Here is a 123,847-nt window from a genome sequence, read left to right as displayed (position 1 = left end):
GCAAGTGATTAGATATTTCATTAGATAATCAAAGTGTATTGAATTTCAAGAATATATATATATAATTTCCTACAAAAATATTTTTGTGGGTTTTCATAGATAACTTCCTTTCCTCGTCCTCAACAAATTTTGTTTAATTTTTAATTAATTGAAATTAAATTTAAAATTTCAAAAGATTGTTTTGAAATGTACTTTCTTATTTTCCGAAGTATAGCTGTTTCAAATTGGTTGCTCTGAGTTAAACAGCCTGCCGTGAAAAATGCTAATTCACACACATTCACCTTTATTATTAGTAAAGATGATATTTGAACTTCATACGTGTTCTTTATGTATCCAAGGTTATATTATTAATGGGTATCAAAGCTTTTTTCTGTCCATAATCATTTTTAGATTTGATTTTTTTTTATCCCATTTTAATAGGAAGTAATTATTAGAGCTTCTAAATTTGAAACTTGTTTCCACCAAAAAATTGCTGATACACATTAAATTTATCGAGGTAAAATGTCCTCCTGTTGGTGTGATGTAGAAGTTTTGTGAGAAGTGCTGAATCAGGCTTTGTTCTCGTCTTCTTGGCATAACTCAAAATTACTTGATTCATTCGAAAATAGTTGTTTTTTTCCAATTCAAATAGGATGTGAATATAACTAAGCTAAATCTAGTGAACATTTTTTGTTGTAGTGATAAAATATATATAAAAAAATCAGGTATTAATTAATATTAAAATATATATATATAATTTAAAATGGTTAGTTATTCAACACATTCTCTAATAAAAGGTTTCAAGACTTTTTTTCTTGACTTTTTCTTTGTTAAGAGTTATGAAGAACCTGTTGAAAGAAGGTTCTATTACAGCTGCCATGGCGTGTGTTGTAAAAAGTCTTCAAATAATTGTGGCGTCAAGTTTTTATATCATAACTTTTGAAATTATTGCTGAGAAAATCGTTACTGTTACTCAAGATGGGACTATTGTCATTCATATTTAGAGTCATAAATGGATTTTTCAAAATGAGACAGTTTTAGTGTCTAATACTCTGCTTTTTTTTTTTTTTTTTTTCATCCTTAAATTTATTTTAAAGAAGAAAGCTAATACTCATGTGAATGAATTTGTTATTTATATGTGGAATTTTATAAGCGTATATTTCTATTTTAAGGAATTTAGTAAATTCTTTGATATAAAATATTTAGAAATAGTTAGATTTTCGAAGTTTTTTTACTTGTGATCTGTAAAAAAATTGTTCCTTGTTATTTATAAAAGTTTTATTTTTATCTATAAGATAAAATTAAACTAAAATCGTCCTTAGTTTAATAGACCAAAACACCGATTATTAACGAATATGATCATTTAAAACCAACTCACCATAAACAATCCAAATATCCAACTAAAAGTTTTAGTGGGCCGAATATTAACATTTGGCAAAATAATTGACCCTTGGTGGCAAATAAATGAGATTTCGCATTTTACCGATTGTTTTTGATAGATCGAGTAAGAAATCAATGCCTGGTTAAATTATTGACCATTCAACCAACATTTTTCTGGGTATAGACTAGGTGAAATGAATAAGATATCTGATTTTGTTGAGTATTTGGGAAAGAAAAATAGTATGCCTTGGATGCTGACAACGTTAAATCGAAAGATTGTCAGATATTTGATGAAAATGTCATCTATAAAGCGTAAGCTTTCTTTATATTCGGAAAAAGAACCGATGGAGTGATAAGTAAATAAGCTTTAACATTTTTGCCAACTGTATTTGGTCTTTCGGTTAAGATATCATCAAGATTTATGAAAAATTTAGTTTTTACTTCCATGCATTATTTCGATCACTTGTCGGTGGAATTATTAGGATAATTAGAGTTTCTATTTGATACATGGAAAGGGCTATAGAGTTGTTTCACCGGATTCAGATTTTACAGTACAGTTGAGATAAGAAGCTAATATTCATCTAATTACTACTTTCTGGGCAATAAATACGCAAGGTTCTTCTAATTTACTATGCTTTATTTCATTACTATAATTCCCAGACTGAAATCTGGCTAATACTTAAAGTAAATTTCATGGAAATAAAGGCATTTTTTTCGACACCCTTTTGCAGTATAAGCATGCTAAGAAGAGTTGCTTTACTGTAGTCAGTGATGTAAACTCACTGTAAATCAATGAAATAAGTTGATTGCGTAGTTACAAATTAGGTTTACTTAGCTGTTTTTTTGTGTGTGATCTTATCTTTAAACTGCAATTATTTCACTCATAAAATATTATCGATTGCAATTTGAGGACAAAAATAAATATATGTGATATGGTAACTTTTTCAGCTATACTAAAAAAAATCCAAATGAGTATTAAACTCATGAAACGTATTTACTAGCTAAATTGTTTAGATTCTATTATCACTATGCGTTCAGAATATAATTTCTCTTTTTTTCTGCCAATAATTTTATGACAAAAATAGTATGATTTCAAATGCTTCTAAATTTTTAATAGATTTTAGATAAAGATGTTTTAATAAAATCATGATTAAAAAAGTTGTTTGTAGAAAATACATATATAGTATATTCAGAAAAATAAATTCATGGAATTGTGGAGGAAAAAAATTCACTTTTTTTAAAAAAAAATATTTGAATTTGCAATAGCTCTGAAAGGAAAAGAAAAAAATACTTAATGATAAACATACATATCTAAAAATAAAGATGGAGAGTTCAAGTTTAAAATTTGCTTATTTTTGAATAAAAGGTATTCATCTTTGAAACTAAATATGCATCATAAATAAATATATTTATAAATTGCGTATAAATAATAATTTACGTTATGTTTATTATAAATAATAGTGACGTTATGTTTATTATAAATAGTAATGTTGTTATTATACTATATTATATAAATAATTTGATTTTTAAATTCCTTTTTCACATGGGCATTTTCCATACCTTTCAAACTCATTTAGAAAATTATATATATATATATATATATATATATATATATATATATATATATATATATATATATATGTAGTGTACGGAGCGTCCCCCTAGCGGCGTTAGCGGTACGGAGCGTCATCCTAGCGGCGTTCCCGGTACGGAGTGTCATCCTAACGGCGCTCGCGTCGTCTCTCAACAGCCAATAAGAAGCTATCTGATTCCCGCTCTAAGAACTGTGTTCGGTACTGTACTAGCGTCCATCGATGTAAAGCGGCCCAGCCATTCGTCCAGTTCATTAAATTTGTTTATGTTAAATTAGTGTGCGATTCTCTTAATATGAGCCATCTCTACGCATTAATCTCAACCGGGCTTTCCCCTAGGGCCCGTGAGAGATATTTAATTTGACATATAATCCGATTAGTAGAGGCATGTTTTTTGAGCCAGAGTTAACATACCTCTACATGTGGGGGCTCGGTCCGGAGTGCAATGACCTCGGAAATAGAAAAATAATCTTCGATCCAATAAGAAGCTGGGAATTTCACCATTAGTTTTCGTCGAATTATCTTCGGATCGGCAGTGGCCGACAAAATATTTCAAGAAAAGTCTTCGGATCGGTAGTGGCCGACAAAATATTTCAAGAAAAGTCTTCGGATCGGCAGTGGTCGACAAATTTTTCAAGCAAATCTTCGCTTCGGCAGTGGCAGACAAATTGTGAAGTTCCTGCATATTATCTCAACGGATATAATTGAAGAAGAACAGGTAGGAGAATTTTACAAAATATCATTTTGATTAAAGAATCTTGCAAGCATTTATTTTAAGATTTGTATATTTGTGAATGACTTTTTCAAGAAAAAGAAACTGCTTGAATGTGTTTATTTTAGAAATTTCTGTTTTGAAGAAATATTAGCATTATTATTATTATCGTTATTATATTAGCATTTGTTATTAGGAAAAATAAAGGCATATTCAAAATGTTTAAAAATACAAAAAAGAAAGATTTAATTATTGTCGCTGAAGCAATAGGTGAGGTAGTTCCGGAAAAAACAAATATTGTGAAGCTTAAACAAATTATAGAAAATAGCCAAGCGGCTAAAGATGATTTGGAATTTGTTAAAGACATTATCATTTCAACTGTAGAGGAACGCGAAAAAATAGAAGCAGAGGAACGCGGAAAAATAGAGGCCGAACGAGCGCGTGAAGAGGCAGAAAAAGCGCGTGAAAAGGAAAGACAGTTTGAATTAGAAAAATTAAAACTAACTTTAGCTCATGAAGAAAGTATGAGAAACGTTCAAGCGACCGGAATAAGTAGTCCTAACGGACCTCCTCAAGAAAATCATGCGGAGTCCATCGAACAAATAATTAAAAGCATCCGCATATTAACAATGCCAATACCAACTAAATCAGAAAATTTCAATTTGTTTTTCAATATTTTGGAACGTGCTTTCGAAACAAAACAGGTTAAAACTGAATACAAAGCCGAAGTCCTTCTAAATTTGTTAGGCGAGAAATGCCGACATGTTTTGTTATACGCGAACGAAAGCGAAATAAAAAATTATGACGAAATCAAAAGAATAGTGTTAAGAGAATTCCAACCATCTGCTAAAGAATGTTGGGATAACTTTCAAGCCGCCAAAAGATTTAAAGGGGAAAATCACGTGCAATTCGTCTCAAGATTAAAAGCGAATTTAGAATATTATTTGGAACTAAGAAAAGTGAAAGATTTTGCGACCCTTTGTGAACTAATTGTAACCGATAAATTAACCAGCACTCTTGACAAGGACACATCCGAGCACATTTTGATCAAACAAGGCTCCGACTGGTTAAAACCGCTGATGTTAGCAAAAGAAATAGACATTTACTTTCGCGCAAGAAATAAAAGTTTGTTTTGGGAAGAGAGTAGATATACACATGACTACAGCTCAAGGCCGCGCGTCAATAATTCCCGCCAAAATAATGATCATGTACACGGTGGAAATATTGATAGGAAAACTTGTTTTAAATGTAATTCTACATCGCATTTAATAAAATTCTGTCCCCAAAATGTTGATGCTAGACAACATAACAATCAGGGAAGATCCCATAACTCAAATCCTGTAAACTCCGTGTTAAAATCAAATGAAATTCCACAAGAATTAATAATCGCTGAGTTGGAATACGCAGATATTATTGTAAACGACGTTCCTATTAAAGCTTTGGTTGATAGCGGAAGCGTATTAATGATTATTAATCCTAAATATGTAAAGAAATTAAATTATGTAGGACGTAGCACAAAAATTAAATTAGCGAACAGTTCAATTGTCAGTCTTCCGTTAGTGGCGATAGATATTAGTCATGTTAATAAAAAGTCAGTAACGAAAAGAGTTTTAGCAGCTGTTGATACTAATATTTCTTTTGAATGCATTTTACCATCTAATAGTTATTTAGATCTTAAAAATACTTTTCCCAATAAAAATGATAATAATTCAACTTCTCCCATAAATGAAAATAAAAAAGATTTCGATTATGAGATAGTACATCGCTCAGGTAGTCAAATGCGTCACGTTGATTCACTTAGTAGATACCCAACAGTCATGACTGCACTTTGTGATGATTTAACAGCGCGAGTGCAAGTGGCACAGATGTCAGATGAATATATAAAAAAATTGAAAGAATTATGTAAAGATAACAGTCAAATTGATTTCGTGGTACAAAATAACATTCTGTATAAATGTCAGGACAACCGTCGTTTGCTCGTAATACCTGAACTAATGAAACACGAAATAATTAAGAACGCGCATTCAAAAGGGCACTTCGCCGTGGAGAAAACTAAAAACATTATCGAACGTGACTATTTTTTCCCGAATATGCAAAAAAGTATTGAATCGGTAATACAGAACTGTGTCGAATGCATCCTAGTCAACCGGAAGCGTGGTAAACCTGAAGGGTTCTTACATCCTATTCCGAAGGAAAACTTTCCTCTAAGTACTTACCATGTTGACTTTATTGGACCCTTAGTGTCAACCAATAAAAATTATAATCATATTCTTACTATAATAGATGCATTCTCAAAGTTTGTTTGGTTATATCCTGTTAAAGGTGTAACTGCAAATGATGCAATTACGAAACTGCAATTGCAGGAAGCAGTATTCGGAAATCCTATGCGCATCATCACGGATAAAGGTTCCGCATTTACCTCCAAGGAATTTACAAACTATTGCGCGAATCAAAATATTAATCACATTCAAATCACCACAGGAATACCACGAGGAAATGGACAAGTGGAAAGGGTTCATGGAACTCTTATCCCCCTGCTTGCCAAACTTTCCATCAATGATCCCACGAAATGGTACACTCATGTTCAAGCAGCACAACGTGTATTTAACTCTACTGCTCCACGGAGTACAAAATTTACTCCTTTCGAACTCATGATCGGTGTGCAAATGAGGCATAAAAATGACCAGAAAATTCTCGATATCCTACAGGAAGAATATGAGCAAATGGTCATCGACAACCGCGAGGACATCCGCGAAGAAGCGCGACAGAATATCTTGCGCCTTCAAGAAGAGAATAAAAGAGCTTACAACAAGCGCAGGAAGAAAGCTACTCAATATAATCCAGGTGACTTAGTGGCCATACAGAGGACCCAATTCGGCAGTGGTTTGAAGCTTCGCCCGAAGTTCCATGGTCCCTATCGCATCACAGCGAAGAAGCCACACGAGAGGTACCTAGTGGAGAAAGTGGGAATCCACGAAGGCCCCAACCATACCTCTACAGCAGTAGATTATATGAAGCCTTGGTCTACAACTGCATAAAGCATCTACTTTACAAAATCTAAAATGTTTGCAAAAATCTAAAATTTTCTTTTTTGAGTTTTTTCCAGATTCTTTCTCAGATTGACGAGGACGTCAATATCATCAGGACGGCCGATTGTAGTGTACGGAGCGTCCCCCTAGCGGCGTTAGCGGTACGGAGCGTCATCCTAGCGGCGTTCCCGGTACGGAGTGTCATCCTAACGGCGCTCGCGTCGTCTCTCAACAGCCAATAAGAAGCTATCTGATTCCCGCTCTAAGAACTGTGTTCGGTACTGTACTAGCGTCCATCGATGTAAAGCGGCCCAGCCATTCGTCCAGTTCATTAAATTTGTTTATGTTAAATTAGTGTGCCATTCTCTTAATATGAGCCATCTCTACGCATTAATCTCAACCGGGCTTTCCCCTAGGGCCCGTGAGAGATATTTAATTTGACATATAATCCGATTAGTAGAGGCATGTTTTTTGAGCCAGAGTTAACATACCTCTACATATATATGTAATGATATTTTAAATTTTAATTACAATTTAATTAATTTCCTAGATTTTATCTTAATTTAGCCCATAGTAACTTCATTCTAAAAATATTCTCTTAATTCGTGATCCAATTCCACTTTCTCTACTTAATTAATTCAAGATAAGCTTTATAAAACTGCTGAATTGGCTAAACGCCGACACTTTCACACGTTCGGCGTAAAGGGTAAAAATTGTCCAGTAAGCACATTCTTTTTTAAAAGATCTCTGTGTTTCCCTTACATGTGAATTACATGCGTTAGAAATCCCTATCAAAATCTTAATAATATATTAGCACTGTAAATAAATATTTTCCCTATCAATTTCGCAGGTTATATAAGACCAGGGATAAAATGTCCAAGGGCTTTTCCCTCATTTTCCTTTCTGTGTCGTTCTGTGTGCTCATCGCTTGTACATATACTTGCTTCTTCAAAATGAAATAAAAACGACGTCACGAAATCAAAAGTATCTTCACTGTCTTCAAACTGCATCATGCTTCACAACAAATAATGTATATATATATATATATATATATATATATATATATATATATATATATATATATATATATATATATATATATATATATATATATATATATATATATATATATATATAATCTAAAGCATCTAAATTCTCTATTTAAAAATTTTTTTAAGTAATTGAAAAATCAATTGTTTAGCAAAAAATATTGAATATATTTATAATTAATATTTTGGATTTCCGAAAAGTTTCTTTTATAAAGTCCTTTGAATTCAACGTTTGTATTAATTTTATATAGTCTCCTTTACAATAGCATGCATATCATACATTTAACATCAATTGATATCTAGGTGCAATCGATATAAAATTAAATCCATTTCATGTAAGGAAAACTTTGATAATGGTTAAACTAAAAGACAACACACGAGTGTGAAACATCCTAAATTAGAACAATATAATCGGGTAATTTCGTTCTTGGGAGTGGAAGTGAAGAAAAGGAGGAAACCAGCAAGAATAGTAGAGTTAACATTATAAGCCAGATAACAACTTCCGGAGATGAAAGTACTCTTTTGGCTAGTGGTTATGTTACTCGGCTATGAACCCAAACGTTGCGAGTTCGAACCTCAACCCGCACATTGGTGACCCTGGTTCTGAACAACCGCATCCTTCATTCAGCTGTCGTGGCTCCATCTACCGGCAGCAACCACTCACACACGCTCGCCGTCACCCGCCACAATACTTGGCGCGATAACAACGTTCGTCGCTCGCCATAACGCTTGGCGCGATAATCACGTTCGTCGCTCGCCATAACGCTTGGCACGATAATCACTTTCGTCGCTCGCCATAACTGGCACGATAAACTCTACCGACTCACTGGTGGGGGACTATTGTAGTGGTAACATTATAAGCCAGATAACAACTTCCGGAGATGAGAGTACTCTTTTGTCTAGTGGTTATGTTACTTGGCTATGAACCCAAACGTTGCGAGTTCGAACCTCAACCCGCACAAGTCTTTCCAAAACTTTCTGGCCTACTCTGTAATGAAAGTGCCATCTCAGAGAACACCTTGCATGATATTAGTGCATTGTAGTATCGAAATATTAACCTTGGGCGTGAAATTAGCATTACTACTGACTGTTTCGAGTGATCCTGCCGCGGTGGCCTGGTGGTAAGGTCTCGGCTTGTAAGCCGTAAGGTTTCAAGTTCTAGACCCGATTTCACTGAAGAACCGTCGTATAAGGTTGATCTGTTGCACGCTAAATCCGTCCTGACCAAACGTCCTACCGCTGGTGTAGTGTGGAGAGGGGGTGCCAGCTCAGGTGTCGTCCTCGTCATCTGACCGCTGTTCAAAATGACGAGGTCCGTCCCAAAATAGCCCTAGTGTTGCTTTACAACGGGACGTTAATATAACAAAACTAAAGTATCGAGTGATCCTACATGAGTGTCTTGGCGATCAATCGCTGACATGTGGCTAATAGTAACTGAAAATTGAGTTTTTGTTTTAGATACGTTTTTCCCAACCGATTAAAACATAAATTTGCTTGTAGTCACAAAATCTACACTTGTAGCAGCATAGCATTGTCAACCCTTTTTATGTATTAAAGTCATCATGCTTTTGAGTTATTATGTTTACATATTTCTTAAAGTATAAACTAGCAGACTGTCAACTCCTCTTTGGATTTGGTTCAAAATTTGTCAGGTGTCTGCATTTATAACGTTAAATATGTGTACAGAATTTCTTCTACAAGCAAACTTCCACTGAATGGATTTTGCTCAAAATTTGGTATTAATTGGTTAATTAATCAGGTATTTTGGTAGTTGCACGAAGGTTGTAAATTTGAATCCTCAGATTCTCTCTCTCCCCAGACCAATGCGTTTAACCAATTTTTTAAAATTATTATTTTTGTTTATTTTCTTCGTTGCTTCAATTTCAATTCACCGTTGCTTAACGTGGAAAAACTAGATCGGTGAATGCATTTTTCAGTTTTATGACGAACCCTTTTCACGCTCAGAATATTCATAATTTTATTCGCAAACATCAGTTTTACAGATGAAAGTTTTTCCTGTGTTTTTAGTATAGAAAAGCGTACATTTTTCTAATTAGACTTTTATTTAGACCTTTATTTTCTGTTGTTTTTTGTAAATTCCTTATTCAGTAGTTAGATGCACTGTACACATCATAGGCGCCGGCGTCCTGGCATAGGGGTAGCGCGTCTTCCCCGTGATCTGGGCGTCCCGGGTTCGAGTCCCGGTTTGGGCATGGTTGTTGTTCGATGTGTGAATGTGCCCTCCTGTAAAAAGGGGTTATGCAAGCGAATGAATGATGCGTGAGTGCCAAAGTCGTACTCTTGGCCCTAGTTGGCGCTGCTATAAAAAATAAGAGACGTCCCCCTCAGGCTTAAATCGCTGTCTTCGTAACAGCGGGCTTGTCAGTGGTAAGTGCCATAAGAAACAAACAAACAAACATTATAGGCATAATAATATACTCGTATTATTTTGAAAAACAGGATCATCTTAGCTGTGGGTTAATTGGGCTGTGCTCAACAGAGCCTAAAATGTGTTATATTTTGTCTTAATTTAGCATCATAAACTTTTTTAATTATCATTTTAAATAATTTCAAAGTAAAAACATCATCGATTTTTGTTATCTTAAATAAACGTAACAGCAAGATTAGCAGAGCGAGAAATTCTGATGTGTATGCATAATAGAAGAATAGATTAGTTTCACTATGAAAAGTCACTTCGGCGCCTTTGTAAATGATATGAAAATTCACTGCTTATGAAACTGTAAGGTACTGATCCAAAAGTTTTTTTTGTTTTTTTTTTTGTTTTTTTAATTTCTCGTATACGTAGTATAGAGATTTTGACGAATCTTCATGCTTTAGACGTCCCTGAGTTCCCCATCTATCTGTTTGAAACAAAGATAACTCTAAAGCGCTTTGAGCTAGAAGGATGAAATTTGGCATATGGTCTTTGCACCAAATTAGTAGATTTCTATCAAATTTTGACTAAATTCCGTTCAGAGGAAGTCTGTCTGTCTGGCCTTTCCAATATAATTTAATGCAATAATAAAGAAACGAAGAGAGCTATCATTAGTTTAGTTATATCACTGTCCCGTTTTTAAAGGCAACACTAGGGCTATTTTGGGACGGACCTCATAATTTTGAAGACGAAGTCAGAGGACGAGGACGACATCTCATCTGGTACTCCTCTCGCCAAACTACCACACAACACCAGCGGGAGGACGTTTGGCCCAGACGGATTTAACGTGCACCAGACCCACTTACATGACGATTCTTCGGTGGAGTTGGGTCTCGAACCTGAAACCCTCCGGTTCCGAAGCCAGAGTGCGTTTAACCGATTTTTTAAAATTATTATTTTTGTTTTTCTTCGTTGCTTAAATTTCAATTCACCGTTGCTTAACGTGGAAAAGCTGTATGACAATATCGGTGAATACATTTTTCAATTTTATGACGAACCCTTTTCACACTCAGAATATTCATAATTTTATTCGCTAATATCAGTTTTACAGATGAAACCTTTTTCCGTGTTTTTAGTATACCTTGGACCACCGCGGCTCGAAGAGAGCTGTGACAAAATTCGGTTCGCAGATTTAACATTCGGTTAAATGCCTATCAAATTTTGAATTAAATCGAACCAGGCGTTAACCGTCTGTCATCTTCTGGAAATATGTTAACGGGACAGCTAAAAAACACACTGATTTAATTATATGAAATGGCGTTTGTTTAGTGTGGTCCTTCGAACAAAGTTTCAAAGAGATTTTTCTCTACTTAGTATTGTTTCATCATTTTTTTGGAGGTTGCGGGGGAGGGAGCTGATGCTGATTTCCATATGATAAGGAGAATATTGAGGAAAGTTTCTTACGACTGATTTCTAAAACAAAGATTTATAGAGGTTCATTACTAGATTTCTTTTGAAATAAGATGCAGCAAGTGGAGCTGCTTTGTTTTCAGAAAGAAAGGATTATTAGGGGTCTCTAACAGTCCTTCATATTTTAAGGGCAGCGGTGGCCTGGTGGTAAGGTCTCGGCTTTGGAACCGGAGGGTCTCAGATTCGTGACCCGATTCCACCGAAGAACCGTCGTGTAAGGGGGTCTGTTGCACGTTAAATCCGTCATGACCAAACGTCCTGCCGCTGGTGTGGTGTGGAGAGGGGGGTGCCAGATCAGGTGTCGCCCTCGTCATCTGACCGCGGTTCAAAATGACGAGGTCCGTCTCAAAATAGCTCTAGTGTTGCTTCAAAACGGGACGTTAATATAACCAAACCAAACCAAACTGTCATATTTTAATATAGTGATCCAGAGGACGGGCTAATTGAAAAATTTCTAAGAGTTTATCATTGCAAATAGACATTATAGAATTGCAGTATCCTCACTCTCTTCATTGTATAGATTTAATCAATAATTTCTTTAAATCTAAATGCTAATCGAACGCAGATATTACTTTGGACCTTTCAGTCTTCAGAGGAAACGGGGAAAGTCATATCACTGACTCTCCGACCCGTCTCGAAGGCATACAGATAAAAAAACTGAATGATTGGACTACCGCTACAGCAACACCAACGGGAATTGTGGTTGAGTCCTAAAATACATCACCGGCCACGGTACCACCATTCCCTAAGGAAGTACATCCCGTCTTGGGTGAGAAGAGCCAAACAGCACCTTTTCGAGTACCCCCCAGGTTGGCGAGTTTCTCATCCTCAGTTACGAGGTGCCCCCCCCCGTGGGGAAGGGAAAAGGGGGGGGAGATATGCTTTTCTTCGGAAAAGGTGTAAAATTCTTGGAGGACTGAATTTTAATTGTCTCTATTTTTTTCTGTTAAGCATATGCAATTTTTGTTATCAGTCTCATAGATTGAAGGAAAGAAAAAATTATTAAATAGGCGAAATAGGAATATTTTTCTGGAGTTTCTCAACTTTTTGAGACTCAACGTCCTTGAGATTTTTTGTGTGGTATTTCCAAAGTTACTTAGTTTGTGCTTTATTGAATCATAAATGCTTTGAAATATCGAAATATTCAAGTTAAAATTACTACTTTTTTAGTTAATTTTGTGATATTATTCCAGTACTATCCTTAATTAATTACCATTCATAAATTTCGTATTATGTTATTTTATAATTCTAAAAAAATTTACTCTTTATAATTAAATATTATTTAGATCATTTAAAAACCTCTTGTCATTTTTTAAAATTTTGTATATTACTTAAAATTACTTTCGAATTTGAACTGTGCATTTTTGAGTTTGCGATATATTAGGATTAGCTTTTTTTTAAAGCGATATACACTGAAAAATTTCTCTATTTGAAAAATTTCCTACTTAAATTATTTAAAAAACGATTAAATTATGATTAGTATATACAGTACACTCCCGATTATCCGCGGAATCGGGTGGCGCGGCCGCCGCGGATAGCAAAAATCGCGGATAATCCGAAAAAAGCTAAAAACGGGTATAGCAAAAGAGAAAACAGTCATTCCAACTTAGAAAAATCGTTTATGTACAATAAAACATAAAATAAACAGCAGGAAATGTTTAACTAACGCTTAATATTTTAGTATATCAATCAAAACTAACTTAAAATGCAATTTGTTAATAAAAACAGAAAAGTGCTTTGTACTTACGAGAGGCGTCAAGGATACACAGAAAAATTAATACAAATGTATTGTTTTAATATTGTAATGTATTATGTAATTACAAAAGCATAACTGTAAAACTACACCTTTTTGAAGAAATCAGTCATTTGTGTTTGCTTCTTGCTTTGGAAGCATTTTCTCTTTGCTTGGAAGCAAAAAAAAAAAAACACTTAGTGAGGCAGGCGCGGATAACCCGCTGCCGGATAATCGGGAGTCTACTTATATATATATATATATTTGATAATTTGGGAGCAAAAAAAGAATTCCGAGACTTGCATTGCTCTTAACTTAGGAAGCTTAATCCAGTTTAGCTCCATTAAAAAGAATTTTAAAAAAAAGTCTGTCAAAAATTTTTCTTTGAAGAAAAATTTGAAAATGAACAAAAAATATAAAACACTTAATGATGAATAAAACTATTTAAAAATAATGTGTTATTGAGTATAAATGTGTTATTAAGTAAAAATAATGCGTTATTTTCTGTAGATAATTATGATATTAATTTTCTTAAATGTCTATTTTTTATAGTCAAATAGCATGATTTTTTGTTGTTGTTGCTGTTCAGCATTAATTCTTACTGAAGAGAGTATGAAACGGGTAGAAATAGTTGAAAATCTTTTATCTGAAGTTAAATAGTTTGAATCAAAATTAATTATAAATTAGCATTAGTTTTGTTAAATTTCTTTATTGAAACTTTATGAAAATAAAATCAAAAATACTATTATATGATTATTTCTCAATTAATTAAAAAAAGAGGTTTAATTCAGAAATGTAAAGCAATATATATAAATTATAGCACACTCGCAGTTACAATGCATAAACTATCGGTTGGTTTACTGATGGCTAATGTTTATCTTTTCTTTCTTTTCTTGAGAAAAGCGAAGTTCTCAGTTTATAGAAGCTTACTTTACTTCTATCAGTAAAAGAATCAAAATCATCTACAGATTGGTAATGCTCTGATGACTGATCTTCAAATGAAATGTTCATTTTTATCTATAGAGTCATTAGCAAATGTTTCCAACGGGAAATATAGAATATTAGAAGTGTTTCTCTCACTCGTAAGCGTTCTAAAAAATTTTCAAGTGAGTGTCAAGATCCAACTGTAGAATATTTAATTATTTTTTCCGTTATTAAGCTTTTCTAATTTATACTTTAATAATCATTAAATTCTAATCGTAATTAACTATAATTAATAAAAATGTAGGGTATCTCCTTACAGCCTTACATCACCTTTTCCTAATGCACTTTAATTTTTTTGCAAGCCTTAGCTGGAATTAAAAGGTTTCAGTTTTCCGTTTCAGGTTCATTTCAGTTTCGATTCGGTTTCCCTTTTTCGTATCCAACAACGCGCCCATTATGCTAGATTTTTTGAACATATGTGTTTTGAACCAATCTAGAGTATTAAATTTTAAATTTCAACTATTTAGTCTATTTTTCTGATTTTTCCAGAATTAAATTTGCTCAAAATAAATGAATATAACTAATATTGAATGGCAAGTACCCTATTTTTTTCAAAATTTTCCCGTCGTTTTAGTAACGAAAGAAAATAGAAGAAGCATGCTATGGCATAAATATGTTTTGTATTATTTATAAATTTCAAGTTTGAAAAAAAATTAAAAATTAAATTTTCCCGTGTTTTTTTAATGGACAGTGAGAAAAAGAAATTCTCAACATTAAAACTCGAAATTTGAGATATGGCAACATGTGCCATTGAGCGGTAAATTTTGTTTTGAAGTCTAATTTTTCGCAAGAATTTTATCACACTCTTGCTTAGATAAGATAGCTTTTATCTGTAAATTGAGAATTCAATCAAATAGAGGTCAGATTAAAGACGTTGATCGTTGAGTAGCTTCTTTGGTAATTTTGCTTATCTTCCGACTGTGATACTAAACCACTTTAGATTATTTCATATCTTTCATATCGGACGTATATTTTTTATCTTTACTGCACTTCCAAGAGCTTTTGAAATTGATTTAAAATTACTTTACTTCTTGTCGTTTCCGACGAAAGATCTGGAAAAAAATCATGGCCTCTTCTAATCATATTGGTAGGTATTTTAAACTATGGATGGATAATTTATAAATGAATATCTCTGGATAGTTAATTTACATAATGATTTTATTGTGACATTTTAATTTTCTGATTCCATTTTCTTTAAACTCGATTTAAAATGTGTAATTTAAGAATATATTGAAAAGGAAATATTGCAAATCGAAGTTTTACATGAATTGCTATTGAATAAAATTATGACATTTTAACATTTATTGTGAAAGATTTTTTCATTGTAATATATGTTTTCAAGCATATTTAAATATTTAGTTGCAGTTTTACTCTCCAATCCGTTTACTCAAATTTGTTTATTAAGTGAATATTTTGTGGCGTTTAATTTTTTTAATTTTTACTTTAACAATAGAATATATTTTATATATTTTTGAAATTCATTAATATAATTTATATATTTTTATAATTAATATTTAAGTAGAGGATTACTTACAGTTACAAATGATTACAATAACTTTTAATCTGAAAAAAATTGACATTTCGTAACAAAGTAGACATATAAAATAAATTTGCTTTGTAATTCCTTATTAATCAGTTTTTTCCTAACATCAAGTGATATCTAAAAATTTAAGAAAGAAGAAGATTAAGTAAGGGAGTTAGTCTCATTTGTTCACTATTTTTCCTTATTTTTTTGGTAATTACTCTTCTTGATTATCCAATTTTTTGAAGTTTTATTCTGCCATCTATTAATTTTAAAGCTTTAAAACCAATTTCAGATATTTCTTCTGATATAAAAAAAGAGTTTTGAATATTGACATTGAAATCTCATCAATTTAAAGTTGGATTGCCAGTTTTTGCAGATGTTTGTCAACAAATATTTTATATTACAGTTATACTTCAAATCATTGTAGCAATGCTAAATCTGACTATTGTTAAAAATGTAACAAATGAACTATACAAGAAAATGCTCTTAAGTTTGGTTGTGATTATACTCTTCAAGTTATTGAGATATTTTTTTAACGTTTCTGTGTTTTTTAATTAAAAACCCTATTAAAATTATGAAAAATCTTTTTGTATTGAACTCCACCACCTGAGAAATAACTACATACCAAATTCAGGAGTTCTGGGTTTCTATCCTGCAGAATGATTTGAATAATTTTTGTAATTTACATATATTTAGCCTATAAGTATTATCTAAAAAATCACTTCTTTTGTGGTCGAAACTTACTTTATTGATGTTTATCTCGATTAAGACAGTACTTTAAAATGTACAGATACAATCCTAATATTCAAGAATGTTACTTTATGCTTGTATTAAAAGGCATCTTCTTTTAATTGATGTGAATTTACATAAAAATATTTATTTTAAGTTAAAATAATACTGCCTGGTAACAGCTCCCAAACCATTAGAAAAGTATTAATGGCTTTTATTATTATTATTAATTCAAATAAAAATAATAGAAGAAGAAAAACCCATTCCTGATCTGATTAAAGCATATTTTGAACTTTTATAGCCATTCTCAGTGTATCTGATAAGACAGGACTTATTCCATTTGCTAAAAAATTAGCATCTGCTGGTTTGAACTTAGTTGCTTCAGGTGGAACTGCAAAAGCCTTGAGAGATGCAGGCCTTCAAATCAGGTATTTTAATTAGATTTTTTTTTTTACTCTCATAGAAATCATTTCATCTGTATAATGTCCTAGCAGATTAAATAGGTGCTAGGTCATTTATTCTAATGTTAGTTTTGAAAAGATTATGGGCTCAAGACTCTATTTTACCATAAATCCACCATATATGTTAAATCTATTAATTTTAAAGCAGTGTTTTGCAAGCTTTTGAATAATCCACTTTTTAGAAACCAAATTTATAGCAACTTTATTCATTCTTTGCACGAATTTTTAACCGATAAACAGTACCCATTCATTCTGGAAAGCTTAAGAATAGAAAGAACTTATGTGAAGAAAAAAAGAATTGTTATGGCATACAATAAATATTTATATAAGTAATAATGAGCCACTTCAAAATTAATACTTACAGAAATTGAATTGAAAGTTTATAATGTAAAGGAGTTTCTAATTAGCTAGGCTGGTTAGAGATGAGGCATGGGAGCATAAAGTGAAGTCCCAAAGTTTGAATATCAGGGGACATAACTTGTGTGTTGTATATATATTAAAAAAAAAAGTTATATATATATCATCTACACTTTGAAAGACACTTGCTTTGCTTTGTTTCTTCATTTTTTACCCATTTTTAAATCCACATCGCCTTTCTGTAAGCCATGGAAGAAATATATATACATTAAGATCTTGTTGCAACCACCAATTAAATCATGACTTATAGTTAAAAAAATTTATTCATATTATTTATACTACTTTTTTAAATAATCAATCAGTGTTATTTATATAACCACTATTTGGGGATCATAAATTTGACCATAGACCTAAAACTAATCTAAATTTTGGGACCTAAAATTTTAGAAGTTCTAATATAGAAGAATTTAATGTATTTTCTGAATTATTTTTAGAGATGTTTCCGATTTGACTGGTGCACCTGAGATGCTTGGTGGCAGAGTGAAAACCTTACATCCTGCTGTGCATGCTGGTATGATTTTACTGTATTCATATTCTTGTGCATGCATGATAGATTTTAAAATGCAATTTGGACAGATGGAAAAAAATATTGAAATGTATAAGGTTTTGTTTAAATGAAAATTAATTCGTGTTTTTTTAAAAAAAAGATTATAATTTTTATTTATGTCTTTTATTTATAATGAGAAATAAAAGTGAGCAAAAAAAAAAAAAAGTTTTTTATTCAAAATGGTATATGTTTTTATTTGAGATACAATTATATATATATATATATATATATATATATATATATATAATATACTATTATTTTCATTTGCAATTTTTTCCATTATTTTGAGAATTTCTTGTGTTATGTGAGATTATTTTTAGTAATTTTCCATTATTTTTCTAATTTGATTAATTTTATCTTAAGTTTGAAACTATTGTGATATGAAATTTTCTCACTATTCATTTCTAATTTACTCTAAATAATTTTTAATTTAGAAGAACTTTTTTTACTGTAGTTTTTTTTTCAACATATGAACAATGTAATGTCAGAAACATTAATTTTTCTCAAGTCTTTGAAGTCCATGCACAGGTTATGATTATTATTTTTCTTTAAGGTATTTTATCTACTAAGTCGGAACATGATCGAGCTGATATGAAAAAGCGAGGCTATGATTTTGTAAGGTATCATATTTTATGTTATTAATGCTAGAGATAAGTATTTTAACATTTATATGTAATAAGCAGTTTAGAATTTAATCTTATATTTACTTTTATTTAAAATTGATATGCTTTATATTTATTTATTAGGTAGGAAAGTAGCATTATATTCACAGTAACTGATTATTTTGCTGAAAGCTAATTTAAGCAATTTGATATGGGAAACACAATATGCTTTCTAATTTTTTTATTCTTATTTCTTATTCTCTTTCTTGAATTATGTCTTTACTTAATCAGAAGCATAATTTAAAATAATTGTGTATGCCTTTGTATAGCATATTGTAAATTCTGTATTTTTTAAATATCATTTATGAAGGCCAGTCAAAAAGTTGCACTGTTTTTTAACACAGTTGTTTGACAAAACAAGCATAATCAAAATTTTACACTAATGGTACTGTTATTTCTCAGATTCCAGAGACCTTTACACTTTTGCATATGCATCAGGAGGTGTTTATTTCATTAAAAGAGGGGTGAAAGTGAAGATATGTTTACATTTAGCACTAAATTGAGCTGAGATTATTCCCAGAATAAGGATGCATAATAAGCTTTTTACTTTCTGCTTACTGCCCCTTAATGAAATGCAAGCATCCAAACGTACTATTTTCAGGATTCTGAAAAGAACAATATTTATTAAAGTTCTATACAAAAGTTATTATTTGATATAGTTACTTCCTTTATTTAAATATTTGTCAAAGGCATGGCACATGTTTTTCTATGCTTTCTGCTGGAAGTTTCTGTGCAATGTCCAATAACCACCCTTAGGTTATATCTTTCATCTGAGTGATATTGTTGATGTTCATAGTCCCAAAACTTGGAAGTCAGATGATGTAAGATCAGAATTATAAGGCTTGTATTTAATTCTCAAATGACATTTGAGAATGAAACATTTGTTTGGCTCAAATGTTCTTAATGTTCTTTGAAAGTTTGGTTGTTTTTTGTTCTTTAAAGGATTTACACAATCATTTTTTTAAGGTGTCATAATAAGATGATCATTAATCATGGCATCTGTTGATCTGAATTCAGTATGTACTCCACCTTTTCTGTTCTTTAAAGGATTTACACAATCATTTTTTAAGGTGTCATAATAAGATGATCATTAATCATAGCATCTATTGATCTGAATTCAGTATGTACTCCACCTTTTCTGTTCTTTAAAGGATTTACACAATCATTTTTTTAAGGTGTCATAATAAGATGATTATTAATCATAGCATCTGTTGATCTGAATTCAGTATGTACTTTACCTTTTCTGTTCTTTAAAGGATTTACACAATCATTTTTTTAAGGTGTCATAATAAGATGATCATTAATCATGGCATCTGTTGATCTGAATTCAGTACGTACTTTACCTTTTCTGTTCTTTAAAGGATTTACACAATCATTTTTTTAAGGTGTCATAATAAGATGATCATTAATCATGGCATCTGTTGATCTGAATTCAGTATGTACTTTACCTTTTCTGTTCTTTAAAGGATTTACACAATCATTTTTTAAGGTGTCATAATAAGATGATCATTAATCATGGCATCTGTTGATCTGAATTCAGTATGTACTTTACCTTTTCTCTTCTTTAAAGGATTTAAACAATCATTTTTTTAAGGTGTCATAATAAGATGATCATTAATCATGGCATCTGTTGATCTGAATTCAGTATGTACTTTACCTTTTCTGTTCTTTAAAGGATTTACACAATCACTTTTTTTAAGGTGTCATAATAAGATGATCATTAATCATAGCATCTGTTGATCTGAATTCAGTATGTACTCCACCTTTTCTGTTCTTTAAAGGATTTACACAATCATTTTTTTAAGGTGTCATAATAAGATGATCATTAATCATAGCATCTGTTGATCTGAATTCAGTATGTACTCCACCTTTTCTGTTCTTTAAAGGATTTACACAATCATTTTTTTAAGGTGTCATAATAAGATGATCATTAATCATGGCATCTGTTGATCTGAATTCAGTATGTACTTTACCTTTTCTGTTCTTTAAAGGATTTACACAATCATTTTTTTTAAGGTGTCATAATAAGATGATCATTAATCATGGCATCTGTTGATCTGAATTCAGTATGTACTTTACCTTTTCTGTTCTTTAAAGGATTTACACAATCATTTTTTAAAGTGTCATAATAAGATGATCATTAATCATGGCATCTGTTGATCTGAATTCAGTATGTACTTTACCTTTTCTGTTCTTTAAAGGATTTACACAATCATTTTTTTAAGGTGTCATAATAAGATGATCATTAATCATGGCATCTGTTGATCTGAATTCAGTATGTACTTTAAGTTTTCTGTTCTTTAAAGGATTTACACAATCACTTTTTTTAAGGTGTCATAATAAGATGATCATTAATCATAGCATCTGTTGATCTGAATTCAGTATGTACTTTACCTTTTCTGTTCTTTAAAGAATTTACACAATCATTTTTTTAAGGTGTCATAATAAGATGATCATTAATCATGGCATCTGTTGATCTGAATTCAGTATGTACTTTACCTTTTCTGTTCTTTAAAGGATTTACGCAATCATTTTTTTAAGGTGTCATAATAAGATGATCATTAATCATGGCATCTGTTGATCTGAACTCAGTATGTACTTTACCTTTTCTGTTCTTTAAAGGATTTACACAATCATTTTTTTAAGGTGTCATAATAAGATGATCATTAATCATAGCATCTGTTGATCTGAATTCAGTATGTACTTTACCTTTTCTGTTCTTTAAAGGATTTACACAATCATTTTTTTAAGGTGTCATAATAAGATGATCATTAATCATGGCATCTGTTGATCTGAATTCAGTATGTACTTCACCTTTTCTGTTGGAAAAATGAGCCTGTCATCAATTTAATTTCAAATGGAATTGTTTGGCATATTTTTGAGTTGGAAAAGTTGAATGTTTTCACTTAAGGAAACTGTTTTATTTCATGTGATAAATGATGAACCTGTGTCTCATCTCCAGTGAAAATTTTTTCCCTAACTTTCATTACTTTTTTACTCATAAAGGTTCAGAAATATTTAAACACTTTCAAAATGTTCTCTTTTGTGTTCTGGTAAAAAATGAGGCACCTGTCTAATTTAAACTTTACAGAATTTGAGATTCTGGGCAATAATTTTATATATGCTCCTGTGTGAAATATCCAATTCATTTACGATTTCATCTACTCTCATGTATTTGATTGCAAGAAAATGTTCATTCATCAGAAATCAATCAGAATTAATTCCATCCTTTGTAATAAACATAATTAAAATTTTTGCTTTTTTTTTACTCGAATATGTTGTACCATTTTGTGAAAACTTGACATGATATTTTATATGATATTGCATTTTCACATATTTCATTTCAGTCCAGTTACATCTCCCTTTCCCCCGTAAATCACTACACATTTCTAATTTGGATGTTACTTGCATCTACTGAGATATTAGCAAGCAGACTAAAACTGCTGCATATTTTGTACAGTTTAAGTGTGATTTACTTCCCCCCCCCCCATATATTACTACACTCAGTTTTGCTTACATTTACTTTTTTTTAAGCTTCAATATAAAAATTTTTTCAATAGATTGCTTTGTTTATATTACTTTATAATTTTGAACAGAAGTATTAAAAATTTAAATACTAAATGATAATGAATTAAAATGATACTACTCTATTTTAAAGTTGAAACCTAATGTCTATATTATAGAAATTTTCTGCATAGTTTTTCATTTTAAACGAAATGGATTCATATATGAGATAATTATTTACAGTGTTGTTGTCTGCAATCTATATCCTTTTGTTCAAACTGTTTCAAAACCAAATGTAACTGTTGCTGATGCTGTTGAGAATATTGATATTGGTAAGTTTACTTTTTCTCATTTTTATATATGACAAAATTCTGATTTATAGAAAGTTATAAATATATTATGTATTTAATTAGGTGGAGTGACGTTGCTTCGAGCTGCTGCAAAGAATCATGATCGTGTCCTTATAATTTGTGATCCATCAGATTACAATGTGTAAGTATAATTCAGCCATTATCATTTAATTACTCAGTTTTTAATATTCTGTTTGTTTTTAAAATAAAAACATTAAGTAATATTAACATGACCACCAATTTACCTTCAGAATAACTCCTATATCTGCCAAAGATATTGACTTGATAAGTGACTAGAATAATTCAACATAGAATTAGAAAGTGTTCATGAGTATGTGGAGCCATGATGACTCCAGCTGAAAGAGATTATGTGGTAGACAATTTAAAGAGCAGATGGTTTGATTACTATCTCAGTTGAGTTTAAGTCTGAGAAATTTGGAAAGGAAAGAATGTGAAGCACTATTTATTTTTTATTTAAGCAACTTTTGCCTTGTGGAATGCCACGATGTGCTTGCTCCAAAAGCCATCTGTCAGAGAGAAAAACATCACCATTGCATTCATGTTTATCAAAAATCAATGTACATTTAAATTAATTTTTAGAACTTTTCCGTGTCATAAGTGAACCAGTGCACAATTGAAAAAAATATTCCTGATCCCATAACATTATTTTTGTTTTCTTAATCATCCACAGATGTTCTAGGGTGTTTATTCTTTGATCTTTCTTCATCAAATGGAAATGTTTCATGAGAAAAAAAAAAAAAATTATTGCAACTGATCTCCAGACTAGTAAAGCCATGCATTAGTATTTATTGCAATGCCATTTAGTAAGCAATATTAGCAATTTTGTTGTTGTAGTTGACAATGAAGCATTAGCATCGATTTTTATCTTCTCAGAGCTCCAAATGTAATAAGAATTGCTGAACTATAAATTTGTGTTTACATCTGATAGACCATTGTACCCAATATTCGACTTTCTAATATAAGGTTCATAGAAGTATATAATTTGTTTTTTGTTTTATTTTTAATTTGCCATTTTTTATATGTTTTAACAATGGCACTAAGTGAAGGGCTGCCATCTAAAAATGCTGCCACTTTTAAAGAAAAGGGGGAAAAAAAGCAATATTTCTCTATTTTAATTTAAATAGATCACTCTGCATATTCACGATAGCACAAGTTGCTTCCTGAAATCATTACATACTCTATATGCATTTAAATTTTCTTATGAAATGTTCCTTGAGGCATTTGCAATAGTGTGCTGAATTTGGATGTAGGAAATGGTTGTATTAATGTGATATATACACAAGAGGTCTTAAGCTGGAACAAGCTTTTATTTTCCTTAATATTGTACCTAGACATACACTTCCAGTTACAAAATTTCATTGAATGAAATAAAGAATTGTATGAAAACACTTTGGCTTCTGTGGAGGTTGACTCTAAAATACTGAAAAAAAATGAAATTATTATATGTATTTTCTATTGTGTAAAAATGTCAATTAGTAAAATTTTTCTCTTGCATTCATCTATGTACACACATTACACATTTTTCTATATAAAATTCGCAAATATAAGCTTATTTTTAGAGTCTGAAGAGTTAAAAAATTTAGATGAAGGCATTTATTTCAGAAATGCAAATTTAGTAAATACAGAAAACTGTCATATCAAAATATTTACCTGTTTGTGCCTCATCCAATCATTGTGACAAAATTTTCTAATTAAGCATAATCTTGTACATTTTGATTGGTTGATAGGTGCAATGTAGACTTTATAAAGAAGAGAAGAGAAACTTGAACATTTTAATTATCTTCAAGAAGTACTAGAATATTGAACAAGAAAATAAAAGTCTTTGCTCATACTTGTGTGCTTTTGAACGGAATTATATATTTTAATAACAAACGTTTGGTTATACTGACAATTTATGTTATATGTAATCATAATGCTGGTTTAGTTGCAGAAGAATATTAATGTTGTTTTCTGAATTCTTGGCATCCTACTAGGCCGTATGTTTGCAGAATAATTTAGTCATTATAAACTCCAGGACCCTTATTTTCTTCGTGAGGAACCGGGAGGATGAAGTGTTATGCAAGTGATGCAGAAATTGACATTTTAGCTTATTTTCCAAGTTATTCTGAAGTTAGCACTCAACATTTCAAAAACAAAATTGTAGAGCAAATTTTGACATAGCTGACATCCATGCAGGATTTGTGGAATAAATGCATTATACAACAGTTACATGAACAATTACACAATCAATATTTAGAATTTTTCAATTGCGCCATACTTTACAAAGTAAATATCAGCCTTTGAAGAGGAGATTTGGAGCTAAGCCTTGGCTCTGAATTAATTTGAGATTTGATTCCGCCAAAGAGGCTAAGGACATATTAACTATAATAGAGATTCAGATGATCAGATGCTTTTTATTTAATAATTAAGAAAGATGTTTTGTTGTTGAAAGGTTAAACATATCGGTTTGAAACATTAAATGTATTAATTTGAAGCTCTAAATGTGTATTGGCCAATTGACGATGGATCAAAATTAAGAGTTTCTTATAATAGCTTTTATGTAGTTTCATAATGGACTATCCAACTAAGTATGGAAGGCTGTTGCAGCACTTTAACTGCTATTTTTTGGAATTCAGCTGATTTATTTGAAAAATTATTTTAAAATAATAAGCAGTCATTAAATTTATAAAATAGATGGATATTTTATAAATTTTGGGAATGTAATTTTCAGTAAGTTATTTCTATTATTTTAAATTGCAAATTTAAAGTTTTTATTTTGTTTCTAGGGTTACTGATGTTATTGAGAAAAGTGGAGATTCAAAAGCTTTGGATGTTCTGCTAAATGAAGAATCCCTAGATTTAAGGAGAAAATTAGCTCTAAAAGTAATAAATCATTCCAAAGAGTAATTTCTTTTTTATCAAAATATTCTTCAAACTCTTGTATTGTAATAATATGCTATGTACATTGCTGTGTAAGTATGTGTCAGGAGATCTATTGGATTTCTATTTTATTTATAAATGTTTTAATAATGTGGGAGAAAAAAATTCTTTTATTCACTGTTTCATACATATTTTAATCATTTTTATTTTATTTTAAACATTTATCACAATTCCATTATATTAATAGCTGTAGCAGAATTAATTTTATCTTCCAAATGTGTAATTTCTACAAATTAGATAATAAAATTAATTTTTATGTATTATTGCATCTCAAACTAAATTCCTAAATTTTTAAATTTCTTTTAATGAACATATTTTAACACTTTATACAAATGGTTTCACAACAATATCCATATTTTCTTGCAATTAAAATTACAGACAGAATTCATATCTTATATGTCTTAGTACAAATAAATTTGCATATCTCTATCTTTATATTTATATCTTCAGCACTGAACATTAAATTCAGACTGTATTTTTACATTTGTATGTATTTTTAATGCAATCTAATTTTTAGGCAGTTTTCATACAGAAAATTATTAATTATAAACAGCTGAACTGTAGTAAATATCAAGGCCTCAATTATAGTATAGATTTTATCTTTAAATTTTTTTTCTATGTTTACTTTTTATTTTGGTAGATATGCTGATTGTTGCTAAAATTGTTTTAATGAAGTCTATTTACATTATGTCATAATTGCATGACAAAAACTAATTTTATGAATCATTTAGTATCCAGTTAAATGTTATCTAATGCTGTGTTTTAACATAATGCTATAAGCAGTTACTGAAAAATGTACTATTGGCTTCAAAATTAATTTGGTTTGACATATTCATGTATATCACATGAACATGAAATGTTTTCATTACAAGCATCTTCTGATTATAAATAATGTTCTGCATAATAATAAGTAATGCTACCGTATCATTTCTCGTCTTTTTCTTGTTAACATCTACGTTATTTTTAGGCTTTCAACCACACTGCTGAATATGACACAGCAATTTCCAATTATTTCCGAGGTGAATTCAGCCAAGGTGTTTCTCAGTTAACTTTGAGGTATGGAATGAATCCTCATCAAAAGCCAGCCCAAGTTTATACAACTGGACCTAAGTTACCTTTCAGTGTTCTGAATGGATCACCTGGCTTCATCAACTTTTGTGATGCTCTCAATGCTTGGCAGTTGGTTACTGAACTGAAACAGAACTTAGACCTTCCAGCTGCAGCTTCTTTTAAACACGTGAGTCCAGCGGGAGCAGCTGTTGCTGTACCCTTGACATATGAAGAATCAAAAGTCTGCATGGTTGATGATTTGTATGAAAATCTATCACCTTTAGCTACTGCATATGCAAGAGCAAGAGGTAAATTTTAATTCCTAATTATAATCCTTTCTAACAAGTTTTAAGACTAAGAAATTAAATACTTAAAGTTTGGAATACTTAATTTTGAACATGCATTGAGTCAGTATGCATTTCAAGTAGGCATTTGCTCAAAGCTGCTGGACTAAATGCATGCATAGACTGGTCAATTGAAAAATTGCTTTTAATTGCCTAAAAAATAAATTTATAAAAAATTCAAATTCTGAGAATTATAAAATATTATGATTAGAGTTTGTTTTTACATTGAATTATTAAAATCATTATTAAATAAATTAAAGTTTAGATTAAGTTAAAAATGTATCGATTAACAGAGGGATTTCATTAATATGTACTGCCCCAGGCTGTAAAATACCCAAATTTGTGACTGTGTTCATTAGTATCAATAGCGTACATAAAAATAAATATTTTGTGTAGAATATGTTTTGCATTTATTTATCCATTTCATCTTTTTATGAGTTATTCTTGCCTGAATTTGTAAGTATTTATTCTCCCTTAACACATTAATATATAACAAAAAAAGAGCACTGATTAGGTCAATATTGCAGAACTAGATTCTCAGTTTGAACACTGTGAAAAACATTTAAAAGTTGACACTAAATGAAAAATATTTCTTTAATCAATAAAGCTTTTTGAGAATATTTGATTTTTCAATGAAAAATTTACTTTTGAAATTTTAATCATTGAATCAATATTTTTTATTCTGAATAAAAGCTGCATTATAACTTTTGTTCAAATGATTATTTCATGTCTAAATTAAAATATTGATAAGCAGAATCAAACTAAAATATTATGTTATGTAAGTTATTTACATAAAATACTTAATACATTTTTAGTGTTGGAGCTGAAATTTTTTCTCAATTCTCAGGTGCTGATAGAATGTCATCGTTTGGAGATTTTGTTGCTTTGTCTGATATTTGTGATGCAGTAACAGCAAAAATAATTTCTAGAGAAGTAAGTATATCTACTTTGAATTGATTTATTATAAAGTTGTGTGAGTCAATTTAAAATTACTTTCGTATAATTTTAGAACATTATTATTATATATGAAAAAGTGCACTCACAATCAATAAAACATATTTAGTTTTACAGAAAGTTGTCATAATACACATACATATATTCATATAAACTGTACACTTTTCTTATTCTTAGTGCAATGATATTTATATTTTTCTATGAAATAGGAATTTTTTAAATTTTAATTGAAAAATGGAATTTTAAATTAAGTTATATACTCTTTGTATACACTTATATAGAATTACATAATTCATATCCAAAAATAAAAAATTATGTAGTTTAGTGTTAAAGTTCTACTTTATTAAAAGAAATGTATATTCTATATGATTAATAGAGTATGTTTGCCTAAAAATAGAATGATGGTCATTTTGCTTATTTAGTGTTTGACATTGTTCATTAAAAATAGTTTCAGAAGCTTTTTAACTGTATTTTCTTAATATTTCAATTGTATTTTAATAGCCACTGTGAGAAATATTATCTGTTCCATGCATGTGATATTTTTGCCTATAAAATTATTGAGTCACTTTTTATGTAGCATTGAAAAGATTGAATTAGGCAGCAGTGAAAAGATGAAAAGATTGAATGTCGTGATTAAACCATTACCATTTAAAATTTTCAATTAAGATTTTTTGATAAAAATGTTACACACAGTAAAAGGAAATACTTCTTCCTTTCATGCCTATTATATATTTTTCTTTTAATCTTTTGAATATGATAAATATAATTATAATGACACTTTTATGATAAATATAATGATAATGACACTTTTATGATAAATATAATTATGCAATTTTATAATTGGTAATTTATAGTTTTAAGTCTAAAATTTATTTTTAACTACTCTTATAGGTATCTGATGGAATAATTGCCCCTGGTTATGAGCCTGCTGCTCTAGAAATCTTGAAAAAGAAGAAGAATGGCGGTTACTGTGTATTACAGGTCTGTATTTTTTAAATGTAAATTTTTGTTTTGTACCTTTTGCACTGGCTAAGAATTATTTTCATTGAATTTATTTTTCAGATGGACCCAACCTATAAACCATCTGATTTAGAAGTTCGAACTCTCTTTGGCCTTAATCTTTCTCAGAAGAGGAATGATGCTGTGATTGATAAGAATTTATTCACCAATATTATTTCTAAAAACAAGACAGTAAGTTCAGATTTAAGAATTTGTGTACATGTAAACATATTAGAGCATTTGCTATCTAAAAGTCAAACCTTGCTAAATTCTGAACTGATTTTATTTAAATAGCAATAAAATTTGCCACTGCTGTATAATTGATACATTTCAGAGACAAAAAACTTTTTAATTAAAACATTTTGTAAGAGCATATTCATCAATATGTGAGCTTGATAATTTAAGATTTTTACAACTAAAGTTTGAAAATAATTTAAAAATATGACCTTTCACTTTTTTTTCTTTTAAAGCTTTCGGCTGATGGTGTTCGTGATTTGATAGTGGCAACCACAGCAGTGAAATACACTCAATCCAATTCAGTCTGTTATGCAAAGAATGGCCAGGCAAGTTTATCTCTAATTTATTTATTTAATTTTAAAACTGCTTGATTGTAGATTCCAAAAGCAAATAAAATAGATTTATTATTTCCTTTTAGGTGATAGGTACTGGTGCTGGACAGCAATCTCGTATTCATTGCACCAGATTAGCTGGCGATAAAGCTAATATTTGGTAAATTTCTTCCTTATTGACACAATTTTATAATTTTGTCTCTAAGCAGCTTTCTAAATTTTTATGTAAACAATTCCTTTAAAGTACTGCCTTTTTATGTAATAATAATTTCAAAATGTTGTATGATAATTTAAATTAAATTTATCTTTTGCCATGAAATTTCATATTCCATTACTGTTCTGTAAAATTACAGATATATGACACTTAATAAATGGTTAATTAAAAAAAGTTAATGTGTTTGAATTTGTTTTGCACATTATGCAGATATAAAAGTCGATTATAATTTGAGAAAATATAGGTTTCGTATAAAAAATATGTTTTTAACAATATATATATATATATATTGTAAAATATTTATTATTGCTTGCTTAGAACTACAACTGTCGAGATTCATTTGTCACTATTTGGAGAAGCACTGCTGCTCATTTTTATATTTCTTAATGATAATATTGTGCTTATTTATTAGATTGTGTAGGTTCTTAATGATAATATGGTGCTTATTTATTATATTTTCAAAAGACTGCTAATTTTTTTTTTCTTTTCTATTTGAAAATCCATATTGAAGTACGAATTTTGGGATTGTACCTAAAACATATGTGTCATGTTTTATCAAAAATGTAATTGCTAATGTTTTCATTAATGTTGTCCTTTGTGTTACAATTAATTTCATTATCTTTTCATAATTATTGCCCCATTTTTCAGTAAATTAATTTGTTCCATTAAATATCTTTATAACACCATTTACTGTATTATACCAAAGCTTCTGGAACCTGTTCTACGTGAAAAATTTGTCACCAATTCACAAGAAAATGAAGTATCAATTCATGTTAAAAAAAATCCAAGTAATTATTATTTTTGCTTACAGATACCAAACAATGTGCAAGGAAGGCTATATGAAAATTTTCATGATCTTATTTAAGTTACTACCCATGATACCACTGACTTCTTAAAGTCAGTGGGCTTGTCTTGACAAGAGCCATTAGAAACAACAGCTACTACTACCCATGCTTTAAATAAGATATCTTATTAAATAAATTTAAAAAAAAAAAAAATTGAAATTCAAACTTGTTTTTTGCAATGCACATGGTTGACAAATATTAACTGTTCATTTAAAAAATATAACTATTACTTTTTTAATTTTGATGATATTTGTCTCTGAATTCTGTTTAAAAGTTATAAATTTACAACTGATTTTTTTTCTTTTAGGTGGTTGCGTCATCACCCAAAAGTCTTAGGTATGCAGTTCCAAAAAGGTGTCAAACGTGCTGAAATTTCGAACATCATTGATGTTTTTGTCAGTGGCACAATTGGAAAAGTAAGTATTTTACTCTTATTGATATTCAAATAAAAATTATTAATTTTTTTAGTCATTAGAATAAAATTTTAAATATTTGTATGAATTAAACTTCAATCAAATTTAGATTTGATGCTTAATCAGCTATATTACTTTGATTTTAACAATAATCAAATAACAAGGAAAATTTAAGTTATTTGCATGTATATTGTAAAAATATTAGCTATTTTCTGTAATTATTAGATTAAACACTATTTTGAGATTGACTTTAATTTTTTTCTTTATATCTATTTGAGTAGAAAAAAATTATTAGTAAACAACACTGTAACTAAAAAATACCATTTTTATTGCTGATATTTTGCTAATTTTAAAGGCAGAAAAGATTTATAAAATAAAAGATTAGGTCTTTTCTTCTAAATTACATTAAATTATTGATAACAGATTATGAATAATAACCTACAAATTTAATTTCATTCCTTGCTTTTTTAATCAATAATAATAAATGTCAGCATCAATATGTTCAAACTTTTGAAATGTATTCCACCATTTTAAATTGCCATGAATAATGTGTTATTTTAAGAATGTGATAGCACAGAATACAGAGTTTCCAATTTCAAATTGGGTCATTATTGTAGTTTTATTTTTGATAATTTAATTTTATACATAATGTGAAATAAAATATCTTTATATTGATCATCTGTTGTTGAGTGCACTATTTTGGTCAATAAAATTAAAAGTGGAATTTATTAAATATTTTATATTGTTCACATTTTAATAAAATGGAAAGGGATTTTAAAAGACCTAGATATATTCCAGTGAATGTAAATACATGCTTTTTTGTTCTCTTGCAATATGTTTGGGAATAAAACTAATTGAACATATTATTTTAGGATATGCCCTTGGAACAATTCCAGAATTCTCTTGTAAATCCTCCTACTCCTCTTACTGAAGTAAGTGAAATATTTTCCGACAATTTAATTTAGGTGTTTAATGTAAAAAATTGAACATTTTTATGACTTCTTCCTCTTGTTTTATTCTAGGCTGAAAAAGCTGACTGGATCAAACAATTAAATGGAGTGGCTTTAAGCTCAGATGCATTTTTCCCTTTTAGAGATAATATTGATCGAGCACATCAAGTGAGTATTCTATTAGTTTTATACTTTATAAAAATGTAAAATTTATGGGAAATATTTTAATGTCAAGCAATATGGTTTCTGAAATTTTGCTATTTGCATTTTTCTTATAATATCAATTTCTAAAATTCTTTTGATACTATTCTAAATTTATTCATATTTTACAATTTTTAAAATATGTAAATTAAATGGGAAAAATTAAATGTTCTTGACTCAAATGGAAAGTATCAATTAATTATTTTCTATTCTAAAATAATATTCATATGTATATCAGATTAATAGTCATAAAATAATTTTACATATATAAATGCTTAATTAAGGATTTCAAAACATGATCATTTGTTAAATTAATGAACAAGATATATTGTATAAAAATTAAATTAGAAAACTTATGTCAGCAGTATTACATTAATAAGCAATCCTAAGAAGAAGAGTTATTTGTTTGTTGTAGCAAAATTTAGTATTTTTATTTCTACCATTTAATTAAAGATCAATTTTTCATCTCATAAAATTAAATTAGTGTTTAACCCTTCTAATCACATTTTTTTAAAAATATTTCCAGAGTGGTGTTTCATACGTGGTTAGCCCTGGTGGTTCAACTAATGATGAATGTGTGATAACTGCTTGTGACGAATATGGAATGGTATTGATTCACACTAACTTACGATTGTTCCATCATTAAATTCTGATGTTTTTGAAATAACTATTCCATTATATCTTAACAGTTCCTACTGCATTGTTAAAGAACTTTCTACCAGCTTTATCTGAGAATTTTTTTACTACAAAAAATTTTATAACAGTGTTTTTTCTTAAAATATATAAAATTTATTTTTGTTAATAAAATATCATTGTGTTAAATTTTAAAGCTGTTATTTGCTTATATTTCTGACCTTCAGTGTTTGAGATTTGTAATCCTGGGTATAGGATTTGCTGGGAATCAAAATATTCCCAGTACAAATGATATTAGTGAAAATGCCTTATGGTCCAGAAATAAATGCTAAGGCAATCAAATCTTTATACAAATTTAATAGCCTAAGAAAGGACATTTCCATTCATATAATATTAGGAATCTAATATATGTATTAATATGTAACAATTTTTTAGTCTTGATAAATATATTTTCATATCTCTGTGATGAATGGATTAGTATATATAATTGATATATCTGTTGATCTTATAAAGATATCATAGCACTCAAACATTGAGAATTCATTTTTTTTTGTAACCTGAAATTTTATTACATTTATCTGCTGACTCTTACACACAAAAAAATATTGCCAATATCATCATTTCAATATGTTATTCAGTCTCCTTCAGTAAATATAATGTCATAAATGGAGATGTGATTACAAAATTTTAACTGATTTTATAAATGTTATATAAAGTAGTCTTACAAATAATAGGATAATCCAAATAAATATGAAACAAATTTTTCCAGCTTGTGACTCTTTAAGGTGGCAGAACATTTTCAATCGCAACAAAATGAGTACATATTTTTAAAAAATGAATTTGATATTCATTTGTTTATGAAAACTTTTTGATGGCCTTCATAACTAATTATACAAAAAAATTTAAGGCTTAACCTACAGTTGAGGGGGAGGAGTATAATTTATTTCAACTGATGTGTAGAATAGTTTTGTTTTATCTCACAGAAAGTTCAGATGGAGAAAATCTTGATAAACTCATCTGCTTTTATAATGCAAATATTTCAACATAAACAGAATGGTCAAATTTATGTAACTATTCATTCAATTGCTTCAAAATTTTATGTTCAATCAAGTATATATTTGATTTCTATGAGAACTAAACCAGATTGGAAATTTGCATCTATTCCAATGTTATCATTAGTGGCAACTCATTCCTTAGAGTCACAACGAAGTTTTGCAAATTATTTCATTTGTTGTATAATATGTTAAATTTTTGTCAAAATTTTATCGATCTCATTAGACTGAAGATCATATTTTAACCATCTTATTCAAAACATTTTGATTGCCAAATGCCATTTCATGAAATCTCATGACAAGACAGATTATTTCACATGGTTCTCACTATGCAGCTTAGAATATCACTGCCAAGTCTGCTGATTTTGCATCTCATACATAAAATATTTACATCTGACTTCTTTAAACATGTTTTCTATCTAGCAATTGTGATATGCATGATGGAAAAAATTGGTTTGATGATCTGCTTTGAAAACATTCTGACCATGGAATAACTTCTTGGGTAATAAATGCTAACTAAAAGTTTCTCAAAATTTCAGTTGCTTTTCTTTTAAAAATACAGAATACACCATATATATCAATAAAAGCTTTTTAGTGTAATCCAGATCAAATATAAAATATAGAAGAATATGATATTTTAGGCTTTAAGTTCAATTTGTTTTTATTTTAGCTCTGTTATAAATAATTGCATTTTTAGAGGGGAAATTAAAAATATTTATTACACATTTTTAGACTAGTACTTCCTTGTTTACTGGAAGTGGAGCTGATATTTAATGCTGTTGAAAATATATAGAATTTAGCTTGTGACTTTGAATATAAGAATTTTTGCTTAGTTGAGAACAAAAATACCCCTGTCTCAACCTGTAATTCATCTCCTTGAGTATCTTGTAACACTTCTGATTTCGGAGTTAACAGTCTCTCAGTATATGTGTTAAGTAGTGTATAACTATTCGATGGATGATTAATTTTTTTTTATATCAACATCTTTAAGACATATGAAGAAAGTTCATTTATTCTGATAAAATATTTGTTAAATTTACATATCATCAAATGCATTAACTGTACATCAAAATTGGTGAAGAATCAAATCTGAGAAGGACTTATTAATTTTACAAAAATTCTTGTGAAAAAAGCTTCAAGGAATAATATAAACTCATTAATGAGTTTTGATTATTTGTTTTATTAATATTTTAAGCAAAAATTCACTACATATTTTTGATCGTTTAAATAAACCTTCTTAATTGACATTCTTGTAAATATTAAATTTGTATTTTTGCTTCAAATCAACTGCAGATACTATTACAAGTACACCTTGTAATTTTGAACCATTATTAAGATAAAAAGGACTGACTACAATATTTAAGCATCAACATAAGTCTATATGAATTCAACAGGAATGGTTTGAGACTCCAACTTACAATCTTCTAGGCACAAAACTGATTTACTGCTATTATATTAGGTATTTAATAAGGTGAAGCGTAATGTTTACCTAGAATTCAAAAATACAGTAAAATTAGCATAATTATAAATATTTAATAGATAAAACATCTACAGAGTAAATTTATATAAATTTGAATGGTCATTTATTTTTGTTACACAGGTTTCTTAGTACCTAGAAAGATTTAACTGTGCTATTTTATATGACCCCTCCTCCCAAAGGGAGTGAAATGGGATTAAAAGATATTGCTTGACATAAATTCTAAACAAAGTGCTGAAAAAAATATTTTTACAGCATTTTAAAATTTAATAAATCAGCTTTATAGTGATATAAATTTTATTGCCGTATTTTCTTCCAATTTTAATTAATTTACAAATTTTTGACAGTTTCATTTTTTTTGTCAAAATATTAAACCTATTTCACTGTTATTTATGTTATTATTCTCTGGGTTATGTTTTGCATTTATCAGTTGCAGATTTTTGCTAATATTCAGCTAATTTTGTCACATACTTTAGTACTTTTAAAATTTCAATGTGCCCAATTAGCATGTAATTTTATAGTTTTCAGCTTCAGTTTAGTGAATAGTATTTCTTTTCAATTAATGGATTTTTTTATAAGTTTAAAATCCAAATACTCAATTTTGAATATTACAAATATGGATTTGTGAATTACAAAATCTGCACCAAACCATATTTTAAAAATATATGCTTATTTATATGTATATTGGCATTCCCAATGCTCACATTGCATTTTAATCCACAATAATTTACTTAATGCCTATCTAAATTTTTTAATTAGTGGAAATATTAAAATGCCATTTAGTATTGTAATAAATTAACTTTAATATTAAAATGCTTTATCGTTAAAATTAAGCTTCTTATTTCGACTCTTTGCTTATCAAATTCATCCCATTAATTTGAATATTACAGCCAAAGCTACAGTGATTTGTCTTTATTAATATGCTTTTCGTAGCTTAAATTCAGTTTTCTGGCACCAATTTTTCCACACAGACTAGCCTTATGAATACAAATAATCACTAAGTATAAACTAAATTAAATATAAATTTTATATTTATTAAAAAAATAATATTTAAATGAAATTTTTATCAAAATTATGATCAGTAAATTTTATTTATTTAAATAGAAATAGATTGAAATTTATACCTGACAAAGAAGTTATTTGATAATAGAAATCCTTTTATGAATGCTTTTTTTCCTTCAAGATGATTATCTATTTGACAAAAAGAATATATAAAATTCTGAAATTATATATGGAAAATTACAAAAGATTGCAGTTTGATTTGAAAAAATACATATCTTGATAATTTTCTTAAATAATTTTTAATGCAGTGGCAAATTAATAAATGAGGGAAGCTTATTAGTTACATCACATCATACTCAAAATTCTCAAGGGAGATAATAACATTGAAAGTCTGTCAGAATAAATAAAATATATAATATATAGAAGCAATAAAAATATAGATATTTATAAGGTGGATAATGGTGAAAAATAACAGAAAGAAAGACAATTTAGCAATTCGAAGCATTTTTAACACAGTTATGATTTTACGCAGTTAATCCCACATTACAATTTTCAGTTTAATCGTGTGTTAATGAGTCATGAGTATTCTTATTCCATGCTTCTCTAGATATATCTGATTTGGTTTTCAGAAATCATTCAAAAAAAGAACTCATCCATTAACAATATATTTACAAAATAATTATATAATTTCAAATAATTGAGTTGTTTTTGTGAGGTTTTAGAAACAGATTCTTGTATTGTAAATATTTGCTACTGACATAAGAAGTCGCTCCAGCACTACATGCATGAGTTGTTGTTTTTGCGGGGTTTTAGAAACTAATTCTTGTATTATAAATATTTGCTAGCGATATATGAAGTGACTCTGGTACTACATGCATGTTAGATAATAATAATAATTTAAGGTAATAGCTACTCTTTTGTCACTTTTTCTTTCAGCTGCTACTTTGTTTCCTACTATTTATTTGGTAACAAAATCTTGAAACAGCATGCATGTAAAACATTAACATAATAACAGAGCTCTACACCTCATAAACCAAATCTGAAATATTATACATTAGTATGGCTACATAGTTTTCAGTGGTATAATGACCCAACATAAAAAAAATCAGTAAAATCATTATAATGACAAATTTATTTATGGTTTAGTTATAATCATGTTTAAAAAAATACCTTTGGAAATATAGCTCAATCTTCATACACAGTAACCGCATAATTCATTTTTAAATAAGATTTAAAAAGATTTTTGCACATTTAAAAAAGTAAATATATATATTTATGATTTCAATGAAATAAATTAAAAGGACTTAAACATTTTCTGATGAAGATATTATTTAAATCCTGAATTAAAAGCATTTAAATGTAATTTTAAATATATGATAGGACTTGTAAGTAGATAGTTATTGATTTCTAATTTTGCAGAAATATTTATTTCAGTTTAAATTCATCATATGGATTGTATGAACATTTTTTAGATTTACGATTTAACCAGTAAAATTAATCATACATATAGTAATGTATAAATAACAAATATAGCTAGAGTAACATAAAAGCAAAAATTTAATAAATTTTATATACATACCGTATTTTGCATAGAAGCCACATTTTCTTTTAATATTACCTCAAAGATATACATACCTATAAAAATTACATTAAATTATTTTTTATAACATTTATATATGTATATTTTATATACATTTTTTAGTGTATATATATATATATATATATATATATATGTATTATCAATATACAAAGAAGGACTTATTTTATAACTGATGATGAATATAATAATGTTGGGAGAAATTATGAAAATTTGGGAGAATTTTTGTCATACTTAAAATTTATAAATGAAGTTAGTTATTGAAAAATTACTGAATATTAATAGTTTTAATTGGTTAATAAAAAAATTGTCACTTCTATGGCTTTTTGTTACTAATAAATAAAGTATTTATTGGATTAGTCATGAGTCAATTGAAGTTTTAAAACTATAACACCAATATATACAAGATACTAAATTAACATAAAAACATAACAAAATAATATGAATTAACATAAGAAAAACATTTCTATCGGTGATATTAAAATTACTCGCACAGCTTCAATATAGATCCCCACTGGCAATATTTTATAGCAGATTTTTTATTTTTATTTTTGGCATCTTACAACCTGGGATTTGTTTTGAGAACACTGGAATTTGTTTTGCCTGTTTGCTAATAACAATATGATATTTATCTAGATAATGAAAAAAAAAAAAAAAAAAATTGTCAATATAAAATACAGTTAATAAAGACTCGTATCAAAGTTATTCTAAATTATTTAATATTACTGATATATTCACTGCTTCTGAAGATTATTTATTTATTCAAAAGAGACTTTAAAATTGTTATAAGGTAAGTTATTAAAAAATCACCAAGAATTAGTGTGTTCAATTAGTACTAGTGAATCAACAATATTTTGAAATATTGATTTAATTACATACCTCTGACAAACTTAAAGTTTAAATACATGTCATATGAATATAGTCAAAAGATTAATATCTTCTATGTTTTTAATAGTATCATGACATATTTAGTGATTAATCACTAGCATGCAGTTAATACATAAGCAAATTTTAAAATAATTGTATTAATCTCTTATTTTGAAATAATAAAGGATATTTAATAAAAAATGAAATATAATAATAAAAAAAATGTTTGCTTCCAAATCTGAACTGGTTCTCCCTTCTAATAGCGAGATCATGTTTGATTCCAACGGTAATTAAATTAGGTAGATTTAAAGTACATTATTTAAAGATCACTGTCAAAGTTAAATTAAAAAAAAAAATGCAATTACTTTAGCTGAAATTAAGATATTAGTACCAAGCTATTACAGTTCAAGGCAAGCATGTTTTTAAATAGAGCTTTTGATTTCTTAAAATCTAAGTCTCTGTAAATAAAAGAGAAAAATGTATGCGTGTTTTAGTACTCTACAGAACAAACTATTTGATCTAGAATTAGAAAACTTAGGGAAAAATGAAAGTTATTTTTGCACCATCTAAAAAATTGTCCTCTTAATGACATCAATTTAGTTCCTGTACAGTTTTTGTCTAGAATTTTGACAATTATTTAAAAACATTTTTTTTTGCATAATTTTTAACAATAAATCTTATTGCTGCTATAAAATACAAACATCTTTTATAGTGTTATCATGCATTTAATCACATGATTTTCTTCCCTTGTTGAAAGTTAAGTTTAATTTTGCTAATTATGTTTGTAGTTTATCTATAGAAAACCACACAATGAAATTTAGAAGACAGATTACCAGAACGATTACACTTTTAATATATCTATGATGGGAAAGATTTTGAATTTTTAGGATGGTTCATATACACAATAGCAGAACTGGTGCAAGGCAATTAAAATAAGCTTTAATGTTGAAACATTTTGTTGAAAGAATTAAAAATGATATAAAAAATTTCATTACAATTCAATATTTTTAACAAAGTACTTTTTTAGTAACCAGCTGATTAATGATATATAAAAAGTACAACAACAAAAATTTTAAATTCAAGTACAAAGAATAAATAAAATCTTACCAAACCCACAAAAGAACATAACCCCAAAAAGGATCGGAATTCCAAAAACCAATTCAGTAGCAGGGAAGTAATCATGTATAAAATTATCTTCTGGTATGAACGGCTAGAAAATAAATACGTTTTAAGAAATTCAGAATTTATTTTTAAATGATAAATAAACATAAAGGGCAATGCTGAAAATATACTAACAAACCTAAAGTAATTTGCAACATATTTAAAAACTTATTAATCCTTCTATTTTAAATATGTAAAAAATACCTGTATAAGAATTTTCAACGACAAAGCAATGAATATGATAACACCAGCTGCAATCATGAAACAACCAATTTTTGCTGACATGATTGATCAAAATTATAAGGCACTATTGTGATGAGGAAATCGATAATATCACATTTCATTCTTGTTTAGTAATACATTTAAAGAGAAGTAAATATTTTTATCTGGAACCGAATTTACTTTTACAACAACTAGTAAAAAAATACTTTCAGAACATTTTCAAAGTAACAAGGAGTGAATTCAATTTATTCGTACAGACGACTGCAACAGCAACAACAAAAAAAAGTCTTTTCCACCAGAATATTAAATAATTGAACTTGAATATAAATAGTATATAGCAACAAAGATTGTTATCTTTGAGTACTAAATAATTTTAGCAGATGACAAAAATTCAAATCATAATAATAAACAAATTAAAAAATGCAAAAAAGGACATGAGAAATCATTCTGAAATTGGCAACAATACGATGAAAGAGTTAAAGAAAAATATGAATCCCCGAAAAAATTGGAGGAAAAAAAAAAGAAAAATATGCATTTTATTCTACTTTGAAATGTTAAAAAAAAAAAAAATCACATTGAAAAAATTTGTTTGTACTTTTGAGAATAAAAGTCAAGAACATGTCTGTTGCCAGATTGAGTTATGACATATTACTTGATATTGTCTGTTACGTCACAAGTTTCTCTTACGTCAGTCTGTATAACCACGACCACGGTCTAAAGAAACACATGGTTTCTGCAGTGAAAGTAAACAATTATAGAGCCGCTAAATTATTTTTCATTTGTGTTGGATTAGATAGAATAGAGACTTTCGAATCAGTTGTATAGCTTCCAATACAAAGAGGGAACACTTTTTTTCGATCAATTTTCTATCTGAAAAATATTTTTGTGAAAAGGCAAAATGACAGTAGAGCTTCAATGCATTTATCAAAGTTGTGCATGTAATAAAACTTTAAATGCTATTGATTGGGGTAATAATAATATAATTTGTTACAGTGCATGTAATGCAGTTCATCTTTACACATATGAGGTAATTTTTTTCTTTTTTCTAATCACTTTATATTCAAACAATAGCATTTAATTTGTATACTATTATTTCCTCTTAAACTGAACATAAAATTGAACTTTATTTTTTAATGAATTAATTATATGAGATAATAATAGATATATAAATTTTTAATATTTTCTCTAATCATTCATGAAGGAAATATATAATTTATTTCTTGACTGAATATGACATATTTGCTCTAAAACTTTGCTGTAGCATTTTTTTTTTTTTTTTTTAATTTAACAGCATATGCATTGTATTGTATGTCAGGGGAAGTTTATGAAATTTTATTAGGATTAACTATTTAATTAAAAAATATTTGTTCATTCATTTTTACATTCAGTTTCAAAAAATGAAAAGCATTTTGAAATATGCTTCTCATATATTGGATATATTATTTTATCAAGTTAAAATCACATCAAGATTAAAATATAAGATATATTGAAAAAAAATAATAAAGATTCTGATTAAATAAATGTGGAATTTGCTATTGCTGCATTAGAATAATATAAATTAAGCTTTAAAATGTATTCTAATTATTTTCCTTCTAATTTTTTTCATTTATATGCAAAATTATTATTGGCATTTGAAATATCTAAGTAATCAACTTTGAAATTTACTTATTTTTTCTTCTAATATTGTGAATTTGAAAACAACTTATCAATTAACAAATTATAATCTTATAGTCATATGATAATTGTTTTTGATAATTTTTTCTGCTTACTTATAACTTATTAGAATATGTTTGTTAAAGAATGAATTCTAGAATACTCAAATTGGTGAAAATCTCTTTATCATGTTACTTGAAGTAGATATATCTTTATCGTATTAACTCCTTGTTACTTTCTCATATACAAAAGAATGCATTGTGATAATAAGAGGGGTGGGTGGGTGGGAAATCAAAATCAAAAATTTGATATACTCTCCACATCATAGACCTTCATGAATTTGAAAAAAAAAAAGTTTTTTTAAGGTGAGGTCATGTCTGTTTGTTTATCTGCAAGCAAAGCACAAAGTTATTGGCTTGGCAACTAAGTAATTGCGGATTTCACTCATAGATGGCTTCAGTTAAATTTTAGGTTTGCAGACGTAGTACAAATGTAAAAGACATTTTGTTATTTGATAGTTGGCAATTCAGCTGTCAATCAGTAATAAAAGTTTTTTGATCGGTTGCGTAGTTTTCGTTTGGCGTTCGTTGAAAAATGGAAAATCAAAAGCAACATTTTCGTCATATTTTACTTTTTTATTTCCGCAAAGGGAAAACGCATCACAAGCTCATAAAAAGTTATGTGCTGTTTATGGTGACGAAGCCTTAAAAGAACAGCAGTGTCAAAATTGGTTTGCCAAATTTCGTTCTGGTGGTTTTTCACTCGAAGATGAAAAACGCTCTGGTCATCCAGTTGAATTTGATGACGACCTAATCAAAGCAATAATCGATTCGGATTGTCACAGTACAACACGTGAGATTGCAGAGAAGCTTCATGTATCACATACATGCATTGAAAATCACTTAAAACAACTTGGCTATGTTCAAAAACTGGATACATGGGTTCCTCACGAACTGAAAGAAACACATTTAATGCAACGCATTTACAGCTGCGATTTGCTCAAGAAATGTAATGAAAATGATCCATTTTTAAAACGACTGATAACTGGCGATGAAAAATGGCTTGTTTACAACAATATCAAGCGGAAAAGATCGTGGAGCAGGCCAGGTGAACCAACTCAAACAACGTCAAAATCTGATATTCATCAAAAGAAGGTTTTGTTATCAGTTTGGTGGGATTACAAAGGAATTGTGTACTTTGAACTCTTACCACTCAACCGAACGATCAATTCTGCTGTCTGCATTGAACAACTAATGAAATTAAACAATGTAGTTGAAGAAAAGCGGCCCGAATTGATAAATCGAAAAGGTGTTGTATTCCATCATGACAATGCAAGGCCACACACATCTTTGGTCACTCGGCAAAAATTATTGGAGCTTGGTTGGGGTGTTTTGCCACATCCACCATATAGTTCTGACCTTGCACCATCTGATTACTTTTTGTTTCGATCTTTACAAAACTCCTTGAATGGTAAAAATTTCAATAATGATGATGATGTCAAATCGTACCTGATTCAATTTTTTGCTAATAAAATCCAGAAGTTTTATGAACGTGGGATTATGATGCTGCCTGAAAGATGGCAAAAGGTCATTGATCAAAATGGGGAATACATTACAGAATAAAGTTATTTAGTTCCATGAAAAAAATTGTCTTTGATTTTCTAAAAAAAATACGCAATTATTTAGTTGCCAACCCAATATTTTGATTTAGATGGCTGGAATGTATTAAGTATGTGGCCTTTTCACCAAATTTGTTGATTTCCTTCAAATATTGAATGAAATTAATTCTACAGAAATTCAAAGATGAACATAATAATTAAAAAATGCAAAGAACTAGGTGGTTAAAATTTGGTGCATAGATTTAGCATCTAAACCCTACATGTTAAATTTTGAATTAAATGTAATGAGGGGTTGACAATCTGCTGATTTATATTTTCTTATGCATGTAAACAAGACAACTAAAAAATGCAATAACTTAGATGAATAAAATTTGGATTTGTGGTCTTGTAATTTAAATTTTTCTTGTATATCAAATTTTAGTTTTGTTGGAAAAAAGATATCTGAAATGCTTACTCTGATTTCCACACTATATTACAAAGTACAGAATGCTTATGTATGTGGCTCTACAAGTAAGAATATAAACACTTGTGACATTCACAACTTTGCCCACGGTTCCAGAATTTTTTCATTTTGTATTACTTTTTTATGAAGAGGTATACAAGTTAGATTGGAGAGACCACTTTTATTGGTTATTATTAGTTTGGTAAATTAATAACTAATTTGGTTGTTTGCTTACTGCACTACAGCTATTTCCCTAGTTATTATGAAATGCATTATTTTCTCTAGTAAGTAAATACATTATTATTATTCTTCATCATCACCTTATTTTATTGTTCCATTTAACTGCTTTGTATATTGTCTGAATATATAAATTCAAACTAAAATTAAATATACAATTATCTTATTATTAGAGATTATTTATATATAAATTTTAAAATGTACTCCAATGTTTTTATTACAGGCATTTCTATTAAAAAAATTAATTAAAATATAAGACACATGCAGATCATTTTAACTATCTGAATAGTGTACTTATGCTCATTTTATTTATTTAATTTTTTTTTTCAGAAATCATCTGGTCCAGCACATATTCAATCATTGACAAAGCATACTAAACTCATAACCTCAGTTCAGTGGATAAGAAAATCAGATAGTGGTAAATATTTCTTTCAAACAGTATTACATTGATTTTTGAAATGGAAAAATAAATATAAATAATATGTTATTGTTATTCTACACAATATATTCACCTGGTGTAGTGACTAGTAAGCAAGGGATGGTATACATGCCCCAGTATCATTCTTAAGAAATATCATGTAGCACCATTATTTCACATTAGTAGCACACAATAAAACAGTAGTTTTTTAAAGAAAAATATGATGAAAGACCAAAAAAATAGGACTAAGCAGCCTAGGTGCATTTTACATTTACAAAGGCACCGATGCTGATTTGAGGCAAACACAGTTATATTCCAGATGCCATTTACCTCCACTCTGTCGAATATGCATGTATTTTTGTTATCTTTGAATACATTACTGAGTTATTGCTGTAGCGATCATTCTAATTCTCTCGGAAAAGCGCACCAAAGTGTGATGTGTGTTTCATCTCCATTAATCATAAAATGGCCTTGAACGCGCAGCATGACTCAATTTCCCGCCTCTCGGGGAATGCGGTGAAATACAACCAGAGTAGCTCCGAAGGACAGAGTGCACAATGTTGTTGTGTGTCGAATAAAGATATATTTTTGATATAAACGGAGAGTGATTGTTTCCTAACCCTTACATGGAGTCAGATCATGACAAATAACATTATGGATTAATCAATCCTCTTCAGTGGTGATGAGTGAACCTGGGACCTTGTGGTTCGCAGTCCAGTAACATGATTATGATACAAAAGCAATTGCTCAGGTAGTGTAGTTATTAACTCTCTTATAAGCTTTCACTACATTGTAAAACTCTAGGTTATAAGCAATTTTGTAAGTTTCTGAGCAAAAGTAATGAAATAAGTTGTATGCAAAATGTGATACCATAATTATTTGATTGATAATCATAATAAAGTTTGCTTTGTCTTTCTGGAAACTAAATGTGTGGTACTGTAGATTGTTTTCTTTAAATTTATTATATTGGTAGCAATTTTATTGCCTAGTTCATTTAAATACCTTAAAAGAAAAAACAGCGTTGCTGAAGAATATTTATTTCCTATCCTCATTTTTTATATAATTTACTGTATTTGTTAACTATTCAAATTGACAAAATGAAGAATCTGTTGGATTTGCTATTATGCTTGTCTTCAATACAGATATTTCAAATGAATTCATACATTCGAATAAAATTAGTTTTAAATATTAATAAATGATATTTTAAGTTATGAAACTCTGCATGTAAAGCCAAAACTTATATCTTAAGATACAAAACAATACTGCTATTTTATTATCAGTGATACTGTCTTGGTAAACCTGTTACATACTTTCAATTTATGTCTTAGTGATAACAAATTTTGTGAGTTTCTTTTTAACATCTTTAAATGTGAAAACATGATCATTTGATGAATTTCTTCTTGTTTAAATGTATTTACAGTTTGTATAATTGTGATTAATTGTAAAAATCTTAAACTGAGTATTTTTTGTAGTAATATGCATTTGTATACTATCAGACAAAAGCTTTTGTTTATTACACATTTATAAAATATGAAATTAAAGTTAACTCTAAAAGATTTTCTATTCTCTTATAGCCCCAGAAGATGAATTATTAGTCACTTCTGCTGATAATACAGCATCTCTGTGGAAACTCAGTGGAACATCAGTAAGTACAGAAAAACAATTATAAAAAGTGAATGAAATTATTTTAAATTAACAATAAATGCTTGAGTTTTTAATTTATTTGACTATGCTTATCTGTTTCTTAATATCATCAGCTATTTATTATTATTTTCTCTTAATCTGACGTGATCTGCCATTGACTATCACATAGCTTCATTTTTTGCAAACATATATTTTTATGACATATTATTTTCAATACAGCATATCTTCTCTATGTTGTTGTTTCTTATGGCACTTGCCGTGGACACGCTTTTGTTTACAAAGCCCGCTGTTCGAAGACAGCTGATTTGTTTTTAAGCCTGAGAGGGAGCGCCTCTTGTTTCTATAGTAGCGCCATCTAAGGCCAAGAGAACGACTTAACTACACATGTCACAACACTTTTTTGGGGCGGACTTCATTCACGCATTTCATTTACTCGTCCACAGATCTTAATTTAAACCTGAATCAGAGAACGATCACCCCTGATCCAGTACCCCCGACAACTCTCGATTACTCTCGACATGAAGGACTTTGTGACCACTTATACGCGCATCAGCCAACAAGCACGCGGGGAATCTTCGGCCGGCAAGGTTTGAACTTGCAACCTAAGGGACGCGAATCCAACGCTCTACCAACCAGGCTATCCCGGCCCTTCTCCTCTATGTAAAATTTGTAACTAGTAGACTTGTATGTGTTACTCCAAGTTTTGTTGTTTTTATTGTGTTTTTAAAATTTAGATGTATTTATTTCTTTTATATTATATTTTTTCTGTATGAAATTATTTTTCATTTGACAGAATTGGACTGCAGTTGTAAGTTTGATTTGGATGCTTTTATTCAAAGATAATTAAAAATAGTTTATAAATGAAATTATTGCAATGACTTTAATAAATTTCACTGATAATTGTCACAAATTGTAACTAAAAAAATGATGGGATAAAAGGAATAAAATACATTGCTTTTAGGATTTAACGGATTAAGAGGATTTTTCTTTAATTATAGACACTTTTTTTACTTGATCCTCAAATATTTTTTATAAACAAATTTTTTAAATACCATTATTATTATTCTTCTTAAACAAAGCCTTGTAGAAACTATTATTAATCAGAATTTTCTATTGATTAAGTAAAAAATTGTAAGTCTTGGAAGCTTTAGATTTGCTTACAATATATATATATATATATTGCCTTGTTACTGGTACAGAATCAGATTATTGTTTAAGTGAATTATTCAAAGATTTTATTTTAATAAGTGCAATTTTTTTCTATACTGGTTTGATTTTCAGTCAGGTGTGAATGGGTTGAATGAAAATACTCAGATCAACATTTTTGTAATTGTACATCATTGCAAATTTTCTACTTAATTTTGAAATATAATGGTGAAAATTTAGTATTCATTTTGAACTTGTTTCTTTTTACTAATTAGATTCAAATTTCGATAGAGGTCTATGATTGTAATGTCCATATAATTATATATATATATATATATATATATATATATATATATATATATATATATATATATATATATATATATATATATATTCCTAACTAGCTGCATTTTTCAGTTATTTTAGTCACATAGTCAAATTGATAAGACATATAGAGAGACAACTCTTTAGAGAGTTTGATACAAAAAATATGCTAAATTGCAGTCATGTAATATGTTAAACTTTTAAATTATTGCATTTTCATACAGTTTACTAGACAAATTGAAAGAATCAATTTGATAAAAAAGTTGATATGGATTTTCAATTTTAGCAGTGAAGACTTTTGTCAAATTTCATTTTTTTTTTTTCTCAATTAGTTGTATTTTTACTTTCTTGTGTATGAATTATATATAGAAAAAGTATTAATCTTCAAAGAATTCAACTTTAAACTTTGATGAATCTCTATGTTTGAAATGTTCCTGAATTCAAAAAACACTTTTGGGGATTATGTTTTTCAACAACAAATATAACTCGTAAATGCTTTGAGCTAGATATATTATATTTAATATATGGTCTTTGTACCAAGTTTGTAGATTTCTATCAAATTTTAAGAAAAACCTTTCCAGAGGAAATCTGTCTGTCTGCTTGAATATTGCCACATTGAAAAGAGGCAGTCGACTCTTCGTGGCCAAATGGTCATAGCACTGATCTCATAATCAAAAGATTGTGAGTTCGAATCCCACTAGAGACAATGCGATTCACAGTCTGTGTAAATATTTAATTCCTTGATGTTATGTTTCCCTTTATTTCATGTTCCAGAAGATTCTCGACATTTCTTTAGTTTACCAGACAAGTGTTCTGGACTTTTCTTACTGTCTCCAGAAAAGTATTCTGGAACTTTACCTGCTAGTATAAAAGCAGAAGATTTGAAGATTATACTGTGTTCAGAGTTCAGTTAATAAATTGGTTTAGCTCTACTTCTTGTGTGTAATTGAGTTCTATACTAAAGTATCTATGTGACATGATAACTACAAAATTAGTAAACTATATGGATAAAATTCAATACACAGATTTAGCAATCTGTAGTATACACATGTATCAAATTTTGAGTCTAACCCAACAAGGATTTGACCATCTGTCAGTGCATCAGAAGGATGTAAATGCAATCAATTAAAAATGCAATAACTTAAATATATCAAATTTAGTACATAATTTTGTGACTGCAATTGTAGTTCTGTGGCATATTTTAATTTCAATATTGGTTACATTTACAGACATCCCAAATAAAACTTTTTTGTCCAATTTATTTTGTATCCTTTTTTTTTTTTAACTGGTTCAGCATTAAAGATTTTATAAATGTGTGCAATTTTGAAATTTTTTTATTAATGATTAAAAAAATCAAATTTTTATATTCATTCTAAATGATTATGAGCTGCATGAAAATATTTTATGAACTTTGAAGTAATCAGTTGATGCATGAATTAGCAAACCAGTTTAATGGTAATAATTATAATTATTTATTTCAACCTGCCATTAATAAATTAGTTAATCATGAAAGAATTAAAATTTTGTCTGAAAATTATTAGATAATTTGTGCATGTAGAAGCCTTTTAAATATTTATTCAAATTCTAATCTTAAATTTTTTGTTAACAATAATCATGTATTAATTAATGATTTTAAAATTATACTTAGATTAATGCGAAAATGTCATTTTCTTTCCAGATCTATTTTTCTTGTTCTTTGACTGGACACACCAGTGTTGTTCAGAAAGGAACAGGAATATACTCTCCTGAAAATGGAAAATTAATTATAGTCACTTTGTCTACAGACTCTTCTGTCAAACTATGGGAAAGAAATACATCTGAAGGTAGAAAAAAATTGTATTTCTAAAGTCCTTTTTTTTTTTTTTTTTTTTTTTTCTAATTCAATAAAGTGAATGGAAATTAATTTTTTTTCCCCCTCTTTAGTGCAATGCATACAAACAATATCATTTGGGAATGGATTTGGTTTAGATGTCAAATTGGCTTCATTAAATAATGGTGAGAAAAATTTTTTTGCTCTAATATTGATCTAAAAAAATAGCTATATATTTTTTTATGCATGTATATGTGCATTCAAGTTTATTTATTCTTCAAATTTCTTCTTTGAAAATGACTATTTGATTTTTAAAAAAATATCAAAAGATTGTAATTTTTACCATTTTCTGTTTTCAAACATTTTTTTGTTTCATTTCTTAAAATAAATTTATTTAAATTTTATATAGTTGGTATACTTTTTAAAATGTTTTTTGATATTAAATTTGTCTTTTTCATTCATATCTGTATGGATTTTCTTTTAAATCATGTTAGAATTATTTTTCTTAATTAATATGTAAAAGATGATTGAAATTCTTCTTTTATTTATCTCAATCTTTCACAATGTTGTTTCTTTTTTTATTTATGTGTATGTTCATTTTAAGATATTTCAAAATTATTATAGTCTACTGCAAAAATGGTGTATAGATAAATATTATCAGCTTTAAGTAAAGTTAAAAGATTTTTTAAATTATTATTTAAAAAATAGTAATCATTATTCACATAATCAATTTTTGTAATTCCAGATTTTGTATTTTTTTTCTTTTATTGATTTATAATAAATTATGTAATAATATTTTTTAAATAATAATGATAAAGGAAAATGTGTGTTTTGATTTAGAGTTACCAAACTTGGCATACATATAATTCAGAAAGTAGAAATATACACCTTGAGGCATTTTGTTTGGAAATTTTAATTAATTGAAATTTTGATATTTTTCTGCAGCATAATCAAACCTTGCTTAACAAGTGATTTACATAACAAGCAAAGCAAAATATAAAAAAAGTGTCTCGCTTAATAAGTAATATTTGTAGAATAAGTGGCAGAGAGAGACTCTTACTAGATTGATATGCACATACTAGATTGATATGCATTAGTATGTGTGAGCGCTTATTCAATGAAAACACTTTTATCTACAAGGAAAATGTTTCGGCTGGATAGCATTGTCAAATACGACTCTGAGGAGTTTGAGGAAATGCCTGTAGAGCATTAATCAATGGATGTTGCTTCTAGTCAAGGTAATGAAGCTAGAGGTAGATAGCAACATAATTGATTAATTGATGGAAGAACATAGCCAGGAATATCGAAGAACTTATGGAGTTGCATTCTGTGTGTTAACAAAAGGCTGCTGAGTCTTTTGGACAGGAGAGAATGAAATAATAGACGCAATTGAGTAGCAGCTCTCCAGTAAAATAAAGCAGGTATTGAAAACATGGAAAATTAAGCATCATACATTGAGAAGCATCTCCTTGATAATGCTGTAGCTATGCTTGCTAAAAAATTCATTTAATGATAATGGTATATCTCATTTTTAAATGGTGTATTCTTATAGAAAAAGACAAATGTCTTTTGATAATTTTCTTTTAAAAGTTGCATGCATAATAAATGATAAATTATATTATTATAGTTTTTTTTTTTGGAATGAAATATATTGCCTTATTTTACATGATTTGCTATGAAAAAAAAAAATTGTTATGGTTAATAAGTGATTCATGTTACAAGTATGATTTGGGAATGAATTATACTCATTAAGAGAAGTTTTTAGGGATTTTTTTCCATTTATGATATTCTTATTTCTTTATGCATATTGGATATTTCATTGGATATTTCTGCATTTTTATAAGGACTTAATCTTTTTGGCATTTTTTAAATATGGTTCTTATATCTTAGGTGTAATTATGGCCCTTTCTATTGATGACTCAAAGCTTCATCTTTATGTTCAAGACACGCAAGGGTATTTTATACCTGCTGTAAAATTAACTGGGCATGAAGATTGGATACAGAGTATAGATATTTTAAAAAATGGTGTGTATTTTTTGAATAAAAATATAATTGAATGAAAATTATTTTAATGAATCATTGAAAAAAAGTTACAATGACATTGAATATCTTTTAAAGAAGACGTGTTTCACAATCTTTTTATTTTCCTGTTATCAGATAAAGGCAATTTGATGATTGCTACTGCATCTCAAGATAATTACATTCGTATATGGAAAATTGCTTCTTATTTACCTGAAAATAATTCTTCAACAATAAATGAACTGAATGTTGATGCTACAACATTTCAGTCTTTTGGTATGTTTTATTGATTCTTATATTATTTAAAAAAATCTAAATTTTAAAATCATTGTTGTTTTAATGTTTTTCCTTCTGATTTCCATAATCATTTTTTAAAAACTAAATTTTGATCAATTAATATTTTTTGTATGTTTGAATACAATACTTTTTTTTTGGGAACATATATAAAGGTGATAACATATGAATCTCTTTCTATTTTCACCTTGTGATATTATAAAAAATAAAAATTTTAAATTTTGCAAAATATGGAGGGAATTTGTTGTTGAAAATCTTAAACTTTAATATATCAAGGAATAATTTCTGGAATAAGATTCTGAAATTGCATGCATGAAATTTCCCTGAGGTACATTGTTGATTTTTGCACATTGAATATTTGTTAGGACTTCCCTCAACTTTTTCTTTTGAAAAAAACATTTTCTATTGTAGAGCTTAAAAAAAAAAAAAAAAAAAAAAACTTCTAAAAACCCTGAACTTTTATAAATCTGTTTGTTTTCATTCTCATATTCAGTATGATCTATGTATGAATATATGTCTTTATATTCAGTATGATTTAAGAAATTATATAATTTAAATTTTTGTTTCCTTAAATGAATGGAATTCTCATAAAAATCTGTGGTATAAAAATGGCAGCAATTCAAATGATGCGTCTTCTCAATGGATGGGCTATGTTCATTAATTGATTTCTCACGTAAAGAGAATTATTCCTCTGATTTTCCATTTTATGAAAAGTCACTTATGCTGCTTCAACAGTGACATCCCAGAAATTTGGAACTGGGGCTTTTGTTTCACTCCCTCCTTTTGTTTCTAACTACAGATCTGGGGGGGGGATGACTTGTAAATCATTGTCAGCATCTGAAACACATGTCCGACACATCCCATCATGCCATTTTTATTTTGATTGAAATTTCTATCAGAAATAATTAAGAGACATATTCTCATAAATACACCGATAAACATCATAATATTAAATATAACACACAATAATTTTTTTGACCAATATTATCTACTCTAGAAGAAATTCAAGCGAGTGGTAAATACCTTAACACAATTTAATCTGCAGCATATGTGGATTCAGTTGAAATGGCTGTAACTTTCTAAGCATATAAAATCATACTTCCTGTTCTCTGTTTTCTTACTTACGCCATCTAGTGATTTTTAATTGTGCTATTAACTGAGTTACAACTTATGCTTGATGTCTAATAGCCCTTATCTCCTTTACTTTAAGCCTACAGTACTTAAACATTAATTATTTTGAAAATAAATATAATTTTAATTTAATATTTTGTTAATTGTCAATGACATTAGAAAATTATATACATGTTTTTTTTTTCTTTCTACAGGTGAATCTTATTCTGTTTCATTAGAGTCTATTATAGGTGGCCATGAAAACTGGGTTTATTCTGTCCAATGGAAATATTTTGAAAGTAAAATTTATATTTTTATTCCTTTTTTTGTAATGTTGAAAGATTTTTTAATGCTTACACACTGCTGTTAAAACAAATGTATTTGTTCAGATGGAAATATTCTCCAACTACTATCTGCTTCAATGGATAAAACAATTATCATTTGGGAGTTTGATGCATCCATAAACATTTGGATGGAAAAGGTAATGGAATGGATGTATATTAATGAATAGATATTCATTAATATACATTTTCCTTTAATTCTTTGAATATATATATATCTGCTCATTATTATGTTTAGGTACTCAAAATTAATGATGTATGTTTTGATTATTTTTGAAAGGAGCCATTTCTTGATAATGAATAACAATTGTAAAATTATTGTATTAAGATATTTTTTATTACTATTATACATGTAGTGACGAAACTACACTTGTGCTTATTAAAGTGGAAGTAATCATTTCTTTTTGAAATCTTTTTCTCCTTTTATGCTATGTAATTGAATAATTCTTTGCCATTTTGTTTAATATACATTTGTGTTAAATATATTTATTTATGGTTTATATGCAGTGATTCATTTATTTTTAAGACGAGGAACATATTTTTGACAGTTTTTTTTCTTCACTATTATCTAATCAAAAATGGGTATTTTAATAATGTTCAGTGTCATTTTCGATGAGATGAGCAGTTTCTATGAATATAGTTAATGTAGATATAATGCTATATAAGGTAAAATTTGTTTCTTTTTGGTGTATCGTTTTGGGTTTTAACTTGATTAGTAATTAATAAAAGTTGTATTTGACAATAACTTTTATTTTAATGTGAGAAAATGTTATTAGCCTTACAAGATTTCTTATGGTCATCTTTTTATTTCTTTAACTTTTCATAGGAAACATTTGGTGAAGTTGGAGGCAACACCTTAGGCTTCTTTGGTGCAGTATTTTCGCCTAATGGTGAAAATATAATTGCTCATGGTCATCAAGGCTCTGTTCATGTCTGGCAGCTGAATCAGGTAATTTATATATATTTTCATCACACAGAAAAGGGAAATTTGCATGTTATATTATCTTATATAGGGTATAATGAGATCAAGACTGTAATCCTGGCTTCAGGCCCAGAAAGCCCATATGTTATGACATTTGAGACAGTTCTGCAAATAATACAATGTATATTTCAGTTAAGGCTCTTTAGCCTACTAAGGTTAAAAGAAATATCAATTCAAAAAGCAGATTTTTTTGTGCATAATTTTGGCTTAAAATTATGACTTTCCTCCCAAAATAGAAAACAGAATATTACTTTAATAATAAATAAAATTGTTGCTTTAGTTTGCAGATTATTTTTAATTACTATTTCAAAGGCCTGTCTGAATTTGTGTTAATGTGGACAAGGATTAGTAAAATTTAATTTTTAACATTTCTTTTTAAGTTTTAAGCCTTTTCTTTCAGTATATTCTAGTTAGTAAATCAAACTGACGAAGCAAATATTCTTTCTTGTTAATAATTATTCTTCGATTTGAGTCTTTAAGTTTCATTAATTTTTTTATAAGCTGTTTGTTCTTATACAAAAGTATTAACTTTAGAGATGAAAATTAATTAATAGTTTTCAATAATAATTCAGTCATATGTATGAATTATGATATTTGTGTTGCAGGAACTAGGTTCATGGGAACCTGGGCTTTCAATGGGTGGTCATTTTTCTTCCGTCCAAGACATTGATTGGGATCCAGAGGGAGAGTTTTTAGTCAGTTGTAGTTCTGACCAAACAACTCGGTTGCATGCACCTTACGTTATCAGTGAATCAAAAGTAGGTAGTTTATATGGTGACTAGCAATTTTCTTTTTGTAATGTACTTATCATGAATTATCTGTACACGCAATAAGCAATAGACAGAACATTTTAATTTTTTAAATTATTTTTGATCCATTATAAATTAAAATTATTCAAATATCATTAGTAAGAGTAAAGAAATTATTTGAATAAAACATTTTACTGAGAAAAATATATTTTTATTTAATACAAGATATTTTTTGAAATTGAGTTTTGTTTTTAAATCTGACAATCTATTGCTTACGATTCATATTGAGCTGAACTGGTTATAACATTTTAAAAATTATTATTTTTTAAATGAATATCATTATTTTAATAATTATAAGTACTAATTAGTATAACTATGAGAATCCTTTGATAATTAAGTTAATTATTAAATATAAAGATAATGATGATTATTTAAAAAAATAATTTGTAATATAATTTTTAACGTAAATACATTTTTCAGTGCCTTATTACGATTCTTAAATATTTGCTGAAGGAAATTTTTTGAATAGTGTTTTTGAATTTTTGTTTCATCTGATGTTTTGCATGCTATCAAATTAAAATTTTTTTTTTCATGATAACTGTATTTTGAAATATTATTTTAGAATAATTGGTATGAAATATCTCGTCCTCAAATTCATGGTTATGATATGGTATGCTTAGCTATGTTAGATCGTTTCAAGTTCGTTTCTGCTGGCGATGAGAAAGTTCTCCGAGTTTTTGAAGCACCTCGAAGTTTTGCTGAAAATTTGGCAAATTTGACTAAACTAAATGTGTCATCATATTTACAAGGAGCTGTAAGTGTTAAACAATATTTTAATACATTCTTTTATTTTTGCATTTCTTTAAAATTATAAATCCCAAGAAATTTTTTTCATATGAATTTTTTATGATTTTTTGTAATTTTTTTTTTTTTACAACAGATGCCAGAGGGTGCTAGCATTCCTTCATTAGGTTTATCAAATAAAGCTGTATTTTCTGAAGATATAATCAAAGCTGCATCAACTGAAGAAACAGAGACAAATAAACATCCGAAAGATCGATATCCAGATTTCTATTATTCACCAACAAGTTTAACAGGTATGTTTAAAAATAAGAATGACAAACTCAAACAAAGTCTTTGTGAACTTCAAAACAATTTCACATCTTTTTTTGAAACCTCGATTTCTCTAAAAATTCAATGTTTATAACAAGAAGTGCTGGCTAAAAATATAATTTTTTTCATCATGTATGTGGAAAAAGTCTTTCTCTTATCTTATCAGTTTTTAGGCATTCCTTTGTTTTTGGTCTTTTTCTGAGATTATTCATAAAAAATATGATGCTAAGCATACCTTAATATTACTTGTCACTTATTGAGAAGGAATCTTCAAATTACTACAGTGATATTTTGTGTTTTTCAAAATCAATAGAATTAATAAATAGGTTTTGCAGATTATAAGTGTTGAAAAGAAATATTTTTTTATTAGAAAATATATTTACTTTTATTCCCATTTGATATATCTATGCTGCTCAGGATAAAAATATCCTCTTGCTTAATATCTTCTATGAAAAAAATACTTTTATATAAAATCTTACAATGCATAAAATCTTCTCTTCATTTGAAACATAAACAAGTATATCAGCTGAACTAAATAATTTTTAAAAATTCACTGGAAACTAATTTACTTCATTAGTTAAGTTTGAAAGAATGATGTAAAGTTTGATTTAATATTGTATGTAGCAGCTCAAAGGCTATTAAGTAAGATTAAATAGGTGTAAATCTATTATATTTTTATTTGATAAGAATGGTGGCATTAAAATAAAATTACTATTTCTATGTATACAAATGAATAGTTTTTAATTAATATAAAATAATATTTTAAGGAATTGTTTCAAAACCTCTACTAAATCTCTTTTATGCTTTATGGTACTTCTGAGCAAAATTTGAGTAACATGCCATGATTTTACAGAAGCAATTATATCCATTAAGACCTCAGCATTGCAAGAATTCCACAAAAAACTTTTAACCAATTTCTTTGAGAAACTAGACAGAAGGGACAACATTACCATCAAAGAAATCAAATCTTGCTATCCTATGTTTTTGTAACACGTCAAGCAACCTTGCCATCTCATTCATGATTGAATTACTTAAGAAATTACTTAATTATTTAAAGATACCTTACCACATCTACTTAATTCTGGATGATTTTGTTAAAAGATCACGTATGTAAAATTCTGCATTTTCATCATTTTTCATTTCTTTCTCTCACTCTTATGAAATATTAGTTATAATCAGTTTACTACACTCTGAAAAAAATTCACTTTGATAAAGCATAACTTTTTACTAAGTAATATTAATACCATGTGAATATCCATATCATCTGTTCAGTCCAGAGATTAGGAACATAGAGTTCAACAATTCCATGAAACATCCCTTAAATCGGCAATCAGAGCAAAATTTAAGAACAATTTATTGAGTAGTTTGCATGCTGTAGAAACTATTTTGATACACTTTTCATGCTTTATCTCAAATATTTTTTTTTTTTTTTTTGAATTTTTGTTATCTGTATAAGGCATACTTCTTACATTTACTTGTAGTTAGTTGGTTGGTTATAAATTGAGAGCTTTGTTGAAATCTTAATTGATTTTGGTACTTTATATATATATTTAAATCTTATTCATTTTGTAGAGTTTCTTTTATAATATTGATTAAAACAATTTCTTTTTCTTTATGAATAAATTAATTCTGAAGTTTTCATAAATGATATTATTAGTATAGATATTTATTAATAGAAATGATTTAAAATAATAATAATAATGATATATTTTTCATTTGATTTTTCTTCCCACAGCTCCTCCTACAGAAGAAACACTACTACAAAATACCCTATGGCCTGAGACTCAAAAACTATATGGACATCCATATGAAGTTTTTACTGTAGCATCAAACCATGCTGGCACTTTAATAGCTTCAGCCTGCAAAGTAAGCAATAATTTGTGAATTATCAATGATAGCCATTACGATGAGAATGATAAATGAAATGCATATATGCATATCGAATGAAACATAAATGCATATCGATGAAAAAGGAATGATTAAAATATATAAAAACAGGTTATTATATATTTTAATTCTGATTTTTTAGGCATTCTGATTTTTTACTCCCTGTTCTGGATTGAAAAAAAAAAATAACTTCTGAATTTATTTAAATATCTAATTTTTCCTTATAAATAAATATTTCTTAAAAAAATGTAACAAGAATCAATTTTTAAAAAGTTAGGTCCTGAAAAATTTCCTTTTTTAAAACCTGTACATAGAATATATTCATTCTGAATGAATGATTTTACGTGGAAGAAAAGTAATGAAAGTGAAAACAAATAATATTGTTTTTGGTTACTTCATCATTTTCATTTATTAATTTTCAGTCTCTTATAATAATTTATTCTTAAAAATTTTTGGTTTTAGGTATGTGATACACTTTTTTTTATTCATGTTTTTTTTTTTTTTATGCCATTGTAACTTCTGTAATTTTTACTGCTTTAATATGATTTTCAGTACTGATAGGCTTCATGGATGTCTTTAAACAAATCAGTGATTTTTCAACAGTTCTCTATTTTGAAACTATTTCAGCCCAACAGCTTAATTGTATATTTTAGTATTCTTTTTCTACAATATCATCTTAATGATTCATTCTACTTTGCATGCAATATTTCTTCATTGGTCATGGAATGGTATTTAAGATTGTTTATCAAATCCCTTGTTTTTCCATCAATTTAAGAATATGGCAAGTCTTCAGTAAAAACGTATTTTGATTTATCAGAAAAACAAAATATTGGAATTTTCCCAATTCCTGAAATTTCGAATTTGGAATGAAATCCATTTAGGGAAAGTCTGCTGTCTGAATATAAGTTATTATAATTACTACAAAACAGAAAGAATTAATGAAATAAAATCTGGTAGGCAGATTTAGCATCTATAGATCTGTTTTAAATTTAAAACCAAATTCATGAAAGAGTTGATTGTCTATCAGTTATTACCTTCACAATCATATAACTGCAATGACTTTAATATATGACATTTGGTATGTGATTTAGTTACCATAATTGTAATTCTGAATCAAATTATGCTGTCAGTCATTTGGAGGAAGAGTATCTAACATTCAATTTCCTGATATTTATAAATTAAAAACTTTTTAATTTTTAATGTTTGATTAATATTAATTATGTTAATTTTTAATATAATTAATAATTGAATTTTTAATGAAATATTTTTCTAAAATCGCTATAAGTGCATATTTTTACCTTCTAAAGTATATGTATGCCAATTTTAATAATTGTAGATTAAATGGTCTTTCCTGTAGAACATCAACACACATGCACAAATTCTTCTTTATTATTAGTAGAGAAGTCTTTTAATCATGTAAATAAGCGAATATCATTATGTTTTTAGATGACTTTGTATTTTACAGGCATCAAAAGTTGAACATGCAGGAATAATTTTGTGGGATACATCAACATGGAGACAAGCTTCATATTTAGCATTCCATTCCTTGACAGTTACTCAATTAGAATTTTCTCCTGATGATCAATACCTTTTGTCTGTCTCAAGAGACAGAATGTGGGCACTGTACCGTTATACTCCAGAGGAATGTGAGTACTTTTGGAACATATTTAACAGAATGAATTTTCAAATAAATTGTTAACATTCATTTAATCTATCAGTTAAAAATTCACTTAACTTACTAATTATAGTAATGGATTAAAATATCTTGTTTTTAGAGTTATTATCCCATTTCCCACAAGAAAAATATGATCTTTCAATTCTTTAATACTTAAAATAAATCGTTTTTTATACCAGAATTTTTAGAATTCTTTTTTTCAGTTATGTTTAGCCAAAATATTGTTAATAATAAAAAAAATATTGTTAAAATCAAATCAAAATGAATCAATTAATATAAAAAATATTGTTAAAATTATTTTGAACGTGCTTTGATGGAGCATGGATTTAGGAAATTTTAAAGTTGGCATTTAAATATGTTAGCTTTGGAAGAGCATTTATAATAAATTTTGATCCATCTGAAAATTTGTAATCATTTTATAGCTGAATTAGTTACATAAATGACTGAGATGGATTCTGAAGCATTATAGAAATTTGTTTTATACACTCATTTTAGATATTTAAGAAATGTGCCTTTCTTTCATATTCAATTGATATTTTGTTTAAATTTTTTAAGAATAGTGACTAAAATGTTAAAAAAAAAAAAAAGAAGTGTTCAGTTTTGCCAAATTTTAATCAAGTTTTTTTTTTTTTTTTTTTTTAATGAGAGTACATAAATAGAAATTTAGTGAAAATGTGGAAATTTTTTGAATTATATTTAATAATTTGTAAATAATTTTAAAAGTGTAAAAAGCATTTTCTCGAATTTGAAGAATTTCAATATATTAAAAGTGAATTAAATAATTTCAGAAAAATAGCCGCTATCTTTTGAACTAAGTCCTCTTTCGGAATAAATAGAGACATCTTAATATTTTAGCATTTGTTTATGTGTGGAGGATATGTATACGGTTTTTTTGTTCTTAATAAAACCAAACCTAAACCTAAAAAAAAAAAAAAAACGTAAAAACAGAATTAATTTAAGATACTTTTCTTTACATTTCAAATCTATATTAGATTTGAAATCTGATAAAATTATTTGAAAACTTCTAAAAATTACTGAAAATGTTTATTTTTCTTTAATTTGTAACTATATTTATTTAAGGTGTGCATGCTAGTTAGACTTGTTCTGCAATCTGGTAAAATATGCATTTTGCAATATAACTAATTACATAAAATACTGCAGAAAATTCCAATTATATATTTTTATGAAGTCTTAATTTTTAACTTTAAAAATTAGTTTGTTGGGCAACAAGTTTGATTTATTTTAAATCTACATTTAAAGTTTTACATATTGAGAGGTAGAGATCAAACTCTTTCAAAAGTTAGACAAAACCGAATTAAAAAACTACATCCGATTCTCTTACAGCTAATTAACATGTATCAAAATCTTAAAGCTGGGAAAAAGATTAAACTTTGGTTTAATAATTCTGTTAAGACAAATGTATTCATTATCTTTTTTGATTTATAGCTACACTTTATGAAAAAGTTGCAAATCTTGATAAGAAAAGTGGAGTACATGCTCGAATTATTTGGAGTTGTTCATGGTCGTTTGATAATTTATATTTTGCTACATCATCAAGAGACAAAAAGGTATCTTTTTCTTTTCTCAATATGAAACAAAAATAATATTTGTTAAAATCTATTAATAAATATTAACAAATGATTTATTAACATAGAATGTTAAGAAATAATTAACAATGAAAAACTCAAATAAGTAAAATAAATGATTTATTAAACAAACTTGAATCTAGTAGTGGCTGGTGAAGGTACACTACTTTAATTTTTAATGAATGTGGCATTATAAATTTGAATGAGGCTGATAATACTATTGAAAGGAATGCATTTTTGCTTTATTTGTACTACTAATGTAAAATTACATACTTAGTTTTGTTATTGCATCATTCTTTAAGGGTTTCATATGTATGAAGAAATAATAGTTGTTATCAGAAGGTTATTTTATTATCATTTGGATAGTTGCAAAATATCCGTCTTAAGATTTAAAAGCAGAATCATCCAGATTTTAATCAACATTTTTATTAGCAACTCTCATATTCAGTTTCTGTCATAAAAATGGAATGATTTATTTTTTCTGTTTTTGCCTTGTGGCTGAATTGCTGAGACATGCTCAAAGGTAAATATGCATGTAAAGAGATTAGCTTCATCATATATGTAAAATATTACAAATCTAAGGTGATATAAATATTTGTAATTTTTTTACCAAGATAAATTATAAAGAAAAAAGATTATTATATTTTTTCATTTAATAGTTTATTTGTATGGGAAAAGGAAAATATCATTTAAGCTGATAATGCATGATTTTGTAAGAATATTAATGTTTTAATCTAAGTTAATTTTATTGATTGTAATTTTATTTTAAATTTTCTATTAAAATAGAGAATCACATTTTTCAAAGAATATTGGTGATAATAATTCATTAAATATGTTCTTATCTAGCCATATTTAAAATTCACATTCTTTGTAATTTTTACAAATTTATTTTTGTTATTAAAGTTAATTTTCATTATGAAGTATGCCCATAGAAGCAACATAAATTTTAACACAGATAAATGTCCAGCTTTAATTGATATTGCTATATTAATACCATATTTCCAGTCTGCAAATTTCCTTATAGTTTTTGAGCCGCTTTTAGTCTTTAACTTTTGCCATACATCTGATTATATGGAATATCAGTTAAGATGTTGATTTCTACTTTTTCTATAGAAACGCATTTAACACTATTACAGAGGTGTGGTTTTTAATCTAATAAAATAACTTATTTATCTACTGAATAGTTAACTTTATACTAGTAAATCTGAATAAATCAAATGCATTTTAATGAACTCTTAAAGGTTTAAATATAGGTTGTAAATATCAAGATATTTCCTATTTTTAACATGCCATATGCATATTGCAGTAGTTTTCAGTCTCTTTCCAATGGTTTGTGAAGTTCTCTTTTCACACTAGAACTTTTTTTTTGCTAGAGTTGTTGCAGCAAAGTAATGCTTGAAAATCACCTCTTGAGTATGAAGAATTACTGTTGGGCACTAACTTACTGTGTTTGCCCCCCCCCCCCACTTTTTTTTTTTTTCTAAAGTGTTGCATATGTTATATATAGTTATTTAATTATTTTTTCATTTCACATAAATACTTTAGCTATTTTAAATCAAACCTTTATATTGTAAGTCAAAATCTTAATTTAACATTTAATACTCATTTTTAAATGAGGCATGGTTAAGAATTTTGTATTTTAGGTTGCAATGTGGAGTAAAAATAAGGATGAATTGCCTGGATTTTCTTTATGTTCAAAACCTTTGGATGTTGAAGATTCTGCAACAGCTGTATCCATTGCTCCATGTTTAGTGAAAGATAGGTAAGTACAGAATTCTAGATGTGTAATGATTTTGAACTTATATCCTTAATTTTTTTAAATAATTATTATTTTGTTGGAAAATTAAAATGATCATATTATTGGCTGAAATAATTTTCATTCAGCAGTAATAAGAATATTTCATTTTTTTTAAATCAAATGATTTTTAAAGATATTTTGAGAGGAATGCACTATTCCAGTACTTCTATAATTAAATAATCCCACTATTGATATTAATCTGATACATATTTATAATACTTTTGATGTTAAATGTCTATGTGTGATTCTGTTGATAAACATAAAATATTTTAGATTCGTGTATTAAAAAAGTTAGTTGAGATCATATTATCGAGATTTCAGAGACGTGCTATTAATCTTATTTCTCAGAACATATTGGAAGCATGACTCTAATATTGTAGTTTCTATTAAATGGTTTAAAAAAAAAATGCAAGATTTTTATTTTGTAGTAGTTGGTTAGTAGTTTTAATAAGCATGAGTTTTCAGTGTAATCAACATTCATTATGATATTAAAGTGCTGTTTTTGTTCATCATTTTTTGATCCTTCAGTGTAATCTTTAAGGAAGTTTATACCTATGACCCCCAAATTTTATTTTATCCCTTTTTATATTTTAGATATCTTATAGCGATTGGACTTGAAAATGGTTCTATTATTTTAAGCATATTTTCCAATGACACTGGATGGGAGATTCTTCAAAAATTAGATCAAAAGTATCCTTTTCTCATATTTTATTATTAATTCTATTATTGATTTAATATTCCTTGTGCAGTGCATGTACTTAAGTGATTAAAATAAAATATTGATATTTATTATTCATCTATTTACTTTTAAAAAAATTCTATAGAGTAAAAGATTTTAAAATTTGTCTTAAATAAAATTAAAAATAATATTTAGAAAATATTTAATTAATATTATTATGAATATTGATATATAATTTTATGTGTATACAATTAGTTAAAGTATTAATTTACATTTATACAAAGTGAAGTAACATTTAATTTTAAAGCTTTTAGTTTTCAATATTAAAATAAATTTAAAATAGAATAAAATAATAGAAGGTATTCAAGCAAGAAGGTATTAAATGGTTCATTTTTTAAAGAACACAATTAGTTTTAAATTTCATTTGCATTAAAAGGTGTTTTTGTACAATTTAATGAAATTTAGTGTATGTACTATTAATGTATCTGCATTGTCTAAATTACCATCAATCTTTAGTCACTTTTAAGGTCAAGTGAAAAAAAAAAAGCAAGAATTGTTTTATGTCCAACTTATATAGTGTGACAGGCAGTAGGATTTCCTTTTCTGTTGTTTAATGACTGTTAATTAAATACCAATAATTTAATCAATCATTTACATTGTATCTGCAGATATTTATTTTAACTATTGAAAATTAAGAAATGTTAAAATGATGCATCCTCTTGCCTTCTGAATGCAAAGAATTGATATAACATCAAAATCTTAATTGTATTATGATAAATATGTAAAAATATTTTTAGCTCACTTTTTTTCTTAACATATTATCAGTATTGCTCATCATTTAAATATAAATAGACTGAAATTCTCTCCTGTTCTTGGTGAAGCAGGATGTAGAGAAAAAAATTCTGGTATATTACAGCTAGCTAGCTGTAGTAATGATCATCATATAAAGATATACAACATATTTCTGAGTTCTATAAGATGAAAAACATGTACATATATTTTTAAGATAATAATTATCTTATATGTTGTCATTGTGTTCTCTTTATTAAAATTTTTTTTTGATTACTAAACCATAGTAAATCTTCTCTAATAGCTTTTATTTATCTGACAAATATTATTATTAAGCTATCCCAAATGTCTCAAATCAAATTTACCTTTGTGTAATAATACATAATTTTATGGTTACAAATATTTTATAAGAGCATAATTTTACATGTTTTGCTAGTAATGCTTATTTAATTGTCATTAAGAAATATTGCAATAATGGTTTTCTTATTTAAATTATATTTATAAATTAAAAAATTTATTTTATAATTTAGTTTTATAACATTTTAGTTTTATAATTTACGCACACATTTTAAATGTAGCTCTTAATAAAATTGCATAATCGTTTAATTAAAATATTCGAAACTGAACATATTTTGTTTATAATACGTAGAAGTCAATTGCTAAGTAATTGAAAGTTGTCTTTGCTAATGCTCATACTGCTCAGTATGTATAAGAAACATTGTTTGGAATCTATAGTCTACATATGCTTTACAGGTTTCAAAATAGATTGGATTTTTTAAAATGTATATTTAAAATGAATTAAGGAGGTGAATTTATAATAACCATATTTTTGCAGTATACCTACTAACAAATTATAAGAATTATAGCAATATTTGATAGCATTTTATTTCATATACATTGGCACCTATATGTTGACAATAAAATACTGTAATCGACTGATTTGTTTTTATGAAATGAAAACCTCACTTTTAAAGATTAACTAAATATTTATTTTAAAGAAATAATTTAAAGATTTTTATTTGCAGAAATCAGCATTCAAATGAAATATTTTTATAATGTTATTTATAATCCAGATAAAATCTTTATTAAAATTTAAAAAAAAATCTTAAATACTAATACAAAAAGGGAATCATGAAACATGTTTTCAGATTTCCTAACGCATTTGTGTTTCAGAACAGGGCAGCTTTCTTATATTTAACTTTTTACTGTATGGTTACATGAAACGATCTATAAAAAGATGCTTCAGAAAATAGTTGAATGAAAAATTAAAATGCTAGCAATAAATATTTTAAATTATTTTTTTATTTTAATGAAAATATTTTTTCATTCATTTGGTGATGTTTGAATGATTTTGGATTTAAAAGCTGTTCATGAATTCATTTCCAATAGTATTCATGCAGCTGAAATAACTTTAGTTTAAATTTCCATTGTGCTAAATTAAAAATATCATATCTGTTCAGTTACAAATAATCAATATGAAGATCCAATACTCTGCTTCTCTTATATTATGGCTAGTATAAAAAAATTACATGTAAATCCATGAATGTCTGAATTGGCTTATTAATTTATCAACTGAAAGCACAAGTTTCATAAGTGTCAGGAATTATGAAGATTGATATATCTTTAGAAATAAAAACAATACAATATTTTGCATCACATTTATTTTCTGCAATCTAATAAACAGAAATCAAGGTTTTACAGACAAAGTACAAGGACAGAACACTTAAAACAAAATTTTGTACACAGACTATTGAACAAAAATTAAATATACATGACTTAGAATGGAATAACCATATCACATCAATATCTTTCAGATAGAAGATCTTCTCCTTGACTATGCATTAGCCATTTAAAGCTCTATGATCAACCCCTACTTCCAAAATAATAATAATAAATAAAAAAAAAATAGCAAGCAATAACATAATTTTTTTTTGTAATAATACTGTGTTTGAATATCAGTAAATATTGATAGTGAAACACATCTCAAAAATAGTTTTACTAGACAACAGTATAATTTTCATTGGGAAATGACACACATACACACAAAATCAATTACACCAAAATTAAAAGCCCACAACTGATGGTGAATATTTGAAAACATTTAAAAATTTAAATTCATTTAATAAAACCAACAAAGATTTATAATTTATTTTTTAAAAGTGACCTGATTTTTAGGCGATTTTGATTTTCTTGACTTGAAAATAAGCACTGCATCATAAGCAATAGGAAATTTTAAATATGAAGACAAAATGTTGGGTGCTTTGTATATGATATCCTGATCAAATAGAAACATAAAATATGATTCAAACGAATATGTACACCTGTTAAATATTTGCACCATATTTTCTGGCACAATTCATAGCTAATATTAGTTGTTTTTTAATTACATTAAAAGGGCATAAGTATTCATTTTAATAATAGTGTCTGTACAAAATTTTCTAAAATTATTAAGCAGAACATAGATCTATATACTGGCACTGCATAGCCTAACTTGGTCCTTACAACCTGAAGCATGGGGTAGAAATTTAAGTTCAGTTCAAGTAATTTGAAAATAAATATTTTGGGAGGTTAGCCAAAAAAACAGATTTAGTTGTCAAAAACATGCACCTAAGAGTTATTGATGACAAACTTTCATTCTATTTCCCTATAGAATAAAATTAGTCAAGTATGTGAATATTAAAAGCAAGGAAATCATGAACTAAAATAGCCTTTTCAGTTTTTAAGCAATTAAACTGAAAATGTTTGCTAAATTAAAATATGATTCTTATATCAATTCATTAATGCACATGCAATGCACCTTTTATAAAACTATTGTTCTAAGAAGAAATAACATTTTTATATTTCTTGTAAATACCTTTTGCCTTTTTACATTCCTGTAGACAAAAAGAAAATATTTTAAAAGTAAAAAAAAAAAAAAAAAAAAAAAAAAAAAACCAACCTCAATATTTTAATGAATCTCTGTATCACAGAGCTCTCTAACCCCCCCCCCCCCCCAAAATATATATATATATATATATATCTGAAATTATGTTCACTGGTTTTGATCACAAAATTAAAAATAGAAAGAGGTAAATAAATAAGATTTGGAGAAAAGATTAGAATGTGTAGATATGTATCAAATTTTAATCGACTCCATCAAGACATTTACTGTCCATTGGAAAACGTACCATGTGTTTAAACATGACTCAAATAGAGCTATAACATAAATAAGAGAAATTTGGTATGTGATCATGTTATTGAAATGTTAGTTCTGGGCCAAAATTTTGTTAGAACTAGTCAACAAAAACACATCAAAAATGCATATTCTGTTCCCCCCCCCTTTTTTACTATACTGCAAAGCAAAAAACTCACACGTGGGACTCAAAAAATAAAAATCTGAGTACTTATGGTCAACAGTTTTGGTCCAGATCCAATATTTTTTGTAAGTGGATGTGATGGCACTTTTATATTTGTGAGCATGCAAGGAAGTTTCAGGGGGATCACTCGCATAAAGATAATGTAAATTGATTGAATATTTTACTACTTACCAATTTAACATTTACTTTTCTGATGAGGTTTCTCAACATGTATGACAGAAACATGGTTAAGATTTCTCAACATTATAAAATATATAATGTAGAAAAAATTTAAATCATGCATTGTTTTAAGTATATTTGTAAAAATAATCAGAAATTCAATCTGAAAAGTATAATATATTAAAATGTATCAAAGAGGATAAAAAGACATAAAAAGAAGTTGAACAAATATTAAAATAATTGTTATAGAAGATAAATCTCTACTACTAATACAGTTGAATGTGTATGTGTGATTTGATGTCTACAGGGCAGACTGTTTGACTGAAAGTTACCAAATTTGGCACATATATACCTTTGAGAGTGAGAATGTGCATCTTAGTATGGTTAAAAAATTTTTATTGAAAAGTAAGCTAAAGTTTGCAATATAAGTTTCCACAATAATTCCCGAACATATAATTGAATGAAAATTAATTTTATGCCAGTTCAAAATTCATAAAAAGTATTTTTAATGATACCAACATAATAATTGTAAAATTCTTTTTTTCAGATTTTAGCATTTTTTTTTTGGTTAATTTCTAATATTAGATTACATTTTTACTCTGAAATTTAAACCCTATTCATTGTTTAATCAAATATTTAATCATGATTTACTTCTATTTTTGAAATTAAAGAAGTATTCTATTTAATATGCATTATTTATAAGATAAATAAACCATACATTTATATTATTAATAGTGCTATGATATCATGGGACTTCTTTCCATTAAAAAGGTTCATGTGTGTAATAAACAGAAAATATGCAGGAGAAACTAATATGGTTTTAAATTCTAATAGTTTGATAGATTCATCAAATTATATCTATATGAGTCAAATGAAATTAATATCACAGGTAAACCAGCTAGTTGCCGAAGGTGACTAGTTTGTAAATATAATTATATGCAAATGGAAAAATAAATAAATTTTATTCGTTTACAAAAATTTGCATAATCAGTTCTATTTAATACTGATATTGCTCATTAAAATTAAATTTCTTACATTTTTAGAAATTTATTAAATTAATTTCCAGAAAAAAAATTGATGAAATATTAATTACACAACCTTAAGATAACAAAATATTTTAAAATAGCTTTTTTCGATTGGAAAAATGGAGAAATACATTTTTTTCCCTTTTCAAGCCATTGGAATACAAGATATATGGCCACCCATGAGAATTCCTATTCTTATCAATTCTCATCAGAAGTAAATTTTACCATTGGACATGAGATGCTGTAATAGGAACTAAAGAGTTTAATTAAACCATGATTTTTATTAATTAAAAAAAAAAAAGATTGAAAATGTTTGGTAATAAAAGTGGTTTGTGATATGTAATTTGACTCAGCAAATAAAAAAGCTAATAGTTGGAAGTAGTATTAAAATTGGGTGGTCAAAGAATTAAAAATGGCCAACCAAAACCTGATATCTTGCAACGCTAGGTGCTTTACATTTCTCCGAAGATTCAAACCTATAAAATAAATAAGTACATCAGATCATAGTCATTCATTATGTAACAGAAAAAATAGCACCAATTTTTTTGAAATTTAGTTAATCAAGGCCATAAATGCAATTGGGCCCTTGGTAAGAATAAGGAACGGGGGTTATATTAGAGATTTTATTTTGAAAGACAGAACAATTATTTATCTAATTTGAAATAAAGTTTATTTCTAATTCATTAAAAAAATGATATAATCTGATTAATCATCAGTGCATTCGATGTTATAACTAGATGGCAAACTGGGCTGTCTTGGATGAAAAGTGAGGGATTACCAGAAAGTAAGATGGAAAAAGGTAGTACTCACAAGATCATTCAGGCAGAATCCAGTATTTGAGTCTTTATTCTTCTAAGATTTTACATTAAGTATAATTGGACATTATTGTAGAGGCAAAATTGAAGATAGCAAAGGCAGTATGCTTTCTTATTGAGGTAAATCTCAACATTTTAGTTTGCTTTCAGCAGAAAATAATTGAGCACCCCAAATAATTAATCACCATAAAATAATTACCATATTTCCATTCTTAGCAGTTAGGAAATAAACTCTAGTAACAAAAGTGTAAAAATAAGACATACAAATTTAAAAGTAAACATTTTACCTAAATTATATTGCATGTCTCATTCACGTTCAACATTTTGTCTTAACAAAATTAAATAGTAACTGCTGAATCAAAGTGAGCAGTGGACTGTACTTTTGCTTCAACTTCTTTATTTACACTATATACCTCCTTTGAGTAGTTCATATAATACATGGCTGATTGCGGTTGGCTTTGTTAAGCCTTACAAACTGAAGTTGTTTACAGCTTCTGCAGGGGCTGGGGAGCCCATGCGGGTCAACTTTCTAATGAACCCCTGAAAGACGGGCAAGTAACGGGGTTGCTGTAATTTTAAGATTGCCAAGTGTGGCATTAAGCGACATTTGCGTGAACAGTAACTAAAAAATAGCACAAATCAATAAAACATTCACTGAAAAAAATTAATTTGAGAATTAATTTAAAAATTATTTATTGAAAAAAATTTCCTTAATCCCATTTTAGTTGTTAAGTAAATAAGAAAACTACAATTAGAAAAAATAAATGCAATTTTGGGAAGAAAAATAAAGAGAGAGGTGTATTATCATCATCTGTCAGTTTGGGGGCCCCGATGTCATAGAGCTGATATATAAATGGAGGGAGCTAGTTGCTTGTTTCCTGTCAAAACAAGTGTACCCAACATGAATCACGTGACTTAGGGGAAATCTAGGAATAAGAATACCTTTTTTGGCGCCACATCGCAAATCTTGGCGTACTCAAAAATTGTCGCGCAACATTTTGCTTCCCGGCATTAGGTCCGGTCGGTTTTCATTTCTGGTTAACATTTCTTAAATAATTTATATATATATATATTCATTCTTTGAAAACTAAGCAAACTGCTTTCGAAAATAATGTTTTCTTTTTTATATCAGTAGCCGAGTTTGTGGATTTAAATTCAGTTTTTTAATTGGTTTTTGTGCATTAATTAAAAGTGATTATTTTTCTTCTTTAAGTAAACATTTTATTTCTTTTCTTTACCTAAAAACATCTTTTAATTTTACATTACATGTTCAAATACTTTTATCATTATCTCATACAGATAAAAAAAAACTTTTATATAAGCAGATTATAAAAGTGATTTAAGTTTTTTTCCATCTGAATGTTTAAAAAAAATGTATTCGTATTTATAATTAATTTTCTTTCTAAAAATTAAATTATAATCCAATAATATAGGAGAATAAATATTTATTTTTGCATAAAAAATAAAAAAGATATTAATTAAAACTGTTAAATTATTTTGAAATAATTTCGAAAGAAAAAAAAAAATAGCCCAGAATTGAACCCAGGTATCTTGAATACTACGCCAGTGCCCTAACCACTAAACTACTCGGGTGCTCGTTCGGGTGATACATTATTGGTATATAAGCTAATTTGAAAGTTTTATGGTTGGCTATTGAGTCTTAATATTTTCATGAATAAACATTCTAAGTGTATACTACCATTATACAAATTCTCATCCCAAACTCAATTTTAAATCTCGTACCTTCCCCCTGTCAATATCAGTTTTAAATATTTCACTTCTGGTTTATAGTTTTGCCAGTAACTTTGCCTCTAACTACCGCAGAAACAAAATTAAATCCTTTTTGAAATCTTAAATGTGTTGATTTAATACAAAAAATAAAGAAATTCGAAATTTTTACGAAAACGGGGATTTTAAGGTATGTGTATATCGCAAGTTATTAATAAATGTTAACATTCAGACAAAATTTTTATCTGTAAAGATATTATTTCTTCCTTTAATAATTTCTTATCTTTAGAATATCCACTAGTTTCTTTTTAGATTTTAATTAAAATTTATAAAAACATGCAATTACTGCTAGCACATTTATAAAATTTTACTATATAACATGTTACACCAAAGTAGCCATTTATTATATAACAAATAACACCAAAGTAGGGTTGTACTCCCTCTATCAGTATCTCAGCTCTATGGTTACAGCCCTGATGACATGAATGATATTCAAGAAAGCATTTCTCTTTCCAATATCCCACAACACATTACTATGATCAATTTTTAAATTTTCAAACAAAGAAAAAAAAAAAAAAAGCTTGGGAGGGGGAATCCTGGGCGAAGATTTTGTAATATTAACTTACATTGGCTTTTCCTATTTTTTATTAATTTAAATTATAGCCACTTATGTAAAATATAATAGGCATTATATTTTCTAATTATGATGGTTTAAATAAAGATATATAAAATATTTCATAAAATTTTAATTAACTTACATGATAGTGAGTGAAAAGTTTCGGATGAAAAATATGTAGGAAATAAGATTAAAACAAATTCAAGAAGATAAATTTAAGAAGTATTTAAGGGGGGAAAAAATAAAAAAAATTTTTTAAGAAAATTTAAAATATTTTTCCAATATATGCAATTTATTGGAAATATTTATAAATCAATGAACTAACAATGATAAAAAATTTGCAAATAAAATAATATTTATAATATTTCCACCAATTTCTCTCAAAATAACGGAACTCATCATTACATCATTTTCAACAGATTTAAACATTAGTAATAATTGTATTTGTTTGTGTGAAAGCTAACAAACAGCCATTCTGAAAAAGGATTTGTTCCTTACATTTGTATTTTTTTAAAAAAAAATAAAGGTGGCCATAAATTTGGAAAAGAAGTCCTTGAAAATAGTTTGAAATTGGTATCAATACATATAATATTTATATTGTTTATAATTTTTTTTGGCAAATTTATCTTTATTTGTTATTGTGAAACTGATTAAATACTTTTAAATTCCTTGAGAAAGCTTATAGAGAATCTAGAAAAATTACAAAATTTTAGAAACATTATACGAAAATTGTTAACATTCTAATATTATTAAAAAATTATTGGGCAATTTATAAGACAAATGTTCATGATTAAAAAATCTTGTTTTGCCTTCTTATTAAAAAATATTCACTTTTTCGATACAATAGTTCACTTTTGCATTAAATATTAAGCATGTTTATCTTCCAAATTTGCAACCAATAGAAAACAAATTATTTAAAAAATAAAAATTCTTTTACCATCAAAGGGTTCTGTTTAGTGATCCTCTGATTTGCTTAGATCACTTTTTGCACATGAGTTGTATAAAATTTAAAGCATTCCGAGCAGAACTTATCATAGCATCTTCTTTTGTTGCAGCAGTGCCAAAGCAAACAGCCACAGGCAACGATGTGATTTGTAATAGACAGTGACATTCCCCTAAAAAAATAAAAGCATTACAAATGAAAAAAAAATAATAATAAAATTCAGTACTTCTTTATTTGCTGAATAATACATTAACTAATTTCTAAATAACCTATTAAAGCATATGAAACTCTATTTAAATAACAAGTTCTTTAATTAATTTTGTATGAAATAATCTGCTGACAAATATATATATATATAGTTAAAAAAAACTGAAGGCATTAAACATGTTATTTAAATAGGGTTTACACATTCTCTACATAATTTTTTGATATAACAAAAGAGAAATTACATAATGTTTCCATCACCCTATATATAATTATCAGGACTCATGCTAATAAATTCTGAAGAGTTTTTTACAAGATTTATGTTTTATTTTATCTTGTGTCTATGAATATACAAATTATAGGAAATATTTAAGAAATAGTAGAAAAAGAATAATTGCCCTTAAAAAGAATAATAATAAAAAAATGAAAATCATTGAAGTTATTTTAATATATAATGTATAGAATAACATTTTCTTTTAAAATTTCATTTGAATTCTAAAAAAATTATCTTAATTTTTTAAATAAAAATTATATTGCTTTAATTTAGTTAAAATGGAAATAACAATTCTACAAAAATACATAAATTCTACAAAAAACAATTTCAAAAGCTTATCTTTCAAATTCTTTTCTTTTTATACCAAGTTTTATTAAGCCCTCATTTCCTTTATCCTTTTATTAAGCACACATTTCCATTATCAATAATCATTATTGATAAATGAAACATAGATTTTTTTCTTTTTAAATTGCTTAAAAGCTTACTTTAGCCTGGGTAAATAGCTATTAAAAAGCTTAGCATCTTGTCCTTTTCAATAATTTAGAATGAAGTCTATATACCATGATTTAAACTAATTTTTATAAAATTCCATTTTTTATTGATAACATTGAAAAATCATTGCTCAAAGTCATGCAACTTAAACATACCATTTTTTCCTCTCTGTTCAATTGGAATGTAGATAATCTCAAAATTCTGTTCAGCAGCAATACTTTGCAACAACTTAGGACAATCTAGTTGTGGATCCATCACATCAATTTCTTGCAATGCTTGAAGGCATGTGCTGGTGGATGTTTTTAGATCTTTGAGAAACTTTAAAACATTTTTTGAATACGTTTTTTGCAAATTTGACTGAAAGTTATCTGGATCATCTTTATCAAAAATTTTCAAATCTTCAAATTTCTGAAAAATAAAATTATAACAGTCGATATTAGACATTAACAAATATATCAAAGCTGCTATACAGAGAAAATTCCATTACGATTAAAAAGTGCTATGAAATTAATGAGATAAAAGAATTGATTTTGCAATGGCTTCGTTTCATTATTTAATCCTTTCAGTACTGACTGGACACAACTGGCCATGCAAATTCTATACTGGCTTGCCAGTTTCTGTTTCAAGTGAGGATTGCAAGATGTAAAGTGAGGGCATCCTTGGAGATAACTTATTTTACATTTTGCACCCTTCGTTTGAAAGAGAAACCTGCCAACCAGTATAAAATTTCCACGGTTGGTCGAGTCGGGTCAGTAGTAAAAGGGTTGATAATTTCATATTTACAAAAATAAAAAATATCTTGTATTTTAAATGACTGGCTTAGAAGTTTACTTTGATTAAATTTAATTTGAAATTGGCTAAAAGTCTTATTGCTACTTTTCTCATATTTGAAATTTTATATATTTTTAATAGAAACAAATAATAAGTTTAGAAGTTTAATTTGATTAAATTTAATTTGAAATTGGCTAAAAATCATATTGCTATTTTTCTCATATTTTTCAAATATTATATATTTTTCCTACATACAATACACTTGTCGCTTCTCTTGTACATATAGCTTTAAAAAGTGAATGTCATTTCATTTTCCAGTTTCTCTAAAAACTTATGCAATGCGTATATTACATATATATTCTATAATTCTGACTTTAAAATAACACAAAACTGATAATCACAGTAGTATAGCACAAATAAATGGTGCCTAGGTCATATTATATGAAAATGATTTAAATGCAGTAATATGATCACTGTGATAACAAAATATGATATATGAAATCTACCAAATTTTTTTTAATGATATAAGACATTTGTATATGTAAGCTATATTTTCTCCCAAATTTTTACAAGCTAATTTTTGATTAACCGTCATAAACAATAAAAATAATGTTGTAGTGTTAGTGATTCCAACTATTATATTAAATATAATAATGTGTACTTTTTGATATTATGTTGTATTAAAATCTTCTTGCTCCATTCCTTCTCCAGCTGCTACGTCAAGGTTAATGCAGCTATTTAAAGTTTTACAATTAGCATCGAATGTTAATAGACACTGTTACAGTGATTACTTTGTCAAAAAAAGGAATAATATAAGAATTAATTAATAATTCTGGTTTAATTCTAGATACCAAAAAGGCATTTAAAAATGTAACTTAAAATAAACATAAGAAAGTGCAATTACCTTAAAACAAGATTTAAATAAAGATAATATCATACCACCTAACCAGCTATTAACATTTTGATATGATAAATTCCAAAATGATGTAAAAGTTTCTACCATTTTTATACCCTCAACTTAGGTAGGATAATAAAATAATTTATGCTTTCTTATATGAAATCTACAAGGATTTATAAATTTAGGTGATTTTATTAATAAATTCTAAAGCAAAGATAATCCAGAAAAATCATTTCTCAAATCTGTAATGAAATTAGTAAATTTGGGATTTTTTTTACAATTTAAACAATACTTTAATTATAAATTGATTTTAATAGATTTAATTCAAAGAATGTTTGAGTTCATTTATAAATATCTGGATTTCCTTCAAGTGAAATAAGTATAATGAAATCATCAAAATAGAATATTGAAATGCATCAACTATCTAACTGTATTTATAGATTACGGCTAAAATGTTTTCCATTCCCTGTGCAGAAATTTATCTACTCAAAAATGTTTTTCTTCCTTTATTTTTAAAATTTTTTACTGAATTTTCTAGAAGAATTAAAATACATTTCATGTTTGACACTTTAAACAATCCATTTTCAATCTACTTCATTGAAATATTTTTTTTGATAGTAAAATTAAACTAAGAAAATCTTTAAAAGAATTCCTTAACAAGTTTTCCTTTCCAACATGTTAGTTAATGTTCAAGATTTTAGATGCACAAGATTATATTAATTAGCAGAATGTATTAATATTTTTTATAGTCTCTCTTTCCAATGTTTCATATTTCTCTTTGAATTCTTTTATTATGCTTATTTAAATTAATTTTTAACAAAAGCATTTTGGTTCTTATCTTTTAAACTATTTATCACATTTTTTTCTTTAACATGTAATATACTTTCTATTAAAATTCCATGTGATGGAATATTTTTCATAAAATTATTAACCTATAGCATTTAGAAATTTGGTTTTACTTTTATTTTTACAAAATTACATTGCAATCATATCACAAACTAATGTAATTTCCTTATTTAAAGATTATTTTCTGAGTTAATTTTATATAGTTTTGGCAATTATTGAAGAATTTCTGAACAAAACAATGAATGGAAGAAAAGCTGTGGAATCATGGCCAAAGCCTATAGACACTGCTCTACAAAAAAAGTGATTAAACATACTTGCTGGGTTAGAATAAAGACAATATAAAACACATTAATAAACTATAGATGGTACTATGATCAATCTTTAGTGTTTTAAAGCTATAAAATGCCAAATATGGTGAATTAACTGCTTTATTTAAATATTTTTACTATTTTGCAAGATTTGGAGAAAAATCTGTACCAGATTCTTTAGTTTTACCAATTGCAATTTCAATGTGTTAAAATCATATGGATTGTTGCAGTGATCTATTAAGCATAATGAGAGAAAGAAAAGAAAGTTTGATCATTCATTTGAATACTAATAATCCTTTATGAAAAATATAAATAATTTTCCAATCTAAAAGAAATTAATTTACTTTGACTTGATTCGATAGAACAGAATTAAAATTTTATAGAAATATTTCAAATCATCCTTTAAAAATGTTACAATAATTATCTCAACACATCTTTGAATTGTATAAAGTATTCAATCTGTGACATTTTAAAAACAAATAAAAATCACAATATATATAAAGTCAGATAAAACAATTTATTTCCTTGACAAAATCAAAATATACAGCAAAAACATAAACCAAACATCAGGAGGTATTCATAATAAAGGCAATAGAGACTAGACTCAGTAACATGTACACTTAATTATACAAAAAGTGAATGATAGAAATTTTCATATCAACATTAGAATTAATAAATGCAATTGCAAAGGGACTATCTCTTATGTTTACCAAAATTTTCTCCGATTTGTAATTTTTTTTTTGATATGCTTATAAAATGATGATTAAGTAATAAGAAAAATAATATACAAATCATGCAAAAAAAAAAAAAATGATTAAAACACTTTGCATTACATATATTCAAGTCAATAATGCTCTATTTTTATCACAGTTTCCTTTTTTTTTTTTAAATATATATAAATGATAAGAACATAAACAAATTTTATATTTTAAAATCTTCAGTTCTTTTAACTGCAGAAACTGAATTTTGATCAGAAAGAGGGATCTGTAATATAATTAATTTTCCCCCTATCTCTCATATAGAAATTAAATTGAATAATGTTATAAATCTTATTTGTTAACTCATTAATTTAATATCTTTTTTATTATTTATTTTGTTGAAAAATCTGTTAAAAGTTTCCCATAATGACTTCATATCAAATGCTTGAAATATTTGCATTAAACAAAGCTGTAATAGAAACATTTTAAGAACAATATCTGAGCAGTATTTTAAATAACTTATTTTAATAATAGAAGCAATTATTTTTTACTAGCATTTTGTCCTTCATATATAAACACTAATGCAGATATTTTCCAAAATTAAATAACTTGTGTATGTAAATTGTAGCATATTATTTTGAATTCAGAAACAGAAATATGCTGGTAGTTTTGAATTAATTGATAAAAATGAATTTATAAGATAATGCATAAAGCAATTCCTTACTTCAGTTACATTTTGGACCAACAGACTATAAATAAAAATAATTATATTAATACTATAATTATAAATTAAACATCTATTAAATTTTAATAAGCAAATCAATTTAAAATTTTGAAATAATAAATTTAAAAAACTGCCAATTTGCGGGAGGGATAATGGCCTGGCAGAGGTTAAAATAACTGAAAAATACTTTTACTAAACTATGCCCAACAAAGTAGATAGTGTCAATTCTGCTTTATTAACAGAAAATTAAATTCAAAATTTTATGAATTAATTATTTTTATTTTATATAATATACTTCTACTTCTGACCAAACATAATATTATTCTAATTCTCACTAGAATGAAATCTCTTTCTTGATTACAATGTCATCATTTGCGAATATTGGAAATTTTAAAAATTAGTATTTCAGAACCTGGGATTCACTGCAAATGTAATTTTTGATGGATGCAAGGAAGAGGTACTTTATAAATAAAGAAGGAATAAAAATACTGTGAATAATTCAACATATTTTCACATAATACAGTAACCATATATCCAATAAACATTCACTGGATAAATATTTATCTATACCATTATTGCAAGATAATTCTAAATTTCTTTTTAACTGAATATATATATATTTAAGCATCCCAGTGTATTCTTATCGAATTTATATACATTTTAAATTATCTATTATTAAACTTTTTTTTGAACTAGTACAAGCATTTGCCAAATAAGCAGGGGGAGGGGGAGGAGGAAATAATCATCATGCCAACACAATTTAACTTACAATCTTATCATTAATGTAAAAATTTCCATGTATTACATGAAGAAATGCAATTTTCTTAAATATTTATCAAAAATATTAATATCAAAGGCCAAATGAGTTTATATAAAACTTAAAGGTCAAAAGAGAGTTTATATAAAACAAACTTAAAACTACAAACCAATAGAAATTTTTGTGTGGTTACATATGAATTTAATATACTATTTAAGCACATTGTATGTGGAATGCAAATAATTCTTATGTTAGTTTATACAAAATTTGTCTTAAATTACATTAATTTCCTACACAGAATAATCATAAGCAAGAATAACACAAAGAATAATTAGAGCAACATGAACTGCAAGAAAAATCCTTAAAAGTTTAATCTAAATAATACCTAGTAAATTGTATACACTTTTAGTACCCACTAAATTGTTTTTAAGATTATTATCTCCCTTTGTCTCTAATAAATGCAAAAGAAAAAAAATGCTTGAGTTTAAATAACTATCATTAAAATTTAAAATGAATGCTTGAATAGGATGTCTACAAAGAAAAGACATTTCTGATTTCATAAACATTTTCCAATCTTATTCTATCCAACTTGGAAACAAGATTGCATTAAAAATTTAAAATTTGCGAATGCAATTTAAGAATTATCAAAATATAATTACAATTTTTTACAGTGTAACTATAATTATTTTAAGAAAATAACAGGGAAAAAAAAAAGAATATATTTTATTACAAGTGTTTTACAGATAATTCAAATCTTTTATCCTCCAACTTCATAAAAATGTTTTTCAAATTATTGAAAAAATATTTCTAAATGCTAATAATTTGCTGCAACTTTGAAAACACATGAAAAAGATTTTTCTTTAAAAAAAAGAAAAGAAATGATATACATGGTAATTTATATACTCATTAAATTAAGAATATAAATTCAAAGGACAAATATTATTTAAAATCTAAAAATAAAGGTTTCATGGACAAACCCATGTCTTAACACATTTTCAATTGAAGCAGTGAGAAAATTTGTTATGTTACACCACAACAATAACAATGTTACTTTTATAGAAAACAATGTTATTGTTAAACATGTTATTGAAAATCATTCATACATTTATTATTTTTCTTTTTAGCAAAATAAGACGGAAATGTTTATATTTCTTGATAAGTGCTTAAATTTAAATTTTTTAGAATAAAGTTGATGGATTTTTTTTTACAAATTCTAAAAAGTCCCACCCACCCACTTTTTCAAGAATAAACAGCAGGAAAAGCTTGTGTGGGGTGCAGATTGACTTTAAGAGAAATTTGTATCGAAAATGGGAAATAAAACTCTATTTTTAATTCTGGTAGACACCTTTTTGAGTTCATTCTGTAAAAGTTTGCATCTCACCTCAAAATAAAAAAATTCTATCATGCAAAAAAAAAGTCTAAATGCACTGAAAATATTAAAATTTAAATGTCTTTTCATAGTTCAACAAGCAAATTTTATAACCAGTAAATATAAGTAATAAAAAGTAATATATACATTGACAGAGGTTTATATGGAAAACTAATAAAGACACAATAAGGCTTTACTTATTAATAAACAGTGCTTATCTAAGAGAAACATTTATTTTTTTCAAACTTAAAAATTTAACTTTGTTTTGTAAGATTTAACTATTTCAGATTTGCACTATTTAATTATAGCTTCATTTCAAAAATATAATGATAATTGTACTTCACATATTGTACTTATTATTAGAGAACCTTACTTAAAAAATTAATAAATTTACCAATGCCAAATACATAAAACTTAACAAATATACAATTAATGGACTTAAGGGTGATGCAAAAGCAAAAGGAATTCCGATTACAATTATGTACATTTGTTTGATTATGAGGATGAGATGGCAGAATCATAGGTTTTAAAACAATTCAGACAACTGCATAATTGTACATGATACCAAGTGAAAATTGCAAAAATTATTTTCACAAAAGTAAAATTTCAAGAAATACTAAAAGTTCAATCTAACTTTCAGCAGAGTCTGTATTTTTTATTTTCTCTTCTGTAAAATCAGGATATTCAGAAGTTCCTGCAGTTATTGAGCTCCCTCTCATGTCATTGCCTTCATTAACTGACAGATTTTGACAGTCAATAATTAATTCATCTTCATCTGAATTTCTATCACAAAATGCAGATGTGCTATTTGAAACACCATCTTCTGGTTGTTTAGCTCCCTAAAGATGAACGAAGTTGTAAAGATTAAAAATGGAAAAAAAAAAAAAAAAGAAAAAAAATTATGCTTAAGGGAAAAAAGTTACTCAACTTTAAAAAAAGAAGTTAAATTGAAAAATCTATAAAACAAATTTTCCTTTCAATTATGAGCATTGCAAGAGATGCTCATGGATTATTCAGATATAAAATTATGCTCATTGTTTTGAATTTTCAATGTCACTAGAAAATATTAGCATTTCAACCTAAAAAAAAATTATGGGAATGTTAGGTTTTAGTATATTTATTTTATTATTTTAACAATAGAACATGAAGTTACAAATGCATAAATTAGATGGGTTTCCTTGACAATGAATTTAATACAAGAAAAAGATATACCAAATAAAATACACAACACAGGTTTAGTAGAGAAAAATTCTCAATAGTAAAATAAACCAGTTGCATGAAAAACAATATGTGGTGCTTGAATTGTTTGAATTTAACAAGTCCTTTGAGAATTTACCTCAATCTTTATGCTTTGGGAAACAAACTAAATACAAACTTTGAAAGAAAAAAATTTGAAGATGCTTTCCCCTTTATATAAATGCATTTACTGAAAATAGCCTGTTTGATGCTGAGTGAAAAAAATGTGAAGTGGTTTTATAGCTATGCATCACAATTTGATTTCTTTTTTTTTAATTTGTAAAACATTAATTCACTAATTTTGACACAATTGAATATTATGATACTGAATGAATTATATGGAATTTTCAGCTTTTTTGGAACATTAAACAAAACTTCTCAAATTTTATAATCATTTATAAAGATAATAATAAAAAACAAATAAATCTGAAGTGCAATTATTTTAGAATATGAACATTAACTGAAATTTAATCTATTTACCAAGGACTACTAAAACTATGGATTTAGTTCTTTTAAAACTTGAACATTGCAATATGAACTTTATTATTATTATTTTTTTTTTATAAAGATAGCAATTTATGTTCCAATATTTTATGATTTATTTGCTTAAATTTTCTACTTAAAAATGTTCTTTCCTTATTCTCACACAGGTTACAATGCTTGTTGTTCTATAGAGAACATTTCTAAATGCACAATGGAATGTTTTAATCTTAATAAAATATGTCCAAAAGCGAATATAATTTTATACTTAAACAAAGTTTGAAACTTTTGTAATATAAACAATAAATGCTTAAACCTTCTACCTGAAATGACAGACATATATTTCAAGTGCCCATTTAAGAAATAACTAATCAGAGCAGTCAAATGCATACTATACTAAGCTTCCTTTCAGCATCAAAAAATTAAATACAGGGGGAAAGAAGAATTTAATTCATAAAACTTTTTTTGTTTATTTTGTTTAAATTACTTCATAAACATTTTATTAACATATAAGACATGATTTACTCTGACAATAAAAATATTGGACATTTTTACTGAATACCAACATAATAATTAATTTTATGACTTACTTAAATCTTAAAATATTTATCTTTAATACAAAGGTTAAGATGCGATTATTAAGAATCAAATTAATAAATTTTCTAGTAGAAACAACATCAATATTTGAAATATTCATAAAAATACAAACTTTTAATTCATTAAAGTTATTTATATGGTTAAATGGTTTAAGAATTAGTTACAGCCATTTAACTTATTGTTTCTAATTTTTTTTTTCCCCTTTAGAGTAATAATTTCTTTAGGTACTCAAACATGACATGAATATGGAACAAAAAAGAATGAACTTTATAAAAGAATGAATTGCGCCAAACATAAACACCGAGAAATAAAATAAGACAGTGTAATTGAACAAAATGTTGAGACATTAAAAGTATAGACATAAAATTCAATTCCCAAAGCCCTAAAATTCACATTTAATCAGAAATAAGTCATCTTGATGCACTCAATTCAATGCTGCAGCTCTTTTTCTTTCAATCAATGAAACTTTTGTACTTAGTTGTAACTACTTATAAAAAAAAAAAGATTTTGAAATCTCAATGTTTAAATTTAATATGGGTATTTAGATTAATTTTGTTAGAAGAATTATTGCACATCGCAAACATAAATGAGACATTCTACTATTATATAAATGAGACATATACAATATACTGTTATTTAAAACTCTCGAATCAACACATCTCATCCTCACTTTCTAAAATAATAAGTAGAGTCCCAATGTGAAACTTTGTATTACATCAAAAATGTCCATTTTATTCTTTAGAATATTTTGTCTTTAATGTATTACAATCATGACTTCATTTGAAAAATAGTCAAGTAAAAGAAAAACTATCTTTGAAATTGTTAGAACAAAGACACAGAAATTATCTTTGAACACAAAAAAGAAAAAGCCATTTCATGTCTTAAACATTTCTCACACTATATACAATGTAAAAATGTTAAAAAAAACGATATCCTTGCAAACAAGACACTTAAGGCAAGCTATTCTAAAAATCATTGTGTCAAGATATTTGAAACTTTCTTTGCTTTATGACATTTGACACTATAAGAGTCTTTCACCACATTAGAATTTGTAGTAGCTTGTGTCATTTATATCTCGTGAAAGAGGAATTGATGAACAAAATAAATATTGGCTAAATAGAATATCAAGGAATATTAATTCATAAAATTTATAATTTTGCAGATATATTTTTGAAGTGATAGTTAATCAAAGCGGCAATGTCTATTATTTTATAAACATTACCTTTCTAAATAAGAGCATTCCCTTATAATCATTGCAATAAAATCAAAATATAATGTATATCTTGCATCTTTACACATACACACGGATCCTGCAACATCAGCAACAAAAATGTAAGCATGGAAATTTCTATTTCCTTAATTATTTCTCATTCTCAATCAGAAAGATTGTTTGAGAAAAAATTATTTAATATGATGACATTTATGTCTTTTTTTTTTTTTTTTTTTGAGAGGAGAATTCAGATATGCATTCAACAATAACAAAATATATGTTAACATAAATTTTTAAATTATTAAATAAAGACAGAACTATTTTAATTTATCAAACTGATTATTTTTATCTATACCAATAAAATTGAAATATATAAATGGAATGCTTTTAATTATATAAATTTAATTATTATGGATTTGCTTCAGACTTTTAATTTTTATGATATTCTATGAAAATTTTGTTCATAAATAAGCTGAAGAATGGTTTTTGTGAGAATGAATTAAGTTTCTCCCCCCCCTTTTATAAATAAATATATGTTCCTGTTGCACATCATACTGTTCTGCAGTCAAACAATGTAATGATTCTAAAGAATTGTTTAGAAACTGAATTTCAAATAGCCATAATATGGGAAAGAGAATATTTAAAATAAGATATCTTTTATCTTAAATATTTTTAAAATGTCACTTTAACTTTAAAGTGACATTTCAGTTTTTATAATTTAAGGCAATTATAAAGTTATTGCTTTAAATTATAAAAACTGATTTAAAACTGACTATTTGTCTTTTAGTGATCGATGGATATTTAAATTCTATGCTTAAAATTATTGCCACCATATTTTATGTCATTAACACATATTTATTTGAATTGTTACTTGTCACGTTTAAATAAATTCTATGCTATTCTTTGAAATTTTTTAATAGTTTGCAAATAATAATAAAAATTTGAACAATACAAAATCAATTTTCTAAAATTTCCCCACTTGTCCTTTTTCCATACTTAAAATAATTAATAATCAACAATGAAATGAATGCAATTATAGAGAAATAACTTATAGAGCCCGCTTTCATAATTCAATGTTCAATAAAATGCTTACATATTCATTATTAAAAAAGGTGACACGCAACAAGTTTTACTTAAATTTTAGTAAAATATTTATAATTGATCTGATTAATAAAGAAGCCACACAGAGATTAACAGAGTGAGAAAATCATGTATTGGAAATTCAATATAAGTGCAGAAGTTATTCATTACACAGAAGAAATAAGCAATTAAGATCATTTAATGAAACTTAAGAAGCTAAAAACTTACTCTTGCAGCTTCTTCTTCATCTTCAGAAATAATATTTAATGCTTTTAATCTGTTCAACATATTTTCAGCAGCTTGTCGTTTTGCAAGTCGTTTACTCTTTCCTTCACCTGAAATGGAGGTTATATATATATATATATATATATATATATATATATATACACACACACACACACATAAACATGCACGCACACAAACAAGCATATATACACACACACGCAAAAAAACACACACAAACACACACACATGCGCAAAAAAACACACACACACACAAACAAACATATACACACACGCACACAAAGAAACTTAGACACTCGCACACAAACATATACACACACACAAACAAATATATACACACGCACGCATACAAACATACACACACACGCACACAAACAAACACACACACACACATGCACACAAACATACACACACACACATGCACACAAACATATACAAACCACACACACAAACATATACACACACATATGGCAAAATATAATATACAAAAAATATATGTACAAAGTATAATTAAAACATATAAAATACAAAAAAAAATACATATATATAATAAACAAAAAAATTAAGAATATGGTACACATTGCTTTTTTTAAGCAGTAGCCAAAATTCAATTGAAATAAAAATTTGTTAACTTTATTAGTTTATAAAATGGTTCAGCAAATTTATGGTATTTTATGAAAAATATTTAAAACTAATAAAGAATAAAAATTTCTTTTTAAAAATGTAAGTATTTTGTACATTAATAGTAAAAAAGCATTTACTTGTTCAATAAAAAGAGATTCTGAATGTGTAAAGTACAAACATGTACATGTACACTTAAAAAAAAAAATCTTGACTTAATTTTTCATAAACATGGTTTGTAAAATTTATTAAAGTCTAACAAAAGCAAATTTCTTTAAAGAAAGAAATAAAAACTATACTTTGTCCTCATCGCAGATAGCCATTAAAGATTTCATATAGTAAATTCAGTTCCTTTTTTACCTTTGATGCAGTATTATAATTTAAGTAAACAAATAGAAGACGAATCCCATTTCTTCCCATAAAATGTCCCTGCTTTTCATATTTAGTGTACTAGAAGAGAATATGTTCCCCATTTAGCAAATATTATAGACCAGTGAAGGAGTGAGATGAAAGTGAGAGGCCTAACTAATTTTTGGTGTATTTAATTTAGTTCAAAAATGTGAACACCAATATTCTTATTGAAGGAAATTAGCAAGCGTTTACTCTTTATACTACTATTTGAAGTCATCATAATATTTTGAAGGTTTAGAATTTGCTTTGGATTCTGATTGCAGAAATTTTTTAAAGTGGTAAATGAGGTCTCAAGATATAATTCATTTTAAAATATGTAAATCTATAGTTAATTAATCTGCCAATTATTAAATATTTTTATTATTAAAATTTCTAGTAGCACAGAGATTAAAAATAAGTATGATATAAATATTTGGCAATAAAATGCTCTTATATTATTTTTTTAAAGATGAATAGAGCAGAACAATTATATATATATATATATATGTGTGTGTGTGTGTTTGCATGTAGTTAAAACATTATTAATATTAATATGGAATAAGAATTAAGTGACAAAAACTCAAACCATATTCTTATAAACAAGAATTAAACAAAAGACTAATAATCAGAAGTCTCTATATGTAAAAACTTATTAGTTTATACATAACTAGCTAACTTTTTTTTAATTAATGAACTAATCATGATTTTTTTCCCCTTCAGAAATATTTTGATGGAATTCAATGACAGAATTTTGAAATTCTAAGAATTAATCAGATTATTTTTTTTAAAAAAAAATTTCAAGAAAATTTATACAATTAATACTTAAAAGTTAAAACCTCTAATTGTAATAAAGGCAATTAGATATTTCAATGATTTTATTATTTAAGTTTTCATATAGCCTGATGAATGTTTGCCGAGCTAACATTACATGCTTTTTAAATTATACCACTCCAACCATTACAGATTAGCATGTAACAGACTTTACCAATATTTATTTTAATTTAAACATCATAAGTTTCCTGACTGGAAAGTTGAAAATGTGTCTAACAATTTTACAATTGAATAATATATTATTTGAAAGAAATTTTACTAATTTTAGATTACACTAGATCAATAATTTTGTCCCTCATTAAAGAATATTCTTAATAAAGAATAAAACATATAATTCTTTAAACTGAGATGCATAAAAATTACTTTTATAATAAAACAGTACAATTTGAAATTTTCAAAAGATTCAAATTTCTGACATAAACAAAGGTTTTATCAAAATAACAACAATCAAAAAAATTTCATAAATGCACCACTAACTTATCAGAAATAACATTTACTACTAACACTAACCTGAAGTTTGGAAATTGTCAACCATACACATAATCGAGAAAACCTTTTCATGAGGTAAACCAGTAGCTTTCTCAGTTTCATAGTACGGAGGCTGCCATCTCATTTTCATGCACATTTCTTGCAGAGCTCCAACAGGATTTTTCGAACAATTCTCATCAACAGGAGGAGCCGAGACAGATTCACTGAAAATAAAGTATTAATAAATAAAAATATACAAGTAATGTTCCATTGAGCCACAAATGGAAATTGCATAGATTGTTACAAGCATTTGGAAAAAATGGTCTTTAACATTATTTAAATTATCAAATTCAATAAAAGAACACTTTATTCTTATGGTATTTTATATTAAATCTTTTTTAAAAGCTGTTGCAAGCAAGGGCCGAGAAATATTACTGTAAAGCCAGATGTATCTAAAATAAACAGAGAAAATACATTATTGAATAAAAGAAATTTCTAACATTATTTAGAATTGGAAAGGTTATTATTATTATTTAAATGCATAATTTCTGAAACTTAATATTATTTTGCAACCAAGACAATTACCAGTATGTGAAAAACAATTAGAAAATTCAGCCATGTATCTGAAATACACACCACGGAATTATTAAGAGATTGAAGATAAGATATTGCAAGAAGCTGCAGTTAAAAGAAAAATGAGTCTCTTAGTAGTTGTCTCTATTAAGAATGGTAAAAAAATAAGTTCTTGCATTCAAAATCTATAGCTACCAAATTTTGCACAAATAGGGCAAGATTTTGCAAATCAGAATTTTAAAAAATTTCAACTGAAAATTGAGCAAATCTTTGAAAATATAAACCACAAAAATGATTTTTATACCAACTCCAAATTATTTTTTGAATGATATCAATTTGTTGTGTAGTTTTTCTCACATTAAGGAAATATTTTAATATATAATCTGCAAAAATATTTGGTATTTATGTATTAGCAGCATGCCAATGATTATCTGCCAAAGATGTCATGTTAGTTTATTAACTATATTTGTCTATGATGTGTGGTTAACACTCAAGTTCACCAATGTATATAGTTAGTATACAAATATTTAACATTTTTTATTGATGTAACATAATTAAAACCATTTTTAATGTTTCTACAAATACTTGATCAGATTATTTCTCATAATTGAAAGCTAAGGAATAAAGGGTTCCCCTAATTTTTAACTTTAGACAAAATTATAACTTTTTAGTGATATCATTTAAAAAGATTTCTAAGATTTTTAGTAATCCATATAGCAGGTTGAAAGATCAAACTTTATTTTTTTTTATATCATGATATTATGTTACTAATTGTGCTCATGTTAGTAGTGGTAAATGTGCCTTTTGTATTTAAGATTGGAATCAACAGCACTTTTTATCAAATTTAACTTTAGCCTGTTACAGTATTACGCAGCAAAATATGCAAAATGCTTACTCTTTTATAAAATAAATTATATTTTTTTGCATGAACATGGCTAGAATTGCATTGGATTTATGTACAGAATAATGTAATTTACATACCTACAGTAATTTGATATTTAAAAATACTTTGTTAAAGGAATCAGGATTGTGAAGTGATGCATAAGACATTTTATTGACAATTAACATAACCAATATTGTTTATAAAACCAATAGGGCATTTAAAAAATTTAGCATAATATAAATACTTACGCAATTACATCATTTAACGTCTGAAAATTCACAGTTACACCTTCGGAAACGAAACCTTCTTTAAATAATCCATCTTCAGAGAGTAATATTTCCAGAACTGCTTTAGCAGCTGCATGTTTTGCTTTCTTTTTGCTCTGACCTGTTGCAGTAGCTACCACATCGTTAACTCTGACTCTGTACATAAAAGTTGGTGCATGAACTGCACCTTCCACAGACATAAGTTGGTAATCTGGATTTATACCATTAGTTGCACACAATTCCTGCAACAGACTGATAGGAGTTTTCTGAGCTGCATTTGACATCTTCAACTGAAAGAAAATATATAACAAATAAGATATATATAGAATTTTAAACCAGGCTGAAACAAATAATTCTTGAGAACAAAATGCAAAATCTTGCATAACTAAACTATATTTTTATTACATACTCCATAATTCAGTGGATTAAGTATGCAGTATTATTTTAAAATTAATCACTTTCCACTGTACAAGTTAAGAAGAATTTATTCTTGCACATAAGTACTTCTTATACAAAGGTACAATTTAAAATAGTGAACTACAAACTCCCAAAATAGTAAGGAAGTCCAGGGTTAATTCTAACAATTTTTACTAACAATTGGTTTTAATATTTTTGCCCTATGGCTCGAGGATCTCCAATTTGAAACCTTATTTTACCAAGAAACTATTGTATAAATAAGTCTGATATATAATAAAATTGTTAAGGTCAAATGCACTCTCTCTGATGTGATACAGAGGCTTAAAGAGAGGGTGTCAGTTCAGGTGCTCTGCTTGTCATCTGAGCACATATCAAAATTATGTGGTTCCTTCAAAAATAAACTTCATGCTGCTTCAAGGTAAAATATTAGTATAATAAATTAGAGGATATTGTCAAAATTATGGCATGTATCACCATAAACAAGGCAAATGCACTTTCGGAATCTGTATGTTCCAAATCTTCTGCTAAACCTCTTTTTCTTTTATTTTTCCTTTTGTAATTTTTTTCTTAAACTTTTTCTTTTCTCTTATCTTTATTTTTTGTTTTTATTTCTTATTAATTATGTCACCATATATTTTTTCTTCCCTTTGCTTTTCAGGGAGGATCAGTCAGGAATGCATATTTTTTAAAAAAGGTTTTATTATTATTAAATGAATCTTTTATTAAACTCTTTCCAAAGTGGGCCGTTACGAAGGATCTGACATTTGAGAGTGCATGCTAATATTTAAAGCAGAAAATTAAATTACCTGAATCAAATCAAATCAAGATCAATCTGAGAAGCTGTAATATGTTACAATTTGCCTAATTTCATAATTTTGGACATTTTTGTAGATTTAAAAAAAAAAAAAAAATATGTGATTAGAAAGAAAATGGTTTTTAAAGCTCAATAAATAGGTAAAATAAATAAACGAGAAATATTTTTGGAAGAATAAACTAACTTATTTTAAATCAAAGTTAGTTTATGAAATATTTTTTTTCCCCATTAACTAACTTAAATGGATCACAAGTTTACAATCTTCCACTACTCATTTTGGTTGGGTACTAATTATACAGATGTAATAGGATTGGTCATAAGAATTATTTTAGTGAAAATTCTGATTAAAAATTAAAAAAATTCTACACAAAGTGTGTGTTACAGCTTATCTCATTTACATCTGGGCCCACTCTCCTTGTTCCATAATTGCATTATCAGATTCATGTACTTTAGGAAGTTTAGACTTTACTTCATACAACTTACTGGTACTTTTCTGAATATTTTTGTATAGAATTGTGTGACAACAATTCATAGTTTTCCTTTAAAAGTCACCAAAGATGCCATGTTTATTGCAATTAGCGATTAATTGCTGATGATGTCGTGCTAGCCAATCCGATGAATATATACACCTATGAGATGAGGATAAGGTAAAAAATTATTGTTATGCAATTGACATACAAGTACTTACTTTTTTTAATGTGAATTACACAGGAACAACATATGTGTAAAATACCTTTACAATGAGAAAAATGAATTCTCATGATATAAAGTTGCCAGAAGCTATTATAAAGTTATTAAAGTAACTTAATGCAATAATTTTCAAACAAGACACAGGCTCAGAACAAAAAAAAAAAAAAAAAAAAAAGCAGAACTGCACTAAACATAAACAATGAGAAATAAAATAAGCATAATTAACCAGACAATAAAAGGAATATGTTTATATTTAAAAAAAAGATTAAGAAATTAAAATTATTCTACATACAAAATAATGAATCTCTAAGAATAATAAAATTTTTATTCTAAAAATGCTAAAATTTGTCAAAATATTTTTAACCTGGGTTAGGTATATATAGATTAATATCTTGTTTTTGAAACTGCATGAATGTTGTTTAGGAAGGATCTTATAATTTTGAATCTAGGTCAGATGAAGTTTTCAGCTTCAGATAAACAGTTTTTGATTCAACAGTTCCTAAATTATTATGATCAAGAGTAAGAATAAATTGTATTAAATCAGTAACCTTTTTGCACTGCACATGTATAGCGATGCATTCTCTTCAGATGATATAATTGTTTCATTATAAATAAACAAGAGATATATTAAAAACAGAAACTTTAAAGAAAATCTTTTCTAGCAATTTTAATTTTTGAGAGCTACACATTTTCTTTCACCCGATACTAATTTAAAGCAGCTTAATTACTAATGTATAATACAAGTTTTTAAAATTTAAGCTTATTTGCAGATAATTTTTCATTTTGCCTCCTAAGTATTCAGTTATCACATGGCATGCACAATTTCTAGCAGGCAAATTTTATAAGTTTTCATCTTAACTTTAAGTTAAATCACTTTTAATGACACCACAGGTTTTTTTTCACAATTTCTTATAATATGATTGTCATGTATCTTTTACCAAAACTATTAAAATATAAATTTAACTACTATTAAAATATAAATTTAACTACAAGTTCAAAACAAGATAAATAGCAATATATTATTCATATATATAAATAAAATAATATAGCATACATATGAATAGCACATATAGTTACATTAATATCGTTCCTGTCATCTCCAAGAGTATTTTTTTTTTTTTTTTGGTTTCCTCAAATTTATCTTTAATGGTAAATGATACAAGTATTTTCCCAAAAATTTACGTCTTCTCTCAATTTAAAGTACCATTTCTTAGGTCTTCTGAGAAGTGTAAATTGGGATAATTCTATATTTAAAAAATACATTTAAAAGTTATCATATTTTTTAGTTCCATTTTAAAGTAACTTTTGAAATAAAGAATAAAAATTAGAAAAAGCAAAAATATGAGTAAAAAATATTTTCATGGCAAATTTCATTTGTTCATCAGAAAAATTTATAAAATATATAAAAATTTACAAATTCCTATTCGTGGGATTTCCAAATATTATTTATTTATTTCCATTTAAAAAACTCACTTTATTAAAATGTGAAAATATGAAGCAGAAACAGTATATTAATTGTTACATAATTTGGATATTAAACTGCTTTCAAATCATTATACACATTATAATATTTTTGAATGGCAAGAGCAATTCAAAATGTTAAACCTGTTTCCTTAACCTAACATATACTCTCTTGTTCTTGAATAGCAGATTAAATAAGAAATAGAGATCAGAATCAATTTTTATATAACATAAATTAAATGGCAAATAATTCAATATGACAAGAATAGAATTTTTTTTCATATTTATTTAATTAAAAGAACTTATGCTTTACTTGTAAAGTTTTCTCTGCATTTTAATGAGAGGCATTTTTCTTTTTTTCCCCCCATTTATCGGAAATTTTAGGGCTAAAAATAAGAAATTTTAACAACTAAAACTTTATCTTGTAACAAAGTAATCAAAAGATTTTATCACATTTTAATCTACTAACCTTGATTGATAGCAGAAGAATGTAAAGTTCATAAATTCAGATTCGAGAAGTCAGTCAAATGGCATACTGACGCCTTTCGTTAGGAAGACAACATATATTGCCTGTGAAGAAAGAAACTGTGAATAGGCAACATTTTATATGTGCTGTAAAAACCTTGCACACGGTCCTGTACATAGAAAATAATACGAAAAGTTTCAGTTCGTAAAGATTTGCATTTATTGAAAAAGACTTGTACAATTTTTCGCACATACATAAATAGTAATTGAGATACTAGCTAATTTAAGCAATGATAATTACCTATAATGAGAAAAATTGATGTCAAATGCAAAAAAAAAAAATTATGCAAACAGAAATTATTTAATTTTATATTTCAGAATTCGTTTCATTTCAAGAAAATTCACCTATAAAAAGTAAAAGTTAAAGTTAGTATTTAGTCAGTAATTTGTTTAAAAAATAATACGTTTAAGTAAAAAATAATATGTTTTGATAGGAAATGTTCAAATTAATAACAGCATTTATGTTTCCCAAAAGATAGATCACGTAGTTGATAGATTATTGAAAAAAAAATACATAAATTATTTATTCATTATTGGTTTTTAACGAATTTCTGACTATTGATAAATGTTGCAGAGTTTTTCAGATTTTCGCACATAACGTATAATATCTTTTTATTAAGATTTAAAATATTATTTATTGTTTCAAAAAAGAGAATGTATTCTTGTTATCTAGCAAATAAATAATTAACAGATGCGAATTAAGTTTCGCAGATAAGCATTAACTTTGAATTCAACTTCACATGAATCGTAACGAAAGAAAATGAACTTTAGTTTTGATTTTGTTTATTTTTATATGTAGACACCTGATCTTTGATTTGCGGCATACCTGTAGAGATATTCACATGTCTAATCCTCTGAGGTAAAACAATTTACTTAGTATTTAAGAAACTTTTAAATATGTTTTATAGCATTCTAGATTCATATTGTACATAAAATTCCTAGTTCTGACATTCTATAATAAAAGTATTTGCTGTGTGAGATTCTAGTAGTGTTATAAAATTTTTGACATCTGTTAAAACACTGACTCATCCCAGCGCAATTGAATAATGCATTTAGTGTATTGAAACTTTCACTTTCTTTTTAGGTGATTTGTTGTTTTTTAAGTTACGTTTTTGTCCTTTAACTATTTAAAACTCACGAATAAAAGAAATTTGTCTTAAATATATAAATATATGTATGATCTCATTTTTTTAAATTATTTTTTTCGTCTTTAAGTTGTAAGCCGTTAAATAGGCTCTCCAGCCAAATGGCTGGTTATGTAAACGTAGCACTCTTTTATTTGCTTAAGATATTTGTATTTTGAAAATGGGGATACTTCTGTTCTATGGTAAGCTATCGCGCATGTTGTGTACTACTTGGCAATAATCTCCTGGCGACCATCCACAATATCGGAAGTATTGCCATGAAAATCATTAAAATATGTTACAGAAGCAAAATATTTCATTAGCTTATTACAAAGTTGTTTAATTGCTTTCATATTCAGCTGATAAAGGCAGTGTAATTGCTTAAAAATCATGTAGATTGTCTAGTTGGAAATGTATTTTTCAAAGTTTTATGTACCTCCTGAATTGACTATAAAATCTAATGAGCAGATGGTGCTTAACCTGATCAGTACCCATTACATATTTTTGAAGTTGTTGAGCTAGCAGTAAATTGCCAAATATTTTGCTTTGGAATATCAATTAGAGTTCACCAGTCTTTTTTACTAATGAATTTTTGTTAATATGTTAGCATTTATATATAAATAATGGATAATAGAACAAATAATTTTTAATTGTTTTAAACGTAGGTCATTATTAAAAATTTTTTAAATTATTTTTTCACTCTAATCTTAGTGATAACACAGTAACAGAATAGCATTGTCATTTATGTTTGGTGATAATTAAAACCTTACTCATTGAATAGGTCCATGTTTAAATTAAATAATGATTGAAACCACACAAATCAAATAATACCAACATTTAAGCTTGTTGTTGAATAGGATATTATTGTTACTTTATTCATATATCTTTATGTTGTTCTTTTTGGATCTAACAAATATCTCACTGAATTAACTTTTTACAGGCCACCATTGGTTGGTCCTCCACCAACAATGACTGGTACAATGATTGCACCAGTCTGTGCTTCACCCATCTGCACTACAGGAATTCCAGGTGCACCTGTTATTCCTGTTGTCCCCAATGCTTATGGTTTGATTGGTCCTCAGCCAACTTATATACCACATCCAAGTTTTCCTCAACAGGTAACTTTTCAACACTGATTTAAAAAAAAAAGGAAGATTCCTGTAATATATTATACAATACAGTATATAGTATGTTTATATTTTATTAAACACTATTTTGCATCAACTGTGTGTTAACTTGAAATTCACACAAACCACAGTTGGGAGTTGATTCTTACTTGTTCCCAAGAGCGAGTTCTGTGACTTGTGTTATGCCAAAGTTACCACTGGGTGCCATTGATTTTACCCATTTCATACTGCTCCATCAAAATCAAATTTTCAAAAGTTCAAATATCTCAGATGATTTGCTGATATTTGGCACCTAATTGCACTAATGTTTGTTGTTTGCACTGCTATTCATGACAAATGATTGAAAAACGAATATACAACTATCAACATGAGGTTGGATTCTTTAAAAAAAAAATCCAATCTCATATTTATCATTTTCAAAAAGTGATACATTATGCAGACTTTTTAACTTTCAGTTTTCAGATGCTGGTTTGATTGTTGTTTTGTGTCTAAAAACACTGGAAGTAATATTTATTTCATCATATTGTTTATTGGATACTTAGCTAATATGTGTATTTTGAATAATTTTTATTTCTGAAACAGATTCGTTGTAATAAATTTAGCTTATTAAGCATATTAAACTCAATAATTATCAGAATAATTAACTTGTCAATATGTACTTACCAGGATATATGCTTTTAAAACAATTTAAATAATAAGTTGGAACTTTCCTTTAAATTGCTAGTCAATGTTAACTCATATTGGTGAATAAGACTGTAATGTTATATATATATATATATATATATATATATATATATATATATATTAAACTTTTTAAAAATGAAATCTTTATCATCATATAGAATTTTCCTCATCAAGTGCCATTGGTAAATACATTACCTAGACCTGTGCCTGGGATATTAGTACCTGCATCTGCAATGAGGTATGAAAAACATTTCTTTGTTTCTGTTTTATATCACATTGTTTTCTTTCTGTTTTATATCACATTCATTATTTATATTTGATATGTATTAATTAGTTACTGTCTCTGGATCAAGTGTCAGTTCCTGTTACTCTCAAAATTTCTCATTTAAGGATTTAAAAAAAAATTATTGGTAAATTTTTTATAGCATAAATATTGCCATTTGCTCTTTATCGTGCTTCTATGTTGCTCATGTTTTAATTAGTGATTTTTCTTTCTTATTAACTTATTTGTTATATCAATCTTAAATCTTTGTATGGTAGAATGTTTAATATTTATCTTTGACTAATTTTTGGAAGCATAAGTACTAAAAATTTGTGGTTTATGCTTATACAATTTATTTCTTTAAAAAGTTTGTTATAATTCCTTTCTAAAAAATTCTGCATAGAATATAAAAATTTTTTTCCCCTCATTTAGCAAATTATATATATATATACTAGCCGCCTTTGACGACCAGCCGGTTCACCAATCTTAATGCTCGTTAAAATTTTAATAATTAAATATTTTATGCAATTCCAACTTTAATAGATTCTTCAGAAAAAAATTTTAAAACTTCACATTTTGATAGTCATATAATTCACTCATAATATTATAAAGGCCTTCAGTCATAAAGTAATATGTATCTCTCTCATTTTCTGTTAGCACCCGTAGAATTTATGCTTTAAATTAAAGTGGAAAGAATTAATCTTCAATTAATATAATAATATTTTTTACTGAAACAAAGCATTTTTTTATAATCTGATTACTGAAAATAGAGTCACTCAGCGTTTAAACTTTATGGGCACTAAAGAATATCTTTTTTAATTTATGTAATATCTCAAGATTTGGTCAACAAAATTTTCTTAGATTCATTATGAGCAGATCGATTAATTAACAATGTTTAAATTTAAATGCATCAAACACTAAGAAAATAAAACGAATCGTTTAAAATAAGCGGTTGAAAACAGGTTTAAAAAAAAACTACTTAAATAACGATGTACTTAAAACTCTAAGCATATACAAAAAATATATAACTAACATAAATACAATTTACTTACAAAAGCATGCAACTAACCCAAAAATAATTTAAATCATCCATTGATAACGTTGTCATGGCAACAATCAGAACAGAATGCGCATGCGTGAATTTTCTTCGCCGGTTACGTAACGCAAATACGTGATTTTTTCTACGCCAGTTGGGGTAACGCTATGCGGATTAGAAATTTTTAATTTCCTTTATTCTATTTTATTTTAATTCAAAAGTACTTCAGAATGAATCTGAAAGATCGATTCATTAACAATGTTTAATTTTAAATGCATCAAACATTAAGAAAATAAACAGAACCAATTGAAATAATCCGCCGAAAAATTTTAACCCTAGCCTCATTACTGTTGGGAGAAAAAAAACTGAAGCCTTTCTCTGAGGGGAAAATGGAAGATTTTTTTGGCGAAAAAGTTGGCGGTGGGGAAAATGGAAGATTTTTTTGGCGGGAAAGTTAGTTTTTAATTAATAATTAAAATTCTAATTAAAAATTCAAAAAAAGGAACCCCAGGTGCACATTCCCAACCTCCAAGGTATACATGTACCAAATTTGGTAGCTGTATGTCAAACGGTCTGGCCTGTAGAGCGCCAACACACACACACACATTGAGCTTTATTATAAGTATATATATATATATATCTGTGTGTATGTATATATATATGTAATGATATGCATCTAATTTAAAATCCGTAATCTAATTTAAATCCTAATTAATTTCCAAAATTGTATCTTAATTTTCTTAATTTAACTCATATTAACTTCATTCAAAAAATTTCTCTTAGTTCCTGATCTAATTCAATGTTTTATTTAATTACTTTCAATACACACTCTATAAAAATGTTTACTTTGGCATTTTCTTACACTTCAAGTGAAAGGATAAAAATCCTTAATGCTTAGCATATTCTTTTAAAAATATGTAAATCTCCATATCCTAAATCGACACATGTCAAAGAAATCCCTATCAAAACCTCATTGTTAAAACCACTGAAGTGAAAATTCAGTCGTATGTTGGAATGTAAACTGATGTATTTCTTACTACTTATTCTTGTACATAAATTATACCTTATGGGATGGAATAAGTCGAAGTTAAAGATTCAAAAGTGTCTTGTTTTTGGCCACACGTCTGCTAAATTATGTGTACATACTTATGTATGCACATACATACATGATACAAATTGCAAGATGTTACCATATTATAAAAGCTACCAAAAAAACTGCTATATTTGGATTCTTAGCCTAAAAATTATGAATTCCAATCTAAAGTCATCAAATTAGTCACCAGGAAGAATTAATCAGTTTTTCCAGCTGATTTGAAAAGGGAAGTTTTCAAGCTTAAAAAAATGAGTATTAAAAAAAAAATAAATGCTTATGAAATGCCTTGAACTTAATCTTGACAATGAACAGTTTTTCCCCTGGATTTTTTAAAAACTTTTTTATTAATTTTTTTTCAATCTATATCAATTGAAACATTTTTTTTTTTTAAGTTAAGAATTTTAGTTGCTCTTTTTTTTTTTTTTTTTTTCTTGGTGAAAAAAATTGTATATCTCTGTTGTGTAGAATGTTTTCTCTTATATAAATGCTGTAATTGTGAAAAAAAAATCCAATTTTTATTTATGAATCTTCATATTTTAAACCTCTTTAATTCTGTAAAAAAGAAGGAAAAAAAAAAAAAACTTTTTGGAATTATGTTACTATGCTTTTGAATGTGATAATTAACACGGATAAAAGATGTCATATTCTTCATAGATGAAATTTTATGTGCAGTTTCTTCATAAAAATTGTTCATTTGTATCAGATTTTGAACAAATTCTGTTTATTGGAAGTCTGTATGTCTATCCATCCATTTTAATATGATATCAGCTTGAATGAAATGTATTAGAGGGGTGAAATTTTGTTTGCAATATCTATATTAAAATATTTTTTTTTAGAACAGTTCTCTTTTATATTTTGACAAAATTTATCTCAAATTTTGCTGTTTTGTGATTTATCTATTTCTATATATGAAGACTATAATTCAAAAGCCCAATAAGCTATATCTTTGATCTTTATATCGAAATTGTAGATATAGTGAAATTTTGAGTCAAACCATCAAAGATTTGATTATTTGTTGGTCTATCTAAACATGTATTTATCAGTGTCAATGTATCAAAAACATTATAAACATAGTAGTGAGATGTTAACTTCATAATTGTAAACATAAGTCAAAGTATTTTGAAGTCTAAAACAATAAACGCCATGTTTCATAAATACAAAAGTCAAGGGAAAAAAAAAAGAAGAAAAAAAACTTCTGACTTCAAAATGGTTTTATTAACTTCTCACCAAAAACTCATCGAACTTTCATGGTTAGCATTGCAAACAATATAGATTTATTAATCGCTGATTTTAAATGTTTTGAACAAAAATTTTATTAAAGAAATATAAAATGTCGTTAATTTTTCTTACTTAATGTTGGAATTTTTGAATACAGTGGGAAATCGAAAATGACTAATAAATATTCTCATATTTTCCATTTTCTTTTGAATTCTGTTGACTTTATTATTAATTCTGAAGAATTGTGTTTGGAATATTTATTCCTTTCTTCATTGGCAGGAATGAATGTTCCTTTATTATAATAAAAAAGTATTATTATACTTATAAGAAATAAACACTGAAAAAAGGAATAAGAAAGCTGATTTTATAGTAGAATTCATATCAGGTGATTTCAATGAATTCTGTTAACTTTTCAATTTATTTTTCTTCTGATTTAATTTGAACCTATAAAATGTATGCAGATATTTGTTATAATCTGAATAACCATTAAGTAACTTATTACTATCTATAATTTATGTGTACATCTGTTATCTTTTCATTTGCATTTTTGATTTGAATAATTAATTCTTTAATCTTATATTTTGGATTACTTTCATTTTGTAGTCGTCCAAATGTTGATCCAGCAAAACTATTAGAAGAACAAAAAAGGCTGGAAAAAGAAAGAAATTTTCAGCTGCAGCAACAAAGATTAAAACAATTCACCGTAGCTGGTAGCAAAACAGGAAGTTTAAATGCAGACAATCTCATTGAAAATATAATTGGAAAGGTGCAGCCTAAGTCAAGTTCTAAGTCTAATTCATCAGCAAAGACATCTGGTAAACTATACACCTTATTGTTTTCACATATGTTTCCATGTGTCATTTTTTTATAAACTATATATAAAATGTTAAAAATCCTATGAAAAAATATGAAATTTGATAAAAACTATTTTGGAAATCATGAATAAACATGTAAATTTTATTTTATAAACTATATGAAACTTTAAAATCGCAATTTAATATAACTGCTTTAATGTTGAAGTATATAAAGTACTTTAAAACAGTATGATTTCATTCTTGATGTTAATTTTATCATATGAGGTTGAAAGAAATAAACATTGAATGCAACAATAGAGTACAGTAGGGACTCTCAAAACATTTTTGTAATTAAATCCTCCCTTATTTTATTTGGAATTTTTTGTTTTGTTTTTGTTTACTCATAATAAGTAAACGATAAAAAGTTTTCTTTTCACTTCTATGAACAATGTTTTTCTATAAATAAAGTTTTTCCATAATATGAGATAAAAAATTGCTTAAGAAATGGAAAGGAATTCAGAAGTCTCACAGAGACTTTAATCATTAATAATTCTGAATTTTTATTTTTGCTTAGGTGGTAGCATAAAGATTTGCTATATATTAAGGCTTCTGTATGCTTTGAGTATAAGTGGCTATAAAATGTCAATTTGTGTATTATGTTACCCCCCCTGTAAAAAGGGGTTGTGCAAGTGAATGTGTGTGAGTTTCACGAGCTAGAAGTCAGACCTCTGCCCTCGGGTGCTCAGGGGTCTTTACCCTCAGAAGCTACTGCAACCCCTTTCCGTGGTAACGCGGACACGACATCATCATCATCACAAAATCATTAATTGCCCCACTTTCGATTAAAAAAAAAAAACCCTGACCAAAAATGGTTTTCTAAATATTGTTTTTGCATGAAATGTTTTGCAGTTGTATAAACAGTAGTTATAAAAGGGCCATCATTATAAATTAGTATTTCCTTTAAAGAACTCATTTGTTCAAAGGCAAATTAGAGGCCATGACTGAAAGTAAGGTGGGAAAACTAGTACAGAGCATGCTCCTTCCAAATTCTTCATTTATAGGCAATAACAGATGAAAAAAAAAAAATTATATTTTATCAAAATTTGCAAAATAATTTTCAGTTGGACTTTTTGTTGTTGTTATAACATTTAGTTAGTTACTTTACTTTTATGATAAAATAAATTCATTAATGATGACTTTTAAAACTTGTGTCAACAATCAAATTGAATGATTGGTTTTTCATACACATCTTTCTTATTTATTTAGATTACCACATAAGTGCAACAGCATATTTGCCATTCTAGAAAAAGTATTCATTGCCAAACAGTGAACTAAATTACATTTTATCTAATATTTAAATTCATATAAACATTTTTTTAATGTTTTTTTATGATAAATCAATATTTCTATACATTTTATATAAATTGTTTTTGCCAACCTGCTGTTCTGCTGATGTTATTGGTTATGTGTAATTTAATTAAATCTTGTATGCATAAATTTTTGTTAATGTTTCCTTCAGGAAAGTATTTTTAAGCTTCAAATTTATATATATATATATATATATATAGATAGATATACATGAAGTTTCAATTTAGTAGTCCCAGCTCTTATTCTATTTGTTGTATAGATGAAACCTATTAATAGAATCAAGTTGCTTGATGCATGAAAATTCAACTTTCTCTACGATTTAACTGCATCCTGTCTTATGCAGTTCTTTAATTTTTGGATTTCTTTTGCAAAATATGAAATGTTTTCTAGCTTAATAATAGTGGGAATATTTTATAAATATTATGTTAGTTATGTTCAATAGGATGGATATTGATTGAATTGAAATATACCAACAAAAAATGAAATATAAATAGAAGTATTTGTGTTATCACATAACAAAATATATTTCTTGATATTATCATAGTATGCTTTATTTATTTAATTTTTATATAGTAAATAATATTGTATCAAATTATATATTAAAATAGTTTTTTTAAATATTTATGAACACTTAACTAATATCATTTTTGAAATTTAAAAATATTGTGGGATAAAAACAAAACTTTACTTTTTTTTTAGGTAATTGAAGTTGTAGTTAAAGTTTAAAAAAGAGATGAACCTTTCTTTCTTTAAAGCAGGTTTATGCTAAATTTAGTAGATTTAGGTCTAATAGTCTTCTTTATAGATCACCAACGCTTGCACATCTTCATTATTATTAGTAGTAGAGATAATGCTAAAGCGAGAGAGAGAGAGCTGTATTATCTTAGTGCATTCAAAGTCTTTTTTATTCTTATTTGATTTAACATTAAAAATATGTGCCATATCAATTTAAGTTCACTTGTGTATAATGATTTTTATTTTAGAATTTATTAATCCTTTCCTTTAATTAATAACTTAAGATATAAATATTTCTGAAAGTTGAAAAATAACACTATTGACCAAGAAATGGATGCAAAATTATTGATATAAATTTGATTTTGTTATTTTTCTATGTTCCAGAGGCATTTTTGAAGTAGATAGATTTATAGATTTATTATTAGAAAGTGGAATTCTTATTTTTCTAGGTAATTCTATTTTCTGCTGACTTTTCTTTTTGTTTATTTTACATAAATAGTGTTGAATGAGCCAATGAAACCTTCAAAGCCTGTTATCGAAACTTCTCAACCTTTTCCAGTGACTGTTGTTAAACAAGAAATGCCTGTTAATCCTCCTAAGCCCAAAAAAGGTATTCATTTATGTGATCGTCATTTTTACACATGTCAATAAATACTGAAGTGGAATGTTTATATTATCTTTAATAGTGAAGATGTGTTATTTGACATAACTTGGATTTGTCTTAAAGTCATTTAAATTTTGCAATTATTTAATTTTTAAATTTAAATGATAAATCAAGTTTATATATATTTATATATAATATTGATAAATCTCTTTTCATATTAATTTGTTCAATGTTTAAGCTTGCTTTCATTTTTAAAATAATTTTAAATTGAGCGTGTTTTCTTGTTTTTGACTTCTTGGATTGAAAGACCTTTTTTTGATAATGTATTGCTTCATTCATTTGGAATCAGTAAGGTTATTCCATACAAATGCATTCACCAACAAATGAAAACAGTGATAAATTTTTTTCACTGTTTTCTAGTTATGAGCCAGGTTTCTTAACTTGTGCACTCTTTCTACAGTAGTAATAAATAAAAACTAAAAAATAATAGATAAAATTTAAAACTTAATATTAGTTGTAATAGAAAATATGGCATTTTAATAAAGTGACTGGTGAATGGATAAAAGTCAAAATGAGCTAGAATTCTAATCTACTTTTATTTAAAATATTCGAAAATGGATATATTTTTAAACAAGAAAGAGAGAGGGGAAAAAAACCAATAATGTAGTTATGCCTGTGCTTTAAGTAAATTACTTTGTATTTATTTGATGTTGAAGAAAAAAAATTTTCAAAAATACAACTGGTTTTATAAAAATTTCATGAAACCTAACCAACCTTTTTTAGAAAATGCATACAGTTAATAATTTATTTACTACAATGATGCATTTAATATGTTCTCTGTAGTAGTGTCTACCAATATATAGTTCATTAAAATATTATTATCCAAGAATATACCATTTTTACTAAATCTACTTTAAAATTTTCTATGTTTAATTTTTTTTACACGATGATTGTGCATCAAGGGGAGAGAGAGATAAAAAATTTACAAAAATAAATCATATGGAGGGATATATGCTGAGAAAATAATATATATTTATTATTTAATTCCTTCTTAACTTTTGATATAATTTTTCTTCATTATTTAAAAATGTATAATTGGGTTATAAAATTTTAATTAGTAAAATATTAGTAAAATTAAATTATTTTGTTAACAAATGAGCCATTACAGTATACTTCTGAGTATCTGCCTTAATTTGGTAGAAGAGTAGGCTGGGTAACAAAAATGCCAGATAGGCTGAAGTTCTATTAACACATTTCTTTGTCCATCAATATGAGAAGACAAAATTTTTATACCAAAACTCACTATTATAATACATATTTTCTTATTTCTTCTATTGAATACGAAATTCTCCATTTATCTCAAGCCAAGTAGAATGTAAATATAGCCCGGTAGATCATAGAAGCAGTTGCTGGTTTTTCCTGTTACACCAGTCTAGTGGCTGTATAGCACATAATTTCTCCTCCATAGTCACTACAACTTTTTTTTTGGGGGGGGGTTATCTATTTGGAAATCTTTACTGTGGTACAATTAAAAAAACATTAATTGCACTTCAAGAATTGTTTATGATTACTGTATGTACGGTGTAGGAATAATCGGAAACAGCGGCAACAATTGAGGTCTGCTACACACTGACGAAATGAAGAGCAGAACACTGCTCTTTTCCAGTCACAATCTATATTTTACACATGTTGTATGGGGGAATGTAGTGGACTCTTGCTCCCAATGCCTTAGCAATGTTGCCAATGCAAGTCTTGTCCTCCTTATTTAATTTTGATAAAAAAAAAAAAACTTGGCCGGATAATTGAGAACTGGATACTCAGAAATGTACTGTAATTGTATATTTAAAATAAGCTGATACTTAATTATGCTTATGTAAATGTTATATAATCATTGTAATATCATTAATATTTTCCTTCCCCCCCCCCTTTTTTTTGTAATCTTTTACCCTCAAAGCGACCAATTATTTAGAAATAATATCTTCCCATTTCAGAGAAAATACTTTTTAAGCTACTATATTGAATCATTGCAATGTGAAGACTTTTTATACTTAAATCGTTTTAAGTTGTAGAAATGAATATAAATATTTAATCTTAAAATTAAAAATAGAAATTGCCATTTTTTTCTGTTTAGAGAGTTAAAATTACATTAAAATTATTGCTAATTGAATAACTAATTGTTAAAAGAATTACGAGATATTTCTCCCTTTCAGAACTTGAAGCGATGATGCGAGAATGCTCCGATTTGAGTGCTCCACAAAAAGCCAATAAGTTTACCAAACCTTCTGTAAAAGAACTTGCTCCATCTATTCAACAACGATATACATTTACTTCAAGTAACAAATCCAGAGACTGGAAAAACTTGGCAGGGCTAGATGAAGTATTTGTTACCAAAAGACCTCGTAAGTTACTTTTCCAAGTAAAACAATGATATCAATACTTTTAATTGTAATTACTTTTGGTTGTAGTTACTGCAAACCTTTTAAACATTATACATCACATTCCCTATTTTGTTACCTATATATATTTGCATGCATAAATATTTTCTAGCAGAATTTGATTAGTAATGTGTAATGTATTTTTTAAAAACAAAATTTATTGAAAAATTCCTTTTTGTTACACTACATTTGTTTTATGAATTTATTTATCTTTTGGATTTCTCAACATTGTAAAAGTAATTGCCAAGTTCATCTGTGTGTTGGAGGTAAAAGATACTATATTGCAAAAGTAAAATTTTACAACAGAACAGTTTAAATAGATTTTGCCTCTAAATAAAATGCAACATGATGCTTTTTATAATGTGAGTACCTCTATTACTGCGTGAATTAACAGATAGAGAATATATTATATATATATATTCTCTTATTTTCTATTTAGGGACACTGTTTGGGGCACATTTAATAAAAAGCTTTCTGTTTTTTTTTTTTTTTTTTTTTTTGAGCAATTGAAATTTTTTATCCAGCAATTGTCTGAATCCTTATCCAGCAATAAACTCTTGTTAACCCTCATGTTAAATTTGCAATTAAATTTAGAATATATATATATATATATATATATATATATATATATATATATATATATATATATATATATCTTATACAAATTTTTTTATGTAAACATTGCATTTTATTTGCTATTTGAAATATTTAATGAAAATTGTTATTACCTCATAGTAAATATTTATGTTTTACTTGGCAATGAAATGGTGACAAAAAAGAAAAGTGAAAATTTCAATTTAAACAATATTATTTGTTATTTCTACTTTTAGGGCAAATTATTTTCTATTTAGGGGCACTGTTTGGGGCACATTTAATAAAAAACTTTCTGTTTTTTTTTTTTTTTTTTTTTTTTTGAGCAATTGAAATTTTTTATCCAGCAACTGTCTGAATACATAAGCAATAAACTCTTGTTAACCCTCATGTTAAATTTGCAATTAAAAAATATTAGTAACAGGACATCTAGCAATACCAGATGAAGGGAAAATGTGAAGAAAGACCAAGCAAGAATCTGCCAATTTAAAAGAAAGGCTAATTGTGGAGCTGCTATATTGGCAGCAAAACGTGAAAAATTGAATCAATATTTATATATCAGAGATAAGGGAAAGAATGTTTCCACTGTGGGACTTTGAGTTTTGAATCTGAAGTAGGCTGATCGGCAATTGCATGTTGTCATCAACTTCTTCCGATTTTTTACCTAAGAGCTATATTATAACTAGTAATGCTGTAATGTTGCCAAGAAAATTGTGTATGAGTGATAGGTTTTGTAGTGTTTCTCGGTATGTGCTCAGAAAGATTGAGCCCTGTATTTTGTATGTTGAGGTATTGATGGGTCACAACAAAGGCATAATTGTTCATATACCACATATTACCATTGATTTAAAAAATGATGTGGATATGTCATTTAAATTGAAAAGGTTGCAATTTCCAATGAGACTAACTTTTGCCATGACTATCAATAATTACAAGTTTTGACAAGGTTGGTCCAGTTATTAATGATAAAAGTGTAATATTTCCACATGAACAATTGCATGTAGCATTACAAATTTAGTGGAATTTAGAGCTGGAATTAGAATTCAGGCTAAAGTGAGTAGCATTTAAAATATTGTTTTTAAAGATGCTATTAATTAGTAAAATTTAAGCATTATGAAATATTATATTAGTAAGTATCTTTTAATAGTTTTAAACAAGTTTTTATTTCATTTGTTTAAATTTCATGTTTTAATTCTTCTGTCCTATGAAAAGTATGCAAACTGTTTTGATATCAATTTAATTTAGAAATTCATTTTGATTGGGTCTTGTCTTTTGCAAGATATAAACTTGGAATTTATTTTGGAATAAAATTTCCTTAGCCAGAATTTAGCAGTAAGATTTAATTTTGTTCGAAAAAAGATAATTTTTTTTCAGATAAAATCAAATCTTATTATATATTTTCTATATATATGTATGTGTTCTATATATAAGATTTTTTGTTTCTTTTAAACCTAAATAATATTCTATTTCACTATAGATTTATACAATAGTTTTAATTATAAAATAATTTCTATAAGAATATTTTTTTGAACCATCAATGGTTGTGCATTTCCAGGCTTTCCACTGTGGTGTAACAAAGAACACATTCCAGAACTTTTCAAGCAAGTTGACGCCTTAGTCACAAGCAATGGTACAACTCCACCTGATACAAAATTACTTTATCCTGTTCTGGTATCATCTGGGCTTCCTCAGCAGATTTTAGGACATATTTGGGAGTTAGTGAATCAGTCTTCTCCTGGACAGTTAACAACTGAAGAAATGTATGCTGTATTAGCTCTTATAGCTGTGGCTCAGGTATTTTTCTTGAATGTTAATTCAGTTATATTATTTTTTTAATAAACATATCTGATGTTATGATATACTAGCTACTTTCTTCAACCAGATGTTTGCCAGTCATATTAATGGATTTAATTTAGTCATATTGATCAACTTTGATGGACCATATATTATCACAGTAACAGAAAGTTCTTTTTAAAATTAAAAAAATGTCTATTGTGCCAATAGACTTTATTGTGCCAATAGACATAAAGTATGGATTGATTAGCAATGTCTGCAAATTTTCAAAATTAATTGCACATTTTTAAAAAGTTGGATAAATTGTGAAAATTTTATATATATATCTGAAAAATAGAGATGAGCATAGGGCAGGCGATCATTAATACCATATTTAGAAGTCATGAACATTCTTATAAAATAATTTTTTGAAATTGAGACTGTAGTTGTGGTTGCAGAATTCTGTCATATTCCCTCCCTTGCCTTTATGGAAATTGCTGGGTGAAGTGATGTTTTTTTTAAAAATTTCTTTAAAAAACAGAATGTAGTGGAGAACAGGTGATTATTGATGATATATCTATAGGTTATGAGTTTCAGGTGTGGGAAAAAAAATTGGCAAAATCAGACCAGTAATTGGAGCTTAGTTACTGATTTTATTAATTTTTTTTTTATTATTCAAGTTATGTGTTTTTAATTTATTAATTAATTTGATCAACTTTAAAAACTTTGAAAATCAACTGTATTGAATATTTATAGAATTCTAATTTCACTTTAATATGGCCATATTCATTAAGTAAGATTAAGACTTTCAAATTTTTACTGAAAATTGACAGTGTTAGTAAGTAGTTAGTAGAAATTGAACAGCATTCTGCTAATATTATGATGCATTTTTCCTTTGGTTAATGTAGTTTTACAACACAATGTAGATATCATCCATTGAATGCATTAATTATCATAATATCATCATATTGTTATTATAATTGGATTTATTATCATACATTGGATGATATCCATGTTTTCCATGACAATGAAATTTATATTTTCATTGTTTTGGATGGTTTGATATATTTATCCCACCATGAAAAATGATATTAATTAATTAATACATAAATTGTGCTTAGTTATTTTATATGGTAATATGAAAATCATCAATATTTTTGAATAATTTTAGGCTGGTCATATCATTACAACTGTCGATATTCTCCATCAACTTCCTGCCTGTCCCATTCCTCAACTTCAATGTTTTGCAGCTCCTTCCCCACCACTGCTTATTGAAGCTCAAACCATAAGTACACCACCACCACAAATAGCAACAAATGAGAGTAAATTTGCTGCATTCACTGATACAAAGGGCCCTACTGACCAAAATAGTCATCTTGTTATCAGACCATCTGCCATCTCATTGAAAGATGTGAACAATTCTTCAAGTGTCCCAAATATTTTTATGGATGTCAAAAATGAAAATGCTACTACTTCAACTAATGTTAATTCATCTGGTAAGTAATTAATATTTTTAGCTGAAAGTTAATATGAAAAACTAATACATGTACTGGCAAGAATTGTTTATAATATATATTTTTTTAAAAATATGATCATGTTTTTTTCCTTCTTCCTTTCTGGGACTTAAATAATATAAAAATTTAAATTATTCTTAAATGTATGAAGAATCTGAGAGTCAATTTTGTGATCCAATTGTTCCTAATTTCAAATTAGTATCTTATTTTTAAAGAAAGTTATTTAATTCAAGTGTTGTCTTATTACTTCTATACTGAATGAATAATGATAATTTGAGGTTTTGAGAATTATCTTAACTTAATATTTATATAAACATGAATTTGAGTACTTTTATTTCAGGGTTTAGAGATCTGCAACTTTTTAAAGAATTTTACAATTAAATGTTATACATTTTAAGTATACAGTATTGATTAACATTTATGCATGGAATAAAATATAAATAATTTATAAACTTTAGAAAGGCAAGGCAATAATCTTGATTTGAAGATTAAATAATTGCAATTTGAGATCCAGTTATGTCAAAGATCTGCTGTGTGCACAGATGTTCATATTAAATTCATTCAGGGAAAGTTCAATCTTCATTATATAACTGCATATCAGTATTAAAGGATTAATCAATTAGTTCATTATTTTGCTTCAAAACGGAATTTAATTAAAACCAAACTGTACTTAAAGAATTTTTCAATCTATAAAATTTTTTATTGAATTTTCTTCTTTGTATTATCAGTAATACTTATTACTTCCACAAAATGCATTTCCATTTATTATGAAATGTTGTACCTGGGATTTTACTTCACATCTAAAAACTTAATATTGTATATATTGCTCGAAAAACAAAAATGTTCTTTATTTACAACAATTAATTTTCCTCCGTTTCCATGGATATGTGATTTAATCTTTATAAAAAGAATCAGGTATTAGTGTTATTTAGTAAATTCTCCCCCCCCCCCAAAAAAAAATTGGTTTTATTTATTTATTAAAACATAATTTCATTTAAAAAATTTATTTTTCATTTAAATGTAAATTAACCCAGTAAAATAATTGCAGTAATATTGTTAAAATTAAAAAAATCTAATTAGATCTAGTGAATACTGCTTTTTTATTTTATAAAAAGACGGATGATTTTTAAATTTACAGCTGTTGCCATTGAATTATAGATATATATTTTACTTGTGTAAAACAGTAGCTTAATTTTCTTATCAAATTATAAATTGGATATGTAAAATTTTCTTTTAGTGTTTAAATTTTAAAAAAATGCTTAAAAAGGAATAAGTGTTTAAAAAGTAAACTTGTGCTGTGATTATATTATAAATAATGTATTGAGTAATTAATACTGAAGGTTTTGGGTTATGATTAATTAAATAATTTACATACTGAAATAAATGATCTGAATATAAGATTATGAGTTCTGTTACGTGAAATTCTGCTAGATCATCAAGGTAGTAATATATTTAAGTTTTTGAAACTAAAACTCTATTATGCTGTGAAATCCCAAGAGTTGAGATTTTATTTTTCTATGTTTAGGTTTCATAAGCTCTCCTGATGATGAATTTGATGATTTCAAATCTGCCACTCCTACCGCTGTTAACTTCTCCATGAATACACCAACTTCAGATTCAATGCAAGGGAACGAAGACTTTGCTGATTTTAAGCAAGCACCTGCACTTAGTTCTTCAATGATTTTCAACAAAATTCCAGCTTGTACTAATTCCAATAAACCACCACTGGAAGAACAAGACTTAATGTCTCCAGAAGAAGACAAGTACAGTGTTTTCCGTACATTACAGCAAACAGAGAGCAGTGATGATTGGGGTGATTTTTCAACTGCTACGACAGATTTTGCTAATACTGAAAGTGCAAAACAATCAACTGCAAAAGAAACTAGTCATATCAGTATAAGTGCTCCTCCATCTGGCTTACTTCCAAATCCCTCCGTTCTTGTTACTAACAATGATACAAATTTGGACCTCTTTAAAAGTAGTAATCCTGTTTCAACAAATTATACCAAAGAAGATGATGATTTTGGTGAATTTCTCACTGCTGAACCACCTGTGCCAACCGTAGAAGCAGTGACTTCTCAGTTAGAAAGCCTAAATACTGATTTTGCAGACTTTGCAAATTTCAAAGAATCTTCAAGTTCCACAGAGTTGCATCAAGCACCACCAGCCATTCCAGCTAGTAATTTAAATATTAATGATGATTTTGGTGATTTTGCTAGCAGTTTACCTGTTCCTTGTAAACCTGAATTAGGCTCTGAATTTCTGTTCCGTCACCTGAAAGATAATATATCTCTTGCTGAGAGCCAATCTGTGTCTAGTCTTGAGTTGGGGCCTTTTGATGGTGGTGGACATAGTGGAGAATCCAAATCATCATTAAGTAGGCAAGGGTCTATTCCTAGCTTGGATTTAAAAAGTGCTTACCTTGAAGGAGGGGATGGTGAGGACTGTTTTGGTGAATTTCAGTCTCCTGTTCCTATAAGTGTAGCATCTAAGTCACCATCTCCAGCTAAAGATACAAAAGTACAAGAAAATGGCAAGTTTATAATAATTTTGCTTTATAATTCATAGAATGGAGTATTTTATAAACTAATACCTTGATCTTTTTTAAAGACTGAGATTTTGAAATTTTGTCTTTTATTATTTCAAAACATAATGAACGATGAAAGAAAAGTGTCTGTGTGCTAACCCATGTATATGACAATATGACAATATAGCATAGCAATGAGTTAAATTAATAAAATTGAGCATATACTATTAATATTATAATTGTAAGTTTATATCAAATTTTGAACCTACTTGATAATGGGAATAGTTACTTTTTCTAAATGCTTATTTAATTTTGATCAGTATGGCACCTCATACATCTGAAGCCCCATAATTTAGGCCATAGACACAATCTTATTGATTAAGATTCCGCAGGCATTTGTTCAAATCCTTCAATCATATTTGACAGTACTATATGGTCAAAACTTCTTCCATGTACATACAAGGATTTTTTTCATACAAACAATCAATATGGCTAATCCAGCTTCTGAGGTTACAGTGTCTCCTTGTCATTAATTCTGTGAAACATCACTTAATAATTAGATCGTGTAATAGGTTTCAAGTCAATTTTTTATATTTTGTGTTACTTGTTATGAAATGTGCCCATTAAGTGAGACTTGTTGCCTCATAATTACTACTACCTCAGTATGCCATTTACAGATTCTATTTATTTTAGTCTGCCTTTAATTTCTTTTGATATTTTATTCAATCTTCACTTGTATGCATATTGTGATTTACTGAACTGAAGTTTGTTTACTAAATTTAAATGGTAACACTTCTTCAAAAAAAAAAAAAAATCTTCATATTGATTAGGATAAAAATGACCGTACACTGATTTTTTGTTGTTGTTATTTTTAGGTAATTCAACTACTTATCCAATGAATTTGAATTTCCAGAATTCAAAGAATATTCCTTTAACAGATAAATACAGTGTGATAAGAGCAGAAGAAGTAAGATGCTTTTTTTTCATTAAAAAATATTTTACAGTGGTTCATTTCATTTCATGTAGTTTTCAGAAACATTGTTTTGAAAACTACATCAAACATTTTTGAAACATTTCAAATTACCATTAATGTTATCTAATAATGATCTTTTTCATTATAAAATTTTGAAACCCTAGCATTTTTTAATTTTTTGTATGAGCATTTTAAATTTGTTGAAAATTCTAAACACAAATTGTTTTTTCAAGTATTCCAAATGAATGATTGTAAAATGTTTATTACAACATTTTATTACTCTGCTAATGTTCCAAAGGATCTTTTTAAAGTGTCAGAGTCTTTTTAAATGCATATTGTTTTTAACAAGCCCAATTAAAAAAATTTTATATGCATTATTATAAAATAAATATTTTTTAATAAAAATTCAAGGAATGCATTAATTTTTATCAACAGAGGAAAGATGAAGACCAGCATATCAGCTGTTGGGTACGTTGTCTTCAGAGTTCAGTAAACATTTTACAGAAAACAAAGAAATTGTTCAATCAACTGAGCTGCAGTTCAGTGTGTAATGAAGTACTTCAATCTGAAGAAGGTGAAAATTATATCAAAGGTTTGTATCTCTCATTTTTTTTTTATCTTGATTCAATAAAAAAAAAATGTGAACTCATTTGTTCTTTAATTATCTATTTCAGCTCAACTGCAGCAGTGAATTGTAATAATTATTATTTTTGAAATTGATGGACAGTATATATATATATATATATTTATTAATTATTGACTGAAGATATTTTTTAACTAAATAATTAGGATTTCTTAAAGCAAAGAGATTTATTTTTCAGGTAACAAAATAATTTTTTTCAGTAATATATTGCCCATTTTGGTCTGTGATGGTCTGTTATACCTTCAGGTAGCATCATAATAGATATTTTGCTCATTAAACCCTTTTTATTAGAAAATCATTTAATAAAGTGCAATTTGATATCATAACTTGAATTTTTTCAATTCAAGAAATTTTGCAAAGAATTAAATATATTGTAATTTGACGGAGAAAAGTTTGGTGAATGCGATGATATTCTTAAACAAGTATACTTATTTTAATTGTTGAATGACCAAAGGTGTGCTTGGCATTGCACTGTCTAAGTCAAACTTCTGTTTTTGCTTTTTATTAAATTTTCATTGTTTTATTTTGTTAGTTTTTAAATGTACATATATGAATTAATTATTTAGTAGTATTCCAAAGACCTTTGTAATTTTACTACAAAACGGATGATGTAATTTTCTATTGATTCAAATTAGCTTTGAATGTTTTTACTGTTATGATGTGATTCTTGTTTCATAATCTTTTTTGACTGACATTAATGTAAACAGCTTAATTTTTATCTCCAGTAATCAAGCTTTTCAAAAATCGATAATTTTCATTGCTTTTATTGAACAAAATTTCAAATGTCTGTGTTTTTTTAAAGAGAATGTGTTCATGTGTTCGTCTTTTCATGAGAAGTCGATTTTTTTTTTATTTTGAAAATTTAATTAAAGCAATCTTATTCTGTATTTAACCGAAATCGTGTTTTCTCCTCTATAAATATGTACAGGCAAATTCTTAATAATTTTTATTAGTAATGCAAAATATTTGAACTTCAATAAATTCTTAATTATGTATTGTTAATCTTGAAAGACTATTAAAAATGACATAAAAAAGAAAAAATGTCCCCCTGCCAGAAAAAAATTAATAAGTTTTCATGAAACATAAACTTATTAATATATTTAATGTATTAAAGAGTAATTTTTATTGAATCATGATTGTTTGTGTATGCCCCCTTCAATAAATAAAAATTTTTAAAAATATTTTTGTATTAATTATTGTATTTGTGTCATTTTGCAGATAATGATAATCAAGGGTTTACTGTATCTTGCATAATATTAAAAGTTAAATCTTTCAAATTTATTAAAATTATTATCCTACTAATCAATTAAAACATTATTTGCTTATTTATATTAAAGGTTTAATTGCTTAAAATTTAACAGTACAGTACATTTATTTTCTGACATCTTATTAAACAGATGTTATAGAAGTGTACAAAGTGGTTCGTCGCATAGCAGCAGCTTCCAAATCTGCTGGGAAGCAAACACAACCTATAGTAGACTTACTGAATGAAGCTGATCAAATATGGCAAACTATTTGTGGATTTATTGCTGGGTCTTCTCTTATGGTAAGCTTATTTTTATTGACTTTTGGTGACCAAGCTGTTTGCATAGTTTTCTGAACTACTGAATTATTAAAATGGTATTGTTAAAAGATTTTCTTTACTACAGGACTAACCTCTTTGGAAGCAAAATGGTTTGTCAAGAATATTGGTTATACTTAACTTTAATTAAATCTAATGTATAATTTGATGACCAAAGTTTCCTGAACAAAAAATTTAAAATATCAAATTTTGATAGACATTAAAGCATTATCTTTAATATCTCATCTACTCCTTACTTATGTAGGGTGCTAACACACACACATTCATTTCTATTATTAGTAGAGATATTAAAATGGTTTCTGTTAATCATCTTTTTTTTAAATCTTTGAAAATTACTGCTATGGTTTAGCTTTAAAAATAAGCAATGATAAAAAATGTTTTAATCTGATCCATTTTTAAACATCGGTAGTTTTTTTTTCTATAATGAAATCTGATGCAGGAGGCAAGTACAGACTAACATCTTGTGGGTGTGGATCATGCAGTCTTGAGTATGGAGTATTTTAGTCAATATAAAATATAAAACCTCTACAATTATAGCAGGCAGTATTGTTAGTTAGATGCATGAAAATTAATGCTATTATTTTTATTTAATCCTTTCATTCTTAAGAATTATTTAGGTATCTCAGAATACTGGAATGTTGGAGTTTCTCTTTCAAAGATAAGAAAAATTCTCCACCTGTTTCAAAAACTGCAATGACACCCTGTGTTTTTAAGGACTCCTCTTACCTGAGAGTTACTAAGCAAATGCCTCCTGAGACATCCTTTCAGAAACCCAAGACAACTTCTCTGCCCCCCCCCCCTCCCCAATCCATCTGGACAAGCATCTCTAAAGACACTCTTTGGGTATTTAATGAATCACACTTAACAAAAGGGGAAATAATTTGGTAGTGATATCCATGTGATTTGGGATGATCCAGTTTCTTTGACTAGGCATTTATAGCCTTTTCATATTGATAGAGTTAAAAAAAGTAATATACAATTTATTTTACTTTATTAATTTTTTTTTTTTTTTTTTTTTTTTTTTTTTTTACAAAACATTTGAGCAGAAATATCTTTTTCTTAACTATTCTTCTAATAATCCTTTTTTTCTGTGATTTTTTTAAAAGTTGGATGAAAAATGGTAAATATGATGGAATATAATCAAGTGAGAACAATATTACAAATGATTATTTCAGTGTAGTTACCAAAGCTGGTTTATTATATTATACTATATTTTTTATTTATAAATGAATATAAAGGCTAGAAAAATAATCGACTGTATGAGTAAATGATAAATAGAAATTCTAATGATGCAAAAATTATTAAAAACTGTTGTTTCTATCTGCAGCCCAAAGAGTCTTCATTAGAGTTTTCCAGTGCAGTTTCAGAAGACAGCAGTAATGCTTGTGGATTATGCTTATTAAACATACAGATGAAAAGCAAGCTTTGTAATGAAGAAACATTGAACCTTTCCTATGGTGGCAGAAACTATCACAGTACATGTGCTAATTTATGGGTTAATTGTGTAGATCCTCTTTTACCTGCTCTTCCTCTACCTCAGTTACTATAGTATATGTTGTAAGTAGATTGAAAAAAAAAATATACATATATATATATAATGATGAAAGCATTTATATTTTAGTTTAGATATATTAATTTTTTTCCCTCTGTTATGGATTTTAAATTACTATTCTTTTAAAATTAAAAAAAAAAATCTTATTTTTAATCTGGAATATTTGGTATTGCAGAAACATCATTCAAAATTACTAGAAAATCGTTAAAAAGCTGCAAGGAAATAAAGAATTTGCTAAAACAATATAGAAAATAAAAGTTAATTACATTTATAGTTTTAAATTTATTTTTGTGTTGTTATATTCCTGACTTTACATTTTGTTTTTACAATTGAAATAAATGTCACATGAATTTTTATATGGAATACTATAGTTGTCAAATTCTATGAAACTTGTTGACATGTAGGCATTTTGTTAGGTTGCATTTTCAATGTATTTGTTGGTTATTACATCTGTATTTTGGTTTAAAAAAATAACCAATGTTCATTTTCTTGATTTTAAGTAAAAGCTAGTTCAGTGGCTCCAGATAATTGTAATTGGATTTAAAACATTATTTTAAAGATATATTTATACAACTGACTTTTGCGATGGAGGCACTGATACTTCTTTCTTTTATAGCTTTTGTGATAACAATTGATAAGTTCCAAATTTTGTAATATTGGTTTGATTTTGGATTCATAGAATTCAACATTTCACACTGAATTATTGTAATTAATTTAGTTGACATTTTCAGTGACCACACTTGTGTATTTAACAATGTTGAATATTTTAATTATAAAGATGTTTTTTTTTTTTTCCAAGAGAAATCATTGCAAGAAATAATGAATTTTTTTTTCAGTATTAATAATTTTTGTTGCCAAAATTAAAATTATTTTAAATATTAACAGGTAACTGATGTATATAACAAAAAAAAAAAAAAATTACAGTTTTTCAATAACATATAAAATTTTCAAAATTTATCATTATTTTTATTTGTCAAAAAAAAAAGTAATTGGAGTAATTAAATTTTGATGATGGGGTAAAAAGTGAATTATGATCCTGAATTTCCACAATATTTATAAATAAAAAAAAACCATAAAAAATATGCTAATAATTTTTAATTGAATTTTATTCTAACTATTATTAATCAATATTTAATTTTTTTCCATTTCAATCGTACAGTCAGAAAACCAATTTCCATTGAAAAAGGGCCATGAATAGAATCCTTGAACTCCATTAAGAAGATTATTTATGTATTTGATTTATTCCTAAAGCTTGACAAATACAAAATTGGAAAGTTTGATTTCTTATTTGTGTTAAATTAATATGACAGAATATCAAGATATTTACCATGCAAATAAAAAGTTTATATTAAAAATATTTTTCCTTTATTTCTAAAAAAACGTATTTGAACTCTAGAATTATAAATGCAACTATTTTACTCTGTATAGAATTTCAGTTTAAAAAAATTATGGAATTTGTAGTAATTTATTCCACAATTTTAATGCAACTTGTCTTGGTCTATGAAGAAATTAACCCTTACTTTTTTTTTCACTTTTATCTATGGCTCTTTACTTTTCATTTTATAGCAAAGCTTCCCAACAATTATTGCATTTGAAGTTTAATTTATTTGATTTCAATATTACTGTGGGAAAATGGACCTAATAATGCCAAACCATTATCTGATTTAATGTGGATTATGTAACTACTACACAAACTTAAAATCTTATGACCACAAAGGTGGAAATATATCAGTGTGTTCCTTTAACATTATCAATTAATAATAGGATTTGTACTATTATCGATGATGAATGCAAATTGATAATATGTCGCTGGCTAAACGTATAATGCACTTTTTAAAGAATATTAAGGAAACAAATACAGCTCTATAAAATTAAACAATTTTCATTAAACATTACTTCATCATATAGAATACCGATTTCAAGGGTTTAGAACTAAATTATGTTAAAATACATCAATTACCTTTAAATACAGCATGATTATATTCATGAATACTTAAAATGCTGAAATGTTAAATACATTTTTCCTATTAATGTTAATTTCAGTTACCTAGGACTATTACTTAAATAATAATTCAGTTTGATTATTTTTGAATGAAAATTACTAACCATTATGTAAAGAAAAAAAAGCATTGCCCCCCCCCCTTTTTTTAACACTGTCTGTGATATTAAAGTCTAATGCTTATATTATTTTTTTTTGCAAATTTAAAATGATACAAATTTTATAGAATCAAAATAAATTAGTTGTTCTGTAGTTTTCATATCTACTTTCTAATATGTAAATTCATATACTTTACTGAGTAATTTTAAAATTACATAAATTAATTTTTTCTGTTTCTATATTTAATATATATTCTGTTTTATCATTGTAGAAAAAACTGAACTATATTTAAGAGCTTTCAGGATAAAATGTTTTTAAAATGAATGGAGTCAGTTATTCTGTTATTTCATATAATGTTTGGAAAGTATTATAGTTATAAGTGAACGAGTTGTTTCCCTATTGTTTGATTGATTCCCCTCCCCAATTGTAGATATGGCGTGTTATTTATAGATTTTGTCAAATGTGTAGTAATCATATGTTAGAAAGTATTTTTTATTAGTGTTTAGATTTATTACAATGTGATATTGTTGTGGTTGTTTTAACCTGAATATATAATATGGGTTCTTTTTTTTTTTTGATCAAGTATATAAAAAAAGTGATATTTTATGAATTCACAAGAAAATAAATTTTAAGGCAGTGTGTTGAAGCTTTGTTCATAATTTTTCACTTTTAGACCTTAGTCTTGCTTATCATTAACAAAGTATATAAATTGATTTTGGAACAAGAGAAAAGAATTAATGGTGTTAAATACCAAATAATCATTTACAGAATTCTGCTCTAAACAAAATATCTTCAAATTTTTGAATCTGTTTTAAAAGAACAAATTGGAAGACTAACTAAGTTAGAAAACTATACTTTTTGATACTAAGTTTGTTTTAAAAGATTGATTACAAAAGATTTAAAGATTATTGATTTAGGCATTGCACTTTTAAATTGTTAAACTTTATATTTCAAAATGTTATTTTGAAATATAACCAAGTTTGCAAAACATTTCAAAATGATTTTTAAAAATGTTCTTAATTCCAATCAAACAATTTTTAATATCTGTTTTTGAAAATTAAATTATAAGCACTTCAGTCCAGTTTTCAATAGTGATCACAAAATATACAAAATTTTAATTGGTTCCTAATTTTATTAATCCTTTTTAGGTTCGAAGATGTTAATCATGTTAGGATTGGATTAGGTTTTTTTCTCCCCCTAAAATGATTTTAAATAATTTTAGAGGTTATTCAAAATAAATATAAAAGAATAATTCATTCAGAATTATTTTCCTTACTATACAATAATTTAAGATTCTATAATTTGTTTCTAGCAGTAGTTTCTAATTTTGTAATTTATTTCATAACAGGGTCTGCCAATATAAAATGCGAAAATAACATTGCTGTTTCTCTATTAAATAGTTTCTGAATGCTGTAAGAATATATCCTAAATTATAGTGTATGATAGATGATTTTGATGACACTGATAGTAAGATTTTGTATTTTACGACATTTTATCCTTACAATAAAAATTTATATTTGCGTGTTTAAGAAATGAAATCTTAATAAATAAAATGAAATTTTTCTTTACTTGAATATTGATGTTAGCTAGGTTAAAATTAAAAAAAAAATGCTTATTTTTATGAAACTATATACAAATAATATCATAACAAAACTTAAAATAACAAAAAAATTTATATTAATTACCTGCAGATTGTACTCTAAGAAATATATTCAGCATTTGAAAATTGGAGAAAGCAATTTGTACTTCTCATGTGAAGGGGGGGGGGGAAATGATGGTGGTGGTGGGAATATTTAATGGTTGAAGAAAAACCAGATCAATTAATTCACTTGCTATAATAGTCATGAGACCAATGTAACTACATTTTGTGATGTTTGTTCTTCATGCAGTGTGCATTATGGACTACAAAATTAGATTAACATGACACATTTGATGCAAATGTATGAAATGCTTCAATTAGAAAGGTTTTAGTAAGTCTAGGAACAGAATATGACAATTACTGATTTTTACTGGGATCTTTTTAATAACACTATAAATAAATAAGCTTCTGAACATGAAATTTTATATAATTATTTGTGTAATTGTAAAAGAAATAATTTAAGTCATAATAAGTGGATGTTTGACATTTATGGCCACTGAAATGCATGCACTGACAGATGTTCGCAACATGCAGCTGTTGCTGCATGCTGGTATAAGACATTTATGTACATGGTAGGAACCATTAACAGTAAAGAAAACTGTACAATCAACGTCTCTGCGAGAGAGATAACTTCAAAATATTACATATATACATAAACATATTCATCAAAAGTACCAAATAATCATTCCAAAACACATTATTACATTCATCAATAAGACACCACAGGCTAACTTTGACAATAGATCTTAACGCAAAGCAAGATTCAAGGGAAGATATTTCTTTGTTTAATATTGCATAGATGAATGGCATTATTCATGCATTAGCAAAACACACTGTAAAAATAAATTATTAGATTATAATTTGACCAACACACTTTACTATTATATATATTTCCTTTCAATCAAAGCAATGAAACAGATGATTGTATGAAAACACTCATAATAATAGTTACATTTATGTACAAATTGGACTGAGGCGATACTCTACATCTAACACAGAAGTAAATAAAATTATTTCTTATATAAAATATCGTGAAATGATTAAACAAATTATAGTAACATTGAATTTATACATCAAATGGATACAAAAGGCTCATTGAAAAATGTTTTATATTGAATTGTTTTTGATTTTAATTTAATAATGAATAATATATTTCTACAATTTTATTTTAAAAAATGGAAATATGGCATAAAATTTTGGCATAGATGAGAAATATATTTAAGTTTGAGTAATATTTATTTTTTACAATTTCCAGTGAATTCTTCAAATGCATATTTCTCTAAATATATATTAAAATCGAATTTTTGAAATTTACCATGTTTAGAACTATTTATATTTCTAAACTGATTTTAGTAATAGTACATTTTTTTTTATGAAACTTAATAATTGGAGTTTTTCTAATATGTAAACATAAAACAAACTAAGTTAATTAGCATGTAATGAAAACATTTGACAATTATAAATAATCAGGATTTGTGTTGTTTTAAAGAATTTTGCTATTGTGTAGCAGTTTTCATTAAAAATTGCAAAAGGAATGAAAACAAATAACAGGTTGCTTAATAGATTTTGAACTTTGACTTTCTTATTTATACTTCAACAATACCAGATTTCCATTGCATATTTATAATGTTTAAAAGACGAAATGCAAATGACAAGTTATTTTTACATATTTGTTAGTATTTCAATCAAATTCATTCTAATCAAGGCATTTTTCAAAATTACTTGAAAATCAAAATTAGCACCATCTTGTATTTAGCACAAAGGTGAAAACAATTTTAGGATGTGCAAATTTTTATAGCATTTTCATTGTAGATGACAGTATTACACTGTAAAACACACAAATAAAGTTTTTTTTTTTTTTTTAGCAAAGAAAAAGAATGCATTTTGAATAATTTTAATTTGGGAAAGAAGAGAAAAAATCTACAAAAGGTTTCAACTGTTGAATTTTTTTACACATTAATTCATTTTTATCACTTATATGCAAAAATTAAATAGCTTTGATTTGATTGACAGTTAAAAAAACACTTATAAATAAATTAGTCAGATGCATTATTAATTTATGGTTTTATGCAGTATATTTTAAAATTTTTAAATGAAATTCATAAATATTTTTTGAACTTTATTACAGATTCCAGTTTAAGAATTGCTTACAGTGTAATACTGATCAAATTTGCTATTAATCAAATTATATGCCAATGCTCAGTGCATTTTAGGTCAAAACATGTTTCGAATTTTAAAAAAGAACAAATTAAAACTGTATTCGAACTTTTTCTGAATATATGTTTTTAAAAAAAGCAATAATATTAACTGTTTATACAAAAAAACTTTTTCAAAATATTTAATTACACACTTTGGTGTTTTCTATATTAAAAATAACATGCTTTCTATCAAACTGACCTTTCACTATGTAAACTGTTTCCTTCTATTAAACTTGTAAATATCAATATTGCATATAAAGCTCATATATACTGATATGAAGAAGTGAATCATTTTTAAATTTTTTATTGCTATTTAAGCTTAATAACAAAATTGCATAATGTATTTTTTTTTTATTCCACTGCTTTACATTTTAGTCTTTTTTTATACATGCATTTTTAAAGGTTCAAATATATTTAGACAACAAAGTAATATTCTTTCTAATTAAAAAATAAGATTTATAAATAAAACTCTTATTCTTTTCTATTGATATAAGTCAATATATTTATAATTGCATACATTAATTGTTTATTTATATACAAGCATACATTGTCACATCATATGCACAGTATCTTGCTAAAGCTATCGTTTCATGAAATATATAAATGCAGACAATTCCATCAGGAAGAAATACACACAATTAATTTTGATGGAGTAAATAATGACTAGAAGTGTGAGAAATACTTACATAGTAGCAAATTTGCAACCACTGAGAAATTCCTTATTAAACAGTCTCATTTTGACATATATGTTAAGGGGAAAAAATTACAGTTTATCACAGCATTTCGAGAAATGCAACATTTTACTCTTTGGAATATGAAAAAATTCTAAATGTAATGTAAATACGCTAATATTATGTAGAGAATTGCTTTTTGCTATTTTACAGTTAAGCATTTTATGCCCAATGATGCAATTTGATATAAGTTTAAAAGTATCTTCTGACACTGAGCTCTAAGCTGATATGAAAACATACTTGTGACTAAGTTCGAGAGTTCGTTGTAATAGTGAATACACAGTTATTCACCGTACTCTTTTGTTAAGTGTATTTGGTAAATAATATGTTTTTTAACTGTACATAGTATCATTTTTTTTTACGGTAGATAATTCAGATCACTGGAATGAATTGTCAAAATTAAAAAGGCCAATTTTAAAATCAAATTGCTTAATGTACACTCTGAGAATACGGAAAAAGATATTTCAGAATTTCTATT

At 26.9% G+C, this 123,847-nt stretch overlaps 5 protein-coding genes across 10 annotated transcripts; 3 read left to right on the top strand and 2 right to left on the bottom strand.

Moving 5' to 3' along the window:
* The first annotated feature begins 15,160 nt into the window (after positions 1 to 15,160).
* LOC129956920 (bifunctional purine biosynthesis protein ATIC-like) lies at positions 15,161 to 32,797 on the top strand. The gene is made up of 17 exons (XM_056068960.1): positions 15,161 to 15,388; positions 16,857 to 16,983; positions 17,868 to 17,944; positions 18,534 to 18,600; positions 22,390 to 22,478; positions 22,560 to 22,638; positions 25,283 to 25,379; positions 26,404 to 26,794; positions 27,678 to 27,763; positions 28,676 to 28,765; positions 28,847 to 28,975; positions 29,254 to 29,346; positions 29,439 to 29,512; positions 30,719 to 30,827; positions 31,697 to 31,756; positions 31,847 to 31,942; positions 32,502 to 32,797. Exons 1-17 carry the CDS (start codon positions 15,367 to 15,369, stop codon positions 32,619 to 32,621), a joined length of 1,806 nt encoding a protein of 601 aa, XP_055924935.1. The 5' UTR covers positions 15,161 to 15,366; the 3' UTR covers positions 32,622 to 32,797.
* A 1,914-nt stretch (positions 32,798 to 34,711) lies between these two features.
* Positions 34,712 to 40,405, bottom strand: LOC129956921 (uncharacterized). Of its 2 annotated transcripts, XM_056068962.1 has the most exons (5): positions 39,969 to 40,403; positions 39,711 to 39,813; positions 37,719 to 37,774; positions 36,262 to 36,328; positions 34,719 to 35,149 (listed from the first exon to the last, which is right to left on the bottom strand). In XM_056068962.1, exons 1-4 carry the CDS (start codon positions 40,047 to 40,049, stop codon positions 36,296 to 36,298), a joined length of 273 nt encoding a protein of 90 aa, XP_055924937.1. In that variant the 5' UTR covers positions 40,050 to 40,403; the 3' UTR covers positions 34,719 to 35,149; positions 36,262 to 36,295. The 2 variants fall into 2 exon arrangements, with proteins under 2 accessions (XP_055924936.1, XP_055924937.1); XM_056068961.1 differs by lacking the exon at positions 36,262 to 36,328 and having other exon boundaries at positions 34,712 to 35,149; positions 39,969 to 40,405.
* A 284-nt stretch (positions 40,406 to 40,689) lies between these two features.
* On the top strand, positions 40,690 to 64,673 carry LOC129957087 (elongator complex protein 2-like). The gene is made up of 19 exons (XM_056069231.1): positions 40,690 to 41,013; positions 44,267 to 44,354; positions 45,929 to 45,999; positions 49,147 to 49,291; positions 49,392 to 49,463; positions 51,169 to 51,303; positions 51,436 to 51,573; positions 52,917 to 53,000; positions 53,091 to 53,182; positions 53,869 to 53,991; positions 54,630 to 54,782; positions 55,396 to 55,587; positions 55,714 to 55,870; positions 57,622 to 57,752; positions 59,239 to 59,419; positions 60,895 to 61,016; positions 62,678 to 62,796; positions 63,427 to 63,522; positions 64,337 to 64,673. The coding sequence occupies exons 1-19, from the start codon at positions 40,885 to 40,887 to the stop codon at positions 64,491 to 64,493; spliced, it is 2,385 nt and encodes a 794-aa protein (XP_055925206.1). The 5' UTR covers positions 40,690 to 40,884; the 3' UTR covers positions 64,494 to 64,673.
* A 2,632-nt stretch (positions 64,674 to 67,305) lies between these two features.
* On the bottom strand, positions 67,306 to 93,434 carry LOC129956978 (interferon-inducible double-stranded RNA-dependent protein kinase activator A homolog). 4 transcript variants are annotated; one of them, XM_056069059.1, is made up of 8 exons: positions 93,310 to 93,434; positions 93,013 to 93,113; positions 89,144 to 89,451; positions 87,482 to 87,663; positions 85,115 to 85,221; positions 74,068 to 74,320; positions 72,937 to 73,114; positions 67,306 to 69,316 (listed from the first exon to the last, which is right to left on the bottom strand). In XM_056069059.1, the coding sequence occupies exons 3-7, from the start codon at positions 89,443 to 89,445 to the stop codon at positions 72,978 to 72,980; spliced, it is 981 nt and encodes a 326-aa protein (XP_055925034.1). In that variant the 5' UTR covers positions 89,446 to 89,451; positions 93,013 to 93,113; positions 93,310 to 93,434; the 3' UTR covers positions 67,306 to 69,316; positions 72,937 to 72,977. The 4 variants fall into 4 exon arrangements, with proteins under 4 accessions (XP_055925034.1, XP_055925036.1, XP_055925037.1 ...); XM_056069061.1 differs by having other exon boundaries at positions 93,013 to 93,178; positions 93,310 to 93,421; XM_056069062.1 differs by lacking the exons at positions 93,013 to 93,113; positions 93,310 to 93,434 and adding an exon at positions 92,857 to 92,969.
* Positions 93,435 to 93,780: 346 nt separating this feature from the next.
* LOC129957247 (synergin gamma-like) lies at positions 93,781 to 119,577 on the top strand. 2 transcript variants are annotated; one of them, XM_056069496.1, is made up of 14 exons: positions 93,781 to 93,927; positions 95,133 to 95,310; positions 96,162 to 96,241; positions 100,216 to 100,427; positions 103,009 to 103,119; positions 105,324 to 105,512; positions 107,695 to 107,933; positions 109,084 to 109,408; positions 110,952 to 111,959; positions 112,829 to 112,920; positions 113,362 to 113,518; positions 114,967 to 115,115; positions 116,479 to 116,708; positions 117,863 to 119,577. In XM_056069496.1, exons 1-13 carry the CDS (start codon positions 93,911 to 93,913, stop codon positions 116,698 to 116,700), a joined length of 2,979 nt encoding a protein of 992 aa, XP_055925471.1. In that variant the 5' UTR covers positions 93,781 to 93,910; the 3' UTR covers positions 116,701 to 116,708; positions 117,863 to 119,577. The 2 variants fall into 2 exon arrangements, with proteins under 2 accessions (XP_055925471.1, XP_055925470.1); XM_056069495.1 differs by lacking the exon at positions 117,863 to 119,577 and having other exon boundaries at positions 116,479 to 116,984.
* The last annotated feature ends 4,270 nt before the right edge of the window (positions 119,578 to 123,847 follow it).

This window comes from Argiope bruennichi, chromosome 11 (genome assembly GCF_947563725.1).
Source record: "Argiope bruennichi chromosome 11, qqArgBrue1.1, whole genome shotgun sequence".
NCBI classification, from domain to species: Eukaryota; Metazoa; Arthropoda; class Arachnida; order Araneae; family Araneidae; genus Argiope; species Argiope bruennichi.
This window is presented reverse-complemented; position numbering and strand designations above follow the sequence as displayed.

Excerpts from the sequence above, each read along its gene's own strand:
- LOC129957087 (XM_056069231.1), top strand. The coding sequence starts at position 40,885 with ATGACAGTAGAGCTTCAATGCATTTATCAAAGTTGTGCATGTAATAAA. Across the intron at positions 53,183-53,868 it reads TAAACATTTGGATGGAAAAG|GAAACATTTGGTGAAGTTGG; the intron begins GTAATGGAATGG and ends AACTTTTCATAG. Across the intron at positions 63,523-64,336 it reads CTTCAAAAATTAGATCAAAA|TATTGCTCATCATTTAAATA; the intron begins GTATCCTTTTCT and ends ACATATTATCAG.
- LOC129956921 (XM_056068961.1), bottom strand. The coding sequence starts at position 40,049 with ATGTCAGCAAAAATTGGTTGTTTCATGATTGCAGCTGGTGTTATCATA. Across the intron at positions 37,775-39,710 it reads TATGTTCTTTTGTGGGTTTG|GTATGTATATCTTTGAGGTA; the intron begins GTAAGATTTTAT and ends TAATTTTTATAG. Across the intron at positions 35,150-37,718 it reads TGGCTTCTATGCAAAATACG|GTAAACATTACGCTTCACCT; the intron begins GTATGTATATAA and ends TTTGAATTCTAG.
- LOC129956978 (XM_056069059.1), bottom strand. The coding sequence starts at position 89,445 with ATGTCAAATGCAGCTCAGAAAACTCCTATCAGTCTGTTGCAGGAATTG. Across the intron at positions 85,222-87,481 it reads TGACAATTTCCAAACTTCAG|GTGAAGGAAAGAGTAAACGA; the intron begins GTTAGTGTTAGT and ends CCTCCATTTCAG. Across the intron at positions 73,115-74,067 it reads TGAACAGAGAGGAAAAAATG|GGGAATGTCACTGTCTATTA; the intron begins GTATGTTTAAGT and ends TTATTTTTTTAG.
- LOC129957247 (XM_056069496.1), top strand. Across the intron at positions 95,311-96,161 it reads ATCCAAGTTTTCCTCAACAG|AATTTTCCTCATCAAGTGCC; the intron begins GTAACTTTTCAA and ends ATCATCATATAG. Across the intron at positions 113,519-114,966 it reads AGGTGAAAATTATATCAAAG|ATGTTATAGAAGTGTACAAA; the intron begins GTTTGTATCTCT and ends CTTATTAAACAG.
- LOC129956920 (XM_056068960.1), top strand. The coding sequence starts at position 15,367 with ATGGCCTCTTCTAATCATATTG. Across the intron at positions 17,945-18,533 it reads ACATCCTGCTGTGCATGCTG|GTATTTTATCTACTAAGTCG; the intron begins GTATGATTTTAC and ends TTTTTCTTTAAG. Across the intron at positions 29,513-30,718 it reads GGCGATAAAGCTAATATTTG|GTGGTTGCGTCATCACCCAA; the intron begins GTAAATTTCTTC and ends TTTTTCTTTTAG.